This window comes from Narcine bancroftii, chromosome 11 (genome assembly GCF_036971445.1).
Source record: "Narcine bancroftii isolate sNarBan1 chromosome 11, sNarBan1.hap1, whole genome shotgun sequence".
NCBI lineage: Eukaryota > Metazoa > Chordata > Chondrichthyes > Torpediniformes > Narcinidae > Narcine > Narcine bancroftii.
In genome coordinates, this window is record NC_091479.1 from 85,294,867 (window position 1) to 85,439,045 (window position 144,179).

Consider the following 144,179-nt stretch of genomic DNA (forward strand, 5'->3'; position numbering starts at 1 on the left):
GAGGGGGGAGGGAGAAAAAGTCACTGTAAATGTGTGGAAAAGAAAAAGTGTATATCATGACTATTGTGATTTATGGTGTGAAAAATAAAAAATTAAAAAAAAAAAAAAAGATATGCATACAAAGAGAAAAATATAAACAAGAAGGCAGTGCAAACCAACGACGGAATACAGAAAATAAATATTCAATAATAAATAAAGTACAAAGTAAGAGTTGTTAAATGAGTTCCTGGTTCAGTTTGTTGATTAGAAGTCAGATAGTGGACGGGGAGGAAGAGTTGCTGAACCTGGTGGTGTAAGTCTTTTGGCATCTATACCTCTTTTCCCATGGTAGCAGCGAGAACAGAGCATGTCTTGGATAGTGTGGATTCTTGAATTTTGCTGGTGCTCTCTGATGGCAGCGTTCCATGTACATTTTCTTGATGGTTGGGAGAGTTTTTCCCATGATATACTGGGCTGTATCCATGACCTTTTGCAGGGCTTTCCGCTCTGAGGTCTTTTGCTGGGCTTTCCACTCCGAGGTACTGGTGCCCCCATACCAGGCTGCGATTCAGCCAGTCAGCACATTTTCCACTGCACATCTGCAGAAGTTTGCAAAGTTTTCGGTGTCATATCAAACCTTTGCAAACTCCTGAGTAAGTCGAGGTACTGACGTGCTTTCTTCACAATTGACATCCTGTGTTGGGACCAGGAAAGGTCCTCCAAAATAGAGACTCCAGGTATTTAAATTTGCTCACCCTCTCCACCCCGACTCCTGAATGATTACTGGATTGTACTCCACTGCTGAAGTCCACAATCAGCTCCTTAGTTTTGGTGACATTAAGTGTGAGGTTGCTGGTAGGACACCATTCAGCCAGGTTTTCTATCTCCCTCCTATGTTCTGACTCATCACCCCTTTTGTACAACCCACTACTGTAGCATTGTGACCAAATTTGTAGATGATGCTATTGTCATTCCGAGCCACACAGTCATAAGTGTAAAATGAATAAAGCAGGGGGCTACAAACTCAGCCCAGTGGTGCTCCAGAACTGATGGAGATGGTGGAGGAGGAGATGTTCTTACCAGTCCTCACTGATCATGATATGGAGGTAGAGAAATCCAGGATCCAATTATACAGGGTAACTGAGCCTAGGTTTTGGAGTTCGGTGATCAGTTGAGGGGATGATGGTGTTGAATGCCAAAATGTATTTGATAAAGAGCATCCTGATGTATGTGTCTTTGCTGTTGAGGTGCTCCAGGGCCTTTTGGATCTGCCATTGATCTGTTTCTGTGTTAGGAAAATTGGAAAAAATCCATGTTACTGCCCATTCAGGAGCTGATATGCTTCAACAATAGCCTTTCAAAATATCCCTGTGGAAGTGAGAACCACTGGTCGGTAGTCATTTAGGCTGGTTACCACACTCTACTAGGGTATAAGTATGATTGAGATCTGTTTGAAACAGGTGGGTACCATGCCCTGCTGGTGTGAGATATTGATGATATCAGTAAATACATTGCCAAGCTGGTTAACACAGATTTTTAGTCTCGGCCAGGTATTCCATCCTACCTTTCCTTGGTTTACTCTCATAAAGGCAGCCTATATATTGTCCTCAGATACTGACAGTAGACAATCATTGGGGACATGAGGGCGCGCAGCAGCTGCTTCTTGTTCTGGTCATCAAATCAGGCGTAGAAGGCATTGAGTTCATCTGAGAGTGAAACTTTGCTGTCTCCTACTGCGCCAGATTTGGTTTTGCAGCAGGTAATGCTAACCGTTGTTGTTTCCATTTTCATCTGCAATCTCCACTTTGCCAGGGAGATGGCTTTCTGTAGGTCCTACCTGCTCCTTGTGTAGTATTCCGGATTGCCAGAGTTAAATGCCAGTGATCTGGCTCGAAGCAAGTTCTGGATTTCATTGTTCATCCAGGCCTTCTGGTTAGGGAAAACCCTAAAAGATTTGTCCAAAGCTGTTTTGATAAAGCCTGTAATGGGCCTAGTGTAATCGTTCAGATCCTCATCGCAATCCACTCATTCGAGGCATTCCTACAACTGTCCTTCAGCCTCCTGTGACCCCCCCTCCCCCCTTTGCTGGCTGTCCTGATCTATGAAGCCTCTCTTTTTTAGGCTTTGTCAGTATGAAATCAAAAGGAGCACAATGAATCCTGGTGAAAGAATGGTAGACCTTCCTTATCTTGGTATAGCATTAATCTTCAACTCCATGAACAATTCAGATAAATTGGATCCAAAAGAGGATCATTAACTTTAACAATTGTAGCTTGCTTTAAAAGACTTTATATCATCATCTGGGGATCCCTTTGGTTTATGAGCAATTGTTATCAATCAATAAGATTTAATGTGCCATTTTTGTCCTGAATTGCAACATAGATTATCCTCATCGACGACCTTAAAACCAAAGATCCACTATTTTCAGCTGCCAGTGGTAAAAATAAAGCAAGTGAACACAATCACAGTGGTGGTCTTCTTATCTTGATTGATACACTGAACCAATAATTTCACCAGTAAACTCCATCTTGAGGCAAATGCACAAATGATGAATTATGGTAATGTAATAGTGCAGTTTGTCTCCAACTGTGCACCTTCCTGGAACCACCATAGAAGAGCGGAAAGACCAGATCTTGTAGCAACCTCTTCTTATTCAGTTCCTCTCCAAGACCTATCTAGTTTCTCAATAGAACATTAATGTTTAACTTTTCAGGTCTTTTTGTTTGCCTCGTTAAGATCCTGTACAAGTTCCTCATATGAGAGTTGTATCAAATGGACTTAGTTTCCTCATGATCGCCATTGCCCATCTCCTGTTCTTGAGTTTCAGCTATTTCAGAGGCAGGCAGAAGGTTTGTTCTTGTCCTTATGCTCTGACCATCCCAACTGTCACCAAGTTGGAAACCGCATTGATGTGAGCTATAAATGAAAATCTTCATATAAAAGATTGGAATGTGAAATGAAAATAATGCTGATCAATTCCATCTCCACTGTTTCATCCACCCCGTTAACAAACTATGCGTCCTCTATTTGGCCTAATAAGATGAAATGCACAAGGATATAAAAAAAAATGTGCCAAATGTTTCTATTTATTCCCAAATGGTTCAATTCTGTTTTGAACAGGCCATTGCTTGTCTTTGATTAACTGCCCAATATTTGGAGGTGCAGCTGATGGTAGAGAGTAATGATCTGACTGTATCAATAGAAGTTTTTGGCCAACTTACCCTCTTTAAATCATATTATTTTCTTCCAATAGTTTTCTAAGATTTATGGATAATTCTTTCTCTTCAACTTCTATAGTCAGAGAACATTACCGCACAGTACAGGCCTTTGTACAGTGAGAAGGAAACAGCTGAAGGTTGTTTATTCCTTGGCTAATTATAGATATTTTGTACTCTAGGAGATCATCGTCAAGTTGCTCTTGTTAGTTGAGGAATATACACTAGCAGCATTACTTTTCTTGTATATTGAGAAGGAGATAGTTGGAAGAATGAAGAAACTAGATCGGAAACTCTTTGTATGTTTCTTATATGTTTGACCCTCTGTCTCTTAGAACTTCAGACTTAAGTTATTTTTCTCCAAATGTTCTACAGTTTTTTTCCTCACCCAGTAATACCATCTGTCGGCTGAAGTCCAAAAGCCAAATTCCAGAGAAGTGTAGTGCTATTAAGGGCGCTGCTGCATTGAACTTCTTTGCCATTGTTTGCAAGATTCCTTTGACTGATTCATGCCTGCAGCAACACTCATTCATTCTTTTTCTTCTTCTTCTTTGGCTTGGCTTCGCGGACGAAGATTTATGGAGGGGGTAAAAAGTCCACGTCAGCTGCAGGCTCGTTTGTGGCTGACAAGTCCGATGCGGGACAGGCAGACACGGTTGCAGCGGTTGCAGGGGAAAATTGGTTGGTTGGGGTTGGGTGTTGGGTTTTTCCTCGTTTGCCTTTTGTCAGTGAGGTGGGCTCTGCGGTCTTCTTCGAAGGAGGTTGCTGCCCGCCAAACTGTGAGGCGCCAAGATGCACGATTTGAGGCGTTATCAGCCCACTGGCGGTGGTCAATGTGGCAGGCACCAAGAGATTTCTTTAGGCAGTCCTTGTACCTTTTCTTTGGTGCACCTCTGTCACGGTGGCCAGTGGAGAGCTCGCCATATAACATGATCTTGGGAAGGCGATGGTCCTCCATTCTGGAGACGTGACCCATCCAGCGCAGCTGGATCTTCAGCAGCGTGGACTCGATGCTGTCGACCTCTGCCATCTCGAGTACTTCGACGTTAGGGATGAAAGCGCTCCAATGATCAGACTGTTTCCCCTAATTACTATATTTAAAACATGCGCTTTCCCCTCACAATTTCAGTAATTTGCTCCAGCCTTTAACCACTCACCCACCTCTCCCCAATTTGCATATGTTATTGGAGACCATACCTTTGGCTAATAAACTCTATTTCCTTTCCGAAACTTCTGTGTCTCAAAATATTCCTTCTTCAGAATAGCACCAGATTACAAAACCTCTACACTTGTACATTTATTTGAACTTCTGAGAAGCATTTTGGAATAGTTCCACATTAAAGGCCACTAAAATAATTTGTTTTTGAAATATATGCCTTCTGTTCCATTCAAGCAAAATGAATAATGTGCTTTGTCTCATTATTCTGATTTTCCTGGCTGATTGTGTACTAAGTTGTCAGAACCTTCAGTGATACAAAAGAGAAAGTGACAGAATAATAACTTGCACTGATGTTCCATGTCTCCCTCAGTCTCTTTGTAATGCACATCATTGACTTTCTGGTGAAATTAGCTGAGGCTAATTTTCATAGACCCACAGAAAATACTGGGGATGGTGGAGTTTTATTTCCCCCCTTATCATTTTCACACTGCCGCTTCTTAAAGGTGGAAAGAGCATTGCCAGCATTTCGGTAGCACTTTGATTCACAGTTAATGGATTTAATTTTGACAGTCTGTTCTCACAATGAAACATACACCTGTTTTGAGTCTTTAGGTCAGTGACTTTCAAATTTTCTCTTTCCACTTACAGTAATCCTGATGCCATAGGTGTTCTGTGCTTAATAAGGGATTACTTAGGGTGGTATGCAAGTAAAAAGAAGTTTGAAAACCTCAGCATGAATGGTGAATCTGCACACTCAAATTAATATCTTTTCTAAAATATCATGTCAAGGAAAGCAGCTGATTGATTCCTCCGAGAAGTTTACAGGTGACGGAACTGGATTTTTGAATAAAGGCCAGTTTTATGATAATTATTTAAAAAGTTGGAATTGTTTATTGCTATCCATTTTTATTGTTGCCTCATACCAGCAACAACAGAAGACATAATTCAAAAGGGTTAAGTTTTAACTTTATATTCATTCATGACTATTAACAATATAATGTCTTACACAATTAACCCCACTATAAGTATCTACAGAATCATATCTTTATAAACAGGGTGTATGTGAAAAACCCAGACCATTATATTCTGTGCCCAATATTCAAAAAGGAAAAATCCACCAAAACCCCAGGTCAATCAGTCAAGTAAATCAGTCCAAAAAATACAGTCCACAGAATTCCATCTCAAAGTTCAAATGTCCAAATTCTGTTCTTTAACTGATATCAAAAGACGTCGTAGTGAACATTGAAGAGGAAAATGACTGATGTTGCACTGCAATAAACTTTCAAATCTTCACTTATGAGGCATGTGCAATTCACACAGCTCTCCAGCTGCCCTCTGCCGCTCCAACCTCTGCTCCAACTGCCATTTTGCCGCTTCAACTGATGCTCTCTGCTTCACAGCTGGATTCTCCCTTTGTTCTCAAAAGTTCCAAGCAACTGACAAGTCAGCGCTCAGGTGCACCATAAGTTTCACAGAGTTCACAGCAGAAATCCATCCTTTATATTCACAGTCCAAAAGGTCAGTCCATGGTCCATAAGTTGTTTTTGTAGGGAATGAACTGGCTGAATATGTGGTCAGAGCAGATTCACTCAAAACTTGCAAAAGGGACTTGGTTGAAAATTTATATAGAACATTTTGCAGGGTCATGCAGCAAGAGATAGAGTGAGAGATTAAATAAGTAATTTTAATATGAGTTTTAGATATAATGAGGCAAATGGTCTCCTGTTATGTTGTAAGAGTTCAGAATTAAATACTGTATATTTCTTCAGTGAGGGAATGTGAGCTGCAAGGGGTTTGATCAATACCAGACAAATAAAACCTAATTGTTTTCCACCATCACAATGCCTACAGAATTTCCAAGATTCAAGAAAATTCCATTATTTGTCATTTACACAAAATATTTCACTGGAAAAATATAACATCCCAATACAAAATACTACCGGTATATTTTCTCACAGCTGTATTTTATTGAGGACATTATGGATGGATAATGGTACAAAATTTGTGGCCACACGCTGCATAAGTACATTTCAATGAATATAACAAAGTCAAAAAAAACAATCATAATTTGGATGTGATTAATGAATATTCACTGAAAATATCCAGTTAAAAAGAAAATCATTTGGCACAAATCGAGTGCTACACTGTATCTCAAGGGCATTTACTTATAAATTGAAACATCATTCTAACCTTGAACAGATCATTGGTGTGATCACATGTTTAATGTTGTGTTTTGGGAATATCCTGCTCTGAGAACACATTAATAACAGCTTCAGAGAGGAGTGCTAAACTTTATTATGGGATTTAATGATGACTTCCCACTTAAAAAAAAATTCGTAGAATTCTTCACAGCTTCCCATTTAAATTCTAACCTCATGTTAGATGCAATAGTTTATAATTTTAATTCTTAAAAAATTTTGTAAATTCTGCAATCAAAACAATTTATATCAAGGAGATATGAATGGAAACAGGCAACTTATTATCTGTCTCAGTGGTTCTCAACCTTTTTCTTTCCACTCATATACCACTTTAAGTCAACCCTATACCTTCGGTGCTCTGTGATTAGTAAGGGATTGCTTAAGGTGGCATGTGAGTGGGAAGGGAAAGTTGAGCATCACTGCTCTAGACCCATTTGTTACTGAAATATGTTGCTTGAGAAAAATTGTCATTGGCCCATTTCCTTTGAAGTTATGAAACTGTGCACATAACGAGTCAATTAGGTACGATTAAAACAGTGGTTTTCAACGTTTTTCTTTCCACCCACATATCACCTTAAGCACAGAGCACTTATGGCATAGGGAACACTGAAAGTGGTATGTGAGTGGAAAGAAAAAGGTTGAGAACCACTGAGGTGTTAATCTTTAACAGTCAATGGCAGCCTGCTATGCAGGGTATGGAAACCAAATTCTACAAAGTACCTGATTGAACCAAGCTGCCCCACTCCATCCAATCACAATGCAGAATCGCAGGAGCTGTTCTTGAGTGTTTTTATGCAGTGATGAGATTAGCATGGGAATGGATGCAATTAATGCAATATAATCATAAAAGGAGAAAAAGAATTGTGATTTACCCAATCGAGGCAGAAGATGAAGGATGAAACTAAAATTGAACCCAAACACCCACACAGAGTGAATTAACCATTCTGCATTACACAATCTCATTATGTAAATTTATGGAAAGCTCATTAAGGTCCTCGATCTTTTTAAGAGCCTTCCTCATAACCAAATTTGAGCGTCTAAATGGATCTCTGGTTGCTCAATACTCATTTTCAGTAACTGAGTGAATGCAGGTTATGAATTTTATATTTTGAGCCCCTTCTTGTTCTTCAGTTTTCCACAACTACTTTCTAAGCAACATTGAGACAATACGGCATACAGAATATATTAAAAAAAATATCTGGGCAGTCGGTAGCCCCATCAATCACTATCGTCACCTGACATTCTAGCTTCATTCCACTGTGCTGTACCTGGCACACACTTATTCCTGGAATATTCCAAAAGTATGTCAGCAGAGCAAGATCATTTATTTTTTGGCACAAGGTGCCTCGCCTCAAATAGCAATGTGACTTTCTCATTCTGTGGGCTCAGACATGGCAACAAGTATTTTATAAACGAATAAAAGGTAATTCAGTAAATTGCTTTTTAGGGAGAATAATGGAATGAGGTTCATTTTTACAATTTCATGCTCGCTCTTTATGGAGTTATTTACGTCTCAGATTCAGATTTTAGATTTATTGTCAGAGTACATACATGATATCACGTACAACTCTGAGATTCCTTTTCCTGTGGGCGAGGCAGAATTACCACTTATTGGCAGTGCAAAAAAAATTGACTCCACATACATGTGTAAACAAATAAAGAAATATAAACACACTGATGGTGCAATGCAGAGAAAAGAGAAAAAAAATCAATAACGTGCAAAAGTAAGAGTCCTTAAATCAGGAGCTTTGGTGTTCCCATACCATGTTGCAACCTGTCTGCACACTTCCAATCACATATCTAAAGATTTCCAATCTCATACCACACCTCCACAAACGCCTGAGGAAGGAGAGATGCTGGCCTGCTTTTTTCACAATAATGACTTTCAGGAACTTAAATTTGCTCACCCTCTCCACCTCTGATCCCCCAATGATCACTGGATTGTACACCTTGGTTTCCCCTTCCTGAAGTCAACAATCAGGTTGTTGGTTTTGGAGACAATGAGTGTGAGATTGTTATTGAAGCACCATTCAGCCAAGTTTTGAATATCCTTCCTGTACGCTGACTCATCACCTTTTTATACAGCCCACTACTGTGATATCATCAGTTAATTTGTAGATGATGTCATACCAAGCCACATAGTCATAAGTGTAGAGTGAGAAGACCAGCAGGCTAAGAATGCAGACCTGTGGTGCTCCGGTACTGATGGAGATTGTGGAGGAGATGTTCTTACCAATCTTCACTGATTGGAGGTGAGGAAATCAATGATCCAGTTACACATTGGGGTGTTGAGTCCCAGGTCCTGGAGTTTGCTGATCAATTTTGAGGGGATGAAGTTGTTAAATGTCAAAAAATCTCAATCACCTGTTTAGAAATAATAATTGACAATTCCAGCCGCAGAGAAATTCTGGTAATATTTGCAATCACTAAGTGTATGTTTCTGAAAATAAACATTTTAAAATAAATAAATACAATTGTTTATTATTAAATATATCCCCAAAATGGTCTATTGATGTATATTGATTTGCTTCTCCTCCCCTGTCGATCCACAATTAAGCAGGGAGTGATTATTTTATTATTCAGTAAGGAAAGGGATTAGTGACACCAATTCTGCAACCAGCTACCCTATCGGTTTATCAGTACACATAACAGGACTAAGGTTAAAATCTAGTTTTGGAGGGATTTAAAACAATCAAAGCATCAGTCAGCCATTATGAATCATGCAGGATTTTTCTAACTGACTAAATTAATAGAGAGGAAAATCTGTACTATTTGTTTATCCACTACTGAACTTGAATTTTATCCCACTATCACCAAGAAACTTTTGACATTTATTAATTATTATTAACTGACATGAGAGATAATGAAGGAAATGAGAGAAAATTAGAGCAGGGAAAAGAAAATATTGTGAGTTAATTCTATAACCCAGCAATCAATATTACATTGTATTCAATGCTTAGTTTAGTGCCATTTAAGGGGTTAACATTAAATCAAATATTCTGGGTCAGATTACTTAGAGATAAAGGAATAATATTTGCAGGACTGAAATGAACCAAACCCACAATCTGGTATGAGGACACCAATACCCCTGAGCGTAAAGCCCTGCAAAATGTAATGGACACACCCCAGGACATCACAGGCATTACCCTCCCTGTCATCAAGAACATCTACAGGGAACGCTGTTGTTGGAGAGTAGCAGCAATCATTAAGGATCCACGTCAACCAGCACATGCTCTGTTCTCACTGATACCATCAGGAAAGAGGTATGGTGCCATAAGACTCGCACCACCAGGTTCAGGAACAGCTGCTACCCTTTCACCATCAGACTCCTCAACAATAAACTCAATCGGAGATTCATTTCTTTTGCATTTTATTGATTTTTTTTCTCTATCTATTGCACAGTCAGATGGTTTACATTTCTTTATTTGTTTGCATTTGTACGTTGTGCAGTTTTTTTTTTGCACTACCAATAAGTGGTAATTCTGCCTTGCCTTCAGGAAGAATAATCTCAGGGTTGTATGTGATATTATGTATGTCCTCTGACAACAAATTCGAAATCTGAAAAAAATGAAGCCTCCCAATATAAAGCCAAAATGACTACACAGCAATGAAATGATGTAGTTGGCTATAATGGTTTGGCAAAAGCAATGTTGTAGTAATTTATTCATCAAAAGCAGAGCTCATTTTGCATATAAAAGACAGATAATGTTATATATAGCACTTTAGCCACTGTAGTTATTGACTGTGAATGAATGAAAGACCAAGCTTGTAATTGTAGTAGATCTACTGATTCATGTTTGCTTATTATTTTGTCTCTGTAATTTTTCTATTTGAAAAATGATGCCATGCAAATGCCCACTCATAATTTGTTAACAGTAAACCACATGTAATACTGTATATCACAGTTGTATCCAACCAGGCTTATAGGATTTCTGACTATATTTTCCAATGATTCTTTTCTGGCAGTCTGCCAGATTGTCTGCTACCATCATATTCCTGCTGTCACAGGCTACAGCTTCTTCTACTTGCTAAAGGCTGAATGCAATCACATACAGGAACACTAATACAGAGGAGATTTTCAGGCATCCAGAGATTAATCTCTTAGCAAGCAATCAATCCTCCTTCTGCAAATCTTCAGGGGAAAAATCAGTAAAAGCTGGGAGGGAAGATAGTGAAATCAACCAACATCTCTGCTCAGCACAGGCAGAAACCTTTCTAGTTAAAGTAGCTTCCTATTTTGTCAGCATGAAGGTGTATGCAAACTGTCAATGCCAGTCGTGACATTGAAGAATGCTTCAGTGGCAAAAAAAATCTTTACTTCCCCTTTATTGAGAAGCTAATGTGTGCCCTGGGAAGTAAAGCAATTTCGGAAATTAATTTAACCACTGTTGAGTGATTGAACCCCCTTAATCGCTATGTTGCATTCTGCAAATGTGCTAGTTATACAACAAAAAAAGATGTTCAAGTTACTGCCACTGGTACTAAAATATATGGTTCATAGAAGACATTCCCCATTCTTATTTAACTCTTTTCCTACACCTAATATGTTTTGGTATCAAAGATGAATTTCTGAAAATGACCAATGCAAAAACAATTATTTCTCTTTCTTCCAGCATTCTGTAGTCTCTCAAGTGTCTCGAATAAAATTAATGATTGCAAAACACAAGACATGGTTTTCTTTTCCTGCTTATGAAGGCGGCAACATTTTAGAACTTTGTCAGCCATAAAGTCCAAAATGATGCCTAATTAAATGTAACATCATTATTTATTTTGGTTTAGAATGGTTTAATGGTACTCAATACATACATTCTGAAAAATTCTCATAATTCTCAACCTGTAACAGGGAAATATTTGTAACTGATGTACTAATTTCACGTTGCTTTTCCCCCAATGGTGAATAGAAATCCAGCCAAATAACTGAGTCTGTATGATGTATCCAGATAAACTGAATAGGTTATGTGTAATGGATACATACACATGTTATGCAAATAGAAACAAAAGACATCCATGTTGGATTAATTTCCAAAAATGCAAATGTCTTTTTCAGCATACCATCTTGTTGAGTATTATTATAATAGAATACAGAACAAAAAGACAGGTGATATTGAGAATCAGAATGTAATTAAATAATGGTACAAGGATAATGTGTGTGTCGATGAGATCACCTTGTGTTCACAAGAGTATTGGCCTGGTCTGTTTAATTTCTCTTCAAGGGACAAACCCGCCATCCCATGAATCAATTAGTGAATCTTCGTATACTCCCTTTACCACAGTTGTATTCTTCCTTGGATAGACAAACTGCACGTGTAAACAATTTACCAGGAGTGGTCCCAGCAATTGAGGTAAAATGTCCTTACTCTTCTACCCAAATTCTCATAAAATAAATTTCAATATACTATTTGTCTTCATAATTGCTTCTCTATCTGAATGTTAATTCTGAGTGATTCATGTACAATGATACTTGGGTACCATGAACCACAGCATCTTTCAAATTTTCTAATTCTTTCTAACCAATTGATGAATCTGAATGTTTTCACTTACCATTTCGCCTAATGTGCTGTGACCCATTCATTCAGCTGGTCTCGAGCCCCTTTAAATGTTCTACATCCACTCCACAATTTAAACTGCTAACTGTTAAACAATCAGCAAATTTTGATGTAGAATATTCTAAGGAAATGATCTCTTTCTTCATCATTTTCTCTTATATAGGTGTAGGGCTAATTAGTCTCGGTTCCTTCAGTTCGCTTTCCCTCCTTTGTTAAATAATAGATTTACATTTGCTTTCTTTCAAGTTGTGGGAGCCATACCAAAATCTGTGGAACTTTAGAAGATGACAACTCATCTTTTCCCAGACCCACTTCATTTGAAACCTTGTCATGAAGCTCATTAGATCTTGATGTCTTTGATACCATTCATTTAACCAATGATCCTCCCCTTTGCTTTGGCTGCAGAGAACAGAATCTATTCCTCTCTGATAATATTGTCCCCAATTATATTTGCATTTCTTATCACCCCTCCCATTTGAAAGGTCTTCATGCTGCATTGTAACTGGATTCCTGAATTCCTAACGGAAAGACGACAGTCTGTCCGGGTCAGTAGCAGAATGCTGAGCATTGCCATGTTGAGCAATGGCGCATCTCATGGCTGTGTGCTCAGCCCACTCTTGTTTATCCTACTGCATCGCCAGAATCAGCTCCAACAGTGTTATCAAGTTTACAGATGACACAACAGTAGTCGGCCTCATCAGCTAACAACGACGAGACGCACTATAGAGAAGAAGTGGAAAATCTTGTGATATGGTGCGATGAGGAAGGAGCAACAATGACTGCACTTTCTGAGAAGAATGAAGTGGGCAAGGCTACTGGCCACCATAATGTCAATCTTCTACAAGAGCTCTATCAAGAGCTCCCTGGCAGGCTGTATAACAGTGCGGTATGGTTGCTGCAGTGAAATTGAACGGAGGTTAATCACAGGACCTTAAGAGTGGCAGACAGGATCACTGGAGTCTCCCTCCCTCCTCCTATCAACATGATCTACTGGGATCATTGTCTGAAGAGGGCATTGAGGACCCCTTCCACCCTGCACACAGTATCTTTCTGCTGCTCCTACTGGGAACAAGATACAAGAGGATCAGAGCCAGCACCGCCAGGCTGAGGAACAGCTTCTTCCCACAGACAGTGAGAATGCTGAACGACCAAAGGAACAGCTCACACTATCAGACTATCATATTCATGAAACGATTTAAAAAAAATTAGATAAAAATTCCTTCCCTGTAGTTAAAATGTGTTCTGTCTTGTTGTATGTTTGCATATTTTATACTGAGTACCAGAGAATGTTGTTTTGTCAGGTTGTACTTGTGCAATCAGACGACAATAGACTTGATCGTGCTGTTTATCCATCCTACACTTCCCCCTCAGTACAAACAAATAAGATCTTATACTGGTGGGGTTAGGGCAAAGAATAATACTCCTCTAGCAATGCATTACATTCTGATCCAGATATATTGCTGACAATGGTTACTGCATAGGGTTGGATTTGTTAATAAAGTGTCTTCACAAAGCAACTTAACTATGTTACGGCTACAGGAGGTTCAGCGATAACAAGGCTAATTCAAATATTTAGTTTTGAAATGAATTAATATTTATTGATCTTTTGTATGTTATGACAGATGCTTCTCAGCTATAGCATGGTGAGGTACTAAATGATTTCCCACAGCTGGGCTCCTTTCTTTATATCTCATACTCCTACACTGCTTTCATGTTTGCCATAAGGAATAAACAATTTTTGATTCAGGGAAACCTGAAGAATGTATGGTGGGCTTAAAAATCCGCAGGTTCAGCTCCACCTGTCAGATAAACTTATTGGGAAACTTTGCCTGTTATTTCTTTATTGATAGGGTGTGGAATCAGCCAGATATCCTCATTGGGAACAGAACTGAGGCAGTTAAAAGCCAAGCACATTGGAATATCTGGAGTCACAGATTAGCCACACCATTAAGGATATCAGATTATACCAAGGCACCCATAACAACTCATTATCAAACTCTGTTCAGTAAACTATAAATGTACATTCGATGAAATGTCAAAATAATTGCAGATGTACAGCATCTGAGTAAAGTGATGTCATGAATGACATTTAGAGGAGGAAATCTTTAACCCATCTGATCTTTAAGTGACGCAAGGTCCATATCCTTTTGGTTGAGTTTTATCTGATGAGTGAAAAGCCAGCAACGTTCAATCAGCCTTTAATCTCAGTTTTGGATTTACTCCTGGCAATGTTTCAATCAGTCACAGCGATTCTGCAATGGACTCCCAAACAGATGGGACTAGTGTTTCAAGCTGGACAACTGTCTCACCAATTAGTCAAGCAGCAGGTTATAGTGTCTTCACAGAAGCAAAACATACAGCCAAGACATCAGTCTCCTTTGCCAATTTCTTGGGACTCTCATAACCTAGAATGTACACACAGAACTGAGGTAGCTTGAAAATCCTCTACATTGACTCTCAGCCCAATGAAGCCACCTGGCATCAGGTCAAACAAGAGGAAGAAATCTCTTGCTGAAACCCACTCACTGTCTGCATCTGCTAAATTAGAGCTTCTCAGTATTGAACAATTTGAAAAAATACAGTAGTGAAGATATTGAATGAACTCTGAGCGTGGACTCTACGGAGGCATTGAATGGATGAAAGGGTGGGGGGGGGGGGGGTTTCAGTGTAACATAGCCACTGACTGAGTTCTCCAAGACATAAAGAACACAGCAATCAAAACCATTGCACTGTCTCGTCAGTGAAGTACCCCTTTCGTACATCGAATGCATTCATTTTGTGTCGCACCTCACACATGCTAAAATGGCTAATTTAAAATCTGGGCATAATGAGGCACTGTGAGCCATCTGTAATAGCAGAATTTATTCCAGCATAATTGATCATTTGTTGGCCAGCTATATCCTCATTTTACCATTAAAGTCAGGTCAGACAACTAATTCTGGTTTAATGAAGATTCTAAATTAGGACATATTAAAAATGCCTGAAATCCCTCCTTACAACAAGAGCTGAGGAGCCTATCAACATCTCTGCTGTAGTGTCGAGAAACTGGCTGGGCTGTTCTGGAATAGTTTAAACACTGGCATCTACCCGAAAAAGTTGACATTTCCCAGATGAGCCCTGGTAACAAAAAGCAGGATAAATCCAAGCAGGCTAATTACATTCCACTTAGACCATCATCAATCATTAATTAGCAAAGTGATGGATGGAGTACTCTTCAGTGAGATCAAGCAACAATTCCTTATCAATAACCTGCCTGTCAAAGCTGATTTTGGATTTTGTCAGGACTACTGCAAGACTTCATTATAATTTTTGTCCAAATCTGGGCAGAAAGAGTGCAGCTCCTGTGACAATGTGAGTGACCACTCTTAATTCAGTGAACACCAGAAAATAAAGAGGAAGGTAAGCATGGAGAAAACTCTCCTCTGGCTGAAGTAAAATCTTTCACAAAGAAAGATGCTGACGTTTGTTGATTTCAGCCTGAGAAGTCAGTGCAGGAATTCTTCAGTCCCACCAGTCATTAGCTCCTTCATCACCTTTGTATTATCAGAATATGTGATATTCGATTCTGCTCCTCAGAAGATAAAGCAGACTGTGCCTGGAGGTAGCGAGAGTTGACAGCATCTGGCTTTGGGAAGGTAACATATGTGCCACTCAAATCCCAGGCAATGCCCATCTGCAACAAGGGAGGGTCCAAGCAACAATTTTATTACCACCCCTTGTCCCTTACCATCCAGTGCTATCTGTAAGGAGTTCAGACATTCTCCGGTGTCTGCTTGGGTTTCCTCCGGGTGCTCCGGTTTCCTCCCACCTTTCAAAACGAACAAAGGGTTGAAGGTTTATTGGGATATTTAAGCAGCATGAGCTTGTGGGCCGGAAGGACCTGCTATTATGCTCTATGTCTAAATTATATTAAATATCTGGGAATAATCATTGACCAGAAATCTAATTGGGCCCAGCTTAATAAAATCAACGGCAAGAAGAGCTAATCAGAGACTGATATCCTGCTGTGTAAATGATTCATTTTCTGATTTCCCAAAACATTTCTTTCATCCATAAAGCACAAGGACAGGAGCATGATGCCTGGCTGATTGCAGTTCCAACAACACTAAAGAAACAATGCCGTACAGAACTAAAGAGGCTGAATAATCAGAACTCTTTCCAACAATCCACGCATTCAATCCTTCATCATCAGTGGGTTTAATACTGTACAATAGAACCGTGGGAGTATGTTCATCAGAAGGATTGTTGTGATTCAAAAAAGATTACTCACCACCATCTTTTCAAGGGCATTTACGGACAAACTATAAATGTTGGCCTTGTCAATGCAGGTTGCATTTTTAAACTCAATTATATAATTACTTGTCCCAGGTGTAGACATTTCTTAGTTTTAGGCACTCCTTTCATAGAGCATAGAACATCACAACACAGTACAGGCATTTCATCCCACTATTCAACAATCTGATTTTTCCCATCCTCACACCCATAACCCTCTATTTTTCTTACACCCATGTGACTATCGAAGAGTAAAATTATTATATTGTTTATCTTAAATTAGTGCAAAGTATTAAAGCAGTTTTTTAACTTGACTTAACAAGTGGCATATCATTTTGAATATAAGACGGGGTCTGTAAATTTTTTTATAGATGGTTTTCAAATTAATATTTCAAATGGGTGAACTTATAAATAGAACTATAATGCTTCACATCAGGGGTAAGTTTTTTTCACAGAGTTGTGAGTTCCTGCAATGCCTTGTCAGGGGTGATGGTGGAGGCTGAAACACTGGGAGCATTTAAGGTCCTCTTAGACAGGCACATGGATGAAAGAAAAATAGAAGGAAAATGTGATGTAGGAAGAGCTTAATATTTTTTGGTAGAAATATATAGGGCAGCACCTCGTCGAGGGCTGAAGGGGCTGTACTTTGCTGTAATGTTCTATTGTATGAAGTGCAGTGTACAGTTCGTGTGTAATCCTCCTCCACATAAGAAGAAATAAAATGGAGGATAATTCAATATAGTTGGGATGGTAGTAGATGCAGATTCAGTTGTGACATTCAAAAGGGAGCCAAATAAGTATCTGGAAGAAACTAAAGGGCACAGTAATGGGGAAAGGACATAAAGCCAATACAAGCACAATAGACCAAGAAACTTTCTCTGTGCTGTAACCTTACAGTGAGGGCAGCATGGTTAGTGCAAAGGTTACAGCATCAGTGACCCAGGTTCGAATCTGTCTGAAGAGTTTGGAAGTTTTGCCCAGTTTCTTCCCACACTCCAAAACATATGGGGTTGGAAACATAAATGGGCCACTTGGGTTTCAATGGCCGGAATGGGCTTCTCTGTGCTGTATCAGTCATTTAATTTTTATATAGTGTTAGCAAATGTAAAGACACAAGGAAATTCATTGACATTCAAATAATGCAACAGAGTTCTTAAAGCTCACTGGAACATCTTGATGAGGTACCCAAGTAAAGTAACATTGAGGTTTTGGAATTGTGATAAAACAGGCAACATGCTATCACTTAATTTACCATTTATGGTTATATTTCATGCCAGACAGTCTGTCAATAATTTTTTTTTAACAAAGTACTAAGTGGACAACATTACTGATGTTGTCATGAGGCAATTTCTTGTTTAATCAGTAATTAGTAGCACTAAATAGAAAAATATTTCTGCAACATATTCTGCTGAGATATCAATTTTAAACCCTTAGCTTTTTTCAAAAATTTGCAATGCATGGCAGCAAATATAAATATCAATCCTTCCAATAATTCAAACTGATGTACTTATAAGAAAAAATTCTCTTTGCTGGTTGAAAAAAAATGGTCATATTTATGCTTTTCCAAATCAAATGCTTCATAACACAGTGTTCCTTGGAAACATCCTTTGAATTAGATTAAAGCTAATACTTACAGGAGCCGTCATTGATGAGAGTTACAGATAATGGAATGCAACATTCATATACAATGTTAATGCAAAAAATTATAATACAACGGACTAGTGCTTGTAAACAAAACCTGCAGATGGTGAAAATCTGAAATAAAAACAAAATTGCTGCAATGTTCAACCAGTCAGGCATCTTTAGATCAATAAGCTTTCATCAGATCGTCAACATGAAATGTTAACCCTGTTTCTCTCTCCACAGTTCTTGCCTGACTTGCTGAGTGACCTCAATATTTTCAGGTTTTATTTTATGTCGCTGTCTGGATCCTGCTGGGTGTTTTTTTTTTATTGCTCTTTGCACTTGCTGTTCTCTTTTTATACTTCAATAATCTTGAATATTACACAAGTCAGCCTCGTTAAATATATACCACAAACTCATTCTTTTCCACTGATTAAGAGTAATGACTTCAAAATATTGCTCTTCATCAGTTCCACAGGAACATTGTAGCATGGAAGTACAACGTGAATTTGTGACAGTTGATCAGTCCCCCCGTGTCGCCATTACACAAGTCACCACGATTAGTTTGGTTCAGGGTAATCTTCATTGTAACTAGAATTGTTGGGAATGGATTTTTCTGTCAACTTGCCTGTTTCCTTAATGGCATTTTTAAAGGCCATTTTTAAAATCTGGTTCATTCTCTCCTCCATTCCTGAAGTCTGGCATGTACGGTTTTGGTTTCATTTCCTATGAATTTACACGTTGTTCTCACAATCCTGGCAATGAATCCATGTCCAGCTATATCAGGATGCCCTAATGGCCTGATACGACCTTGGCCATGGTAATCAAGCCTTTCATGAAAATAAATAACATATTGCAAAAATGGACACAATGCATTTACAGTGATATATCTAACATCTACATTCCATTGATGATGAATTATTAGGTCTCCTAATGTGAAAGATTCCCTACTCAAAAACATAAAGCCCGGATTCATGGAGTCATGCCCATCAGGTCTGCACTGAATCTCATCTGCAAAATTACACTAATCCTATATTTAATCCCATTTTTTATTCTCATGAACTCTCCCCAGATTCTACCATTCACCTGGACAACCAGAAGCAGTTTACAGTGGCCAATTAATCTACCCCATTACATGAAAACTGGACCATCCGGAATAAGGGGGCAGAGGTTAAGGTAGTTGGTAGAAAGCTTGGAGGGGAAATGAGGAAGGTATTTTGATAAACATCAGGGTTTGGAATTCACCAGAAGGCTGGTAAAAACAGATATCCTCATCACCTAACGTTTAACTAAAATCTTTGGATGTATACTTGAAAGTCAAAACCTGCAGGCTATGGACCAAGGGCTAGAAAATGGGCTGAGGCTACTTTGCTCTTTTTACTGGAATACCAACAGTTTAGGTTCATTGGATAGAATATCGAGTTACAGCAATTCTCCTGAATTGCCACTTTCTCATCTGATCACAATTTTCACTAACCCCTTCAAAATGGTTCCTAGCTTTTCAAAGTAAGAAATGCTCAGCTTAGCCAACAGGTATCACATATTATCATTTTAAAAATAATCAGTTCACAAACCGATTACGGAGTTTAAATAAACATTAATGTTCAAGATTCTTTTATTGTCATGTAATAATACAGAATGTAATATTTACCTGACTCTTTAAACTCAGGGTTGATTTGTCTTAATTTACATATTACATTTGCCTCTAGTCTGACTAAATCGGTTTTGCTTTCAAGCTGAATTAACCATTTTACGATAGGTCATTATTAAGTAACTGGTCACATCTGAGACCCATCCCTCAGCACGAGCTCACTGTGCAGTTTCATCGCTCTTTGCTTCCCTTGTCACACCAGTACGCATGCTGCAGCATTCCTGCACCTGTTAATGGAAGCCATCTCACCATATTCACAAATCTCTACACAGTAATTCATTATCCATTCCTTACTACACTTTTTCTTTACTTAAACGTTGAAATCAGGATAACATCCTTTGGTAAACTTAATCCCAGAGATGACCAGGTATGTTATGACTTTGTTCTGTTTCCTTTTCTAAAATGAAAACCCACACTGAATAACAAAGAGTTTCTTATGAAATCAAATTAAAGCATCACTTTAAAGGCTTCACTGACTAAGCATCAGACACCATCATTTCAATTTCAAGGCCATTTTATGTTTCTAATTCCCTCTGGCGATCACAAATTCTATGGCAGGGGTCGGCAAATTTTTTAAACCATTGACCTCCTCATGGAATCCTTGATCTCTCATTGACCCCCAACTATGTAAAATCAATAAATAAATAAATATTATCAATAATAAATTTCTCTATAGCCTAGACATTTATCAACCCCTTGGATAGTCTCATCGATCTCCCAGGGGTCAATACAGACCACTTTGCCGACCACCGTTCTCTTGGTTAAAATATAAATATACCAACTTCTGAAAATAAAACTTTGATCCTAATATTTAGCTAAATTTTCTTTTTCATAGGCTTGATTTACAAACTGAGCAAATTAAATGCTAAGATTGAACTGCAGGAAGAATTCAGGCAGCATCCATGGGTGGAAGTCAAAGTTCACGCCATTAAGTGTAAGGCTGTCCAAGAGAACTAAGATGTGCTATTCCTCAAGTTTATATTTGGCCTCACCCTGATAATGGATGAGGCCAAGAACAGACAAGTCATTGGAGGAATGGTTGGTGGAGTTACAATGGTAAGCTACTAGAAGCTCGTTTAGAATGACAAACAGAGCCAAAGTGTTTGGTGGAGACGCAGTCAGCCAATCTGTGTTTGTTCTCACCGATGCAGAGGAGGCTTCAATGGGCATACCGAATACCACAGAGTAGGTTGGGTGATGTGCATGTAAAAGTCTGCTTCACCTGGAAGATTTGATTGTGACCCTGGATGGGAGGCGAGGGAGGAGGTGCAGGGACAAAATTGGCACTTTCTGCCTAAGTGGGCAGAAGGGTGGGTAGGGAGGATAGAGAGAACTCAGGAGCCTCAGTGAGATTTATTCCTGTGGAAAGCAGATGGGGGTGGTCCTCCAATGTGTGTGAAGCCACTGCCTGCCATATCTTCTCTCTCCAACCTGATCCGTTTGTGGTCCAATTCCTCAGTTAAAAAAAAACCATTATTTCAGGGTGATTATTTCAATTTTTAAAATATAAGTTGATATGGTATGTGTGAAGCATTTGTCATGTTGTAAATTTCTTATGCTAAATTCTAACATAGTCAGCTGTTAAAGATGAAAAGTGCATTCTCATGCTAATTTATCTTCACGTTGATTGATTGGACATTTTCAAAGTAAATTTTAAAGCAATCTTGTAATAGTGGGTGATAACACTGCAGTTACAAATACAGGATGATAAGAGTCTAATTTATCAGAACAACACTCAAGCCCGAACAGCTTGTGTTACAAAGTATTAAACTATAGGCAGTATCTGTGGCACATCAAAATATAAAAGCAGGGAGGTTATGCTGGAAGTTCATGCAGCACTAGGTAAAGCACATTATGAGTATTGCATGCAGTTCAAGGCAAAAGCAATATGATTGCCCTGGAGACGCCAGAGAGGAGATTTATGCGCATGTTGAGAGAACTGGGTTATGAGCAAAGATTGGATAAGCGCATGTTTTCTTTTCCACATAGGAAGCTGAGGGTAGACTTTGCTGAGATGTTTAAATTTATGAGGACCCTTGATAAATTGAAAGTACTTATTTTCCTTGGGAAAGACATCAAAATAAGGGGATAGAGGTTAAGGTAGTTGGTAGAAAACTTGGAGGGGAAATGAGGAAGGTATTTTGATAAACATCAGGGTTTGGAATTCACCGGAAGACTGGTAAAAACAGATATCCTCATCACCTAACGTTTAACTAAAATCTTTGGATGTATACTTGAAAGTTAAAACCTGCAGGCTATGGACCAAGGGCTAGAAAATGGGTTGAGGCTACTTTGCTCTTTTTACTGGAATACCAGTGATTTCAACAGTTTAGGTTCATTGATTTGAATATCGAGTTACAGCAATTCTCCTGAATTAGGGAATTTCTTTTGCCACTTTCTCATCTGATCACAATGTTCACTAACCCCTTCAAAATGGTTCCTAGCTTTTCAAAGTAAGAAATGCTCAGCTTACCCAACAGGTATCATATATTTTCATTTTAAAAATAATCAGTTCACAAACCATTTATGGAGTTTAGATAAACATTAATGTTCAAGATTCTTTTATTGTCATGTAATAATACAGAATGTAATATTACACAAAATTGCCTTCTGCCTGCCCTAAGGCAGATAAAGTATCACCCAGCACCCAGTACGAGAGAAAGAGAAGCAAATGAGAATCCCTTCAGAGTCAGTGAATGTCTGTGGATTCGCCTTCAGCGCTCCCACAGCCTCTGTAGCTGCACAAACTCCAGTTCAAACCATCGACTCCAGATCCAAACCGCTGACACGATCTGGAAGATCTGGAAGCCTTCAGCCCTTCTTGCCCTGAGCACCTTCTCGAATCTTGGTTCCAACCCCAGGTCGCCCAGAGCCCTTGGGGGTCCCTCAGCTGCAAAGTCCCTTGCTGGTTCGCTGGTGTGTCAAGTCGTCCCCTCAGCTTCTCCTTGTTCTATGGGGGGGGGGGGGTTCTCCCATTTCTGGTGCCCTGCACAGGTGCCACCATCTTGGTGTGATTGCAGGATTTTAGTTTGAAAATACCGTCGTCTCCTCTAATGGGCCGATGAACACCTGCACAAAGCCGCCAGCACTAGGACCAGGTGATTGAACCCATCAGAGCAGCTCTGTGTCTCTGCTCTCCACTCTCCCAGGTCCCACCAGCAGCAGCACTGTTGGTACTGCAGCTCTACCATTTCTTTTAATGAACAGGTGCATAGAGAATACGATTCTGGTTCATCTGAGTCCTCAGAGGATGTCAGACTGATCACTATTCATGAAGGAGTTTGAAGGCCATGAAGATATTGATGACAATATTTGTTTTATTTAAATAATTTAAATACAGTAAAATTCCTGTTACCTGCAATTGAAATAACCGGCAATCTCAAGCAACAGGCAAAATAAACATTGGGAAATAAATGGGTAAAAAATACGGAAGTTTAAAATGAGCGCACCTCGCTTTTAGTTTGTCATTCATGCAGGATGCTGTCTCAAGCAATGGAAAAATTCACTTATCCGGCATCTACAAATCCCTGTAGGTGCTGGATTTCAGGGCTTTTACTGTATTTCTTGAATACAACTAATGAGAAACAGTCCAATGCATTTCCCATAAACAAAAGGTGATCAGGTGATTAGAAAACTGATAACTACAGATCCAGTCATTCTGCATAATTAGATGGTGATAATAATCATTAGATTAAAAACAATAGTGTCGGAGTTGGATATCTGGACTCAGAACAGACCAATGTTGGGAATTCTTAGCAAATTAAGGTACCATCAATGCAGAGAGAAAGAGTGAACATTTCAGGCTGATAATCTTTCATCATAAACAAGGAATTTTAGAAGGAAAATGCTTTCAGTTGCAGAGAAATAGGGACAGGGTAGGGAAAAAAAAGGGTGAGGAGAGGCCTGTGTGGGGTGGGGGGCAATCAAGGTTGATTGAGACAAGTGGTGATAGATCTGGCTGAAAGAAATAGGTGAAGGCTGAAGAATATCGCAAGTTAGGACTTGGGAGAGGGAGTGGAAAGGGGTGTAGGTGTAAACAGGAGGAGACAGATTCAAGGTGAATTTACCAGAAAAAGAGAGCTGGAAACCTGTATGGGCCGGAAATGTGGGGCAGGGGTTTGGAAAGGCTGAAGATTCGAATCAGTGATGCATCTGGAAAGCTGTGCTCTGCCTCTTTGTAAAATGAGGCTCTGTTCCCTGAGCTTAACATTGGAAACTGTGGGAGGAAGAAATTTTATATAACAACCTGATAAACAGGAACATTGATGCGGGTGGAGAAGGTCATGTCTGAGAAGTCTCCTTTATTTCTTTGTTGCAAGCTGGTTCCTGTGACCAAAATTCTAAAGGAGATCTGTCAAGGCCCTTCATGAAATGCTCTCTGTTAAATATTACCAGTCTTGAGTCTCACAATGCTGCCGAGTTTGCTGTTAAGTTTCCAGAATAGACTGCAACTGATTGATGATGAATTGAAGAAATACTCATTGGATGTTGGAGGAGGAGGAAGTGGTCTGTGAGGTGCATCGCGAGAGAATCGTCATTTAACATTCCTGTCAAAGACCTGGACTTATGAAACATAATGTCATGTCATGGGATTTGTTCACATCTTCCAAACTAGAAGGCCATAGAATTAAAGGATGCTGTTTAAACAGGTAAGGTTTGTTGGATAAATGTGTGGTAGGTCAACCTTTACATGAAATAAAGCATACAGGATAGTAAACAGCATAGAATTCAGTAATTGTTGAAACCAGAAAGAGTAAAACGTTGCAGTCGACTAGATGTTCAGGATATCCAACCACAATGGAAAATCATATAGCCCAACTCGCCTGTTTGGACCAGATTGTTCAACCAAGCTAATCCAATTTTACTCTTTTTGACCCTTTTCCCACTCAACCTTTTCTTTCCAAGTACCTCTCTAAATATCTTTTAAACATCACAATTACACTTACTGCTACAACTTCCTCTGGCACTTGATCTATATATGCACCTACACAGTTTGGGTGGCACAGTTAGTATAGTGGTTAGAGCAATGCTGTTACAAGACCAGCAAGAGGGACCAGGGTTTGATTCCCACACTGTCTGTAAGGAATTTGCACATTCTCCCTGTGTCTGCTTAGGTTTCCTCTGGGTGCTCTGGTTTCCTCCCACCGTTCAAAAATTACTGAGGTCAATTGGATGTATTTGGGCGGCATGTGCTTGTGAGCCGAAAGGGCCTGTTTCCGTGCTGCATATCCAAATTTAAATTTAAATTCCCCTCCAGTCCCTTTCAAATTCTTGCACTTTAAACCTATGTCCTCTGGTTTTGACCTCCTCTACCCTGGGGAAAATACTGTGACAATTCACCTTATCTGTGCCCCTCAAGATTTTATTTGCCTCTGTAAGGTCACCCCTCAACCTCCTATGCTCAGGGGGAAAAAGTCCAATCTATCCAGTCTCTCCTTATCTGGAATACATTTGTTCTTGATTGATTCTATTCATTCGTGGAAATAGCTGGGGAGCCAGGAATCAAATTTCAAAAGAAGAGCGCTGCTATACATCAAGGACATTTTTTTCCCCTTTTCTCTCTCTCTTAACAAAGTAATTATGAAACTTCCTATTTTTATTTCAACCAAAGAAGTAATTAAAAAAATGCAATAAAGCACGAAGTTTGCAGATGCTCTGGTTGTAGAGATGCTAGTGGAACTCAGCAGGTCTTGGAGCATCCAGAGGAGGTAAAGAAGTACAACTGACGTTTTGAGCCTGAGAGTTATGAGTAAAAAACAGACAGGTGTTAGAATTAAAATGCTGCTCAGAGGTAAAGGAAAGCAGGGGAAGGAGTACAGAACAACATATTAATAGAATGTGGATAGGACAGGAGAGGAAAGGTGAGAAATTGTAGGGGTTGTTTCTGTTGGTGCAGAGCTGGGGGAAAGGAGACGGAGGGGAAATGGAAGGAGAGAGAGAGAGAGAGAGAGAGAGAGAGAGAGAGACAGAGTTAGAGGAGATGATATAGGGATAGATGGGAGGGGAGGAGTGAACAAAAACCGGAGGTTGATATTAATGCCATCTGGTTGAAGGGTGCCCGGGCGTTGTTCCTCCAATTTGTGCATGGTCTTAGTCTAGCATTGTATGAGACCAATTTCATGTCAGAAAGGGACTGGGGCTGGGAATTGAAATTAGTGGCTACAGTGACATCCATGCTATTGTGGATAAATGTCCAGAAGCTTAACGAATCAATCTCTCAGTCCAGGCTCTCCGATCTAGAGGAGACCACGCCAGGAAAACTGGATGCAGTTAATGACTCCTGCGGATTTACAAGTGAAGTGTTGCTTCACTTGAAGGGACTGTTTGGGCCCTGAATAGTGGCTAGGGAGGAAATGTGAGCACGAATGGGACACCTCCTGTGGTCACAGGGTTAGGTGCCAATTGGTTGGAAGGGAGCAGTGGATGAAGGAGCCAAGAAGGGAGAGGTCCTTGCAGAAGGGGAAGAGGGAAGTTATGTCTGGTGGCAGAAATGGCTGAGGATGACATATTGTTTGCAGAGGCTGGAGGGGTGGTAGGTGAGGACAAGGCAAATCAAGTCCTTGTTGCACGTGGGAACAGACCAGATATACAGGTAAGGGCTGAGTTGATGACAGTAGGGGGAGACCAAATTTTGATAATTGTGTGCAGTTTTGGTCACCCATCTACCGGAAAGGTATCAATAAGATTGAAAGAGTGCAGAAAAAATTTAAAAGGATATTGCCAGGACTTCAGGAGCTGAATTATAGGGAAGTGTTGGAATCTTAGGGGAGATTTTATGGAGGTAGACAACATTATGTGGGGTATTGATTAGGTAAATGCAAGCAAGCCTTCTTCACTAATGTCGCATGAGACAGGAATGAGAGGACACAGGTTAAGGGTGAAATGTTTGAGTGTGGCATTAGGGAGACGTTCTTCCCTCAGGAAGTGGTGAGAACATAGAACAAGCTGTCAGCAGAAGTGCAGATGTTGATTTCGACAGAGAAGTTTGATTAGGTACATGATGGGAGGGGTATGGAGGGCTATAGTCCGGTCGATTTGACTTGGCAGAAAATTAGTATAGGTCAGGCTAGATGGGCCTAAGACCTGTTTCTGTGCTAAAAGTAAAAACACCGAAATGCTGGAGGAACTCAGGTGGTCTTTTCAGCATCTATAGGAGACAAAGATATATTACCAATGTTTTGGGCCTGAGCCTTTCTTCAAGGAAAAATCAGAAAGTCTCAGAATTCAAACAATGGGGGAGGAATCCAGACCAACAAAAGATGTTAATTGGGTGTGATAAAGTAGAATTGATCATATCTGTGCACAAGGAGACAGGGAATGGAGAGATGCCGGGAGAAGTAAGGTGTGGGGGAGGAGGTTTAACAAAAGCCAGAGAAGTTGATATTAATGCCATCCAGTAGGAGGCTGCCTGATCAGAAGATGAGGTGTTGTACCTGTGCGATAGGGTTCTATGCTTCTAAATAATCTTTGGTTTCTGCTTAAAAAGAGCAGTGAAACCAGGTTTTCGTCTTCAATACCAAGGTCACTGTTTTCTCAAATATCCCACAGTTTGCCATAGTTTGTTCTTTGCTTTTCCCTGAATCTTAATGCTGGAATATATTGAGTTCAAGATCAATCTTGTCTGGAACATAGTGCCCTCTGCAGGTATTAACTGCTGCAATCACACAAGCCAATGGAGAAAAGATTGGCTTGTGTCCATATGGAATGCTAATATTTCATGAGAGATGTCATTTTTGCAATAATATTCATTAATTTATTTTTATCATGCCAGTGGGAAGCTGAAATTTATGCATTAGGTTGATTTGTGAGGAAAAGTCCTGTGAGAAGTTTTCAGAGAAAATCCCAGCTGGAAACTTGGTGTAGGTTTTGATTTCAGATTTATTACCAGAGTACATACATGACACCATCTACAACCCTGAGACTGTTTTTCCTGTGGGCGAGACAGAATTACTGCTTATTGGTAGTGTAAAAACAAATTCTACTCAATGTACACATGTAAACAAATAAAGAAATGTAAACAAACTGACTGTGCAATACAGAGATAGAGAAATGAAAGTGAATAAAGTACAAAAGTAAGAGACCTTAAATGAGTCCATGATTGAGTTTGTTGTTGAGGAGTCTGATGGTGGAGGGATAGAAGCTGGAGCAGGTCTTGTGGCACCCATATCTCTTTCCTGATGGTAGTAGCAAGAACAAAGCATGTGCTGGGGGAATGTGGATCCTTGATGATTGCTGCTGCTCTCTGACAGCAGCATTCCCTGTAGACATTCTCAATGGATGTTCTGAGCTGTGTCCACTATCATCGGCAAGGCTTTACACTCAAGAGTATTGGTGTCCCCATACCAGACTGTGATGCAGGTGGTCAGCACACTTTCTACCACACATCTGTATAAATTTGCCAGGGTTTCCAATGTCATACCAAACCTCTGCAAACTCCTGTGGAAGTAGAGGCATGGATGTGCTTTCTTCATGATGCCATTAGTGTTTGGTCCAGGAAAGATCCTCTGAGATAGTGACTCCCAAGAACTTAAATTGGCTCACTCTCTCCACTTCTAATTCCCCCAATGATCATGAGACCATACACCTCTGGTTTTCCCTTCCTGAAGTCAACAATCAGCTCCTTGGTTTTAGTGACACTGAGTGAGAGGTTCTTCCTGGCGCAACATTCAGCCAAGATTTCAATTCCATCCTGTATTCTAACTCATTGCTGATTGAAGAACACAGCCCTATGATGCTCCGGTACTGATGAAGATTGTGGAGGTGATCCAGTCTTCACTGACTGTGCTCTGTAGGTGAGGAAATCCAGGATCCAATTACACAATGGTGTGTTGAGGCCCAGGAGAGGAATCGGAGGAGCAAAATAAAAAAAAAGTAAATTATACAGAAGATGATTGAAAATATTGGAGTAACTGCTTGCTGCACCACAGCTCTGAGGGTAGAGAAGAACTCAGCAGATAGGCTATGGCAAGGCAAGCTGTAGCCATTCTATAGCCATAAGTACCACTGTCAATGTACCTCTGTCAAATGAGATGATAGGCAGTGGAGCAACATCACTGGCTCCGTGGCATAGCCAGGTTCTACAGTTAGGGGGAGCAAGCACATAAAAAAAGGTGCCATGTTGCATTCCAAATAATTTAAAATTCATTATAAAGCAACCTTTTACCATGCGTGGCCCAGATGGTGAGTCAGTGGTTGAATGGTGGGCTGCACTTTTTTTTTGGTGATATCGGACCCGGTGAGGGGGAAGGGAGTATGTAGCAGTGGCAAGGGTTGGGGTGAGGGGGGGGGGGTGGCTGCACTGTCGGACCAGAGGAGTGTTGGTGACAGTGGCATCAGACTGAGGAGGTGGGGAGAGGGAGACTGAGGAGGTGGGGGGAGGGGGTGATGGTGTTGTCAGACCAGGCAGGGGGGGTAGCCGTCAGACTGATGGTGGTGGCGGTGGTGTTGGACTGCAGAGGGAGGGGCAGTGACGGTGATGGATGGCATTCTATTATAGTTAATATACAAAAATGTTGGAGAAACTGAACCTGCTGAGTTTCTCTGACACTTTAGTATATTAGACTCATAGGGTTTACAAATTGAATTGTAACATGAGCTTAACCTGTCATTTTGGCAGGTTATCTACCCGCGTACAGGCCAATCGGTGGAGAGAATTTTTAAAAAATTACATGGGTTGGCGAACCACCTCGGAGGTGGATTGCTGACCCGTGTAGATGAACCATGTAGCTGCTATTGTTTACTATTTAGAATTGATAAATGGCTGCCTGGGTGGAAGATGACATCAGTGCGTGCACACGTGAATCATCAGTAACACGTTGGGGAGAGGGTTGAGTGTGGACAGTGAGCAGCTCAGGTTAGGTCGCTGTGATATTCAGCATGTGTCCATGAAGTGAATATAGATCAGTTTTACCGACTTTCGGTGGGGATACCAGTGACTTCTGGCGGGTGTGTGATGTGTCACCAAAAGGGCGGGATCACCTTTAAATTGGCCAGTCGCTGTTCGACCGGCCAATTTAGAGCCCAGTGTGTCAGGGGCTACAGGGACCCGTCATATGGGCAGGAAACATGGGCCCTGAATAGCCCTAGTTTGTAAATCCCTTCAGATTGCCATAGCTGTAAAAGGAGGGTGGCTTGAGTAGGCAGAGAAGGATGCTAGGGAGAGGGTGTGGTTTGTTAATGGAGGCATTCTGAAACACAACCGATGGCAACAGATGAGATGGAAAGGAAAGTAGATATGATGGGGTAGGGATCAAGGGCGCAGGGCTGCTGGAGATCACCAGAGTGCTGCTCTGGCACCTCAGGGGGCAGCATCAGCTCCTCAGGGGGCAGCTCCGGCACCTCCTTGTCTCCGTTTTTGGTGAGCTCCAGCACCTAAAATGTTAGCACTACACTACTGGCAGAGATGGATGGAACTACAAAAGGATGAATAGATAGTTGGATGAAAGAATGAGGAAGAGAGAAAAGAACCAGAGTGAACTAAAGAAGAATGCTCAGGAAACAGCAGAGGACATGTGAAAGAACACGAGGTGTTGGAATTAGGCGTATAGTTTGGGCAGAGATCAGTCTGTTCTTGTCCTGTCATAAGCAGAAAACCTTCCAGTCATTCCAGGGGCAGTGAAGGAAGACGACCATTGATGGTTACATGTTGAAGACAGTCCCTGAATCAATTGTTACAGTATCCAATTAACCAACTGTCAGCTCAGGGGCAAAATTTCAGCAAATTAATAATGTCACTAAACACAACCAACCAAGCACAAAGCACAACTCACAAATCCTGTAAACCTGCACACATCATTTATTGAGTAACACTGTCTCTGGTCATTCAATGACCCTCCATTTCTATCTGAATCCTCTCTCTCTCTTCTCTCTGTCTCTCCTCCCTCTTTTCCCTCTTCCCCCTTCCCCCCCTCCCCACCCCACTCATGTTACGTCTTTACATCCATACTTAAAGTATTGCAAGGAAGGTCTTCGGCATTTTACACAAGAGGTGTTGCTTCCACGGAAAAGGCGAACAACTTGTGAAGCTCCTAGGTTCACAGCTGCAGTAACGTTACCATCTGCATTATACCTCTGTGAAAATTCTCACAGATATATTAACTCATTAACAATTAGTCTGCCAGAACAGTGAATCATTGAGTGTTGATACAAGTGGAACAGGAACAACTCTGGAGCATCAAAATAGTTACTGTGTATCTCAGTTTTTACTGCTATGTCTGTAACAGGTTCTAATAAAATACAACAAACACACAGTTTCGAGATGAACAGCAAGGAGAGGATTTTGAGCCCTTTGTCCCAGAATGGTAGTTGTTTCTACTGAATAAAACTGTAGAAATGTACTGTAGATGCTGCCTGACCCATTGAATAAATTCAGCATATCCTGTTTTTTTTTCCCCCTATTGCATATATTTTTGCTTGCATGAAATCCTAGATATACCTAGTACTGCTCTTGGCAAGAGACTTCTGCAATCCTCATTCAATTAGGGTTAATCCCATCGACTAATTGTAATGGCAGATTTAGGAATATGCCAGGTCATGAGGTTAGAGATTGTAAGGTGTGCATTTTGGCTGCTGCACAAGGATGACGTTTTTAGCTGCCAGATCTGTGTGCCCTGCCACATGATAGAGGATGCCCATTAGTGTGAATACAGGATTTTGTGAAGAAGTCAACTCTAACATTACTGTTAAGGCCAGATTCATCTGTGATAGATAAAATGGTGAAGATGAGATCATCACTTGCCACAAAACCAATCCTTCAGGACTCGATTATTTCATCTCGGTGTGGTGCTTGGTGATGTCCAATGTACAGAATGCTTTAAATTTAGACATTCAGTACAGGTTCTTTTGGCCCATGAGTCCGTGCTGCCAAATTACATCCAATTAATCTACACCCTTGGTACATTTTGAATGATGGGAGGAAACTGGAGCACCTGGAGCAAACCCACGGGGAGAACATACAAGCTCCTTAAAGACAGCATGGGCATTCTCTGCCCTTGCCATTCTCAGTGCTTTTCCCAGATGATGTTCAACATGAGAAAGTACTTGGTCATCAGTTTGCAGAGATCAGTAGATAATAATAAGGAAAACATTCCCTTGTCCATGTTTGACCTTGGTCCATCAGATTTCATGGGGTCTGGAGTTAACATTGAAGATTCCCAAAATGACTTTCTCCAACTTGGAGACCAACAGAGTGCTATTACTGATGGATCTATATTTTTGATGGGACAGAACACATGCAGGGGTGGTGATGGAATTTCCTGACATTATTTCTAGATGGAGTTCTGTCTAGTTTTGTGTAGAAATTATGATATCATTCAATGGCTTGCTTGGCTGCTTCAGAGAGCATTAAGAAACAAGGACTTTATTGCAACCTGCAATGGACAGTGCTCCAGAGTGAACATGCTGACAGATTTTCTTTCCTGAAGGATATTTGTGAACCATTTGTGATCATGTACAAAGATTACTTGTTCTTTGTTAATAAAATTCCAGATTATTAGCTGAATTTGAACTCTACAGGTGCCACTGTGCGGAAGTCTAGATTATTCATCGAATGACTTAACCTCTGCACCACCACCATTATATTGATTTAGGACTTGGATACACCAATCACCTGAGCATTAAGGGCACTCTGGGAAAGAGAATTCCAAAGACACAAACTTCTCTGAGGCCTGCCATTAACCCTAAGAAAATGGCCTCTAATTCCACATTTTGCAGCCAGTTGAAACAGTCACTCAGCATTCAAAAAAAGTTATGATTAAATGAGATCATCTCTAAATTTTCTCAGTTCAAATCATTTTACTTTTCTTAATTCTTTATGCATAAGATGACCTCAGTCTGGGAACCATTAGTCGTTCACCTCTAAGGTAAATGTATAAATTCAACTTGTGGACCTCATCTCTTGCATAGTTTAACTGAAACCTTGGCAAAACTTACCAACACTTATTTTCTTCACAACCTATCCTCTGCTTTGCTATGAAATCTAATTTACAATGTAAGGCGACTCTTAAAAAAAGACAAGGAAATGGAGGAGGGATTTAGTGAGAGAATTGTACCTGGGCAAATGATGGGGCCAATGGGGAGATAATACACAAAAAGAAGGGTTAGAGGAATGGAAATTTCAAGGAGGAATGGCATGGTAGTGAAATGGAAGGAAGTTACAGAGGTGGAGAATAAATAAATGGTGAGAAGGATTCAGGGCCTCAATAACTTACTCCCAACTCATTTCTTACATGCCAATTTTACAAGATAAGTGCTGTGGATCTCAGCTCCAGCTTGGTTCTCCTGAAACCCCATCTTTTAATTTTTTTTTTTTACTTCTTATTTTCTCTTTTTTTAATTATTTTTAATTTTTTTTTCTTTTTTTTCTCCTCAGTAAACTACTAAAAAGTAGTAACTCCCTAAAAATCTGGGTGTGGTGAAACCCACTAGTGGCAGATGACTATCAGGTCTCAGTGTCATCCACCCCTCCCCCAATCAGACTTTCACAAAATAATTATACAGACAAATTCAACCCAACGATTCCAATCCCAATGATTGTTCCGGGTCTTCAATATCAAGAAGATTTTGCGTCAATTTGACCTCCTTTACATTCTTTCCATGTTTCCCAATCTTTCCATTCCCATTTCCATTTACCCTCCTTTTAGGCAACGATAATGGCAACCGACCATTTCCTCGCAAATCTGGTAACGAATTAGCAAAAATTAATGCATCATGATCATTTTCAAAAAATTGAGACTGAAAATTCCCATAAAAAACTTTAAGTTCAGCCGGGTAATGAAAGGCAAACTTGTAACCCTTTCGCCACAACACTTCTTTAGCTGAATTAAATTCTCCGCGCCTTCTAATAATTTCTTGACTCAAATCTGCATAGAAGAACACTCTGTTATTTTGAACCATCATTGGAGTCTGATTTTTCTGCGCCTTCTGCACCGCAACTCATAGTATCATTTCTCTATCTTAATATTTCAAGCAACGAGTCAAAACTGCCCTTGGTGGTTGACCTGGAAATGGTTTTTCCCTCAATGCTCTATGCGCTCGATCCAACTCCAGACCATCTGGAAAAAATTTCTTGCCCAGTACCTCAGGAATCCATTTCTTAAAAAACTTTACCAGATCTGAACCTTCCATATCTTCTGGGAGACCTACAATTTTTACATTATTTCTTCGACCTTGATTCTCTAATGAGTCAATCTTCTTCAGTAATTCCTTTTTCTGAATCCCTCAATCCATGAAAGAATCCTCCACTTTTTCCATTTTTTCTCTATTATGATCCACTTGGTTCTTACATTCAAAAAAAGCTTCTTCAATTTTAAAAAAATTGTCCACTGTTTTTATACATCTACTAACATCACTTTTAACTACAGTCATATCTTTTTTCATAGAGGTAATCTCTTCACACATATTGTTCATTTTAGTTTTCACTTCCATAAATACTTGATTTATCTGAGTTGACACCTGCATTGACATGTTTTCCATTTGATGAGCAATCCCTTCCAATATTGTAAACACAGAATCCAGTCCAGGTTCCATCACTTCTCCTTGAGGCCTACCTTCTCTGGTCCCAGTCCCCATATATTCTTCCTGTGTTGATTCCAATAGCGCTGAGCTATTCTCTTCTGACACAATGGTTCCTCTTCCAGTGCGGCTGCGGGTCTGGATACCCGTCGACAGTGTGCCAACCTCGTCAGCTTGCCGTCTTTCAGGTTCTTCCACAGCCCACACCTTCTCTAATAAATCCCAAACTCACGACACACCGCGCATACCCGGAAGAGTCACCGACCGCGCAGGTGCATCCTCTGATGCCCCTAGACCACCAGGCATTACTGTGGGCTCACGCATCTGTCCCTGCTTGGCCGATCTGCTGCGCACCCGGGCTCACGGGGGCGCGAGTCAGGGTCAACCGAGCTCATCATAGAACTGGCGCCATCTTGCAGATGCGCGATTGGTGTCTGTGTAATACTCAGCTGAGCAGGGTTCCTTTGAGGCTTGGGAACTCCAGTCGATGACTCCGTGGCTTCAACTTGGTAGGTAGGCCTCAATTCTTCAACACTTTTATAGGGTAATTTCTTCTGTAACTGAGTTTTTGATTTCTTCACGTTTGTAGCCATTTCAATCCTCCACTATTCCAAAGTTTGTAAATACTATTTTTAACAACTTTTATAAGTTTTAAAATCGGGTATTTATAAGTCTAACTGAGGAAAGGAGGAACTGTACGTCTTCCCTCTATGCCATCTTGGCACGCCTCCCAAACCCCATCTTGAAGGCAAGAATTGCTTGTCTACTAAAGGACCCAATTCCAGCCAAGCTCCGTGGACTTGGCATTAGATTTCCCAATTGCCTGGGAAATAGATGCCTTATGATAATTCAGCCTGACCTGTTCGCTGATTTCATTCTAAAAGTCCTTCTTGCTTCCTTCTTTTATTCCGAGTTCTTATGTGAAGTCATAATACCTCACCTGAATGACTGGGACGCTACTAGCTGTTTACATAGTCAGTTTTGTAAGTGGCTCTTGCACCGACACCTCATGCCTCCATGTTAACTTTTTTTTTAACAAAGCAAAACAAGGATAATAACTTGAAAGCTAAGCCAATTTACTAGAAGCTAAACAATTTTTTTTTGTCCCCAATAACTAATGTTTGTTATTTTGATTAATGGTTTAACAATTTTAAATTCCAAACAAACATAAATGATCACTGCACATTCATCAGACATGGAATAGAACAATTTAGTACCATTATCCTACATCAATGTCACACTTTGTTCACAGCTGCCATTTCTTTCATGATCTTTCAAATACTAATTGCAATTGTACATATGTAATTGGTTAAGAGTCAAGGAAAGCAACTTAAAAATAAATATTCGTCAGGACTTTATTTAATTAACCTGTTCTTTATTCTTTGCCACAGTAAACAATTTCAGTATATTAATCCATTTATTTTACAAATGAAATTTAGATTAATTAGGTCAAGACATTATTGAGTCACATATCTTTGCATCCTGCCATATTTTGGATCACTTTCATTGTACTAAACATTAGATAAAGTCACGCAGTGACTTTACTATTTTCATATTCTGACAGAATTTGCCATCATATGATTTTGATGACTTGGTCAAAAGATGAAGCAACTGTTATTTCATGGGCAACATTTTGGGAATAAGATTGTTGTGGACTGAAATTATCAAATGAAAATGAAGAAATCTGTTCAGTTGGCTATACTGGCTAAAGTTCATTTATTCTGAACTTTGAATTTATTTTTACATTATTGGCAACATGAACACTGCAGTTTAATATCAGCTACAGAACAACGAAACCAATTTGTTTTCAAGCCAGTTCCAAGACCAGTTTTGAGATACAGAGGCAGTGGCTTGTGTAAACTTGCCAAGTTCCACCCCTCCTTTACCATTTCCTATCATGGAAACTGCTTTGCCTCTGGTTTGTCTCTTGTTTCAGAATTAATGGCAGAAAGTCATTATCACCTTTATTTGACCAACAGTTGGCTAAAATAACAGCCTGACTATGAATGGAAGGAGAAGCCAGCATAATCCCAGGCTCTTGGTGTGCAGGAGTGGGAGAATTTGATGGCCTCAGCAGGGACTAGAGAATCTATCAATCCTCCCCTCATTCTTTTACGCTTCAAGGAATAAAATCCTAACTTGTTTAATCTTTCCCAGTAACTTGAAAACCCGGCAAAATCCTAGTAAATCTTCTCTGCACTCTTTCAATCTTACTGATAGCCTTCCTGTAGTTAGACGACCAGAACTCTACACAATGCCTGTACTCCAAATTTGGCCTCACTATTGTCTTATACAACCTCACCTTAACGTCCCAACTCCTGTACTCAATACTTTGATTTTTGAAGGCCAAGATACCAAAAGTTTTCTTTACAACCATCTCTTTAGCAACACATTTAGCTGTATTAACTTTCTATTTCTAGCCTCACTAGCATGAGGCATAGGTAGCACTCTTGAGATGACAACCCTGGAGGTCCTGTCTTTCACATTGAACCTAACCCTCTAAACTCTCTTTGCAGGACCTCCTCATCCTCATTACCCACTACATAGACCATGACATCTGGCTGCTCACACTCCTTCCTGAGAATACTGAGAACTTGATTCGAGAGATCGTGGACCCTGGCACCGGAGAGGTTACAGATCATCCAGGAATCTCAATCTCTCCCACAGAACCTCCTATCTATCCCCCAACTATCAAATCCCCTATCACTACTCCACTCCTCTTTTCCCTCCTTCCCTTCTGAGCCGAGGGTCCAGTCTTGGTGCCAGAGACATGACCACTACAACTTGTCCCTGGTAGGTCGTCCCCACTAACAGCATCCAAAATGGTATACTTATTGTTGATGGGAATGGCCACAGGGATACTCTGCTCTCCCTGTCTATTCCCCCTTCCATCTCCTGACAGTCACCCAGTTACCTACCTCCTGACCTTTTGGGGATGATTGTCTCTGCCTCCCGAATGTTCAGACATTCATCCAGCTCCAGCTCCAGTTCCCTAACTCAATTTGTTAGGAGCTTTAGCTGGATGTACCTTTTGCCGGTGTAGCCATCAGGGACAAATGACTGTCGCAGATTTCCCACATCCTAAGCATGTTATTATGAAGGTTTCCTATGGTACTGCTTTATCACTAAAAGTTAATGAAGGTGAAGATGGGATAATCATGGAATAAAGGAGGAGAAGAACATTGAACCCTATTTTCCATTCAGTGAGGTCATGGCTGGTCTGCGGTCTAGCTTGAAGCATAACATTCTAGAAGGACTTGATAAGGTAAATGTTGAAAAACTGTTACTTTAGACTAAGGAGCCTAGCATAAGGGAGCAGTGTTAGGGTGAAGGATCAGCTATTTCAGACTGAGGATTTCAGATCTCAGAAATTCTCTACCTGGAAGGCTGTGGATGTTCACTTGTTGAGAATAGTGACAAATTTTGGTGGCTCATGGGATATGGAAATCAGATCGGAAGGCACATCTAAGGTACAGGTTCAGTCATTATTTTACCATATGGCAAAGCAGCATCTGCATCCACATTCCTGCTCCTACTCCTAATGGCCAGGATTGTCCTCCCTGTTTAATGTTTAGTAAGTTCTGGCTGCATCGTGCACTCTTTGTTATTCAATGATGAGTCTGTTAAACTCCTAATAAGTCAATGGGCTCCATTCCATTCATCATTCATCATGAGCTGGAGGTCACATAAGTAAAAATGTCACTTTTCATTTCTATCCTATCTGTGCCCCTCACAATTTTATTCATCTCATTAAGGGTTCAATGTTCCAATGAGAATCAGAGCAGAAGGACAGCATCTTCCCCTCTGCCATCAGATTCCTGAATGACTGACGAACCAAAGACACGGCCTTACTTTAACTTTCTGGACACTATTTTTATTCATTGTTGTAAGGTGGATTTTATATGAATGTTTTGCTCCACGAAGTTGCTTCAAAACTAACCAATTTTGTGACTTGATCAGGACAGAAAATTCTGATTCTGATTTTGATTCTGAGATTGATCGAGGGATCAGGGGCATGTGTACTGATTGCCGAGGAGATAATTTAGAGAAAGAAAGTGGGAGAGGAACTTGAGGGTGACAATGGAAAAGAATGAGTGAGCAGATTACCTGCAATTCACTATTCATTCCAGGAGGTTGCAACATGCCAAGTTATATAGCAGTGGAGAAGGTCGCAGATAAACTGGTCAGATTAAAAGTGGGGATTGAGAATTAAAGTGCAAGTTAGTTATAAGAGGGTAGGGAAAGGATGGATAGGTCAAAGGAAATCGTTAGAAATCTCATCAGAGAGAGAAGCAGACTTGGCATTCCTGCAAGAAAATTGGAGGTGAATTAAACGATGCAGTTCAGCATTGAAGAGGGCAGTACACTGGAAGTAAGTGGAAGTTTTTTTTAACTGCTTGAATTGAGTGACTTCTGGTGACCACCTCTGCTAAGATTGATTCTGTCTGCATCTCTGATTATCTTACTGATGGTACATGGTGATGGGAAAGTCTGGGACATTGACTAAAATGTAATATTTTGTGAGTGTCACCTTGTCAGGTTGTCTGACTAATCAATGGGTCATGCTTCCTAACTTTGGGACATATGCATTGAAGTGCACTGAAGAGATTGTGTGTTATACTGGGTCATGTGTTATACTGGATTGTTTGTTATAATGGGTCATGAGCTATACTGGGCCATGGGCTATAGTGTGTTGTGTGTTATACTGGGTCATGTGTTATACTGGATTGTTTGTTAAAATGGGTCATGAGCTATACTGGGCCATGCGCTATAGTGCGTTGTGTGTTATACTGGGTCATGTGTTATACTGGATTGTTTGTTATAATGGGTCATGAGCTATACTGGGCCATGCGCTATAGTGTGTTGTGCTTTATACTGGGTCATGTGTTATACTGGATTGTTTGTTATAATGGGTCATGAGCTATACTGGGCCATGCACTATAGTGTGTTGTGCGTTATACTGGGTCATGTGTTATACTGGATTGTGTTTTCTTTTGGTGTGTCAATTGTTTTTGTTTTAGACATCAAGCAGTGAATCCAAACTTAACTGAATGGCTTCCTTGACTATTTCTGAGGCACTTTAATGGGTCAGCTTAAAAGTAGCACATTTTCTTACTCAATAATATGAACTCATGACAGTCAGGCTGTTTTACGATCACACTTAGTAAAATTAGTCTTTATCCTTCCAGATATAATTAATCAATTTTATGCTCACCGGTGACATGGTGGGATTTGATCTCTTGATAAATTGGGATCATTGCTCCCTCACATAATAGCTCTGTTGCTCTGTCCCTCAAAAATTGGCCACATGAATGCGCCTCTGGTTCTGAGAGTGGGAATGCTGGTAAGGATTACAAACTTAATTTCTTGTGGAAGCTGAGAAGAAATATTGAAGGAGGGACAGACGTGGGGCCAAGCTGCGGGGGAATCTGGATGCCCATCATCATTCATTCATCAGAATTACTGTAGGTCGAGTTTCAATCAACTTAAGTATTGTAAACCTTCCGTCTAGAGTGGATATCTCCCTGGTTTTGAATGAAGTATAATGTATGAAGGTTCGAAATATAAAAAAGGCAGTATATATGGGCACATCTTTCAAGCAAAGTACGATTTTCCAATTCCCCCTCATGTCCTGCATTAATTGCCAACTTTCACGAGGCCAATGTTATTCACACAGCTATAAATCAAAATGCAAATCAAAAAATAGAGGGCAGCTTCCCAATGCTTTAAATTCAACCTGACATTTAACTTGGATTCCAAAACTAGGGAAAAATATCAACAATATATATATGCATTCTGGAAGCTTGAAGAAAGGGTGGCAAGAAAGGAGGCAGGGAAACACATTTAATTATTTTTATGACAAATAAAAATATGATCCTTCAAAAGTAGTGAAGTTTAAATGTTGCCATCTATTAAGTTCTTGCAAACTCGCCAGACGGTGGATTGTGAAAGGTGCTGCTGCCAGAGCAGTTATAACGGCAGTGTTGCCACTGATGTGGACCAGTGAAAGCCTCTCCGGAGACACACCACTGCTCCGCAGGGTCCTGCTGTCCAATGCTGATGCCGATGACCCCTTACAAGCATTAAATGGCCTGTGGAAGGAGCCAAATGTTTTTTTTATATTCCTGAGGCTATGCAAGACTGTGCCCAAAATAGTGGCACCTCTGCTGGGTAGTGGATCACAAGGGGTTGCAGACTCCAAGAGAGCTGTGGACCAACACAGTGCACCATAAACAGGGAGAACACCAACCACCCCCTCCCCCACCCCTCATCACCATTCAGAAGAGAAGCACTGGAGAAAACCCTACAGGACTGTGACCATCGCAGCGGAGCAGCCAGGGATTCAGCGACTGAAGGACCCACACAGGCTGAGGGCTGTTGGTGACTTGCAGTTGAAGAACTCACACAGGCTGCAGATTGCAAGTGAATTGTGTTCAAAGAACCCAGACAAGCGCTGCTTGTTAAATGCCATTTCATCTCCTTGAGTGGCGTCAAAGGAGTGGATTATTTTTCAGAATGGTGTATTGTCATTAACTGAATTTTATTTCTCATTTTGCTATTGAGCTCATATTGCATAAACTCATTTGAGCATTCATTCATTTTTTGACCCTTTTATTGTGTGATAATGGCAAGTAAGGGATGCAGTATTGAAACATTCTGGCATTTATGCAAAATGGTACTTAACAAGTTTCACAGGACAGAAACTATTTGCTTGCACAATTTTCTGCTTGATTGCCCATGCAACATGAGGCCCTGTTCTGATCTCAACTAGGAATCGTTTTCTTGCTGCAATTGTATGACTGTGATCTTCAAAGATCCAAATTCAAAAACAAAGCAACCTCACAAATGGATAAAAATAAAGACAAGGACATACTGTATCAAATTATAAAGAGTTATTTCACAAATCACAGGAGGCTACATTTAATCAGAATATCAGGTAGCTGTTCTTAGCATCTGATATCTGACAACCTCTCAAAACCATTCAGAGTTAAAGAGTTAATTGCCCTAATTTTGATACTGTCAGCAAAGTGAACTGCTTCAAACACAATTAAGGTTATTTTTGCAATAGCAAAAATAAAATAACAGAGTTAATTTTAGCATAACCTACACTGCAGTATTTATTCTGATATACTGTATATTAAAATGTAATTATAACAAGTCTCAAGAGTAACTAAGTTCTCTATTGCTGAAGTACCTTCACTAATATGTATGTTTTTGGAAGTGTACAAAGGTGACTGTGCAAGTATTTTAGCTTTTCAGTTGGGAATTTCCAAAATATCGTTTGTCAGAGTAAACCAAAAGGCCATGATGACATTGCAATAATGTGAAAATCATTCATTACTTCAGTGCTTCAGTTATTTTATATAGCTTTGGATTTATCTGATCAATATTTCCTGCACTTAACTGATAATGAGGAAGAAATTTGTTTCCTGCAAAAAGATATCAATAACCAGGGTGGGGGAGCAGAAAAGTGTTCCATTGGATTTAACATGGAGAAGTTTCGAGGAACTGAGGTATCTACGAATACACATCCTTTGATAACTGCTGCTAACAGGGCGGGTGTATAAGAAGATCCTTCAGTTAGACCTCTTAATTGGGCTGAGGCCCAGAACACATGGGCACAGATGTTATGCTAAAGCAGTAGAAAACATTAATAAGGCAACCATCAGACTACAGTGTAAGATTTCCTTTTAGAAAGGCTTTGTTGGAGAATTTCAAAGATTGCATACTTAGATTTTGGGAAATCTGAAGTCAGCTGTGAAGCAAAAGGGGTGGTGTTGCTACAATTGCTTTCCACATTGTTTTCCTCCCTTCTGTGGTCTTCATGCTGATTTTGTTGGCAAATACCATAAGTTCTACCCAGTTGTTGTTAAATAAAAGATATATCTGAAGCTATACATGTTTTGAATCCATGTCTCATAGCAATAAGCTGTGGTAATGTTCTTGGAAGAGAGATCTTATAGAATATCCCTAGCATTTCAATCAAAATGGTCATCAGAATTTCTTGATGCTGTTTAATCAGGCGGATGTCTAATTTGTGTCTAATTTATCTTCTTGCTTGTGATGAATACAAGTAAATTTCTTACCTGAATTTGTCTCTCTCCTTCATACTGTTCTGAGGGGAACTTTTTTCTTTTTAGTTGCCAATTAACCTTTAGCCCCTGTACACGTTGAGGGTGGGAATAAATCAGATCACACGGAGGAAGCCCACGCAGACTCGGGAAGAACATACAAAGTCCTTACAAACAGAGGCGGATTTGAACTGGCCTTGTAACAGCTTTGCCATCTGTGCCACCTTTTTTTCAGTAAAGAAAATGAATTTAATAATTTGGTTGATCTAATGAAATTTAACATTTATTTCTTGTCTCAGTATTTTTTCCATAAACATTAAGGGATGAGGCACACATTGGAGATAAAACTCTTCTTAATGTTGCGATATTCAACACCACTCTTTAAATCTCTGCTCGGGCATTCATCCAGAACTGCAAAATCCATGACATCAAAGCATCACATGAGTATATTCTGCCTTGCAAGTTTCGAAGACCCACTGCATTTACAAAAATCAAATTGCACCATCTGCTGGCAAATGTTGTAATCTCTGGAAAGAAAACATTCTCAATTTAGGGAAGTTTTCAGAATAGCAGTTTTTAAAAAAAAAATAACTATTTGAAGGAAGATATTATAACCAAGCAAAAGATACTAGTAGAAGATGTGGTGGGTGAATTTTTTTTCTAAAAGAAGCAGAGCTAGAAATAATAATGATATCAATGTCCTTGCATTGGGACTTTACAAGGAAACATAGAAACATATAAGATAGGAGCAGGAGTAGGTCATTCGACCCTTCGAGCCTGCTCCGCCATTCAACGATATCATGGCTGATCTTAAAGTTCAGTACCCCGTCCCCGCCTTCTCTCCGTAACCTTTAATACCCTTACACTGAAGAAATAGATCTAATTCCCTCTTAAATAGATTTAATGAACCTGCCTCTACTGCCCTCTGTGGCAATGAATTCCACAGATTCACCACCCTCTGGGTAAATAAATTCCTCCTCATCTCGGTCCTAAATGGTTTGCCTATTATCCTCAAACCATGGCCCCGGGTTCTGGATTTTCCCATCCTTGGAAACATCCCATCTGCATCCATTCTGTCCAGTCCTGCCAGAATCTTATATGTCTCTATGAGATCCCCTCTCAATCTTCTAAACTCCATCGAGTACAATCCCAATTTGCGCAATCTTTCCTCATAAGTCATTCCTGCCATTCCAGGTATCAGCCTGGTGAATCGCCTCTGCACTCCCTCCATTGCAAGAACATCCTTCCTTAGATAAGGTGACCAAAACTGCACACAATACTCCAGGTGGGGTCTCACCAAGGCCCTGTACAGCTGCAGTAAGGTAAGTATATTTTGAAAGTAGGAATCCAATGAACCTCGAGAGGAATACATCACATGGAAAACAAATGTTTTGAAGCTTTTCTTTACAACTATTTAATTGAGTTTAAAAAAAAATTGTAACCTTTATGATCACATTTTAACATTGTACACCCCCTTGATAGGCCCATATTTATTTGTGAATCTTGAATTCTATTTATCTGTATGAGGGATACTTTAAATCACCAAATCCCAATACTGCTTCCAAAATTATGTTGGGTATGGAATTTTAGGATTTTGTCTCAGAATTTGATAGAAGAGCAAAGAAAGAGAAAGATTTCCAAACTTGAAGGGAACCCCCAACAGGATATCCTTTTTCAAAGTCGAAGTTCAAATTTCAAAGGTTCACATTATTGTCAGAGTACATACTTGACATCACATGCCAGATTATTTTTTTTCCTGTGGGTCAGGCAGAATTTTTACTTATTGGTAGTGTAAAAAAACTGTACTCAAGCAAGATATGTATACCAAAGAGAAAAATGTAAATAAAGAAAGAAATGTAAACAAACTAATAAATAATGTGAAAAGTAAAAGTTCTTCAATGAGTCTCTGATTGAGTCTAGGAATCTGGTGGAGGAGGGGTAGCAACTGTTCCTGAACCTGGTGGTACAAGTCTTGTGGCACATATGTCTTTCCTGATAGCAACAATGAGAACAGAGCATGTCCTGGCAGGTGTGGATCTTTTGTGATTGATGCTGCTCTCCGGCGGCAGTGACCTACAGCATGGTCACAGGCTCTTCTGGCCCACGAGCCCGTGTTGCCTACATACCCCAATTAATCAGTAACCCCAGTACATATTTTTTGAAAGTTGGGAGGAAACCAGAGCACCCAAAAGAAACCCATGCAGACACAGGAAGAACATAGAATCTCCTTGCAGACGGCGCTGGATTGGAACCCAGGTCACTGGTGCTGTAATAATGTGCTAACATTGACCATTTCCCTCATCAACTTTATCTGTTTCCTCATCAAGGATTATATCAACTTAGTAAACATGATTTTCCCTCAAGGTCTATGCTGATTTCTCTTGATTTCTTTTCGTCCAGATGACTGATAAAATGCTGATCTGAATCTGATCTGACCTCAAGTAAATAAAAGGAATAAAAAAGTGCAAATGCTGGAAATCTGAATATTTTTAAAAAGTATTGAAAAAAACTGGAAACCTATCAGGAAGAATCCATGCAATTAATATTTCAGGTCAAAAATCCTTATTCAGAACTAGGAAAGAGATGTCTGGTGGGTTTTAAGTTAGCATTGGGCAGTCAGTCAGGCAGGGTGGATAGGGTGGATAGGAACAAGGGATCATTTAATTGATGGGTTTCTGAGAAAAAGAGCATGGACATAAAAAGCCATGAGATGAGTGAGATGTGGGAGCAAGAACACAAATAAAGAAAATAAAGGTTAAGAAATCTGGGCCCGTTGGTTGTTCCCAGAAGTGTTAATAAAGGGAGAAAAATAGAGCCAAGCAATTGGCTTACTGCAGAATTCGACAGTTCTGATATCGACTGAGAGAGCAAATCATCCAAAATTGGAGTACTAGATATTGAGTCCAGAAAGCTGAAATGTGCTCAGTTAGAAGATGAAATTCTGTTCCTCAGCATTGCAGTGCAAGAAGCCACTGACAGAGAGGTCAGAATGGGACTGGGATGGAGGATTAAAGCAACAGGAAGTGCAGGGCTATGCCTGAAGATTGAGCGCAGGAACTTCTCAATATGGTCAACTGTTTGGCTTCTCCAGTGCAGAAGATGCACTTAACAACCGAGCCAGTTTTATGCAACATGCAGGCTGGGAGATTTTGCTTCCTGGGCAAGCATCTCCTGAATCTGAAGGAGAATCTTGATTCCATAGGCGGCCTTGTGCTGATGTAATTGGAAGCGATTGTGGGAAAGGGAAGGAAGTCTGGGAACGAGAAAAGAAAGCAAAACAAACCATTTGTGGAGGTTTGAAGGAGATTCCTTGTTCCTTTAGCTCTACCGAAAATAAAAAAAATCAAATAAGATCAATTTTCCCTTTGGGTTTCAGAGATTCTGTGTGTTGAATTGGTACGGTCAATTCATTTCTACAGGGCTTGTTTTAATTTCAGCCAACTAAAGTAGGTGTCAATAATGTCAAAACTAAGGATATATTTTAGATTGCAAATATTAAAATTAATTTCTTTTAAAAATATTTTTATTAAGTTTAACATATAAGCATAAATACAAAATTGACCATTACAAAATAATTTATTTGTATACAAGTGAGCACTCATGAAAAGAAGCAAAACTACATCAATAATTGCTTGTAATACCTCCAAAACATTTCATTGAATTGATCCATGTAACCATGTTAAACTCTCTTATTGAAATAACTTGTATAAAATAAAAAAAGAAAAAAAATCCTAAAACCTAAAAATTTAAATTAACTCTAATCTAACCTCTCCCTCTCATCAAGGTTACCTTTTGAATTAATTTAAAGAAAAATCAATAATGTGGGATAATTGGCAACCCTGGAGAACAGGCAATGAATGACCAGAACATGCAATAATTGTTAATTCTCCCAATTATAAAAAAAATCTAAGAATGGGTTTCACAATTTCATAAATTGATACTTTCTATCGTTGATATTATATCTAATTTTCTCTAAACTTAGATAGGACATTATATCATATAACCACTGTGTATGAGTAGGGTGTGAATCATCTTTCCATTTCCATAAAATTGCTTCTCTGGCTATCAATGTGGTAAAAGGTAAAACTTTTTCCTGAGATGCCGATATAAATTTATCTGAATCATGAGAAAAACCAAACAAAGCAATTAATTGGCAAGGTTCCAAATTAATCTTAACAATCATTGATAAAGTTTTCAAAATGTCTTTCCAGAATCTTTCTAAATTTGGACACTCCCAAAACACATGGGATCAGAGAAACTTCAAAAATGTAATATTATGGGCAAATTAATTGATTTCATTATGGGCAAATGTTTTCCTGAAATATTGTAGCTTGCTAAATATTGCTAAATGAATGGGATGGTTTTAAGCATGCACATTTTCACCTCTACCGTTATTTCTTTTTGTCTTTTTAAAACTTATTTTGTGCTTCTTTCCTCATCCCTGATCTACATTTTGACCACCAGATGGCAGTTGATGCTTGGCAAAGGGGCAATTTTTATAAACAATCCACTCTGTCACCTTGGTGATCAGCTCAGTGCTCAAAGAGCTCCAGAAACGTTGGAGTTAGTTCCCATTTGGAGTGAAATCCATTATCTTGTAAGTCATTGTTTAATTGACAGCTTTTTTTTTAAAAGCCAAAAGTTAAGATTCACTAACCATAATTGAAGTAACAGGGTTTTAAAAAAAATATTAAGATTCAACTTTATTGTCAGAATCAGAATCAGGATTTATTGTTATGAACAAGTCATGAAATTTGGTGCTTTGTGGCAGCGTCACAGTGCAAACATTCATATTATAACCATTTTACAACATTACTATAAAAATAAAATAATAACAGTATTTGTGCACGGAAAGTAAGTTCATTGATTATTCAGGAATCTGATGGCAACGGCAAAGAAGCTGTTCTTGTGCCGCCGAGCGCTCATCTTTAGGCTCCTGTACCTTTTTCCTGATGGTAGAAGAGTGAGGAGGGCATGGCCTGGGTGGAGGGGGGTCTTTGAGGATAGAGGCTGCTCTTTTAAGACTCCGCCTCAAGTGGATGTCCTCGATGGAGTGAATTCCGGTGCCTGTGATGTCGCAGGCAGAGTTAACAACCCTTTGGTGTTGTCTTGAGAGTTGGCATCTCCATTATCAGCCAGAATGCTCTCCGCAGTACACCTGTAGAGAGTCTTTGGTGACATTCCGAACGTTCTCAGACATCTTACAAAATATAGCTGCTTATAAGCTTTCTTTGTGATTGCATCAACATGGAGGCTCCAGGATAGATCCTCGGAGATGTTGATACCCAGGAATTTGAAGTTCTTGATCCTCTTCACTACTGAGCTCTTGGTAAGAACTGAGTCATGTTTCCCTGACTTCCTCCTGAAGTCCACAATCATCTCCTTGGTTTTGCTGACGTTGAACACAAGGTTGTTGTCATTACACCACTCAATGAGCTGATCTATCTCCCTCCTGTCCACTTCCTCATTGCCATTTGTGATTCTGCTGACAACTGTTGTGTCATCGGCAAACTTATGGAAGGCATTGGAATTGTGCCTGGCCACATAGTCATGGGTATATAATGATTCATCTTCATTGTGGCAAGTAAAATACAAAGCCAATAAAATACAATTAGCATCCAACCAGAAGTTAGAAAATAGTGCTATATAAAAATAACTACGTGCAAATAAAAACAAGCACACAATTATAAAAGTACTGACAGTTCAATGTGAGTGCAGTACCATGCCGCTCTGTGATTTAAAGTTCAGCAGGGTTACAGCCTCGTGAAAAAAAGCTCTTCTTGAGCCTGCTGGTTAAAGAGCGAAGGCTCCTCTCGCACCTACCAGATGGGTAAGAGTAAAAAGACCATAGTTGGGGTGAGATGCATCCTTGATGATGCTCTTTGCCTTGCCCAGTCAACATTCCTGAAAGGTGTTCTCAATGGTTGGCATTTGGATACCGATAATCCATTGGGCAATTTTCACCATCCACTGAAGTGCTTTACGGTCCGATATGAGACAATTACCATACCACACTGAGGTGCCATAGGCAAGTAATCTCTTAACGGTACAGCGATAAAAATCCATCAATATCCTGGGACAGAGCTGGACTTTCTTCATGACCTGCAGGAAGTAAAGATGCCGTTGTGTCTTTTTGAACAGGATGGAGGAGTTCAGGGACCAGGTGAGATCATCAGAAATGTAGACACCAAGGTATGGTTTTAATCTCATTTTATGGCACTGGAAGCAAGTTACCAATTAATGATTGCTTAATAAACTATATTGCAGATATATATTTTTGTGAAATATTTGACAATACAATTTTGTCCTCTAATGTAGAGAATATTTGGCAACTTTTGTTTAATTCTGGTTTACTTCCCTTTCATAACCAACCACATGGTGGGCATAGAGGTTAGCACAACACATTTACAGTGCCACCGATGGGGACCAGGGTTCGAATCCCTCACTGTCTGCAAGGAGTTAGTATATTCTCCCTGTGTCTGCATGGGTTTTCCTCGGGGGCTCTGGTTTCCTCCCACTGTTTGCAACGTACCGGGGGCTGTTGCTTAATTGGGTGTAAATTGGGCAGCACGGACTCTTAGGTTGAAATTGTCTGTTACCCTGCTCTAGCCTGAATTTAAATTTAATTCTATTAAATCGATTTGCAAACACCACCTGTTTATCAAAACAGAAAATTAAGATGCAAGTTATTCACAAAATTGACAGTAAACAGTAATAGACAATAGATTTCTTCAGAATTTAACCATTCTTTAGTTTTATTTTTACACAGTGACAATATAATTATATACTCTATGCATAAAAACTTTATTCAAGTTTGACAGGAATATTATGCTATGCATTCCAAAACAATGAATCAAAGTACATAACGAAGCAATGTTATATGAAGTATGGTGTTATTTTACTAACCCCTACAAAATGTCATTTCTATGTGCTGGTTTTCATCTGAGCCATTTGTGTGGGGCTTATGTATCAATAGAATGCTATGATGGTGTTGCTTGGATACATTGGGTAGTTCGGTGTACATTCCATGTGGAACCTTGACTCCAAATCAATTTCAATGGCTTTAGTGTGGACAAGAACATTTATGTATTGTTATTTCTAATTTCTATATTTTTGTGGCAACATGAAAGGCAGACCAGCTGAGGAGAATGATTTTGAACAGTTAGTGTCATATCTTTGTGCACCTCATTCTTTGCTTTTGGATTCAACAATTTAAATTGAATGATACTGAAATGTACTTTTTAAAATTTGATCCATCTGATTTTTTTACAGTGCTGTAGTCTTATTTTGAGCCTTTGATCCTATTAATTTCATTTCTTTATGTATGAGAAATATCATTTCTGACAGATAAACAAGAGTCGAAGTATTATGATTTCTGTGGAATATACAGTAGTCCAATAGCATTCTTACCGGGAGGTACCAAACAATGACCATTTCCAAGAGAAAATCTAACTAACTACATTTTATATTAAATAGCATTATCATTACCAGGTCCTCTACAATCAATATTCTGGGGGTGAAGTGAATGGGCTGTCACCATTCACTAGAAACTCAACAGGATCAACCATATAATGATAAGAGTGGGTCAGAGGTTAGGTATCCTGTGGCAAGTAACTCACCTCCTACTGACACCCCAAATCCTTTCAGTCATCTACAAGAAATAAATCAGAAGTGTGGCAAGAAGAAAGCTCATACACAACAGATCAACTCAATTGATTGGAGCACCATTTGTCACCCCGAACTTGTCTTCCCTCCAGCACCATCACAATGTGGTTGCAGGTTGCAGCATCTATTGAGTGGGAACATAAGAAATAGGAGCAGGAGTAGGCCATCCGGCCCATCAAGCCTGGACTGTCATTTAATGTGATTATGGCTGATCTGACCAACCTGCCTTTTCTTCATATCCCTTAAATTCCTTACTATGTAAAAATCTATCCAACTTTGTCTTAAATATATTTACTGAGGTCATCTCCATTGTTTCAAGAGGTAGCAAATTCCACCAATTCACCAGACGCTGAGAAAAGCAGTTCCTCCTCCTCATCTCCATCCTAAATCTACTACCCTGAATCTTAAGGTTATGTCTCCTAGGAATGAATTAGCGTGCTCTCACATCTCATATATCCATCCACTTAGAAGCAGACAAGCAGGAACACGACGGCCACCCACAGATCCAGCTCTGGGTCAAACACTAAACTGACTTGTGAATATACCATTGTTCCTCTTACTGCTGCAACTCCCTAGCTGGCAGTATTGTGAGAGTACTTTCAATGGAAAGTCCCTAGCCTGAAAAGATTATTTGTTCTAAAGAAAGCAGCATATCTACAGCATCTGGTTTAATATGGAGAGGAGAAGCATTATGGAGGGCAGCATGGTTGGAGTAGCAGTCAGCGCAATGCCTTTACAACCCCAGCAATCGGGACTGGGGTTCAACTCCTGCATTGCCTATTTGAGTTTGTACATTCTCCCTGTTTCTGTGTGGGTTTTGCCCAGAAGCTCTGGTTTCCTCCCACTGTTCGAAACATACTGGCTAGGTTAATTGGGTGGCACAGACTCGTAGAGCCAAATTGGCCTTATACCATGCATTATGTGTAAATTGAATTTTAATGTAATTGGCATTGTCCACGGAAACCCCACAGTCACTCACAGCCACATTTTCTTGTACTATTTTTCCCTAAACCTAATTATGTAAGTTGCATTAAAATCTATATCTAAATTTTGTTTTGTCAGAATTCATTGAATAGTTGAAGTGATTAAACTGATAAAAAATATTTTATAGGGTAGATAAAATAAAATGGCAGCACTACTGGAGCTGCTGCCATTGATATGGACCCAGAGAGAGGGGGGAGCGGAGACACAGAACTCCCCTGCAGGGTCCTTCAGCTCAGTCCTCTGATGACGGCTCCATACAGGCATTGAACAGCATGTTAAAGGAGCTGTGTTCAGCAGCAGCTCTGAGGGTTTGTAGGCTCTGGGAGAGCAGTGGATTGGTGCAGGGCACCAGTAACTGACCAGCAATGGGCTGAAAGACACACACAGATGGCGAGATATTGGCCACTTGAGGACAATGAATCCACAGATACTGTGGGCTGCTGGTGACTTGAGCACGAGGGACTCACCCCAGGCTGCGGGCTGTCGCTGCTGGAGGCTGGTTCTTGGGAGTCGGGACTGGGATTTGAGGGGATGATGAGGGAAAGAAGGGCCCCAGAAGGACCCTGGGTGCTGAAGACTTCCTCATCGTGTTGGAGGCTTGGATCTGGGTTTGGGTTGCCAATGGTTTGAACTGAACTAGAGTGCAGATGCTATGAGATCTCTGGAGGGATATCCATGGTCACCCACTGTCTCTGAGAGGACTCTCTTTTGCTTCACTTTCTCTGACTGTAAGGAGTGTCAGGCAATGCTAATGGAAAATATTTGTCTGCTTTATAGGTTGATGTAAGGCAATTTTGTGTAATATTGCATTTCTGCTTTTATACACGTCAATAAATAGCATCTAATCCAATATGGGGAATCCAAAAAATATATATTGCAATTAAATCATGAGAGCCAACCAAATTGGGAAAAATCAGGATTTTTTTTCCCACACATGGAAGAAGGATAACTGGGTCACTTGAAATTTTCAAAATTTAATTGAATTTTGTTTGCAGAGGGGATCTGAAATGGACATTTGCAAGATGTGAGAATCTACGTTGCAATTTTAATCTTCTCAGGCTTAGATCTGTATGCTTTCAAATAGTTGCAATAATATGCTATCACATCTACCCCTATCTCATCTGATTTACCCGATTCCTCTTGGAAACTGCTTGGCATTTCTGAAAATTAGAGATTATTGATTCATGCAGGGAGTTGCTTCTCTTATTTGAAGTAGTGAAAAATCGATAAATAGCTTGTAGTTTTGCTCTCTTTGATTGTTCATATGCATATAAAATTGATTAATTGGTAGCAATAAATTCACAAAATCAGTTATTTTCTGTATGCAATGTTTTGCTATTTTTTAAAACTGATTTCACCATTATCACAGTAACCTTTATTTTTCAGAATGCTGATGTGATTGTCAAGATTGCAGACTGTTATGATAAGCCGGTGGTGAGCAATTTTTGTTTAATTTCTACCTTCATGTTAAATTATCTCATTTTTATTCTGAGATAAATCCTCTATGTGAGAAATGTAAAATTGAGGCTTCTTTGATTCATATGCTTTGGACGCCCTAGTTTAGAAAAAGTTTGGAAAGATGTTTTTCAAACATTATCAGTGATTCTTAAGTTTAAATTGGAAACTTGCACTTTAATTGCTCTTTTTGGATCATTTCAAGATGACGACATTTCCTTGACTTCAATTCAAAACCAAATGTTATCTCTTTCTTCTTTGATAACCAGACGTGCAATTTTGGTTAAATGGAAAGATAACCCTCCACCTACACATACACAATGGCAAAATTATATCATGTCTTATTTAAGATTAGAAATATATTAGATATGCCATTAAAGATTCAAATACTAATTTCCCTAATGACATGGGGCCCTTTACCACAATCTAAAGTTTTAGGATTATTATAAGCTGTGTTGTCTGTTTCCAGGTTGTCACCACTTGATACCAACATGTTAGTTATTTTCCCCCCAATCTTGTATAGGGGTGGGGGTTTTAATTTTTTTTCCTTTTTCTTGTAATTTGTATTTCAATATATAATTGTATTGTTTATTTTCTTTAATTACTGCAAACTTCAATAAAAATATCTTTAAAAAAAGAAACAATACCATCAATTCTTAATTCTTGTTGAATATGCCTTATACATGTGTTATGGAAAGCAGCAAATTATGTAGAAGATTTGTAACCCAGATTATTATTTTATATGAAGCAAATACTATAAAGATGCATAAAAATAATTGGCTGCTAATTAATCATTCCTGACCTTTTAATTAATGTTTTAGTCTTTGTGTCATCGTGCTTTAGGAAGTGACTAACCACCAAATATGCATATTTATGGTAATTACATGAAAATAGGGTGATCAGAATAAAAAAGCTAACCAGTCTGAGTGGTGGGATCACCTCAGGGAAATCAATTCAACCGTGCTGTAAACGGTTATATGGTTATATGGTTAAAGCATCACTTCCTTAGCAGGTAGTCAGTCCTTTGAAGCTTCATGCCTCATTGCATTAATGTGACGCTAATCACATTTTGTGGCAATTAAAAACTTATTTTATAGCAACGCAGTTTGGGAAAACATCACAGCATCATCACTGAAGAAGCATAAACACAGGGGTTAAACTCACACCCTTGCACTTAAAGCAGTACAGAAGTAAACGGGAGCAGGTGTGAAAGGTTCATACCTTCTCTATCTGTGATGACACATTTGAAGGACTGTTTCTGGTTCTTGAGCACCTGTTAGAAGATGACCTCTCCCTGATAAGATCAGAGATGAGGCTCCAGTATTTGCACAGGGGACTATTAATTAACAGTTAGTGGATGGAAAGATCTTGTTCCAATCTCTCTATTGGAAAGGAGAATAAGTAGAAGAGTGAAGCTCACTTTGGTTTTGTGTAAATGATGTAAATATTTATGACATTTTTAGTATAGCATAATTTCATTTAAATGGTTTGTTTTTTGCCCAATGTTTTAATTTCTGGGCTGCCTGTCTTCTGTGAGGATTTAAAATTCAGTAGGTGAAGGGATTTAAGGCAATTGTCATGGTTCATAGAGGGAAGATGGGATGGGGTGCAATATTTCAGAAATTTGGGCATGATTGTGCAACGTTGTAGAGTAAATGTACTGCTAAATTTTTGTTATTATATAAATCTTATATCTAATATACAATATAGGGTTAGCGTAGCATTAGCGCTCTGCTAGGGCAGCCCCAGTGGGTTTGAATCCTGTGCTGCTTGTATGGAGTTTGCATGTTCACCCTGTTACTGTGGGTTTCCTATGGGTGCTCCGGTTTCCTCCCACTCTCTAAAATGTATGGGGTTTGTCAGTTAATTGGGTGACAAGAACTCATGGTCCGGAAGGGCCTGTTACAATGCAGTAACTCTAAATTATATATTTTTTGAATTAAAAAAAATCTGTCACTAACTTTGGTAGTCAGGAAGATTAGAAATTAAATAGAATGCATAGGTTGAATCACAACATAGTGGCAGAGCTTCCACTGACCTTTAACTCCACCATTTATGTCCAGGGTCATTACTGCTGGAGGGGTTTGCAATCATTTTTCTGCTTCTTTTGAATAGAATGGCACATATTGCCATGAGATATCTGGGTTCACTGGAAGATACAAAGCAAATCATTTGAGTATATTTTTTTCTACAGATAAAGGAGAAGGGGAGAGGAGAAATAACAATGCTGATTCATGAAGAAATTCCTTTGTTTTTCTTTTTAAAATATTTGTATTGATTTTAATAAAATAAAAACAATGGTACAATGGTGTGGACAGTAACACAAACTAAATAAGATATTCCGTTTAACACTAACATACATAAATTGAAAATCATATCCATAATTTATATTCTAAATACTATTTTCTAAATATTCTAATTTTTAAATATTTTTAAAAATTTTCTAAATATTCTAAATACTTTTTTTTAGAAAAAACCTCAAATAATGCAAAAAAAAAGTAATCTCAAACTCCTTACCTAACTGCATTGACAGATGCTATATAAAATTGGAATTAAAAGAAAAATGAAGGTTAAAATATTAATATAAAAAACTTGAGAAAAATACAAGTTAGAAATTCCTTTGTAAATGATTTACTATAAAGTTAAATATTAAATTTAAATTTAGCAAAAATTCATAAAGGATAGTGGCACAGCTAAATGCCTGTCAGTGCCAGTGTTCCAGGTTCAGGCTGCTTGGGTGGAGTTTGCATGTTCTCCCCTGTGTATGTGGGGTTCTTCTTTTGCTTGAATATCCCAAAGACATGGAAGATGTTTGGTTAATGAACCATTGTAAATTGAAAATTGCAGAGTCCAAGCGAAAGATAATCTGTAAAGAATAGTTCAAGGAGTTGCTTTGTGAGCTAATATGGGCTTAATGTTGTAAGGAAATAAGAAAAAATTATTGTCTCATAATTACTCAGAATGATGTATTCCCTTTGGGGATTGCAGATTCCAGATATGCAAATTTTCTGGTTGCCTGAGATACACTCTTATAATGCCCAACTAATACACCTGCATTAAGAATAAACTCTTTAAAAGACAAAAGACATTGCAAAATATAAAGTAATTTGAAAAAAAATAACAGTATTGTAGTTCTTAGTGATGTAAAGTACACTTTAATCAGGTAATTCCCATATCTTACAAAATTTTAATTTAAATTTTAATCCCGGTTGCTGGCGCTATTAACAGCATTGCTCTAACCTTGCCACCATCATAAATAAACCCCCCCTCCCCCAAGTTTACACATAAAGCCTTATTAATATAATTAAAATTAATAAAGATAAAGACTCTTACTACGCAGGATAGGGAGACCCCTTGGGCTGGCTGAATATTTGCTACCATCTTCACAAAGGACTTGTGTGTTGCTTCAGAAAACCATATAACCATTTACAGTACAAAAACAGGTCAGTTTGGCCCTACTAGTCCGTGTCGAACATCCTAACCCACCTAATCCCAATGACCCACATTTGGTCTATAACCCTCCACACCTCTCCCGTCCATATACCTACCCAACCTCTCCTTGAATATTAATGTCGATCTCGCTTCTACCACCACTGCTGGAAGTTTATTCCATATCCCTACCACCCTCTGCATGAAGAAATTCCCCCTTATGTTTCCCTTAAACTTTTCCTCTTTTACTCTCAATCCATGTCCTCTTGTTTGAATCTCCCACACTCTCAGAGGAAAAAGCCTACCACATTGACTCTACCTGTCCTCCTTATAATTTTGAATACCTCTATCAAATCACCCCTCAATCTTCTATGCTCCAGGGAATAAAGTCCCAGCCTGCTCAACCTTTCCCTCTAACTGAAACCCTGAAACCTTGGTAACACTCTCGCAAACCTCCTGACATAGACATGGACCAGACAAGTGTTATACTAATACAGGGCTTTTATTAACAGACTCTCAGCCACCACCATACTGGCCAGTGGGAAAGCATCTCCATCTGTTATACCAGTCGGGTGGAGCATCTCTCCAGCCAGAACCAATAGCAAGCAACTTCATACATGAGAAGCAGTCAGTATAATAGACCCCTCCATTACATCACCACATTCTCCCCCCACAAAAATCAACAAATTTTAATAAATATTAATCTGATCAAAGTGAAGGCTGGAAAAACAAGCAGGTTAAAAATTTCAGAGATGAAGGGTGACAGCAGGACAAAACAAAACCAGAATTAATTGGAACACAGACCAGAAAACAGGCTACAGAGATAACAGTAAGTAGCCTTGGTAATTGTGTCTACGACTAGAAATGGTCATAACAGTCTCTGGGGAGGTTTAGAAATACGAGCAGATCTGCGAAAAGGGACGTAGGCATGGAGCTTTATCTCCTAACTAAGGACTTTTCACACCAGCTGAAGATGGGAGTGGAGAGCAGGAGGAGACATTCTCATGTGAAGAGTATTGTTCCTTGGGCAATGGATCAAGTAACTGATTTTCTCATGGTGGGGAGGGCGTGAGGGTGTCAGAATGGTGGAAGGGCTAGCAGACTGCAGACCAGGTGAAACCAGGTCTCCAAAGGAAACAGTGTCCTCTCTCCCATCAGGAAAAGCAACATGAGCGTACTGTGGGTTAGCATGAAGCAGTTGAACACGCTCTACAAACTGGTCTGATTTGCTGAGTCTAACATGTTTTCTTAATAATACTTCTCTGGGCTCAGATAGCCAAGTCAGCAAGGTTGATCCAATCTTCGATTTTCTAGGGAAAGTAAAAACACGTTGGTGACGACTTTCATTGGTAGCTGTACAAAGCAGTGTATGAATAGAGTGTAATGCCCCTGGCAGCACGTCTTGCCAGTGGCTGGTGGGGAAACCTTTAACTTCAGTGCAAGAGTGATAGCTTTCCAGATTGTACTATTACCACGCTCCACCTGACCATTACCCTGTGGGTTAAAGCTTGTAGTATGACTAGTAGCGATTCCCCTATCAAGAAGGTATTGCTTAAGTTCTGTACTCATGAAAGCTGATCCTCTGTCACTATGAATGAAATTAGGATAACCGAAAATACTGAAAATCATGTCAAGACATTTAGTAACAGTACTAGCAGAAACATCAGCACATGGAAAAGAAAATGGAAAACGAGAAAATTCATCAATGATGTTAAGGAAGGAGACATTCTTATTGTTTGAGAGGAGAGGTCCTTTGAAATCCATACTGAAGTGTTCGAAGGGTCTAGATGCTTTAATCAGCATAGAAGTGGAAGGTTTGTAATAGCATGGTTTACACTCCGTGCAGACTGAACACTCACTAGTCAATTTTTTGATGTCTTTTATTGAGTACAGCAAATTGAGGGACTTAACATAATGATAAAATCGAGTGACCCCTGTGTATAGTGAGTTGAAAGAACCAAAGACGTTGATCCAAACCAAGGCTTTTATTAACTAAAAGACTGGAGCATATCACAAATAGGTCGACCAGTCCAGAATGACCTGGTCTGTCTAGGAGCAATCCTTTAAGACCTGCCAATAAGTGTGGCTACACTCTCAGCCAATCACAGTCATCCTACACTACCATCTGTACATATACACGTTGGTGATAGAATCCGTATTATCACACCCTGGGTGACATAATTCATCATGAAGGCCTTTCAAATGGTCCAGGTGCAGACTTGCACAGGTCATGCGAGAAAGAATGTCCGGGAGGGGGTCATTGAACTTTCCCGGGTGATAGAGTATATCGTGATCATAAGCAGAAAGGTCAATTCACCAACGCATGATCTTAACATTTTTAATCTTGTTCTTCAATTTTGTGCTGAACTTGTAGGCAACAGACTTTTGATTAGTCAGTAATGTGAATTTCTTTCCAGCTAAAAAGTGCCTTCAATCGCGAATGGATTCCACAATGGCTCGCGCTTCCTTTTCAATAGAGGATTGCCTGACCTTCGGCCCATGTAATGTCCGAGAGAAAAAGGCCACAGGTCTACCTGCTTGATATAGTGTTGCTGCTAAAGCCCAAATCGGACGCATCAGATTCCACTTGGAATGGTAAATCCTCATCACTGACGTTGTCGCCTTGGCTATACCCTGTTTGATGTGTTCAAAAGCATGGAGGGCTTTTTCAGACAGGGAAAACTAGTTGTTTTAAACAGTGGCTGTGCCTTCTCTGCGTAATTCGGCACCCAATGAGCATTATAGGAGAAAAAACCCAGGCAGCGCTTGAGGGACTTTTATGTTGCAGGTGGGGAAAGCTCCATGAGTGGTCTCATTCTCTCTGGGTCAGGGCTGATTTCACCTCTACTCACAATGTAGCCCAGTATATCCAGGTGTTTAGTGCGGTCTACACACTTGTCGTTGTTAAGGGTCAAGTTCAGATCCTTGGCCACCTGGAGGAACTTTTCTAACTTACATTTAAGTCCTTTAAGTCCTTGCTACATAATAATAACATTATCCAGATAAAGGTAAGTAACTTGCAAGTTGTGAGCATCTACTAGCTTATCCATTTCTCTTTGGAAAATCGAAACACCCTTGGTAACTCCAAAAGGGACCCATTTAAATTGAAATACTCTGCCGTCTCCCTCAAAAGCAATAAACTGCCTTTCATCCTTGTGAATAGGTGGGCTGATTTCAAATCAATTGCAAGTTGTGAGCATCTACTAGCTTATCCATTTCTCTTTGGAAAACCGAAACACCCTTGGTAACTCCAAAAGGGACCCATTTAAATTGAAATACTCTGCCGTCTCCCTCAAAAGCAATAAACTGCCTTTCATCCTTGTGAATTGGTGGGCTGATTTCAAATCAATTGTGGAGTATATTTTGTATTGTACAATCTGGTTTACCATGTCTGAGATACGTGGCAGGGGATAGTTTGGCTGTAGTCCACAACCATTCTACATTTCTCGCCATTTTTGATGACTACAACTTGTGCATGCCAAGGACTTGTACTGGGTTCAATGATTTTTTTCTCTCAATAAATAACTAACTTTATTCTTAATAAAGAATTTGTCCTCTTTGCTATAGCACCTACTCTTTACAGCTATAGGCTTACAATCAGGGGTTAGATTGGTAAAAAGAGGCGGAGGTTTAATCTTAAGGGTTGACAACCCACAAACAGCCTCTTGTGGCACCGTTATCAATGGTAGTGGGCTGTTAAATGCCAGAACAATACTTTTCATTTGGCACTGTAAATCTAGCCCTAATATCATTGGATCCCACAGACTGGGTAGTACGTGTAATTTGAAATCTTTGTATTAGTTTCCCTGTACTTTCAGAATTATTCTGCAGCTATTTGTAATGCCTCGTTTTAGTCCAGAACAAGCCATAGAAATTTTGCGCTTAGGTGGATACAGGTTAAGGTTGAGGGAGCTTGCGGTTGTAGGGTGGGTATAGCTGTCAATACTGCCCGAATCAAACAAACAATCAACAGGTTCGCAGTTTACCTTCACCTTCATTGTGGAATGTTTCAGCCCGAACAGGGTCTCCCCGTGGCGGTGATCTGTCAGAGCTCACCTCGTCACTGGCAGTTCCACTCACGATTTTGGAAGAAGAGGCGTTAGATGAATCGTTGGCTCCCTAAGTCAACACAGCAGACTCATGGCGGTGCCCCTGCTTATTAGCAGCACTTGTGCGCCTCTTCCTCCCTCTCTTCAACTAACAGCATGAGCTAAATGAGGACTCTTGTGCCCAGCAGGCTCTGGCCCAGTGCCCTTGTTTTCCGCAGTTGGCACAATTGGCTCATCGTATAGGGCAATGTGAGCGTATTTGCAGCGCCAATCTGCAGAAGTAACAACTTCTATAGTGGCCTCTGTGCTGCAGTTTAGTGGCACTCAGCAGTGGATCATCACTGTGGGTGGTCTTCGGCGGTGCCCCTTCAGCACCTCTTTCCTTCTCAAGGGATGGACCCCAACTTCAATCCGCTTATGAATGCATCCAACATTAAGGATTCTTGGTGGACTTCGGCTGTGACAGCAACGCAGGCACAGGCTCTGGATAGCCCTTTTAGTGTGAGTGTGAAAGCATCTTCACTCTCTCTGGCTTGTTGTCTTTGGGTGTGAAGTTGATGTCTTGGAAACAAAGTATTTTGTGGCATATCATAATAGGTTCTGAGAGACTCAGTGCATTCTGGTACATGGCTATGTCCCTAACCACGGAGCAAGGTACTTCTCCGAGGAGAGCCACAAGCTAGACCATCTTCACAGCGTCTTGCACAACATTGTTCACTCGCACGGATGCTTCAAACCACTGGAGCCAGTGGTGAAAAATTTCTCCAGCTTGGGTGGCATTTTGATCTATTTCAAGTCTTCCAAGTTTCAGGGAAGTATCCATGATTGAGAGTCTGTTAATAAAATTGATAAGCCATAGACATGGACCAGACAAAAGTTATACTAATACAGGGCTTTTATTGACAGACTCTTAGCCACTACTCTACTGGCCAATGGGAAAGCATCTCCATCTGTTATACCAGTCGGGTGGAGCATCTCCACAGCCAGAGCCAATAGCAAGCAACTCCATACATGAGAAGCAGTCAGTATAATACACCCCCCATTACATCATCACACCTCCTCTGCACACTCTCTATAGTGTTTCTTTTCAATCTATTTACTTATTTATTTATTTCCTCGATGTTTTTGCCAGTTGGTTGGGTTGCTGGTTGCTTGAACTCTGGATACAGGGAATTTTTACAGTATTTCTTACACCAGCCCTTACTATCACAAAAAGAATTCCATCAAAGTACTAAGATTTTTGTTCATACCACAGTAATATCTTCCTCTCACCACTCGCCAATCAGTAATAAATGTGTCAACAATCACCATTTTCCTGTACTTAAGAATTTTTTTTTTTACTGCAATTTCCAATGAAAGATAAAGACCTTGGCCTCCTGTTATCTCTGTAATTAAATTATGCTTTCTCGGATTGCATTTGAAAGATGATAAAATGCATTTTCTGATCAGGATGTTTGCAGCTTATAAATAAAATAAATAACTTCTTTCAATTTTTGAGGGCAATTAATCCATTCCTGTGATTTCTGTAAATATTTTCTGAGTTGTTCTACATTGTAGTTATTTTACCAGCCACCTATCTTCAAAGGTGCTTGTTCCCTTGCAATATATTGATTAGGAAAATTGTTGAACCTTTGATTAATTTTGATTCCAAAAAATTATCACTTTAACTCATCACATTGATTTTCATTAATTCTAACTTTGGCTATCAATATACCACCTTAAACTGCATGTAAGAGAGAAATAACAATGGAACGAGGTGGTATGGGGAAGATATAATAGATTCAACAAACTGAAAATTCAAACATCAAAATGAAGATTCTCAATCGAAATATTAATAGGTACAATTTGTATCACTGCAAATGAGATATTAAATCAATTGCTATTCATTTTGTTGGAATTTAACAGTTTCACAAACTTTTTAATAGAAGTGCAACTTGAGGGAAAGAAACTCCCTCAAATTTCTTAAAGTACAGGAAAATGGTGATTGTTGTCACATTTATTACTGTACTGAGGTACACTAGTACGAAACTGTAAGTCTCTGCGAAAGGGAAAACTACAGGGGTTACATCCCAAGGATCCCTGCACCATCAGTGGGCGGCAGGGTGGATTTGCTTTCCCTTTAGGTCATTTGCATTGACCTGTCAGAGGTGGTACAAGGTCAGAAATAAACTGAACTGGTTTTCTGATTTGCACCCAATCATACAGCATGGGCTATTCACAATCGATCACTCATGCAAAGATTGAAAGTGCAAGCACGCAAAGAAACCAACATATCTTCTTAAAGTGAAGTTGCTATTTTTTAAAAAAATCAAAATTTTCAGGGCAATGGTGCTGGATTGCCAACCAACATGACAAATGTTTCAGAAAGAAGTGCAGGCATTTTCCCATTGCCCAAATTAATCTGGTTACTTTAATTTACATCAATCGGCATTTGTTTTAAGTAGCTCCAAAGTGATCTTGGTTTTTATGCAGATATTGGTCCACTATGTGTGAAATGCAAAACTTTTGAAGCTTCATTGACTCACATATTTTGGGAATGCCCAAATTTAGAGGCTTTGGAAAGACATCACTATTTTCCATGTTCTTTAAAAATCAAAATAGAGCCTTGTCTTTTAATTGCTCTCTTTGGTTATTCTCACATGAAGCTCTGCCTGCGACTCAGGAAAAGGTCTCAGTTCTTACTGTGCTGATGGCCACACGAGTAATTTTACAGAAATGGAAGGATGATTCTTCACCTACCCATGCACCTAATGTCATGTCTTATTTAAGCTTGGAGAAAATTTGATACAATATTAAAGATAGAACATTTCAGTTTGTTAAGATGTGGAGCCCATTCTTGGAAGACTATTATGACTGGAAGAATGAAGAACTCGGAAGAGTCTGAGAGTTCGCCGTCTGACGCCTGGAGGTACCTACCTGATTCAAAACTTCCTTTTTGTACAACAGCGGTAACCTTGATTAGAGGGAGGGGGTTGATTAGTTTTAGTTTTATAGGTTTTCTTTTTTTAAAACTTTTCTTGCCCAAACAATTTGGTAAATGAGTTTAATGATTACATTAAGAATATATTAATTGTTTTGTTTTTCAAATAACGTGGTTATATTATTGTGATAGTACAGATCTATCACCAATGTACATAGTGTATATAGTTACAGTATCTAGACTGTGCTTACAGCGATTGGCTGAGAGCTAAGCCACGCCTATTGTCTGGGCCTTAAAGGGTTGTGTCCCTAGCCAGGTCGGATCATTCCGGACTGGTCGGCCACCTGTGAAGAGCTCCGGTCTTTTGCTAATAAAAGCCTTGGTTTGGATCAACAAGTCTTTGATTCTTTCGATGAGCTCTACAATTATTCTTTCTGATTTTCTTTACATTTTGTATATGAGATGACTGGTTATATATCTCATTGAATTTTGAAGGCAAGTTTATATATTAGACTCAATTTAAAAATATTTTTAAAAGAAAAAGTCGCTCAAATTTGTGACGTTTTATCAAAATGCTTGCTTTGATCCATTATAATTCAACAGTGTGATTGATGAGTGGAGAAGAGTACACAAGAGGTGATGGTCGTGCAGCTTCCAAACATCACAATATCCTCTGTGCAGTATTCCAGTCATTGCTGTTAAACCCCAGTTGTGCTGTAAATTTGCCTGTGCAAAATCAGGGAGCTGAACACTACAATTTTCTCCCATTATGCTGCTGCCACAGAGATCAGACCATTATTTATGCCAGTTTATGAGAGATGATGTATCTTGAACATTTCTATTCACTTTTTAAATTGCTCTGCTTCCTCAGACCCTACATTATTAGGCATAAAAAGATCAGCCTGTCATTTACTTTCATGATCTTGGTCTCACTCGCATTAATATTCTGTATTAAGCCTCTTGTAATAGTGACTCCGTTTTTACCTCTTATTATAGGGGAGGACCTTCTCTTAACTGGGATTATCTCCAGTGGCTGTGTTGGTGGACTGATAAATATCGGTCAGTGCCAAAGGATACTTTTCTTCCTTTTTTGCAGATGGTCCTAACTGGCCACTTGCCATTTTCATAAACTAACATGTCCTTTTAGAAGCTTAGTTGAAGCATGCCTGGTTTCATCAGGGCTTCATAATGAGAGGAAGAATAATGGAAGTGAAAATCCCACAGTTTCGGTGACAGGAAGTTGGATCCATCGTACAGATATAAGTTGAAAATCTAATCTTGTTATCTGTATGGTGTGGAAAGGGTTCACTTTTGGATACAGGAGGCAAATGAGTCTGGCCACAGTGCGGTGCAACATGTACAGTCCCAGAGCAAACACAGTTGATCGGCTCCAACGCCAACACACAGATTAGGCTAAACAAGTTCAAATACAAACAGCTTCACACCACCTCCCCCCCCCCCACCCCCCAACACATGTTGAGGTTACTGGTTTGTACTCTCCCTTGAAATCCCGACTGGGGAGAGGGGTAAGCGACAAAGGGTTGTGTATGAACCCTTATCCATCTTGGAAGTAACGACCTGTAGGCAGGGGGTTCTTACTCCTGATGAGATGCCCTAACTGGCTACCTGCAGGGAAGAAACACAGCTTCTAACCCCAAGTAAACGGAAGACTGTGCCTACAATACTGGTATCTACTGGGTTGCCGGTGATACCCTGGTCATCTTAAGGGTTGCTAGCCCCTTTCCTGCGTTCCCCTCCAGATGGCGTCCAACGTGGCGACAATGACCTGGAATGAGTGCAGGACTTGACCATATGGCAAAGAGAGTGAACAATGTTGTTTTTAGGTTTAAATATCCCGCTCTACTGGGCAGAGGATGTGATGTACAGGGCCACCCAATGACAGTGCATGTTCCAGCTGGTGGGCGAGAACAATTAGCAGGGTGGAGAAGCTGGCCGGTGCCTAAGGGTTGATGGACAGTTCTGTGTGGTTTCTGATATCAGAGGTATGGTTACCTTGCCAATGTAACATTATCTTAAAAGGAGATTTCAGATCGTCAACTATGTTTGCAAAACAGGGACTTGCTGCAATGAACTGCAGAATGTGGCTGAAATATCAATTTTGCATGTTTAAACAATGTGTTGTATTTGTATCAACCAGTGCCAATGTTGGATCATTTATAGAATCCATGACACTGAGTTGTAAGGTGGTGGGTTAAAGTTCCACCCCAGAGAATTGAACACAACTTGTAGACTGATGTTATTTGGATTAAATATCCTTTCATGTTATTTTAAATAGATTTTATGATCCCTTGTTCTTTGGCTTATCATTTCTCCTCAATCAATATTACTTTAAGGTATTAGATGAGTTTTTGTTAAATTTAGACATACACCACAGTAATAGGTCCTTTTGGCCCACAGGCCCTTGCCACCCAATTACAGCCAATTAACCTACACCCCTGGTACATTTTTGCATGGTGGGAGGACCCAAAGGCAGTCCACGCAGACATGGGGGGGAACGTACAAGCTCCTCACAGACAGTGCTGGATTCGAATCCCGGTCGCTGGTGCTGTAACATCATTGCGCTAACTGTTACACTAACTGTGTCATGTGGCACATTGTCATTTTTTTTGGATTTGGCTACATACCAATTGGATGCCTACATTACAACAATAGCTACAGTTTAAAAGGTAATTAATTTGCTATAATGTGAGTGGAATGTCCTGAAAACTTGTAAATTAAACTTCTTTTGATGTTACCTTAAATATAATTGCTTCATATTACAGAGATTCTGCAAAAAAAAAGGTCATTTTTAGAATCCCCAGAGCAACTTCAAAGGATGTGCTCAGAACAGGAACAAAAGAAGCAATCAATGCAGGCCTTCCATTCCTGTTACTGCATCACTCAAGATATCGTGAACTTAAGATATCAAATGTCATTGATGTACAGGATGATGCTATGATAAATGAGACAGCCATGAATACAAGTCTAACAAGAAACTATAAGAAATAAATCCTAGATCAGTGGTTCTCAATCTTTTTCTTTCCACTCACATAGCACTTTAAGTATTCCCTTTGTTGTCAGTACTCTGTGATTAGTAAGGGATTGCTTAAGGTGGTATGTGAGTCGAATAGGAGGTTGAGAATCACTGCTCTAGACCCAATTGTTCCTGAAATATTTTGCTTGAGAAAAATTGTCATTGGCCCATTTCCTTTGGAGTTATGAAACTGTGCACATAACGAGTCAGTTAGGTACGATAAAAACAGTGGTTTTCAAACTTTTTCTTTCCACCCACATATCACCTTAAGTAATCCCTTACAGAGCACCTATGGCATAGGGAACACTTGAAGTAGTATGTGAGTGGAAAGAAAAAGGTTGAGAACCACTGGCCTATACCAATGTACATTGAACTTTAAAAGTACAGGTACTCCCCGACTTGTGACCTATGTAAGTTATGTCCATCCGCATATACAAACAAATTTAAAAATTAAAAAAAAAAATTATGTGGTCTATGTTGTATTTGACAAACTATAACAGGGATACAGGGCAAGTAAGAGCCAAAATGTGTGCAGTTACGTTGTTAGTCGGCTGGGCAGGGCACCTTGATTCCTGTAGCCATCTTGATTCCTGTAGCCATCTTGATTCCTGTAGCTATCTTGATTCCTGTGCACATGTGTGAGTCTTCAGATGACGTATGTGTGTTGGGTTTGCATATTGGAGTTCAGAGTTAAGGGCCGTTTAAGTCTCGTGCATGCACCAACTGAACTCCAACATGTGCGCCAACTGGAGACTTATGCATGTGCACAGGAATCAAGAGGGCTACACCCAGCCCATGGATCCCGGGACACCAACTAAAAGGTAAGCATGGACCAGAATGTGGAAAGATTCACCAAGGTTGATCGACAAATTCAGAAAGCTTTAAGTTGTTATTGTCAAATCTACGATGAAAAAAGATTTGATTAAAAGTTTGCTTTAAGACTTCAGTACTCCACGTGCGCGGGCAAAATTCCAACTTACGCCCATTTTGAGATACAACCGACCCTTCGGTCACAATTATGGTCGTAAGTCTGGGACTACCTGTATGTAGCTGCAAAAAATATATCTGGCCTCTGAAAATCGGGGATCTGAAGGTGGGAGGGCAGTTAAAATTCTGTAATTGTCATTTGCAACTATAGTTTGGTATGTCTCCTCTTTACCTCAAGAAATTTGAAACCTACTTACTAGATGATTGCAGCATGCTCAAGCCAATCTGCTCAAGATTGGAAGAATCTAAAAGGTAATAACATAAGAAACAAACTCCTCTCCCCTCCATGGACTTAATCTAAATCTCCCACTACCCCAACATACATATCACACTCTTTTTCTTCCTCCTCCCATCAGGAAGAAGGCTTGAGAATGTGGAACCATGCACCTACAGACTTCATTTCTTTCCTTTAGCTGCCAAACTCCTGGATTTCAATGGATTAAGAAAACTGTCCAGGATAGCAGGGTTGAGCATGGTTTTGGCTAGATTTTGTTTTTAGTCAAAGCTCACTAATTACACCCAGGAGTCCATTTCCTGTTGACAACAATTTGCTGAATAATTTCCATGACACAGTTCTTTCTACACTTTGGATTCTTTCAATATGATGAGCTTAGGGAGCAAAGCATATTAGGTCCACGTGCTTCACAGTCTAGGAGAGAGAGAGAAAGATCATCTCCACCTAGAGCAGTAGTCATGTATTGTGATGGGATTCACACTTCCACAGGAGAAAACAGATCACAAGAGGTTTACACACAGAGACCCAGAAACCATTTCATAGAAGACCAGGGCCTTGGAAGGCAAGATTATCATGCCAGATAGTGGCAAAAATTTGCTCTGTGGTGTTTGCTTATTTTAATTGGATATGATAATTGCCGCTGACCCTCAATTATTTTTTTTCATTCATTCCAGGGCATTACTGGAGTCATAACTGTTGAGTCTGCAGTACGTGGCATGTAAACACATTTGGCAGATGCATTACTGGCCAGGGCTGGAAGTTATGTAATTTCCCAATGAATGAGGACTTGTGATCTCTTCTTTGGCTGAATTCCCACTAGCACAGGATCAAAATAATTGTGTGCCTGTAAGAATCTGTGATTCAGGTGATTACTAAACTGCAAGGGATATTTTTCCATCAATATGTAACTGATACACTATGTTTTAAAAAAAGTTCTGATCAGTATGTGCAATGTTACCTGGATTTTTGATTGCTCAGCTTTTCAGCTCTCTTCACTTAGGAAGACCAAATGTTCAAGCCAGGTCATTGGACACCAATATTCACTTAAGATTAAACCATGAAACTTATAGGAGCACCATGAATAATGCATCTGTTGATACATTTTTACCTCTAAAGAGAATCATTTGGCATATCAAGCAAAAAGACTTGAAACCAACATTAGGCATGACTTGGTCCTTATTAGCACTCAAGTTATTTTGGCCTGCAGGTATGCAATTAATTTCCAATTAAATTCATGTTTCAGTTACTGTTTTAACTCAATGGTTCTCAACCTTTTCCTTTCCACTCACATGCCACCTTAAGTAATCCTTTACTAACCACGGAGCACCTATGGTACCATAGGTGCTCCGTGGTTAGTAAGGGATAACTTAAAGTGGTATGTGAATAGAAAGAAAAAGGTTGAATAGACCTGAATAGACTAGTCACTCAACTAACTGGTATTGTTCTCTGCGGAGCAAAGAAGATTGAGAATTGACTTGCGAGATGTGTTCAGAATCATGAACAGTTCAGTATTGGTGGAAGGGTCATGGAGCAAACAACACAGATTCAAAGTAATCCGCAAAAGTGCCAAAGTGCCATTTGGATAATTTTTCAAGAAGCAAGTCGTCATAATCTTGAATTAAATTCTTGAAAAGAATTTTAAATTCTTGAAAAGAGAGTGTGGGGTGGAAGAGAATTAACTCAGCCATCATTTTCAAAAGGGAATTAGATAAATTTTATGAGGGAGGGTAAAGATATGGAAAGAAAAATGTTCAAGATGGAACTGATCAGATTTTTCTTGAAGAGAGATGATAGTTTGAGGTCTCAAACTGAAGTCTGCACCTTCCAAGAATTTCTGTGATTTTATGATTCTCATCCAAGAGAGAAAGAAACATATTTGAGTGTAGAGGTTCAGGTCTGTAAGGCCCTCACTGACAGTGATCACAGGAGAAACACAATAAATGGAAAACTGAACAGAGCTTATTGGAAATCGTGGCAGTGTGTTTGCTGAAATTTGAGAGAATTGACGTGATTGAGTAATTTGGGAACTTAGAACATGGAATATTACAGCACAGTACAGACCCTCTGCACCCTCTCCATAGCTTCCACATCCTTCCTGTGATGAGGTGACCAAAACTGAAGATGGAATAAAGTAGGCTGGGGTTCTGGGGTTGGGAGTTGGAACTGGAGGAGAATGATAAATCTGTAAGTATGCACACAATTTCTGCCCTTTTTCAGTAATGAAGCATTTTATTGCATGGAGGCATGAAATCCTGCTACTCATTTCCTCAGCGGTTTAACACCAGATTTATTGAAAACTTTCGCTTCCTTTCTTCTTTTTTCTAGTGTTGACGCCAACCAGAGCAATTCCGAAACGGTGTCCTTCAATCTGAATCACTCGTTGCTTTCTATTAATTCATCATTTGGAAAAAAAAACCTCTCGGGCTTTTTCAAATTCCATTTCTACTGGGTCCCTTCGATGGAGTCGGGACTGCATCACAGGGCTGCATGTCGCATCATGCAGATGTTGAGTCTAGGGGTCAAGGTATACACTGCAATGATAGATTTCAACCTGTAGACTGACCTTCTGTTTTTTCCTCCTCCAACACTCCATATTTATTACACCCTGTTTTGTTGATTGCTGCCTTCAGATTTTGATCGGGTGCTAGATATCAAAATACAAATAATTTTTAATAGAGCAATCCTAAACAAAGTCCAAATCACAATAAAATGCCATATCTTTCCTTTTCTGTAATTTCTAAGATGAAATATCAAATGTACTCATGAGAATGATCCTGAAATACTCCAGCTCTATTAAAATATCAGGTCCAGCTTTATTGGCTCAGCAATTTCTTTCACAATTATGTGCAGACAGATGATGACTGTATCATTAAACATAACTGGGAATTTAGTGCCAATTTTATCAATTTAAGTTAATAAACAGTAATCTTTGATCTTCCTCTTCAGTTTGGTTTCAATGACCTTCTGAACCATACAAAATTGATTTTAATTAAGTTACTGGCCGACAAGTGGGTTTGAGTTGGATTCACAGTTTGCTGATGTAGCTCTGCATGTCTAACATGTCACCATGCTCTAAAATTAGCTGTGCTCATGTTTACCCTCTCTGCATTACACAAATTTGTATCAGCTGTCCGCAGATCCATTTCTTGAAGCTCACAATCCGGAAGGGTCAGGCAAGTTTATGATACGAAATGTCCCAGTCGATAACCACTCCCGTCAATTATCATTCCTACTTGCTGGAAGTGACCAAAATATCCAAGTCAGCTCAATAAGTTTTCTGCATGCTTTTTTTTGCTGCCTTGACTCTACCTGTCCTATGTCTGGAAATTGCTGTAGAATTAACTGAACCTAGTTTCTTTTATTGGGAAGTACTTCATCGTTAGCTTTCAATTGGGTGAATCTTTCTGAACAGATTCCAGTTAGAGAGCCAAACCTGGCTTACAGGCCCTGGTATACCTCTTTCTGTGAAACTACATGATCATTGGATGTTTGATGTCTGCATGAGTTGTTGGCTGAAGAGCCTTTTTCAGTGCTGTATAACCCTCTGTGACATTTCAATGCTGAAAGGCCTAGTCTCCATACAAAATCCAGTTGGTTGTGTGATTTGTGTCTGCAAATACAGAAAAGTAAACCTCTATCCTCTTTTTTTTGTGTGCCTTGACTAAGGCTGTCATAAACCAAGGCCCTAGTTTTGGAACAAAAAAAATCAACTCATCTTACAGCCATTTCCTTCAATAGAAGCATTCCTTGCCATTTGGGGGACACTGTGCATGTTCCTTCAGGAGTTTTGGGCTGCCTTTAAGAGAGACTAAATTCTTGAGTAATACAGGAATATGGAGTTACTGCTTAGAAGTAATTATGACCTGATTGAATGCCATGCAAATAAGACAAAATGGCCTAGTCTTGTTTGTGTTCCTGTGCTGGTCCTTCCCTAATCCAAGCCCCAAATGAGCAGACTAGCGATGAATGGCTCAGAAACCTTTCTGATCGGTTAACAACACCACTCTAAGCAGGTTTAAGCACAGTCTGCTTTGAGAGCGAGAGCTGTTTCAGAGAATTGGCCACCTATCATCGCGGCGTGCATGAGCTCAATGACTGGCTACATTAGCAAGTGCATTGAGGATGGTCAGTGAGATAAAATGCTTCATAGCCAGGACGAACCAAACACCATGGTTGGATGCAGAGGTCCGGGCACTTCTCATGATGCTGCTTTCAGGACAGGAGTCAAGATGGCATTAAGGTCGCCCAGGGCTGAACTCACCCATGCAATCCAGAAGGCAAAATTTGGGTACACACAGAAGATCCAGAGGCACTGTGCAACACTGAAAATGTGAGGCGTGTGTGGCAACAGATCAAAATTATAACAGACCACAAGACAACCTGCGTGTCCAAGGCAATGCTACCTAACTTCTGGACACACTGAACATCTTCTAAGTACAGCTCAACGAGAAGAACAGGATGATGCTGAGGAAAGCTTCGATTCCTCCTGATGAACGGGCCTGCTGCATAACTGCAGCTGAGGAGAAGAGAACCCTATCCAAAATGAACTCTCACACGGCAGCGGGACCTGACAGCATACCCAGTCGGCAGACCAACTGACGTGGTCCTTAAGGACATTTCAACACGTCATTGCAGCAGCTCATTGTCCCCATGGGTATGAAGACAGCCACCATCATCCTGGCACCAAAGAGGGTGACAGTAACAAACAGTAGCACTAACCCCCACCATTATGATATATTTTGAGCATCTGGTGATGGAATGCATCAAAGCGTACCTCTCGGATTCGCTGGACCCATTTCAATTCACCTACAGACAGAACTGTTCCACTAATGATGCAGTAGCCTTGTTCCTCCACTCCATCCTGACCCACATCTGGAGAATGACGCCTAATATGCCAGGTAGGTGTTCATCAAGTTTAGCTCGGTATTTAATATCATCATACACCAGAGGGTGGTAGAGAAACTGTTCCTGTTGAGAGTTAAAACCCCTGTCTGCAACTAGATTCTGGACTTCCTAATGGAAAGACCACAGATTGTCTGGGTCAGCAGGCTAACTTCAAGCCCTGTCATGCTGAGTACTGGTGCACCTCAGGGCTGTGTGGTCAACCCACTCCTGTTCACTCTACTGACCCATGACTGGAACGCCAGATCCAGCTCCAACAGAGTCATCAAGTTTGCAGCCTCGTCAGCAACAACAATGAGTCTCACTACAGAGGAGAGGTACAAAATATCATGAACTGGTGTGAGAATAATAACCCGAGTCTCCACATGAACAAGACAAAGGAGATGATCATGGACATCAGGAAGACCAGGGTTGGCCACCCACCGCTACACATTAATAGCTTGGTAGTGGAGAGAGTAGAGCACTAAGTTCCTTCGAATCCACTTAAGTGACCTTTCATGGACACACAACATCTCATCACTTGTCAGGAAGATGCAACAGTGAATGCTCTTCATGAGAAGATAGAGGCAGCCAAGGTTACTGGCCACCATCCAGTCAACTTTCTACAAGAGCTCTATCAAAAGCATCCTGTCTGGCTCCATCACAGTGTGGTATAACTGCCATAGAGCTTTGGATCGGAGGTAAATCCACAAGACTATAAGAGCAGCAGAGAGGATCACTGGGGTCTCCCTCTCCCAACCCCTCCCCCCTCTTCAACATGATCTACCAGGATTATTGTTTGAAAAGGGTTTGCAAAATTATTGTGGACCTCTACCACCCCATATGCAGCATCTTCCAGCTACTCCCACTGGGGAAGAGATACAGGAGTATCAGAGCCAGAACCATCAGGCTGAGGAACAGCTTCTTCCCACAGGCAGTGAGACTGCTGAACAATTGATGAACTGCTCATACAAACCCTCCAAGACTCTATTTATCAATATTTATTTATTTTTACATTGTAGCAGTATTAATTAAACCTGGCAGAGCAGAAGTCGGGATTAATAGGCTTTAATCAGTATAAACTTACAGACATCTCTTACATGCTGTTGGCTCGATTCCAAGGCAGTGCTGAGGGAGGGGGTTGGGTGGTATTTCCTTTATTAGGAATCCTGAAGGGGAGGAGAAGTATCAGGTGTGGGCCAACTGGTACAATGTATGTATTACAGAGTTCAACCACATACATGCGATCTCCATACTGCATATGTGTCATTTGTCTATATGTGTGTTATGTCTGGATATATGTTTGCATGTTTTTGCACCGAGGTCCGGTGAACTCTGTTCTGTTGAGCTGTACTCCAGATGATTGGATGATAATAACTTGAGTTTGAACCTAACTTGGGTTTCTGCCCCCTAAATAGTTGACCATTATAAATGCTACCCAAGTATTACTTTTGTGGAAAGTCAATTGACCTTGTTTACAACATTTCAGTTCTTTGGCCCATATGTTAGTAGACTGAAGGTCTCGTGAGCCTTTGTTAAATGAACAATACTGAAAGATTCATTTTTAAAGTCTCTTAAATAACTTTGCAGTCATTAAGTGGAGCACTGAACGCAACTCAAAAATAGCTCAGTGTAAAAAAACGTACACAGTTGAAATATCTCTCCTATGAGACATGTTACTAGAAATGAGAGGAATCAATCACGTAAATCCATTTACTTCAGGACTAACATAAAATGGAGCTCTCTGTCTGCCTATCTATAATACTTTGAAAACACAGTGTATGGCTTTAGCCAGCAAATCAAACTGAAATCTTGTTTTCTTTTGCATGTCATTCTTTTGTTTCTGTTTGCTAGAATTAAGGTTTATTAACGTACCTTATAAAATGACAAATTAAATTTGGTGTCTAGATTTTTTTTTTGCCATTCGAGACAACTCTTTTGAAGATTCAGCCCAAGATATTGTAGCAACAAAATTAAACATGATAGTAAGAATTTTTAAATCATTATTGTGTTTGAAATATGGTCTAGAACCTGAAAACCTGCAGATCCTTGCTTATAAAGGTCATTTTGGCTCTTTATAAGCAATGAATTAAAATACTTAATTGTGTTGTTTTTAAGTTGCCAAATGCCTTACATACCATCTGCCAGAAGCTCTCTCATGGATTGAAGTATCCTGGGGATTTAGGTCGTGAGAGGGAACAGACTCTAGTACAAGTCACAAGTGAGAGGCAATTGGATGTGACAGCAGAAGTCTGATTTTCCAGCATCTGGCTTTCACAATGGGGTGTTTGGGGGTGGGGTGGGGTCATTGGTGGAAGTACTGGCAGATTTTCCTCACATCAAAAACAAATCAAAAATGTGTGTGGTGTAATGATGCAGAGATACTTCTCTTGGTTTCTGGTTTCATCAGTGTTTTGCATCTGGGATTCCAGCACACTCTCTTGTTCAACATGTCAGAAAAGAACAAGGTGAGAAACGATTCCTTTCTGCTGTAAAGTTTGGAGACGTAGCCATGACACTCAATCCTTACCATAATTTTGATTGGCAAGTGCAAAATAACTTTAAGATTTTATTTCATCATGGAAATCTGAAATATATAAGAAATGCGTTTGTGAAGAGGAGAATAGAGTGAACATTCAATTAGTATTGTTGACCTAAAAGCACAGTGCTGGAGAAACTCAGCCAGTCAAACAGTGTACTTTATAAAGCAATGTTTTGGGGTTGAGGCCTTCATCAAGGTATAAGTATTGTTGACCTGTCACATTAACTGTTTCCTTCAGCATGGAAGTTCCCTGATCTGCTGAGTACTTCCTGCACTTCTTGCTTTTTCTCTAAAACATTGTGCTAAGTGGGGAATTCCAGGACGAGAGCCCAAAATGGATCACTAGCTGTGGCTTATTTGGGAGTAACCGCATCTCTGGGACAGATGGATGAATATTGTATGACCCACTCACTCCAAAGACTTTAGGAGAAGAAAACACTGACGCTCATTTGCAGTACTAAAGAGCTGTCATTTTATTGAAACATTTAGCTTGAAACTGGATCCTGGCATGCTCCTTCAATTCAACATGAATCACTAAGGGACAAAGTGGTTGTTGTGAGTTTTTATGCTTTGTTTAACACTGCAGCAGAAATTTGACCGGGTATCTCTACTGCATTTCATTTTTATATTAGTCTGCTATACTTTAATAACAATTTTACATCTAGACCTAGCCAAGAATGATTTTATCTGATGGCCTGTCGTCTTTCCCAGAACAATTATCTATTAAAGCTGTAGTCGGTGGTCCACCAGAATAGGATAAGACACACTACAGACCTTTGCGTATTCAAACTTCATGCTTCAGGTTGTACCTCTACCTGAAAGGAACCAATCACACTGAATTTTTCCAAACCTCTTCTGACCATGCCCATTGCTTCCTGACACTGTGAATTTCTAATAACCACCTTGTAGAGCGCGTCGAAAGAACTAAAGACTTGTTGATCCAAACCAAGGCTTTTATTAACTAAAAGACTGGAACATATCACATGTAGGTCGACCAGTCCAGAATGACCTGGTCTGGCTAGGAGCAATCCTTTAAGACCTGCCAGTAGGCATGGCTATGCTCTCAGCCAATCACAGTCATCCTACACTACAATCTGTACATATACACATTGGTGATAGAATCTGTACTATCACACACCTCCATCACCACTGACTCTTAATCACCCTCCCTAGGTCCATTCCATATTCCTGATCCTCACCACATCTCTGTTCCCTAATCATTACTTTGTGTCTGGCTCATTCCCACAGTTGACTTCCGTCATCCCCAACTTCATTAGCTCTCCTGCTCTGATGCCTGATAAACTGTTGCATTTGTTGCATTGCTGATCACTTCCCTTGGCCCAACTCTTGAAATATTTTTTACTCATTGACCTTACTACCCCTATCTTTCCGATCCAAACCATGTCACCTGATCCTCCAACTTCCAACCCAACACTCCTTCCACCATGATCATTGCCCTGATTCCCAATCTCCTCATCAGCCCCTTCCCTCTGAGCAACAATCAACAATCTTAAACCCTGAATGACCCAATCACATCACCCTGTTCCCAGGCTCTGTCCAATTGTGCTCAGTTCTGGTCACCTCATTACTGGAAGGATGTAGAAGCTATGGAGAGAGTACAGACGAGATTTACCAGGATGATGCCTACAATGGAGAAGGAGTGTTAGGAGCCAAGATTAACAGAGCTAGGGCTTTTCTCTTTGGAGCAAAAGGGGAATGAGAGATCACAATAGAGGTCTACAAGATTATGAGTGGCATAGATAGGGTGAACAGCAAGTACCTTTTCCCTAGGGTGAGAGTAGCAAACACCAGAGTGAGGGGAATAAAACTTAGGAGAGACATCAGGAGTAAGTACTTTTACACAGAGAGTAGAAGGTTCCCAGAATGCATTGCCAGGCGTGATGGTAGAGGCTGGTACAGTAGGAACGTTGAAAAGACTTACACAGGCACATGGATACAAGAAAAATAAAGGGTTTTGGGTGTAAAGAAGGGAAGGTTTAGTTTGTTGAGTAGGTTTCTATCAGTCAGCTGAAGGGTCTGTACTGTGCTGCAATGTTCTTTGTTAAAATCCCACCCACCAAGATGCTGATTCATCTACTGAATTAACTTTGATTGATTATTTTGCTGCACTATTCATAATCACCATAAAATCTATCCACATGCAAGATTGTCCTGGCCTCTGCTCCATGCCCCCACTCCCCCATCCCTCCCACTCCCTGCACTTTCTTTGCCACATACCCCGATGGGCCTTGGAACACTGACACGACCAGCCTTCTCTACAACAGCATTATGCACTACTCATCATTGAGAATAGGATCACATGATGGATCACACTTGGAGCCACACGCAGAATGCTGGAGTAACTTGCATGGAGCATCCATGGAAGACAACAAATAATCAACGTTTTGGGCTGAAACCCTTCATCAGGAATGTGGGAGGGTTTCAGCTGCCTGACCTGCTGAGTTCTTCCAGCATTGCTCCAGTTGTCCACCATCTACAGTATCTCTTGTTCACCTCACATGATTTGTCTACATTGGAAATGACCATGAGCCCTTTGCAATTCAGTGAAACACCAATCTTTAAAGTTAATTAATGAACTAAAATACTTCACATTTAAATAATTGTGGACATTTACAAAAAAACTTTACATTTCATTTCCAAATCATAGACATGGCTTCTGAATAAAATAATGCTATTTTTAAAGAATTAAAAGGGATGTAACAATATTTAACACCACACGTCTATTTTTTGTGTTTCTGTCCTCTTCATGTAACCCTCTCAGTGAAATCTATTCCTCTCTTTATTTGTTAGTGCATCTTGTTTGGTGCTTTTTGTGGAAACTTTCTAACCATTTAACATCACTGAACTATTTATTTCATTTTCCTACAGGATTTAATATACATTTACATCTTAAAAGTAAACAGTAAAAATGATAAAGAATATCTGTATCAATTAGATGATATAGAGTTGCATCAAATAATTTATAAAAGAGTCAGATGTAGTACATGCAGCAATAGGCTGATAGAAATCAACAGAAAACTTGGGAGTACCCAACATCTATAAACACCCTTTAAGAAGCATGTGTGATTTAAGTATTTTGCTTGTCACCAGTGCCTGAATTATGCTTTACTTAAATGGAATATACTTGGCACTTGATATACAATCACAGATGGAAGCTGCATCATATCAGGCAAGTGAGAAGGTCACAGCAACTCCTGCTGATACTAAATGTCTTGTGACTTTGTATCATGTCTCTGAATGCTCAGCTTTACAAAGCAGAAATCCAAACAAAATAGATGTCAAATCTTGTGCCATCTTGACTCACGGAGCATGAACCAATCCTTTGAAGGGTATATTATTCCAAAATATGGGCATTTTGTTCAATGAGGGAAAAAAAAGCTTCACTGCCAAGAAGGAGTTTGAATCTGAGTAAAGCATTCCCCAGAAGATAAGAGAAAATTGCAGTTGTATTTGTTTCAAAAATAACTCCATGTTAATTTAACTATCAGAAGAATGGAAGGTTTCCATGGATGATGCACCCATCTAATCTACTTTCAATATATCAAATGGGTACTGACATCCTTGTTAATCTTTAGATATGGGCAACATTTTTAGTTAATTGAAACATTCTGTAAAGTTTGGAGGCAGAAAACTTATTGATCTTTTGAAGTTATAAATTCAATGAATTTACCACTCCCAGATATTTTGGATCCATATTTCCCACTGGAGGAAAACATCCATAAATTCCTAATGTTTGCACATCTGAGTAATAATGAGGTGCTCTGAGGCAATTCAGCACTTGGGCGTTCATTTATACATTTGAAATAGTAATTTTTAGGGTTTCTTCCCACATATAACAATAATGAGTTTATTGTCATGCACATTATACAATATACATTTGCACCAAAGTTCTTACTTGCTGCAGTCGAACAATACCTTGTTGAAAAAAGTTAAAAAGGGATGTTAAATTCAAATGATAAATCAAATAATTTTTTATGGTTGCCATATTGCAAGAAAAAGGTGGTGTTTACAATAGTTAAAACAGTCTTGTTGAGGTGTCGGAGCAGTTCACGATTAATATAACTGATACACTCTATCAATAACTCCAAAGTCAGTGAGTGAGAAATGATAGGCTTTAATACACTTTAGATTGTAGCTGGCCTAATTCCATGTGCTTGAATGAAGGACAGGGGGAGGGAGGTCGATCTTTATGGCTGTGTCACAGGGGGAGGAGTTACTAGGGAGCGAGTCATCAGTGGGCAGGCTAGCTACCCATACACAGTCATACATACATATCACCACAGTATCAAATGGAGGTTCAAGAGCCTGAGAACTGTTGGATAGAAACTGTTCTTGAACCTAGATGTGATGGACTTCAGGCTTCTGTACTTTCTGCCTGAAGGCAGCAGTGAAAAAAGGTTGATGGGGTTGGCTGTCTTTTTGAACCAGCGCTTCACATCAATATCTTCAATGGATGGGATGGACCTTGCTATGTTTTCTACCTTCTGCATTCCTGGACACTTAAATTACCATACTAGCCTGTCATTCAACAGTACACCTATAGAAGCTTTATAGAGTATTCAACAACATCCCAAATCTCCTCAAACCTCCAAGAAGTCTTCATAGTTGCCTTGATATGATGGTTCCAGGAAAAGACTTTTTGAAATATGGACTCTCAGGAACTTGAAGGTACTAATCTACTCCACCTCTGTCCCATCAATGTGGACAGGTGCTTGGTGCTCCAGCCTCTCCTTCATAAAATCAAACAACAAGCTCCGTGGTCTTGGTGACATATTTGTTCTGGCACTGCCCAACCAGATTCTCAATCTCCATCCTGTATTGAGATTCATTTTTTCCAAATATTTGATCATCAACAGTGATGTCATCAGTGAATCTATCGATTGAATTGGAGCCAAATTTGGCTCCTCAGTCATGAGTGTAGCAGGGATTAGGCATGCAGCTTTGGGATGCCCTTGGTGATGGGCAGTGAGGAACAGATGATGTTGCATTGATTGGGATCTGCTTACGAGAAGGTTGTGGATCCAGTTGGAGAGGAACAAAGAGATCAGTAAACTCAGCTCAAACCAAGTGGTAAAAACAGTTCCAAGTTGTCAGCTTAAGTATTCCCTATGCCATTTGTGCTCTGTGATTAGTAAGGGATTGCTTAAGGAGGTATGTGAGTTGGAACGGAAGGTTGAGAATCACTGCTCTAGACCCAATTGTTATTGAAATATTTTGCTTGAGAAAAATTGTCATTGGCCCATTTCCTTTGGAGTTATGAAACCGTGCACATAATGAATCGATTAGGTATGATTAAAACAGTAGTTTTCAAACTTTCTCTTTCCACCCACATACCACCTTAAGCAATCCCTTACTAATCACAGAGCACTTATGGCATAGGGAATACTTAAAGTGGTATGTGAGTGGAAAGAAAAGGTTGAGAACCACTGCATTAGACAAAAATTCAAAGCTACCTACTTTTGTCAATTAACTAGACATTCTCTTTCATGAGTGAGGACTTCTTAGATGTTGCCCAGCAGGCATTCTGGGACTAACTCGGGTCATGGGTACTGTAATTTTCTTAGTGTATTGTGTACCGTAATTTTTTTAGTGCTGCCTGCTCTCTCCTGCGGCCTACTGTCCTGCTCTGTCCCAGCGCTCCACTGCCTGTTCTCTGTTGATGTGGGCTGCTAAGCCTAACACTAACCTTAAGCCTAACTCCATCCCTAATGTTTTCGTGTTCAGTTCAAACTCACCACTCCACAATGCATATCCATTGGAATTTAGCAGAATGAGAGGAGATTCCATTGAGATATATAAAATTCCAACTAAACTCGACAGATTAGATGGAGGAAGACAGTTTCCAATGTTGGAGAAGTCCGCACAAGAACTAGGAGCAGGAGAAGGCCATTTACACCTTCGAGTCTGCTCCACCATTCAATTCAATCATGGTTGATGATACGTCTTGAGTACCCTGTTCCTGCTTTCTCTCCATTCCCCTTCATCCCTTTAAGCAATGAGTCACAATCAACTTCCTTTGAATATACTTAATGAGCTGGGCTCCACAACGATCTCTGATTGGGAGTTCCACAGGTTCACAACTTTCTGAGTGAAGCGGTTTCTCCTCATCTCAGTCCTGTACCTTGTGCGGATTTCTCCAACATTGGAAACTGTCTTCCTGCATCTAATCTGTCGAGTTCAGTTGGAATTTTATATATCTCAATGGAATCTCCTCTCATTCTGCTAAATTCTACTGGATATGCATTGTGGAGTGGTGAGTTTGAACTGAACACGAAAACATTAAGACAATTAATGGTCACAAAGTGCCACCACAGATAGTCATTGAGTGAAAGGAATCAATTTCTTTGCAAAAGCATGAGAGGAAAGCAAAGCAAGGACTCTTGTTCTATTGTGACAGGTTTCAGAAAAGGGTTAGGAAAATCTGAGAAACACATCTCTTTACCCGATGGTTTCAGTGGCAGGGAACCCCTTAACAGGAAAGAATGTGATTTTAAAAGTTTATCTTGGCTTCAAATAAAAAGATAAATCTATTCATTTTTCACAGAAGTTTTCATGAATCTGAATTTATATCAATTTTACCTCAGGGAAATTCACTGACAAATTAATTGATCTGTCAGCATTCTCTTCTGATTAGGGTCTGTTATCTGTGCTTGATATACATTTGCACATATCGACTCTTCATTTAAGAGCCATCTTTTAAATAGCCTTAATGCAAATCAACACTTCAGAATTCAGCTCTGGACTTATGCCACAGCACTTGTCCAAATATGGCATCATTCACTGCCTGATCTGAAATCAATTTTGTAATTAAATGGCTGCAATCTTTGTTTTCTTGTAGCAGTACTTAATTATCAGCTAGAAAAGTTACTTAGTCAACTGGGTTCATAGTAAGTCCAATTTGAATGCAAATTATTTTCTTGATAAACAACTCGACTTTGTCAAGGGGTTAAACTGTAGCACTGCCAAGTGGGGTGGATTTTCTTTAAGGAGCTGTACTTTGGAGAAATATGTCTCAGGACCTGCAGTGTTGGATGTATCCAAAGTTGGCTGAACTGAAGTGTTGACATAAACCTAGCTTTGTTTTAGTTGGCTCAACTTGTATTTTTGTCTGTGGTAAAATTAAATGCAGAGGTTAAATCAAGTAAAGCAGGCTCCTGCTTAGCTGGAGAGGGGAGGAGTTGTATTAATAGTTTGGATTTGGTCTGGATTAGATAGATAGCCATTGATTCATCTCTATGGTAACAGAAAGACTGCAGAGAAGGGTAACTGAGACAAACAACTTCATGTTATGTTACGAGTGCTTCATTAAGGGAAAAAGTCTATTCCATGGGGAATTTTGCTCTGTTTGCAAGGGTATTGTTATTTTAGAGCTCTACCATTTTGATAGCTTGACATTACATGTGGGATTGAATAAATTTGCTTTAAAAATGGCATATATTCAAGATAAGGCCTGTTATTCTTGGCTTAGCTCCACTGCATCTTGTATGTGTTATGAAAATACAACAAATTCTAACCCAACTTGTAATAAAACAAGATTAAACTAAAATGTAACATAACCCCTCATAATAGCCAGAACAGAATAGGTTAAACAAAAGTGATTCACGAGAAACTGCTGATGCAGGAATCTGGAGCTAAAAAAAACCCCACCTCGTCTGTGGGATGAGAAACAGAGCTAATGTGTCAGGATGGGCAACCTTTGTTGGAAGAGAAAAAGAGGTTAAAAAAAATGATGCGACTTGATGAAGGGTTCTGGCCCTTTTCTTCCACTGATACTTCTTGACCTTGTGAATTCCTCAGCAGATTGTTTTTGGAAACTAATATCTAACTGTTATACTGATGTTAAGCCATATTATTTCCCAGAAATGCAGGACATCATTTAGCTCGCATTCTTTGAAATAAAATGGTTAATTTACATGAAATATTTTGTTGCAGAGGGAATTAATTTAAAATTGTTTTCTGATAACCGACAATGTCAGAACCAACAGCCACATTTCTTATTTTTTTTCATAACTATATAGATTAGAGTTGAAATTAGTCACCAATGTTTAGTGGGAAATATTTACAGCATATCTGTCCATAACAGAACAATACTGGATAAGTGACCACATCTTTAGAACAACTTTATCACTGCAAATACATGCATCAGAACCTTCAGGAACTGGAACTGTGATAGACAATTAACCACAGATCTGTTTGATTCAGAGCTAGGCATACACAAATTTCTTAGTGGAATTGCATTACAGTGATTTCAGTGATCATATGGAGCTCACTTGCTGTTGGTGGCCTGAGCACTAAGCATAGGGCACAGGTCTGTCAGTACAGGGTACCAGATGAAACAAACTAGCAAGGAGGCCACACACAAATTGGAGGAACAGCACCCTATTTTCTATTTTGGCAGTTTTCAATCACATTGACCTCCAATTTCTGGTAATTTTCTCAACTAACCACACCCCTTGGTTTCCTTTATATTTTGTCCTTCTTCTTCCATTTCCTTTCCCTTCCTGCCCGCTACCTCCTCCTTCCTTCCTCCAGCTCCCCATATTCCCTCCCTTCTGCCTATCAGGGTACCTCTTCTTCAGCTCTCTGCCTATCACCTCCTAGATTCTTACTTTTATTGCATTTTCACCCTTCCACTTGCATTGTCTGATCAACTGCCAACTTGTGCTCTTCCACTCCTCCCCCCCCCCCACCCCACCTCCCCTCACACATACCTTTTTAATTTGGGTGACTATCTGTTTCTTGCTCTTCCCAATGAAAGGATTCCGCTCTAAACATTGACTGATCTGTGACCTTTCATGGATACTGGCTGACTCATTGAATTCCTCCAGCATTCTGTGTGTTGCTCCAGTTTTCCAGCATCTGCAGTCTCTCCTGTTTACCTCCTTTCGTGCAAGGAGTAAGGCCTATCTGCATCTCCGAAAGGAGATGAAAATCAAAAATAAAGTATAAATGCTGGAAATCTGAAAATACCAAAACCATTCAGAAGCATCCATGGGATGAGAACCTTTCAGGCTGGGCCACTCATAGCAGACATCTCAAGGCATCAGATAAACAAAGAAAAGAGAGGTTAAGAAAAGACCATTCTTGGATGCAGAGAAGGTGGATGGATTAAAGGCTCAGAAAAAGTATTTTTGTCCTCCACCATCTCAAACAATAGCATTCTTCCAACTTCTGAACCGCCATTGTCAATAACATAAGGACCTCTGATTTTCTGTCAAGCTACACATTTAGTGAGTGGGCATAATTATTATTGTTTTCCTTTGTTCACTCACTGCACCTATACTGAAGCACAGACTTCTAGTGGAAGAATGTCATTGTCTTTAAAAAGAAACGTCTGTCTTCTCTGAGTAGGATATGAATGGACCATATGCCTTGTGCAACTATGCTAGACCCTCCATGGAATTTGCTTGTGCCTTCCTTCCTTCCTCTTTTTATGACCTTTGTTTGCATATCCTTTCAAGTGTGTTCAATTATTTGTAGACTTGCACTGATTTTTCTGCTGTAATTTTATGTTAAATTTATTACTGCGCCTTCACAGAGGAGTGTTGTTGGAAACTATAGTCAGCTCCGTCGGGTTCTCCCTGTCTCCTTTTGACCTGACCCACAGGATTCGTGGAAGTGCACTTGGCGAGCTTGCAATCTGGAGAATGGACCCTCGTGGTTAAGAGGAGTGTTGTTGGAAACTATAGTCAGCTCCGTCGGGTTCTCCCTGTCTCCTTTTGACCTGACCCACAGGATTCGTGGAAGTGCACTTGGCGAGCTTGCAATCTGGAGAATGGACCCTCGTGGTTAAGAGGAGTGTTGTTGGAAACTATAGTCAGCTCCGTCGGGTTCTCCCTGTCTCCTTTTGACCTGACCCACAGGATTCGTGGAAGTGCACTTGGCGAGCTTGCAATCTGGAGAATGGACCCTCGTGGTTAAGAGGAGTGTTGTTGGAAACTATAGTCAGCTCCGTCGGGTTCTCCCTGTCTCCTTTTGACCTGACCCACAGGATTCGTGGAAGTGCACTTGGCGAGCTTGCAATCTGGAGAATGGACCCTCGTGGTTAAGAGGAGTGTTGTTGGAAACTATAGTCAGCTCCGTCGGGTTCTCCCTGTCTCCTTTTGACCTGACCCACAGGATTCGTGGAAGTGCACTTGGCGAGCTTGCAATCTGGAGAATGGACCCTCGTGGTTAAGAGGAGTGTTGTTGGAAACTATAGTCAGCTCCGTCGGGTTCTCCCTGTCTCCTTTTGACCTGACCCACAGGATTCGTGGAAGTGCACTTGGCGAGCTTGCAATCTGGAGAATGGACCCTCGTGGTTAAGAGGAGTGTTGTTGGAAACTATAGTCAGCTCCGTCGGGTTCTCCCTGTCTCCTTTTGACCTGACCCACAGGATTCGTGGAAGTGCACTTGGCGAGCTTGCAATCTGGAGAATGGACCCTCGTGGTTAAGAGGAGTGTTGTTGGAAACTATAGTCAGCTCCGTCGGGTTCTCCCTGTCTCCTTTTGACCTGACCCACAGGATTCGTGGAAGTGCACTTGGCGAGCTTGCAATCTGGAGAATGGACCCTCGTGGTTAAGAGGAGTGTTGTTGGAAACTATAGTCAGCTCCGTCGGGTTCTCCCTGTCTCCTTTTGACCTGACCCACAGGATTCGTGGAAGTGCACTTGGCGAGCTTGCAATCTGGAGAATGGACCCTCGTGGTTAAGAGGAGTGTTGTTGGAAACTATAGTCAGCTCCGTCGGGTTCTCCCTGTCTCCTTTTGACCTGACCCACAGGATTCATGGAAGTGCACTTGGCGAGCTTGCAATCTGGAGAATGGACCCTCGTGGTTTATTTTCTGTAGGATTTTTTTCATATTTTTGGTTGCAGCAATTGAGTTTTCAGACTCCACCAGGTTATGACACGGCTCTTATAGGTACTGCATTTGAGTTTCTCTTCACTCCCTTTTTATTAATAACTTGTAATGTATCCCAAAATTGACCTTGGATATTGGAAATTGTGGACTGCTTCCTACCTCTCAGTGAACAGACATTGATGATATAACTCCTCACAGTCTTCATTCATCTCTAATCTGTGAGGTAAAAGGTATCTGAATATTAAGACCTCAGATGTAGCACAAAATTTCTGGTTGACCTAACTGGGCAGACATCTCAATGCATTAGATAAACATCACCAACACTGTCTTTGCAAATGGCTTCAAATTAATTGAAAGGACAAGTGAACGGACACACAAGCCAGTTTCTCCAGCACTCTCGTTTAGCTATATTGGGTAAGCCATGTCATTTCCATGCCCGACAGCAGCTTTCTGAACTTCTATTCCAAGCTCAGTCACAGGAAGGGAGTACCATGCAGTAAAGAAGAGATTCTAAGACATGCTCAAAATCACCATGAAGAAATTTATCTTTCCTGCGGACTCCTAGGAATCTTTGGCCTTCTATTCCAAAAGTGCATTGGGATGGTAACCTTGAGGTCATGCATTGGAAATGCTCAGAGGCACTGGTTAATAAACAATGGACCACCCCAGACCACCCACCTACTCAACCTCTCAGCCACTACCTTTTCTGGATATGTCTGCAGATACCTCATTGGCCACATTAGTCACCACAGAGTCAACACCGCAGAAGTAACTCATCATAAGTTTCAAGGAATAGTCCAAAAAGGCGAGGAAACCCACAGGAGATACACTGTCTCCCTTGATCGTATTCCCATTATTCTGGAAATTAGACCATTTGTCTTCAATGTCTGTTTACTGATGAATACACGTTTATTTTCAGAGCAGTAAATTGTCAGGGATATACAGAATCTATGTTCTCCAGTGGTTTAGGCTCAGCTTGAAAAACTAGAGCTTTCAGTACTGATTTAATGAACAACCGTTTTTTATGAAATTGATGGGAAAGCAGAGTGGTAGCTAAATGACATTGTAGCAATTCCCTTTTTGGAGTCTTGCCTGTTCCAGTTTAAAAGAAAATAATTGTGTTTTGTTTTGTTTCCTTGAACCCAAATGTATGATGCAGCCACTTAAAGGTGCACAAATATTATTGCTTCATGTGGAATAAGACCTTGCCTCCATCGGACATCTGGGCATTGCTGTTGGTAGTTAATATGGTATCAGGGAAGTTCACCATGCAGACAATTGTTAACAACTGCCTCCATCACATCACTCTGCAGGATCATGAACTAATTCTTTTTATATACTGGTAGTTGACGATTATGTTTTCTTTATACTATTTTGTCTAAAGTCTCCAACCAAAACATTCTGATGTGGATGCAAAACCATTTATGGACAAGAGAATTGCCCTTCTCAACTGATATAGAGCTAAATGTCAAACATTCGGGTTTGACATACTTTCCTGGAATTTTATTTAAACCACGTGGGAAATATACAACAGTATATTGAAGTGGATTTGGCTATTGATGATACCACAAGAAAAATTAATGTGATCTTTTCTGAGCACTGCACATAAAACAGTTTTCAGACAGACTTCCAATGTTCATGCAAAGTAACAGATTACAAGGCATTGAGTATCAGATTTTTAAAATTGATTTGCATTTGTACACATATGCCGAATGATTGGAGAGAATTAATGCACACATTTACAGCAGCCCTCCATTGTCTCTTATTTATTCATTATATTCCTTTCACGTCTCCAGAATGGAGGACCATCGCCCTCCCAAAATCATGCTATGTGGCGAGCTCTCCACTGGCCACCGTGACAGAGGTGCACCAAAGAAGAGGTACAAGGACTGCCTAAAGAAATCTCTTGGTGCCTGCCACATTGATCACCGCCAGTGGGCTGATCTCGCCTCAAACCGTGCATCTTGGCGCCTCACAGTTGGGCGGGCAGCAACCTCCTTTGAAGAAGACCGCAGAGCCCACCTCACTGACAAAAAACAAAGGAGGAAAAACCCAACACCCAACCCCAACCCACCAATTTTCCCCTGCAACCGCTGCAACCGTGTCTGCCTGTCCCGCATCGGACTTGTCAGCCACAAACGAGCCTGCAGCTGACGTGGACATTTACCCCCTCCATAAATCTTCGTCCGCGAAGCCAAGCCAAAGAAGACTTATAGCCTGAAATCAGAATCAGAATTTATTGACCAAGTCACAAAATTTGTTTTGTGGCAGCACAGTGCAAACGTTCATATTATAACCTTCTTACAACATTAGTATAAAAATAATAGTGCACAAAAAGTAAGGCAATGTCTTTCATTCATAGATTATTTGGGAATCTGACTCAAAATACACATGTAACCAAATAAACTGATGTAAACAAACTGACTGTGCAATACAAAGAGAGAGAAAAATATCATTAAATATACAAAAGTACGAATCCTTAAATGAGTCCCTGATTGAGTTTGTTGATGAGAAGTCTGATGGTGGAGGGGCGGCAGCTGTTCCTGAAACTGGTAGCGCGAGTCTTACGGCACCTAGACCTCGTCAACATCAGAGGAAAAGGAGGTAAATTGGTTGAAACTTTACAGATCTCTGTTCAGTCTGTAACATCCTCCAAATCAGCTAGAAATTCAGGAATTTCTCAAAAGAGCCATAACATTACAAAATGGCTAGAACAGCTCAATGTGGAGAAAGAGTATTTGGGGTGTCACTGAGAACCTCGAGTCTCTTTGACATGCTGTGGAAGGATCTCCTCCCAAACTATCCACCCCTTACACACTCCTTGTCAGCTATGTTTCCCACTTAAGCTTCACTAGCCACCCCATGGAAATGGGGTAGAAATGGGTCCTTCTTGATCATGAGTGTCAGTTAATTAAAAAAAATCTTTAATCCACAAAGCTCTTTTGATTCTCTTTCTCTGACTGTAAGAGGGGCTTTGACAATTTTTGCCGATGGTGAATCAAAAACAAATTTTGTGTTATGTCTTCATTACATGACATTAATTTCAATCTATTGAATCTTGACATCACATCCCACAACACGTTGTACTCCTACTGAGCAATTGACATATATAGATGATTGTTACGCTCAGTCTAGCCAAATCTTGAAGGGAGAGTGGAGAGAGGCAGTTGAGACAGGAAGAGTTATGGCTCAAGCCAAGGAGAGTGGGATTCTAAAAATACGAGTCTTTGTGAATTTATGAAACCTAACAAATATGGTATTTGGAAATAGAATTTTGCAATTATGGCTGAAGGATGTGATATAAATACGTAGCAGACAGAATTAGTTCATGCATAAACCACTTAATTCAAACAAATTATTGCAGAGAAGATCGGGGAGTTATATGACAATGAATGTAGTTCCAAAGATATTCCAGTGGGGGCTGTGGAAGACAAGGCATAAGAGTCAACTAAATGAGTCAGCAATTGACATCTTCTTCAAGACAATATGTGGATATACGGCAATACACGTTCCTTTGAGAAGATGAAGAAAACTCAGAGAAGCTATTAATATGTTAAACCTGTAAATAATGTAGAAGGATGACTAACGGGAAAGCAATGTAGTGTGTGAAAATGTGCAGTAAATAAATATGTGTGGCGTGCGCACAGGCAAGTGCAGTTAGTGAATATTTTTACATTTTTAAAAATTAATGTTAGACCTGCAGCACGGTAACTGCCCCTTTCGGCCTGCCCAATTGCACCCAATTGACCTACAACCTCAGTACGCTTTGAAGGGTGCTCCTCTGGAGCACCCAGAGGAAATCCACGCAGACACAGGGAAAACATACAAACTCCTTACAAAAAGCATCGGATTCGAACCCCGGTCGCTGGTGCTGTAACAGCGTTGTGCTAACTGCTCCGCGAACTGTATTGCCCATAATAAAATAAACAATATACATGAATGTCAATAGTTTCTAGTTATTTGTATTCCTGGCACTACAAGCAGTCAAAGGAAGAACCCATAATATTTAGAACGTCTGTTTCAGAAGTGTTTGAATAGTTCTATTCTTATTAACTAAGCAAAAGAATTAAACTTTGTGTGAAAGAGACAAATGTATTTTACATTGTGAATGTAAATCAACAAGAAGTATTTGCAGAGAGAAGATATGAGGTATCATTCTGATTTAAAATTGTAAATGAATGGATGAATTGTTTAACCTAAGTGCAAGTGGAAATATGTTAATCTGCATGTCAGCAAGAGCATTGCCATTTATGTCTCACATTAATATATATGGGGAAACAGCCAGGACCCAGTTAAAATCCCAGGGGATCATTACTTGACAATCCTGCCAATCAGAGGATTAAATCTTTATTCCTACTCTTTGACTCCTATCTTCCAATCAATTGCTGGCACTATGTCACTTTATTATAGTGTCTGAAATCATTTTCCTTTTTTTCCCTACGTCAAGCTACATTTCTTTGGCAACCTATAGGATATCCTTGTCAATGCTGGATATGCAGTAAGTGATTATGTAGGAGGAAGATGTGGAGGGGTAAAGCTCCATAAACCATGTGGAATCAAAAGGACAGGAATTTTTAAAAAAATAGGCAGTGCCTTCCAACTGTTAACATTTCCCACTATATGATTCCACCACCAGACATGCTGCCTTCTCCCCTTTTTGCCTTCCACATGGACTGCTCCTTCTATAACACCCTTGTCCTCCCTCCCCACCAATCACCTCCTTGGCACCTATTCCTGTGACCGTAGGAGATGCTCCACTTTGTCCACAGCTCCTCCCTCCCCACCATTTGCGGCCCCAAACAGTCCTTCTGAGTGAAGCAACACTTCACTTCTGAATATGCAGGGGTCATCAACCTCATTTGGTGCTCCCGCTGTGGTCTCCTCTACTTCGGATAGATGACGCAGTCTGGGAGATCACTTTGTCGATGCTTTGGGCCCAAGTCCTCATCTCTGGCCACTGCAACAGCGTGGATCTCCTAGGAGCAACCCATTTCAAATCCCCACCCATTGCCTTGCTGGCATGTCATTCCATGGTCTCATGCATTGCCAGACTAAGACTACCCGCAAACTGTAAGAACAAAACCTCATATTCCATCTGGGGAACCTCCAATCAGCTGGCATTAACATTGACTTCTATGGTTTCCATTAGACTCCCACCCCCAACCCCCACATATTTACCCATGTCTCCTCTCCTCTAGCTCTGTCTCTCTCTCTTCCTTTTTCCCTCGTTCTCCTTTCACGGAGCCAAAATCAATTCTCACCTTTACTCTTACCGATGTCCTTATCATATCCAATTAACATTTTTTGTCTGTTGGTCTGCTCTCCTCCTTGTCTCATTCTCCCCTTCCCCCCCCCTCCCCCCCCCCCCAGCCTTTGAATACAGACACCTGTCTCTTTTACTCACACCTCAAGTAAGAGCTCAGGCCCAAAATGTCAGTAATATAATTTTACCTCCTATGGATGTTGCGAGACCGGCTGAATTCTTCCACCATCTCTGTGTTTTTACTTTCTAGTTGGGATCATGTGCAGTCTTTTCTGATTGGCAAAATTTCCCCAGGAATTGCAGCCCCTTCATTGCCAGGATGAAGATAAATGGCCAGCAAAATTTCTCTCCCCAAAAGATTGCCATTTACTCCATACCAGCCTTGGATCCGGGCCAGCAGCATGAAGAGACGTGCCCGATATTTCTGGATATTAAAGTCTTTATTCACTCCCTTTATGTCTGCTTGTGGTTATTGATCACACCACAAGTTGCTTCTTGTATAACTAAGATTTAAATTAATCATATTTTAATGACAGTAAGAAACTTTTCCTTGTTAAGTTACTAAGTCTTCCACTTTATCATTAAACTGAAGAAGACCTATACTTTGTTTGCTTCCAGCATATCCTGTCCCAAGAACCTACCCTGAATATATAAAAAATAACCTCTAACTATCTATTCTTCAAAATCCATTGAGGACTTTAAACCTCTCCATTAAAATATTGCTTTTGCTCATGGTTCTCTGAATAAATGCATTACTTCATTACTTCTAACTGGAGGCAGCTCCAGTTACATTTTAAAATCCTCTCATATTCCTCTATGTTACATATATAATTACAATTAATTGCTTTCTCTTTTCAATAATCCCTCACTAATATTTCATCTTTATTATTAAAACTTCTCTTCCAGTTTTCCTATTTTATTTAAGGGAGCTTATTACCTGAGATATTTAATTAACAGTTCTCACAATCTTGCAGGCATTTCTTTGCAATGACCAATTTCTTTTGAACCTGTAATCTATTTCCAACTCCTTGTGATCTTGTTATAGAACTTACTCACCCTTTACCTCAATTTTGTCCTTATCATAAAATCTGAAGAAGTAATCATTTGTTTCTTCTGCAATTACTTTAATTATTTTAGTAATATGTATTCATTTCAATGTTTGTTTTTATCCTTTATTTAAAATGCTAAAACAGTATTTTATTCACATTTCCAAATGATTTTTCTCATTCATTCATTAGTTGTTTGCCACCCTGGTTATCTTTTCCACCAGGTCCCAGCCCAGTTTGTTATGCCTTGTCCCAATGGGTTAATTTTATCTTGTCCATATGCAAATTCCATGAAAGTGAACCTCTCCTTTTTGCATTACTTATATAGCTATTGTTCATCAGCTTTATTCTTTGGCCAGCCAGCACTTGTTCTAGCTAATAATCCTAAAATGAATACCCCTGAAGTCCTATTTTAATTAAGATCCTAATTCCTGATGCCACCCTGGCAGGTCCACTTCACTTTTCCTCTTTGTATCAATGCTTCAGACGTGTATCATGAGAATAGGAAATCCCGCTCTATTTCTAGACCTGATTTCCCTGCTCTAAACTCAGGCCCATTTAAGGCAATCCTCACCCAAACACTACATTTTTCAGGATTCTCAATCTTGGCTGCAGAGGATATGATATATAACCCTAATACTGCCCAATTTTCATTCTGTTCTCATAGACATTGAACTCTCTCATCTCAATGCCTCCCATAATCTATTCACAGCTATCAAACATATTATACCCATTGTACACGTTACTTGCAAGATCTCTCGATTTCCTCTTTGTCACCATCTTTTGAGCTAATTAAAACAGCCAAGAAGATCAGTGAGGTCTCCCTTTCCTCTGTAGACAACATTTACTGGGAACGTTGTCTGAATAGGGCTCAAGGAATTATAGGACCCCTTCCATCCAGCGCACAGTACCTTCAACCCACCACCTTCAAGAAGGAGGTACAGGAGCATCAAAATTAGGACCGCCAGGCTGGGGAATAGCTTTTTCCCACAGACAGATGAAACATGAAAATCATCCCAAGTATTTATATACATTTATTTGGATTTTTTATGTGATCATTATTTGCAGTGTGTGTTTCCGTGTATGCATCATAGTCTGGAGAGACGCTGTCTTGTCATGTTGTATATAGGGAACTTGAACTTGACTTTCACTCCTGTACATTTGCTTCCCTTTATGGTCGAACGACAGTCCTGAGAAAATTAACCAGATTTTTACCCCTCCCATCAGTGTTGCTTCAAATGCAAAGACTTTCACAGTTCCAGAGCAGAGCATCAGGAGAACTTCATGGAATATCAGCCCCAGTTTTTTTTTTAAACAATTCCTTAAAAAAATAATCAAAATTAAAACAGTTAAGGGTGGAACACAAAATTTCTGCAGAAACTCAGTAGGTCACAAAGCACCCATAGGAAGTCAAAGACAGTCGATGCTTTGGGCCCAAGTCCTTCATCAGGAATTAGTATCGGGGCATTGCTGAATTACAAAATGATTGTGAAAAGGAGTTTTACTGTTACAAAAAATAGAATTCCTATTGGTCTTGTGCCAATCCCACTGGAAATTTAATCATTCTTACTAAGGGCAGAGTAGACAAGAACCAAAAATATCAGTGCTATTTAGGTTGATGACTGGCACGGTAAAAGGATTTAAGCCTTTTAACATTATTTGACATAAATGAACATTTTAATTATTGTCAGAGAAGTCTTTATAAGCTAGGAAAATTGAAATATTACTGTTTGTAAATTGTTCTGAAGCATAAAGAAAGATTAAAGCCTCGTGGTGGGTTACACAGTTTTGAAAGAATTGTTGTCCCAATATAAGGTTATTAAATACGAAAAGACTCCTGACGTTCTGTAAAATTTTCAGTAAATTAAAAAAAGATCAAGAAGTTACTGTCTGAGGCCAACAAGTCTTGACTGCTGAGAACCAATCTTTAGTGGAACATATTTCTAATTCTTTTCAATACCTAATATTCTTGGGAACCCAGATCTAATCTCAGTTATGTTAATTATTCTTCTTTATTCCGGCATATGCTAAAGGTTTGAGATAAAGGAGAATCTAACTGTGGTGGCAATGTTTTATGGATGAATCCAGGAAAATTTATCTTATTCAATAAAAGAGACGTATTTTTAAAGCAGTCTACTAACCTCGGGATGTGCAAAAGCAATTTACACCTAATTAAATACTTGATTAAATGTAGTCACTCCTGTAAAATGGGAACTTGGCAGAGAGTTTTCACACAGCAAGGTCCCACCCCCCCATCTTTTAATTCAGACCCCTGCCTGCTTTTTGCTCATACCTTGATGGATTGCTCAGACCCCTTACGTTGGTAATATATCTTTGCTACATAAAAACGCTGTGTGACCTGCTGAGTTTCCCCAGCACTTATGTACTTTTTAAAAAATAAATAAAGTGAGATCTCACCTGCTCCTCCTCAACATCCATTTCAGAGGGCAGATTGATCATTCCAAATAATGTTTCCTCCAAAAGTGCTGCATCCTTTCGGTCCTGAACCATAATTTGAGCTCATAAATACTTTTAGTGCAAACATTATACTCACCTCAAATAATCTGGTGGCCATTTTAATTTAATTTGTTTTGAAAGTTTAATGTTTTAGCAAAAGAAATATGATAAACTGCCATAGAAAGTCACAAAGTTGACTCTTCCTTCGAAGAGGTTCACCTTTTAAAAAAATTGCTGCACGTGCAGTCACATAATGAGACACTTTGGGATTAAATCTAAATCCCTGTATGTCTCATTTGAATATCCCATATTCATTTAAATAACCTACTTTATCTTTTATTTATATATTTTTTCTATGAAACTATCAACCAAGTTGTTTGGAATTCATGTAATGAAAATAAGGGTTGCATTTTGGCAGCTCCTAAAAGACAAAAACTTAAGTTAGCATAAATGAATCTCTGTTCGTCACTTAAAATTAAATATGGAATATGGTTCTCTGCTACCAATAAGTTTCATAAAGGCTTATATATATTTAAAATACTAAATCTTTTGTGTCTGGTTTGCAATTCTTATGTGCGTCACTTCCCAATGCAGGATGAGCTTTTGCATTATATTTTTGCTTTAACAATTTTTTGATTAAAGTTAAAAAAAAATCAGAAGTTCTGATGGAGAATTGTTAAGTGTATGAATCAAAAGGATCACTTGTTAAATTTTTACCAAGGTAGGCTGAGGAACTCAATTCAATAAATGAGGGCGAGGTTCAGCTGAGATCAGGAAAAAAAACCACATATTGCTGTAAACCTACAACTTGACACAAATTAGTCAATACACTATATGTTATTCTCATAGAATAAGCTCCATTCTTTGTACCCAAGTTTTAACCAGTTCTTCTACAGCCTAAAAATAAAGAAAAATTAAAAAAACCCGACATTGCAAATCAAAAGTAGCAGCAAAGCCAAAAGTCTTCTTCTTTGGCTTGGCTTCGCGGACGAAGATTTATGGAGGGGGTAAAAGTCCACGTCAGCTGCAGGCTCGTTTGTGGCTGACAAGTCCGATGCGGGACAGGCAGACGCGGTTGCAGCGGCTGCAGGGGAAAATTGGTGGGTTGGGGTTGGGTGTTGGGTTTTTCCTCCTTTGTCTTTTGTCAGTGAGGTGGGCTCTGCGGTCTTCTTCAAAGGAGTTTGCTGCCCGCCGAACTGTGAGGCGCCAAGATGCACGGTTTGAGGCGTTATCAGCCCACTGGCGGTGGTCAATGTGGCAGGCACCAAGAGATTTCTTTAGGCAGTCCCTGTACATTACATTGTATTTTTTCTTTGGCTTGGCTTCGCGGACGAAGATTTATGGAGGGGGTAAAAAGTCCACGTCAGCTGCAGGCTCGTTTGTGGCTGACAAGTCCGATGCCGGACAGGCAGACACGGTTGCAGGGGAAAATTGGTTGGTTGGGGTTGGGTGTTGGGTTTTTCCTCCTTTGCCTTTTGTACTACCACGAAAAAACTACTAAAGATTGTCAGTCTACTAATTCTCTTTTTTACTAATCTTAATGAACAGTTCAGGGTAAAATAAATCTGTTCACAATACTTCATAATTAATACTTGCACAATATTATATAAGGTGGGGAACAAAATAATACCAAAACTAATTTCACTAATAAAATCATTGAATGGGAGCATTAATTAATATTTTTTGGTTAGAAAAAGTAAAAAGTTCCATTGAGAGGAAAGCAAATGACAATGAAACATGACAGGTGGCACACTTTCAAACCCTGCCAAAAGGATAATGTTAGACATTAAAGCGAAGCATTTTGTCAGTCAGCAAGCTTAAAGTAAACTAAGATCACTGCTGAGGGGACAGGATCTGCCTTTAGCTACAGAGACACCAAAGAAGGCAAGATCTTTCACTTTCAAGTCACCATATAAATATTGGAATGGAGAATTCAAGATGCTCTCATGGATATTTGAGGGCAAAATTCAGAAAACTGCCCATGCAGCGTAATTTGAGCAAATGTGGAACTGTTAAAATTGTATTCCACAGCACAGTGTGTTACTTAAGAGGATTATGTTTCTGTGTGATGGATACGGATGGATTCAAGACTTTTCACCAAATTTTTTCCATGTGTGATTTTCAAGGCAAAACTCATGTTTAAACCACAAGGAAGTAGTAACCGATGTAAGATTTTAAAAACATTTTTAAAGGAATGTAATTTTCTCAGTGAACTGAGTAACACTATAATCAGCTGACATCCTGATAGAACTGAAGAGAGAAATCACAAAGTATCTCAATTAGTGTCTTTTGGAGCCATTTAATAATATTCTAGCCAACTGTGCTCACAACAATTATCTTGAATAATGCCTTGGCAATCACATTACACCATGCCACAGCTGTAAAGTGTATTGACACTACTCCCACACACGGTGCCTTCATAAGACAGATAAGAAAAACAATTGACCAACATTTCGTTATTAGTTAAAATTGCCTATGTTCTGTATTGTATTTCGAAACACCATTATTGTTGAACCGGAAGATTAGAGAATTGAAAGTATTGTTTTGAGATTTTTCATCAGTTGGCTGTATTCAGCATTTTATATGCATACATTTGCCAGTTGACTCTTGTCAGTATCTCAAAGTGACATTGATTCATTGAGCTAACCAGCAAAAAATAATGTAAAATTACATTTAATAATCCTAAAACTATCTTCTTCCTTGGAAAGTTGTTTTTCTTTATTATTAATGTATATTTTCTCAACTTTCATCATTTATATAAAGAATAACAAAGAGAAGAGCACATTAGTTTGAACTTTGAGGGAAATATTGGTAAAATATGATATTTATTGTCACAATTCTGGCAAAAAATGGCAGTGCCATGTAGACCCATGGGGAGCAGGGAGTAGAGACACCCTCCTTTGAAGGGTTCTACCACCCAGTCCAACTACTGATGGCTCTATGCAAATTTTAATCAGCCCGTTAAAGGACTGAAGGTATTTTATTTTAAAATCCTGTCACCGCAGGGTCTGGCCCAAGATGGCGGTGCCTGTTCAGCAGTGGCCTCGAGGGATTACAGACTCTGGGATAGCAGAGGCAGGGGCGTATCTAAGGTATGGCAGGCATGGCACTTTCCTGGGGCATTACCTGAAGCCGAGGGTGCCACTTGAAAGCCAGCCCCCTCCAAACCCCGCGCCACTGCAAACGCAGACATACAAGGAACACACACCTGCTCGGTACACTTGCCCTCCTGACAGGGGTTTCAAGGTCAACATGGGCAACCACACATCAGCCTCAGCCACCCACTCCTGTGGGGTTCAGCAAGGATCCTTCCTTGGCCCCATTCTTTTCTCGCTGTACATGCTGACCCTTGGCCATATCATGCAGAAACATGGCATCTACCTACACTATTACATGGATAGCACCCAACTCTACCTCCCCCCTAAAACCAGATGACCAGTCAAAAATCACCAACCTCACCAACTGTCTGGAAAACATAAAATGCTGGATGGTTTGCAACTTCCTCCAACTTAATGAGACAAAATCTGAGATCATCCTATTCAGCCCCCTAATTTTACCAGAAAGTTACATGACTCCTCAGATAATCTATCCACTCTTATTAAACCTCACTTTAAATCCCTTGGGGTGCTATTCGACCCTGCCTTCAAATTTGACAAACAGGTCAATGCTGTGAAGGTCTGCTTTTTCCAGCTCCACACCATTGTTAAAATAAAACCGTACCTTTCACTCAAGGACCTCAAAAGGATTATTCGCGCACTTATTTTGTCACGTCTGGACTATGCTAACTCTCTATACACTGGGATTAGCTAGTCCTCACTAACCCACCTCCAATTGATTCAGAATGCCGTGGCTAGGATCCTGACACGAAGAGGGACCATATCATCCCAATTCTGGCCTTCAGTGGCTGCTGGTGCGGCTCAGAATCGACTTCAAGTTGGTGCTATTTACATACAAGGCCCTCAACGACCCTCCACATCTTTGATCTGCTTATACCCTACTCTACTCTCAAGCAGCTCATGTCAGCTACCATGGGACACCTGGCTGTTCCACACACTAAGTGCACACAAAGGGGAGTCCAGGACTTCATGGTTGAGGCCCCCAAGCTGTGAAACAGCATTCCCCTGACCTTTAAACTAGCCCCCTCCCTCAACTGCTTTAAATCCAGGTAAAAAACATACCTTCTATCGTTAACATTTAACATCCGAAACCCTTTGTATATTCCTAACATCTGACAATGCTTCAGTTGTGGTCTATTTATAATGTCTTAATCTGTTGATCTGTAAATAGTTGTACTAGTTTTGATCAATTGCCTTGGTTTGTTCAACACTTTTGGTCAATGCAAGTTGAAAAAAATGTGCTATATAAATAAAGAACTTGAACTTCCTTGTCCTTGAGTTCGCTCTCAATTATACAATGCCAAATACAACAGGCAGCCGCCAAGGCCAGCTCTCACAAGACCTCCTTGTCGCCGTGTATATTGATGCATTGGCCAACCCAATCCAGGTGTTATTTTGTGTAGATATGCCCTTGAGCAGAAGACTGGCACAGGAGCACCAGAAAATGAGGACACCACCCCCCCAGTGAGATGGAGAAGCAGAGGAGACAATTCTATTGGATGGTGACCTTGGCAGTGGAAATGTGAGGGCTCTGTGGCTGAAGAACACAAAGGCAGCAAGTTATTAGCAACTCGAGGTGAGGAACTACAGCAGGCTGTGGGCTGCTGGAGAATGTTTTGAGACTGGCTGAAAGGGCGCCAGGTATCGGATTTGGGATACGAGAGGGTTCTGAAGGCTTCCTGATTGTGATGGAGGTTTGGCTCTGGAGTTCAGGTTGCAAATGGTTTGGACTGAAGTCTGTGTACCTGTAGAGGCTATGGGAACACTGGAGGTGAATCCACGGACTCAGTGTCTTTCTCTCAGTGGGCTCTCTTCTGCTTCTTTTTCCTCTCCTGTAAGGGCGAATCTTTGTCTGTCTTATTACATCTGGTTCATTATATGACAATAAAGGAATCATGGATCTTAAATCTTGAAATTAACCATGTTTATTTTGTAAGATTTTTATTTTCATTCTGTAACTCTGATCAGGCAGTTTGATCTCATATTACTATCATAGCAATTTTAAATCAATTTCTTCTTCTGTTACATTATTGTTAATTTTTATCAGTACATTCTAGATGATCTAGAGCTAAAAGTGTCTAGTTATCTCTGAATCCAGAGTATTTCTTAGAATAGAAAGGGAACAAAGAGACCACAGAGCTGCAGCTGGAGGGACAATGCCCACAAAGTTGGCCTTACACTACAAAGACCTTCTGCAGATGAATTTCAACTGACACCTAATGCTCTTTACCAAGGAGGCTGTGCAGATCACATCACCAGGTCTTGCAGGATGGGACTGATTATTATCAAGAACAAAATTGACCCTCAATTTCTGCAACTCCAGATCAAACCAGCAAAACTGATGACATCAGCAGTATAAGTCAATTGCCTGTTCTTTGTTGCACAGTTGCCACATTTGTGAAGTGCAATCAATTCATCAACTTTCCAATGGATGCAGTGAAATATTAACTGAAGACTCAACTTTCTACACATTTGCTTTATTTTGTTAGCAAATCTAGCAATATTTGACACCTACGTACATTACCATCTGCAAACTCTTTATACATTGATGTACATTAAAGAAAAAATATTGTGAAATCTTTTAAAGGCAGTGAAAACCAACAAATTGGTGATAGGTGAGAGAGAGGGTGACATTGTGTAAGGCTTAATACTGCAGAATAGCCACTAATGAGGGTCCAAAAAGTTCCAAAATTATATGCCAGACAAAGGAAAAAAATTTACTCGATATCAGATAAACTTTTCTTAGTGCAAACAGAGAAAGCAAAAAAAAAATTAAAAATCTGAAGGCAAAAAGTGTAAAACAAAATTTTGTCATTGAAATGCCAAAAAGGGAATTCTAGGACAATTATCTTAAGAAGATGAGACTACTGGTAATTGAATGATGGAAAATTGTCATTGTTTTAAAAGGCTAAATAAGTGGGGAATATATGTTGAGAAATGAGACTATATTTTCCCCAAACAATTTCACATAAAGAAGTTAATACACAAAAGTGCTGGAGAAATTCAACAGGTCTTGCAGCTTCCATAGGAGGGGAAATATAAAACCAGTACTTTTCTGTATTAACTACAGTTACATCATCTGCAGATTTTCTTGTTTCACTCACATAAAGAAGCAACATTTTTAGAATTAAATTGGGAATACAGCTTTCCATTAATAAATATTCAAAATAAAACAATTACAACTCCATTTCATTCTCCCCTTGCCCCTAGTATTTCCTTGTGGCCTGATTAATGACTGACCGGCATTATAATGACCAATTTCATATAATGAGGCTATTTGTCCCATCAACTGTACACCAGCTCATAGCATAGTAAGCCTATCAGCCCCATTCCTTCATCTGATGGTCCTTCAAATTATTCTTTCTCAAGCACCCAAAATTCCCTTTTAAAAGAGATTTAATTGAGATGCAGGAAGTTCCGACAGGCCTACACAAACTAGATGAAAAAGAGGATAATTCTGGCTGGAGTCTCTACATTGAAGGATCAGAGGGCAAGAAATTTAGTACTGAGATGGGGTGATAACCCTGCAGAATTTGTGACTGATGACACTGAAAAGGACAAATTACATCATTATTCAAGAAAGTGATTGATACATTTCTAGATGCAAAAGGCATGGGGGGAACAGCCATAAAACAGAGATGCGACATATTGTATTAGAATGTAGGAGCAGGTTCAAAGGTCCCAGTGGTCTATTGGTGATCCCATTTTTTGTTTCCACATTAAATCTCCTCTTAACTTTCCTTGTCAAGGGAGATCAATTCCAATTTCTCTATCCAAGTTCATGGTTGAAATCCTACACTCCTAGAACCTCTCCGGTAATTTTGTTTTTCTGTTCTCTCTGTGGATCCTTCATCTCCTTCTTAAATTGGGTCCTCTAGAATTCTTTGGGTTCTGAGGTGACTGATCTAGGCCAGGATATTTTTTAAGGGCTTGGTAGATGGATAGTTTGCGAGGTTCACTTCTTGCAGTGGGTTTCTGGGTGCTCCCATCAAATGGACTCTCTCCGCTTCGAGCAGTAAAGTGCCAGCGATTCCTACAGGTTGGCTGGGATGTTAGACAGTTTCAAAAGAGCTTTGAAAATGTACTTGAATCATGTCCTTGCCCATCACTATATATCACACTGGAGCACAGATAAGAGCGTCTGTTTCACAAGTTGCATGACAGGCATTAAAATGATGTTGCCTGACCATCGAGAACTCTGTTAGCTTCAGTGATGAGGGATGGTGGCCTTGGGGTGGGGAACACAAGATTTAGTTCAGCTAACCTGCAGGAGGATCGGGAGATATCATTGGTTGTTTCTCTCCCTTGTTTTGATGTGCCTGGTGTAGGTAGTCCAGTTCTCAGAAGGATACAGATCACAAGTGCATGTTAAACCATGAGTTTTACAGATTTTGAAGTGTCAAATTTTCAATACCCTTTTCCTCAGGCAATATTGAAGGATTATGCTGATGTACATAAACTGATGGTGACTTTCATTAATGATGTCTGCTTTCACTGAGAGATGGCTCCCAAATTATCAGAAAAATTTCGTATTTCTGGTTTCTTGTTGCACATTTATGGTCAGAAGGTGGAGCTCAGCGACAATGTCTCTGAAGGGACTCTCTTTTTCTTCCCTTTCTCTTATTATTGGGGGCACCAGGCAATGCTAATAGTAACTCTTTGCTTCAAGATTCAAAATTCCTTTACTGTCATGGCATAACAGATGTAATATTACACAAAATTCACTCAAGTCTGCTGTGTGGGAGAGAGATCTGACGTTAGCAGAAATTGCCAGATGCATTGTACAATCAGAGAAGGAGAAGCCAAAGAGTGTCCTTGGTTTTTACCTCCAGCCTCCCACAGCCTCCACTCCAAACCATCAGCTCCAGATCTGCATCTCCGACATGAACATGAAGCCTTCAGCACCCTCGCACATCCTGCTTCCCCTAAGCCAGTCTCCAGCAGTCCACCCTGTGCTTGCATTTATGGCAGTGAAAAGTTTACGTATATTGTGTATGTTACATTTTTTAAAAATTACATGGCAACATAAGGAACCTTGAACATTGTACAGTCAGGGGAGGATTGAAAGGGAATGAGTGATTTCAGACAAGAATGGAGCTGGCAGGTTGCAATCTCCAAGGAGAATCTTTTCACCAATGCCTTCAAGAGTTGATGGTGCATTGTTCGTTCCTTTCACCTGAATGGTTTGACTGATCGAATTCATTGTTCAGAGGTGAAGAGCAGGGCAAACTTTCAACCAATGGAATCATCCTTGTAAGTGATTACCAAAAATAAATAGGGGCAGGAGGAGAATGTCAATACAAATAAATAATTTAATATTTTAATAATTGATCTCACCTCAAAATTCAGAAGCTGGCCTTTATTATTTAGATAAGAGGTTTATTTCAAAACATGCTGGGCAGCAACAGTCAGTTTGGTTCTCAATGATGATAGATGCAAACCTCCAGTTGTGGTATAACCAATATGATCTTGAGATTCAATGCCATGTACTCCATTCCTCTGTTAATGAACCCCAATAACCCCAGTGTTTTATCATCATCCATTCTCTCAACATGTCCTTCCATTTTCAAAGATTTATGTAGATGCGCAATCTTGTTCTTTTGGAACTATGAAATTTAGAGTTTACTGTGAGATGTAGCGCATACAAATGTGGGTTTGTTGATTGCAAATTTAACAGCAATAAATCAGCTAACACAGAATCAGCTTTACTCAAGAGAAAGATTTTCCAGTTTTTTTTAAAATGACTCATTAAAAGTCGACCCCCTTATTTCTAGCCTCATCTGCCCACCCATCTGAACTCCTGACTGTGGATCCTTGCCCTGACACCCACTCATCCAAGCTCCCAATGCTCAGACCATGGATCCTTGCCCCAGCGCATGCCCATCCAAACTCCTGACTGCAGATCCTTGTCCTGGCCACCCATTCACCTGAGCTATTGATGCCCCGATCATGAACTTACCACCCAGTCCCAGCCATCTGAGATCCTGATGCCTTGAACGATGCAGGTACTCACAAGATCAAATGTTTGACCCATGTAAAAATCTACCCCTCTTTTTTGCCCCAAAAATTCAACGATAACATGATTATAAAACATAGAACACACATCTTTCCATCCTCCCATTCACTCTAAACTAATTTAAAGGCCAAAGTCAAATACAACATGGCAGCCACTAAGGCTGCTCTCATGAGAGATTGGCCAATACTGCCAGAGGTGCTATTTTCAATCAAACCCCTCCACTCCTGGCATTATCGACCCCTTACCAGTTTGTTATCAACTTCCTTTCAACCCATGGAATTTATCAACCCCCAGGGGTTGATATCAACTACTTTGGAGACCCCTTTGTTTAGTGCATTGAAGAAATTATGCAATTCTTAAATATCATATAAAAGGATGGCATGTGAAGGAGAGTTGGTGGGAAGAGAATGGGATTGAGGAACTAACAGCAGGTCCCAGAGTGCAGTGAAAGACTGCTTCTGCAACCTGCGAATGGATGTCCTATTCCCTGTGAATGAAATTCTGGAAGGGAGTGTATACGTTGATTGACCAGGTTCTCAGTTTTTGAGGACTGCACAGTGGAACTGTGGACTTCGCAAATGTTGTATCTATACAAACTTTTCTTCTCTCTTTTTCATAGAAACTAAACTGCAGTGTGCACAAAAAATAAGGTTCTACATGATCTAATCTATTAATATGTGGTTCCACATAGTCAATAAAATCTAATATTCTTATCTTCTGCTCATATCATCTCAAAAATAGGGGATGTTTTCGGTTTTGCTGAAAAACCTGTTACTTGTGATATCACAGGCAGCTGGAAACTACACGACTTGTATCATGAACAATGGAAACCCCATAAAATATTCCATATTGACTGAACAATACCAAATATAAATATCACAAACAAAATAAAAGTTTGTGTTTAAATTTGTGTTCACTTTAATGTTTGACTTTTTAGAAAACCAAAGCATATTGCTACCCATTGACTTTGAACGGGAAGAACATTTAATGACTACAAGTATCCATTTATATTGGACTAGCTAACAACAGAAACATATGACAGCAAAAGTAAAGGTTTGGTCTGAAATTATTGTTTACAGTGTTACTTTGAATTTTCCAGAGAAAACCGGTCAATTAATTAAACTAAGAAACATGTATATAGTTTCTATAAATTGTAAATGTCATTCAATATTCTTTTTTAAACCTAGTTAATGCACGTAAGATTCTGCCATTTTAAGACATTTCCATAGAATTGTTGTCAAATTCATTGGTTAACCTTTTGAGCCCTATGATAATATGTTGCATCAAAATGAAAGATAAGGCTAGAATTATTTTTGTCAATTTTACAAACACAATGCATTAAAATAGGTTTCAAAGATTTAATGCTATTTTGTAATAATGTTAGAAACGTTGAACATTTTGCGGAAGTGTGGAAAGAAAAATGTAGGTAATTGGAAAGCCAGTGGTTGTCTCAGTACTCAAATGGTGAGCAATCCTGCAAACCAATTTCAGTTCTTCATAAAATGCAACCTCTTCCTCTCCTTCAATCTCTCAATTAAAAAAAACAGTCATCAGTCTTTTCTAACAGAATCACTATTAGTTTCACCTTCACAATACAACCAATACAATGAAAAAAGATAAAGTGCAAAACACCCTATAAAATCGTAATGATAAATAGTAACAAGAAACACAACAAACAAAACAAAGTAGCAAACTTTCCATACTGTGTTTTTCAAAGTAATTTCATTCATAAATGGCTCGCTGCTCAATTGTGAATGAAGACCGTCAACACTACTGTCAAAAGCTTCTCTCACCTGTGCAAGTGCATTTATTTTTTCATTGCATTCTCTGGATTTTAACTGTTCTGAATTTAGGAGAATATCACTTATAACATCAGTATTTGTTTCCTTTCCATCTTTCTCTTTAACTGGTCCAGTCAACATGACTGGATCAAAACATTTGTGCTTGTTACTCAGCTCAGAATCCTGTGGCAATGTGGTCACTCCAATTTTCTTCCACTTAGTTTCATTGGAAGTGGATGTGTTTGAACCTAGTTTTGTATTATCTTTAGGTTCTGCTGCATTTTGATTTGTGCTCCTATTTGTTGGTGAATGTCGAGTGCCGTGAAGCATTTCTATTTTTTCAAAATAATGCACACCCATTGATTCAGAAAACATCTCACTTATTTCTTTCTCCACAATGGTTTCATGGTCTACCTCAACATTATTCTCAACCTTCTCACACTCTGCACTTTTTCCATGGCCGCCTTCTGCTGCTGTCAGTCCAAGAGTAAGCAGAGCTTCTGTTGCCATCTGAGATCTAACTGCTCCGCTGCATGTTGGAATAATTTTCATGGATTCATCCCTTTTGCCATACAAAGTATTTTTCATGCTAGAAGCTTCTTCTTGCTCAAGATCCACTTTTCCCACTTCCAAAGAGTCCTCAACATTCAATATATTGAAGTTCTGTGTCAACTTTACATCCTTCACCTTCTCATTGCCCTTCTCCTCGTCATAACCCTCCTCCCCTGGGACATCTGAAAACTCACCATCTTCTGCATGCACTTGTTTTATCTCACAATTTTTAAGTCCAAGAACATTTTCAGGGATTTTTTCACTCATCTCCGTGCTTTCATGAGAAAGTATTTTTTCTGCTTCTTCTTGAAGATCGGGAACCATCTCCTCTACATTAGAAACACTTTTGCCAAAGTTTGCTGGAGGTGTTCCTCCTCTCAAATTCTCCTCAACAGTTTGAAAAGCTGCAGTCAAATTTTGAACAAGTTCTAAAGATTGTTTGCCATCACGAAGTAGATCTGGATGGAAAGCATCTCCTAAAGGGAGTGGAGAAGTCCTTGTACACGGACTTACGCTTGCACTTGTTTCTTCCTCTGTGATTTTCTGGGCAGCATTCAATGCAACTTTTGCCATTTGCACTCGTGCTGTGCTCATTTCAGTTACAGGTTCACCAAACTGTGAAACATCTGTTGCATTTTGATCTTTGGTAAAATGGATATTTGAAGGCTCTCTATGCCTTGATGTTAAATTCAAAACTCTCTGCTCTGAAATTTGTGCATCATTTGCTATAGGTTTTGCTTTTTGAGATGCAAATGAGAACATTGTTCCTTCATCTCCACCGACTTCAAACAAAGCTGCTTCAATGGCTTCCTTTACCATTGTATCGGCGAGTGTACATGATGGAACACTAATACGCTGCTCCACAAGTTGTGTGGCTCCTCCTTTTTGTTCATCAGCACCACCTTTGTCTGTTGAATAGCTCCCTGGAATTTCTGTCAGAGGCAGAATTACTTTGGCAGTTCTGTTGGTCATCTGCTCTTTCTGACCCCTTGTTCTCGGAATGAGGTTTCTTGGAAAATCTTCTGGTCTTACAGTTTCCAAATTTTCAGCTTTAGTGTAACCTTGTGATGGCTCCTGTGAGTCTCTTAGAGTTGCATTGAATATTTGTATTTCCTCAGATGACATTGATCCACGAAATGAAGATCTGATTTTCTCCGGCTCAAATTTGAGGTCAGTGTTGGTGCAGATTGTAGAAACAGGGAAAGATACCGACGTACTAATTGATGGTACGTCAGCAATCAAGTAAGTTTCTTCATTTTTATCTTCAGAGTCTATAGAATTCGGTTCTAAGTCTGTAGGATTTAATACATTACCAGGGACCTCACCATATCTGTCAATTACATCCTGAATGAGTCCCAAATTATTTTGCATATCAGCAGCTGCGATGCGATATGGGTTGTTTTGCAAGACTGTATGAATTTCTTGTTCAGTTTTAGTTGATGTATCAATTACATTCAACGTAACAGTTTCATTCCTTTTCTGAGAGAAAGGACCACCTTCTTTGTGCTGTAAATGTATATTATTTAAAGGGAACCATTCAGAAGATTGGGTTACGGTGTTGTTAGAGGATGTTGCAACATTAACACTATCTATTGGTTTGGTCGTATTTCCATCTCTCTTGTGACATGGAGCTTTGAGATCAGAAGTATTTGTGCTACTTGCTGAGGGGATTTCAACCCATTCGTATTCTTCCCTATGCTTTACTTTGCTCTCGGTGTAGATATTTGTGCTTGCACTCTTGACATGTTCAACTTCTAGGTCTTTTTGCTGAATTACTGGTGATTCACTGACTATAGCTGCATTCTCTTTATTCCCTTCTTTGACTTCATAGTATAATCCTTCCAATTGTATTAAATTAGTTTCTTGACCTCTTAGGTTAGTCAGTGAAATGTGCAATGGAGGATGTATCTGCAAAAGTAAATCAAACAATGGCAAAATTACAAGCACAGATTTATGCCTTCATCATAAACAATTAGACATCTTTAATGATCAGCTCTCATTTAGTAACTATTCAACCACCAGCCTGAAAATGAAGTCTCGTTAAATAAATAAACCGACCAATCATATTCATCAGTGGTGGTATCAATGTCTGAAAATTATTAAAACCATTCCCAGTTCAAAAGGAAGAAACCCCATATTTTTGCTATGGTAGATGGGTGACACAGTGGCATTGCAGATGGCACAAGATACTTCACAGCTGCAGTGACCTGGGTTCAGTTCTGACCACTAGTGTCATTAATGTCAAGTCTGCACAATCTCCTTGTAACCATGCATCTTTCCTCCCACATCCCAAGGATAAGCTGCTATGTTGACTGGCTACTGTATATTATCCCCAGTGTTGGCAGGGACTGGGAGAATTAAGTGGACGTTTGAGAGGAAAAGCTACAAGCAAACAAGTGGAGGAGTGGGAATGAGTAGGATTGCTCTACAATCTGGGAGAAATGCCATGGGCTGCATTGCCTCCTTCCATGGAGTGTGAAATTTGGAAAACTGGTGACGTTCTCCATTCTTACACCATGAAATGGAAAACAAATTCTAAAGCCTGTCCACGCAGAGAAATCTGAAGATGTGCAAAACTGGAACCATCTCTGGAAAAAGCCTCAGAATGCATTTATCCGATGAGAATTTTTTTTGAGTTACACAGTCTTAGTACATTAAAAGCTCCTGAAAACATCACATTATATGTTGAGTGGTGTGAGGAGGTTCTTAATGGTGTAATAAACATTACCCGAGTAGTAGTAAATACAGGTAGTAGTAAATTTTATATGTATTTCAAGTATCTTTGCTTTTCCTTTTAATAAGCATTAATTATTTTATTTCAAATTCAAATGATTCTTTTTAAGCTTGTAACAGTTTCATATAGATTATGAATTTCATTCTGTTTTAAAACTATTACTTTAACTACTTTAAAGTAAGTTAACAACATACTTTTCACTCTCTGGTTTGCTAAGCGTGAGAAAGCGATGATTGAGTGATCAGCCCACTTAATGTTGCAGATGCACGCATTTCTCCAGACTGGACACCTGACAACAATTGTTCACTTTTAAAAGGGAGCCCACACCACCAATATTACTAATCTTGGTTTTACCGTTGTCTTCAAAAATTCGTGGTAAATACTAGTGCTTTGCTATCAATTGTAACATTTGAATCAATTGAGAAATTTAAATCTATAGTCACAAACAAGCCATGCTGAAAATATCACCAATTACATTAATTAAATGACCTGTGGTCCATGCCAAGATTGAGCCATTAGTCAAGCATTCAATCAAAGCATTCTTTGCTCTCCATTTGTTGGTAGGGTCTCTTTACTATATCTAACTTGCAAATGTGGCCCAGGAGAATATCAAGGTTGGACAATGGATTTAAAATAAACGTTTTGATAAAATTTGACAAGATTAAGACAAAGTAAACTCTCATCCTTCATAGGTTAATTTGACGGAAGATGAGAATAAGTGTTGCCAACACCGGTTAGATTTTTTAAAAAAAAAGTGAGTGTTACAGGGGGATGGGGGGGTTGGAGCAGGATACAAAGTTACAGTTCACATTTCCAGAGAGCCTAGCTCCAGACCAAACCATAAAGAGAGTTAATATTCTCAAATGAAACCTAGAACAATGGATTGTTTACTGAGAGAGAGACACCTCGTGAGGAGAGAAGACATAAACATGACTCGTGTTTGAGACAATTGAAGCATCGGCATTTCATCATCTGAAAAGACAAATGAAGTGACTGTGTGAAATAGTCATTTCTGCTGTTTCTCCTTTGTTGGGGGAAAATAGTGATCCACTGTGACCATTGTAATTGTCATTTTTGATTGACCAATATCTGGGTAAATAAGCAGGAGAATTGCTTCATTGGATTATGACCCTTCTGATGGTCATTTCATCTGACTTTTGCCTGGGTCTGTGAAAGCATCGTGGAAGTCACACATTTCCCCTATACAAGGAAGAGAGGAGTTGTGAAAATCATTCATGTAAAACAGTTCTCTGGAAGCAACTTGATAATGATTCATAAGTTTCGAACAGTTTGATCACTCAGTGACTCAAGAAATTCATAATTATTTCTGAGCATCAGTTTATAAAGTTTCTGGGTTTCAACATAGGATTTCCAAGTCTGAACTTTGAATTGACTTTCCAGAATTGTGCCTAAGCTGTAATGGCTTAGAAAATCCACACACATGTATATTTGTGCAAAGTTGGGGTTATGTTTAGATTTAAATAACATTATATCATTAGTAATTACTAATAAATATGGTTTTAAAAATAACATCGTCTTGGTGAATTTCTTTTGTTGCTGGTCTTGATGCAACACAAGTATGAACTTTGATTCTATTTTAATATTTGAATTGATCTCAAGTGGATTTCAGCTGGGGAAGGTGGGGTAAAGATTCCTCCTAGCCTTGGTTATTTTAACTCACTATTCTCATCCACATGCCAACATCAGAAATGGGCAGCTAGTACTATATGAATGGTGTTTGAAGTGGTAATCCAGCATACCAATTCAAAGGGATCCCTTGTCAGTGATCAGCCAAGCCCCAGGAGGAATGGACAAAGGAGAGTGAAGCTGAAGAATATGAAGATGTGTGTGATAGTAGGAGGTAGGCTTACTGACTCCAAGGAAAAGAAAGACTTAATTCTTCAACGAATATTATGGGACCTTTGACACCCTCCCAAGAAGGCAGAAGGGACCATCAGTCAAATGAATAATGGCATCTCTGACAATAAGGCACTCAAGGAGCATTACATTGCAATACTTGTAATTAAGTGCTCAAGTCTAGAAAAGGGTCTTGAATAAAATCCTCTTACTCAGGAGAGAGAATTCTGCCATTGCACAAGAGTAAAGATATTATTTCATGGTGAATGAATGATGAATAAATGTTACAAGACCTCAAATTTTGCATGACAGAAAGAATTTGCATTTTCAATGGTTTAAATTAACTGATTGTTTTGCAGCAAACATTAAAATTGTGCACAAAACAAAGAATGAAATTGTTGCATTATTTAGTAGTAGCTGAAAGTCACATTTAAAATAGACAGATATTTGCATATCTAATATATTATTTATAATTTCAATATGAAAAGAGGATTTAAAAGGCCATTTCACATAAGATGTGCCATTTATTTGACAGACTCATAAGAGTGAAAACCTTTAATCAACACACTTTATTCATTTTTATTTGGAATCAAATTTCCATGAACTCTTCATAGTAGGTACCCGAAATTACTCTGCGACAGAAATCTGACAGCATTCTATGTTTCATTGAATGGCAAACCTCTGATGAACAAAGCATGTAAATCAAGTACTGTACAAATAATAGTTGAGCTTTATATAAAAATTAACAATTGCAGTAGACTTTGGGTGATCCAAAAATAAAGTTGCAGTATTAGTTCACTGGAAACTTGGATGGTTCATGGTGATTGTTAAAATAGCACAGGTCAGTTTGAAAGTGTTGAATGTAAATTGACATTGGAACAAAATCCTTCTTAAAGCAGAGTAATTGAGGAAACAATGAAGGGCAAGCATCATCTTGAAGAATGAAATGGAAGGAATAGTTTTCATTGGGCTAAATAGCTACAACATGAAAGGGAATTCATAAAAAATCTTTTTGAATTTAGATCTGCGAGAAGTATACAAACTCATCGGCAAGGTGAAATATTGCATCGAGCATATTCAAAATATCCCAGTGGATATCCATTAAGGGGACAAACCAGACAGTCTCATCGAAAAGTTTTGCTCTCAACCAGACTAAGTAAAATGGGTTTAAATTTAACATAACTGTCTTTAGAAGGTTGGAAATGTGCAGGTTACACCTACACGGCCTGAACCTACACGGCCTGAACCTACACGGCCTGAACCTACACGGCCTGAACCTACACGGCCTGAACCTACACGGCCTGAACCTACACGGCCTGAACCTACACGGCCTGAACCTACACGGCCTGAACCTACACGGCCTGAACCTACACGGCCTGAACCTACACGGCCTGAACCTACACGGCCTGAACCTACACGGCCTGAACCTACACGGCCTGAACCTACACGGCCTGAACCTACACGGCCTGAACCTACACGGCCTGAACCTACACGGCCTGAACCTACACGGCCTGAACCTACACGGCCTGAACCTACACGGCCTGAACCTACACGGCCTGAACCTACACGGCCTGAACCTACACGGCCTGAACCTACACGGCCTGAACCTACACGGCCTGAACCTACACGGCCTGAACCTACACGGCCTGAACCTACACGGCCTGAACCTACACGGCCTGAACCTACACGGCCTGAACCTACACGGCCTGAACCTACACGGCCTGAACCTACACGGCCTGAACCTACACGGCCTGAACCTACACGGCCTGAACCTACACGGCCTGAACCTACACGGCCTGAACCTACACGGCCTGAACCTACACGGCCTGAACCTACACGGCCTGAACCTACACGGCCTGAACCTACACGGCCTGAACCTACACGGCCTGAACCTACACGGCCTGAACCTACACGGCCTGAACCTACACGGCCTGAACCTACACGGCCTGAACCTACACGGCCTGAACCTACACGGCCTGAACCTACACGGCCTGAACCTACACGGCCTGAACCTACACGGCCTGAACCTACACGGCCTGAACCTACACGGCCTGAACCTACACGGCCTGAACCTACACGGCCTGAACCTACACGGCCTGAACCTACACGGCCTGAACCTACACGGCCATTTATTAAGATTATGGCTGAGCTTCTGCCTCAACAGCATTTTCCACCTCTGAACCCGCAGATTCAATATTGTTCCGGATCAGTGAACCAACTCCCCAGCCTTCTTGGAGTAAAACACAGGATTCCGTTGATGCCGTGGTTAAGTGAAAAAACCATACAAATCCTGGAGAAACTCAGCAGGTCAAACAGTGCCTTTATGAAGCAAAGGTAAAGTTAGATGAAACCTTGATGAAGGGTTCAAGCTCAAAACGTTGGGTGATGTATCTTTACCTTTGCTACATAAAGGCACTGTTTGACCTGCTGAGTTTCTCCAGGATTTGTGTGTGTGTTTTTTTTTGCCTCAGCCTTCTTGTGTCGAGAACCCTAACAATTCAGAAACAGCATTGGTTAGTGTAATGCTATTAGAGTGCCAGAAACCCAGGTTCGAATCTGCCGCAGGTCAATCGGTCACAGGCTGGAAGGACCTGTTCATCTGCCAAATCTCTAAAATACAACTATAAATTTACATATTCCAGCATTTATTCCATACAGCTGACATAAAGCCAAGTTAAAAGTTCCCTGTTTTCTTCTTTAAACAGTGGGAATAAATTCAAGAATCTATGAAAATTTGATTTAATCCATCCATTACCTCTGTAGCCAATTCATTCAAAACTGAATTTTGTGAAAGAGAAGCTTGCATTTGTAGACCTAAACATTTGAAGCAGTATTAAATTAGTTCTTTTTAAAAAGGGAGCATTCCACAAGATTCATATTTATTGTCTAATACAATGAATATCAAAGGCAAAATGTTCAGCTTTATCATGCTTTGGGATGAATATCTATGCATTTAATTCCAGTTCAGTCATTTGCCTTCACCAGTTTTTGGTAGCTAAACTCCCATTTCATATTGTTCAGTCCCATCCTAGGGCTCCAGAAGTTTACATGTTTCAAGTTAATGAAATAATCAGATCAATAACATGGCAATCCTAAACACATTTTGGAGAATTAAAACAAACTAGATTCTCTTGGTTTAAAACACATCACATTACTTTGTTTTTAATGTGTTTTACATTTGGCTTAGAAATACTTTTTGGACTTTTTTTGGCCTTGGTTCCTTCTTTCATAATCTGATTAATTTCTTGCATTTTTTTCACATTCTGTTATTACTTATTGTGCCTCAAATGGGTCATTGCCTGTTATTGTAAGGTTTGTTTTAATTCAGGCAATGCTGCACTTAATTGGTTAGATAATCAAAAACAGAGGGTAGTTATCAATGGTAATTGTTCTAATTGGTAACAAGTGACCAGTGGAAACCCCCAGTGATCAGATCTTCAACCCCGATTAAGATTTTGCTGAGATTATTATAAACAAACCAACCAAATTCAGGGATAACTCAAATTTATTAAGCAAGCAGTATAACCGTGCGAGTGCAAAACAGTTCAAAGATATCTACAAACATATGGCAATTCAAGCAAATGATTGGTGTATGACATTCCTTACTGAGAAACAGGTTCTTAAAACAAAAACTGTAGTTAAATATTAAACCACTAAAAGCCAGCCGTGCAGGTTCACCAAACATGGAATATTTGGTCACATTATAGGGTGGTGACACCCAGGAATTTTGAGTCCGTTTCTTAAAACAGTGTTAAATTCAGAAACTATAAAAAATAGAACCCAACAAGTTTAAATATGCAGAAGTCTGTGCTGTTGAGGGTTTTAATTGCAATATTTATTGTTGTGAATCTTTAATAAAAATGTCTATGTCATGGCAATTTTACCAGCCATATCTATGAAAGAAACTCAGTTCCATTGATATGATAATTATTCTGTAGTCTTCAAAAATTTGTAAGTGCGCATTATCAATATAAGTGATGAAAGCAGCTAAGTACAAAAATGCAAATCTTTTATACAAAAAAAATGACACTATTACAATTATATATTTTGGTGGAATTGCTGTTCTGATAAAAGAGAATGAGGTTGTTGCTAAGGAATATAAAATTTTCAATTTGCTGCACACAATGTCAGCACCAAGCAGTCCCTTGACAGGGTTTATCTACGAGGCATAATTCCCTCTGCTCTGTCTCAGCATTAAATCCTAAACCAGCATGAAAAGCATATACCTACTGTGCCAACCTGACACTTCCATTTCCTACATTAACCAATTCATTTTGAATAAAAAAAAGGTCAATTTTCCAAATGTATGCTCCCAGTAGGAGTACACATTCAGAAAATTGGTCTTAGAGTGTCTCCTTAATGCCTGACTATTTTCCACAATGGACTCTTATGTGTTTGAAATTAGGCCACAACTGAGAGAAGTCATTTTACTTTGGAGCACCTCAGTTGACAGAGATTGATGGTTTGCTTCATCTCACTGGGCTGATCCAAAGAGTATCCACTCTTCACACCCAGTCACCATCTTATTTAAAATTGAACTGCAAGCATGAGCCGAGAACTCAAAACGGCTGTTGTTAAGATATTTGTTTCATAATTAAATGATAAAAGTAGAACTGCAGTTGGTGCTCATTAGTCTAACTACTTAAATAGATTTTAAAAAAATGAAATACATAGTTTAAGCTCCACAGCCAGAGAAACATATCAGATGTTCAAGCCTGGATAAAGAAAGAAATGAAGATTTTGTAACAGCTCAAAATTCCAGAGTTAAATTGAGTAAAGAATAAATGGGGAAATAAAAGAGGAAAACAGGGTCGACATTTGTAATTTAGACATAAAAGGCCCCTCCACACCAGGAGCTCGTGCCTCCCAAATACACCAATTCACCTACGACCAACCTCCGTGTGTTTTTTTGAAGAGTGGAGGGAAAGCTGAGCACCCAGAGGAAATCCATGCAGACATGGAGAGAATGTACAAACTCCTTACAGACAGCATCAGATTTGAATCCCGGTCGCCTGCACTGTAATAGCATTGCGCTAACTGCTTACCGGAATGTTTATAATGATCATCAGTACCTGCGTGTCCCGCTGTTGTTCACTTTTAAATTCCTTTTGTTCACTATTTTCATTTGGAGGACTTTCGGTATTCCACTGTGGTATTGTCTTGATTTCCAAAATCACCTCTCTGTCTTCCTGTTCCACTGCATATGAGTAAATATGAATTATCAGTAACTTCACACAAGAATGTTTTTCAGGAATATTATGTGAAAAACACTAGCTTAGGTGGAGCAACTTCTACCTTCAAAGCTCGGTGAAATCGTTAGGCCATCGTCCCAGCTGCTGTTCAGAATCTCTCTGCTTTAAACAAAATACAAGATTGTGAGAGCACACAAGATATTGTTTCTTGAATAGAGTTTAGAACGTAGGAACAGTACAGCAAATAAAAACACACAGAAGTGCTAGAGGGACTCAGTTAGTCTTGCAGCCTCTAGAGGTGAAGATATATTACTGACATTTTGGGTCTGCCCTTCCTCAAGGGAACAGCACAGGAACAGCTCATTTGGCCCATCATGTGCACCAAACACAACCCTAAATCTCTTCTATTTATAAATGATCCATATGCCTTCAGTCAGACAATTAACTGGACAATTCTTTGTCTAATTGATATTTCAGCCACAACACCCACAATGTTGTTCAGTTGTGTCGATTTCCCTTGCAAACCAAACTGATATCAGGATGAATATTTAGTTCCCCCACCCACCCAAGCACTCCACACACTTTCAAACCTTCTCAACCATCACCAGACTTAGTGTTCCACTTCCTTTTCTTCATCCCAGCAAGGATTATTGCTTGCTGCACATTCCTTATCCTCTACATGAAAAGGTTAGCAAAGAATACGCACATGGTTCATCAGGCATTTTTCGCCATCCTGCCCTGTTACAGACATTTCCTAGTATCACTTGGGCACTAAGTGACTGTAGGCAGGCCTTACCAGTAGTAAAGCCCATGTTATTGTCAATAGAGAACCATGGCCCTGACTTGCCAATCTCTTCAAATTAACCACCCGCCATGCATGTACTTACCAATATAAAACATTGTCTCTGTCAAACCCTGTAAAGTGGCTACATTGTGCATCTTTGGAGCTTTTCTGCCTTTTCAAGGCACCTTTCAATTTTGCAGCTCAATAACCCCTGCTCCCTCCTAATTCCCATGATACAAGTAGGTCGCTTCTTGGTTAAGATCTCCTGCCAAGAATTTGCTTCACATGGAAAATGATGGCATCCAAATAAAAAGGTTAGGGTTATGACAGGGTCAAAGGAATGATTGAAAATCTGGTAATCTCCTGTTTAAAAAAAAAATCACATTCACGGTGTTTTAAATTTAATGTAAGTATAAATACACACCCTACTTGGAAGTCTGAATGCAGTTTTAACTGCACGCTAAAGGGGTCTAATTGGCTTTGAGGTCAATGTTACAGACCATCTCTAGTACTTGAAATGATTTCCACCTCTCCTGAATACCAAGCAGGTCTTTGCAAGAGATGCAGATGATATTAAAATTAAATGTATCCAGCATGCGAATTTCTGTTAAATCCTTTCCAGTGCTCAAATCTCAATTGTCTCTTCAATTTTCTGGAACCAATTGCCAGGTGAGACAATTAACATTTGTTACATCACAGACCAGCAGCAAAAGAAATTCACTAAGAGATTTTTTTTTTAAACAATATATTTATTGTGTGTGTGTGTGTGTGTGTGTGTGTTGGGGGGGAGGGGGGGTGCATGAGGTACCCATACCATTACAGCGTAGGCACAATTCTGAAGAGTCATTCCACATTTTAGTCTTAGAACTCCATAGTTGAAATGAAGACATTTAAACTGAAGTAATCGGGAAGAAGGTGGGAGTGACTGCGAAAAGCCCATGAATCCTTAATAAGTTGCTTCTAGAGACATGCCCTTTCATAAAAATAGTTGTCACAACTTCCCTTTTCCTTGTGTAGGGGAGGCATGTGAGTCAAAATGACCATCACAATGGAATGCAGAAATTCTCCTGTTTCCTTTACCCAGATATGGGTCAATCAAAATGCCCATTACAATGGTCACAATCCAATGCAGAAATTCTCCCGTTTCCTTTACCCAGATATGGGTCAATCAAAATGCCCATTACAATGGTCACAATCCAATGCAGAAATTCTCCCGTTTCCTTTACCCAGATATGGGTCAATCAAAATGCCCATTACAATGGTCACAATCCAATGCAGAAATTCTCCCGTTTCCTTTACCCAGATATGGGTCAATCAAAATGCCCATTACAATGGTCACAATCCAATGCAGAAATTCTCCCGTTTCCTTTACCCAGATATGGGTCAATCAAAATGCCCATTACAATGGTCACAATCCAATGCAGAAATTCTCCTGTTTCCTTTACCCAGATATGGGTCAATCAAAATGACCATTACAATGGTCACAGTGGTACAATAATTTCCCTGGTGAGGAGAATCAGCCGAATTATCTATTCCACACAAAGTCACTCCACTTCTGTGTTCATCAGACGGAAGTGGTCACTTCATGAATCCTGTTTCTTTAAGTGTTCCAAACACGTGATTCTCTCACCTTTTGTTTTTCCTGAATAAACAATCATTGATCTAGCCTGGTCATTTTAAGCATGAGATGCAATTTTTCCCAGAAAGAACTGATAAAATTTATTAATGGTGTTAATTTGCAAATAATTACAGAACCTTTATCTAATAATGGTCATTAGTCTTGAAAGTATTCATGAAGCAATCATGACTTTATTCTGAGAAACAAAGTTTTGTTTTTATAAGTTTTCTTGCCTAAGTACCTCTTGATTATTGGCGTTTACTCCATTGGCTATCATACCAATAATTGCTGTCTGGCCTAACATATATAATAGTGCAATTGTCATTTGTAGAATGTCTGATTGGCTGGAGCTTGGTCATATATTAAAACAATTCAGGAAAGTTAACATTGGCCAAGATTTTACTTCCTGAACATTTTTGGGTGTATTCTATGGACTTTGGGCTGCTGATCACAATACCTTAAAAAAATATCTATCACATTGGTTTTTTTTTAAGATATAACCTATTTTTGTTAATTCCTGTCATATTTTAAGTATATTTCAATCATATACAACCATGAAGAGCATCATGTTATTGAAAGTTCATTTTCTTTTGCATTCACATTTGGGCATCTTCCCTGCCGATCTTGGGGTAGTCAGTGATGAACATGGTGAAAGGTTTCACCAGGACAATGTGATCATGGAAAGATGTTATCAAGGCAAATGGAATCCATCAATGCTGGTCTACTATCGTTGGAAAGTGGCATGAGTGGCATCAGATGCTGGGGACAAATGAAAATCAGGGGCAAAACATTTTTAGATCAGTTGAACTAACGCAACGTGTCAACCTCATTACGCCATTAAACATGCTAAATTCAATAAAAGTTAATTTAATGTTTCTCCATCTTCCTACAAAATTTAGCAAAGCTGAAATTATATTTGTATTCAGCTTGAAGTTGTCAATCATAATCCCTTTTTTTTAAGGAAGCAAACCCTTTGGGGGAAAAAAATTGTCCAGAGTTATCAGAACTATGTATAACTGAGATCTAACATTCCCTAGGGCAGTGCTACAAGTGTTTAAGACTGAACTGCCAATTCACTTTGATGCTTCATTTTCTTTACAACTAATTTCAATAAATTAGACTGAAGTGTTCTCAAATTTTAATGCACAAAATCACTTAAAAATCCTAAAATATCATTTAATAAAATAGAACCCATCCAGTTATTCCCTTGTAAGGTATTAAAATCAGAACTGTTACCAAGTAGAAAATCCTCCATCTCACCAAAGGCTATACCATCATACCTGGAATGATATTAAACAAATACATTGAGAGGGTAAACATAAAGAAGAAGGAAGCTAACATTAAATGATGCAGCGTATGTGCCACTGCACCACAAGGGAACTATCAACCCAATGTGCCGCAAAGAAATCCAACAGATACCTGGCCTCAATCCTTCGGCAGCGGAGAGGAGGGTCACCGCATACTGGTTGATCCCTGCTGCCACTGTGCTCCGTACTGCTTCCTGCACTTGATAGATGGAAGCAGGGCCTTGGTGTGATCTGGAGGAGGTGCAGAGGCCAACCCTTGCTCTTAGGAGATGGATCTCTTCCCTGCACAAGGTTCCTTGCAGAGTGCATACAGGGGGAATTGGGTATTCCATTAATCTGATCCTTAGCTTCTCTTTCCTTCAGTGCCAGATGCACTTTTTTGTTGCTCATATGGAATGCCCTATCCTCTGCCTTCTCTTCTACCCTCAAGCATGTGATCTCCTCTTCATGCACTCCAGCCCTATCCAGCAGACAGATGGCCTTCCTCACTGCCTTCTCAGCTCCTGGGCTTATTAAAAGAGATGGGCAGTGGTGATTAGGTGTTCTACCAGTGTGGAGGTAATCCTGTTGTCCTCAGGGGTGTAACTGCCATGGGAGCTATCATAGCATTGTCACTAGAGCCCACTCTCAAAGGGCTCTTGTCCCATCCCCTATTGTACTCCACGATGGCAGAGATTGTATATCCCACTCCAGCATGGGGTTTGTTGGGGGTGGGGAGGGGGGGAAAAAGAGAGATGGTGTGGCACCTCACTTGGACTGCCATCACTACTAGCTGATCCAAGAGGGATGTGTTTCCATCATCAGCTTCCAGTAGCATCCACAGGGTATTGCTGTTTGGAAAACCCTCCCAAGATAGGTTTTCCGAAGGGATAGCTCATGCCAGTACTACCTTAATCCCATATCCAGATCAGCCATGTGGCCAGGGTCTCACCTGGCTTCTGTCAGTAGTGATCTCCCTGGAAAAGTACTCCTGTGGCTCGGTGGTATCACAGAGGCCTTGGGCGTGATCTGTTATGACTCCCTGGCCTTCTCCCTCCAACCCCATTTGAGGAGGGACTGCATGGTCACTGGACTGGCCTGCAGGGGTACAGGCACAGGGTAGGACAGGCGTAGCACTGCTCTACCTCTTCACTGTCCTCATTATATAATGTCCCCATTCCCCTACCATATGCTGATACCATCCCACTTGCAGCAAAGGGCTCAGACCTTGATTGGGTCTGGCTAGCCTGATGAGCTGCTTCCGTTGCACCTTAACTAGTCTGCAGGCAAGTTCTGCACCTTTCTTCTCCAGCTCTCTGGCTAGGTTCTCTGTGACCCTGACCGCTTCCCCCATGGTGGAGCAATGCCACTGCACTGCCTCCACTTCACCTTTTAGCTGGATGATCTCCAGCTCCTTCCTTCTCAGATGCCTCAGGAAGGCTGGCAGGAGCCAAAATGTACCTCTCTGGCTCCTTTTACTTCCCAGGAACCCCAATTCTGTGAGGAGGGACACAAGATGGTGCCCAATCTCCTCCCCTTGCAAGCCTAAGCTGTCCAAGCAGTTCACTGGCTTCTGTGGTCTGCCAGCAGGCTGGACAAACTGCCAAACCTGGCACTATCGTCAGTCCACCCTGGGACTCTGCTGCACGTGGTTCCTTTCTTTTGTTGTCCTGTTCTAGAACATTGCTACAACCAACTTGCCCAGATTTTACTCCCTAAACCATGATCATGTGGTGAAGAACAAGCTTGAAGGGTTCAAAGAGTGACAACCCTGAACATATGGTAGTATTAAACTGAGAACTTTATTTACAACAGGGAACAAGCACGCAACAAAGGACACGCACACCCACATGCATACCGATTATAATGCAAGTTAACATTATATAATAACTACCCAGGGTTTAAAAAATCCATACCTGCTACCCCCTCTCCCCACAAGCAGCATGCCTCTCAACCTAAAGAAGGTCCATGATACATACATAAGAGTGCCCCTATCTAGTTAAACATCACAATGAGTTAGTTCCCCAGTACTACTCAAACCCCCCCCAACCCCAGTTTCGAGTGGCTCGGGTAGTTTCCACAGCAGGAGGACAAATGAGAAAGAGAATGACTGTCGCCGTCACCCAAGGGTTGACCACCATAAGGTGGCATCAGCTGTGGCTGGGTCTGACATTCAATGATATGGGGGAAGGGGGGCCATGAGGTGACCCTCTGTGTTACATTAGATAGTTTAAAAAATACTGCCGATCAGGCAGTGTGGAGAGGGGAGAGTTAATGATCCTTCATCAGAACTCATCCTTGTCCAGAAACATTGCATCTCTCTCTCATCCCTGTTGCTGTTTGACCTGCTATTTGTCAGTTTTGTTTCAGGTCTCAGCACCTGTAGATTTTTCGGGTTGGATAGACAGTGAAATTGCTTGATTGACTTAGGCACTGGTGTCCTTCACAAACTCCAACCAATTTTAAGTTTAATCTGCTTCGAGAAGAGGACAATGATCCAGAATTTAACCCAGTGGAATCTTTTTGTCCAGATCAAGGTATATGAACCTGACTCAACACTGGCCTGAACAAGGAACCCTTTGTGATTTCCCCGTCAGCTGAAGTCTGTGTGAGGAAGATTCTGGAGCAGAAGAGGCCATTTCTGATTGATTGGAGTGTTTATTGTTATGTGCACCAACATACAGTAAAAGGTTTAATTTTACATGCCATCTACAATTTAATTCGTATAGCAGGTAGTGTAATAATATCATAAACAAACAATAGAACAATATTGTTAAATAGTGTAGGGCATGGGGAAAAACAAAAAACAGTTCATGTATGTTAAATTTAATTTTTAGACGTTTTTAAAAATTAAATTTAGACGAACAGCACAGTAACAACCCATTTCAGCCCATGAATCAGTGCTGCCCAATTTACACCCCATTAACCTACACCCTGTTTTGAATGGTGGGAGGAAACTGGAGGCCCCGGAGAAAATCCATGCAGACACGGGGAGAATGACAGACAACGCAGGTCTCAAACCCTGGTGTGCACCCAATCACTGCGCTGTAAAGACATAGCACTAACCATCCTGCCAGATAGAGGTAAGAATGTTAGAAATAATACTCATCATCTTTTGCCAGCAAGGAAATCTGTTAACAGAAGGAAAGAAACTGTCCTCGAGTCTGGAGGTTCATGTCTTTAAGCACATGCATCTTCTGCTTAATGAAAGCGATGAGGGGAGAACAGGGCGTGACTGGATGGGATGCATCCTTCAATATGTTAACAGCTTTCAAGAGGTAGCAGGAAGTTCAAATCAAGTTGATGGAGGGGATGTTGAGTGATGGAATGAGCTGAATTTCTACTGCACTCCCTACAGCTTCCGCAGTCTTGCTCAGGGCAGTTGCCAAACCAAGCTGTGAGGCATCTGTAAAGGTTCATGAAGAGATTCGGGAACATGTCAAACTTTCTCAGCCTTCTGAGAAAGTAGAGTCTGAGGTGTGTTTTCTTGGAATGTAACATTAACATTTTTGGACCAGGACAGGTTATTTGCAATATTTACTCTTTAAGAACTTGAAACTTTCCACTGTCTCCACCTCCGCACCTTAATGCCCTCAGGGATATGCATTCCTCTGTTTGACCAGGTCCTTTGTGTTGCTGCCATTGAGAGGTCATTATCCCAACACGATGCCACCAGTCTCTATCTCATCATTGTTTGAGATCTGCCCGAAGATGTTGTCATCTGCAAACTTGTGCATGGAATTAGATCAGCCTTTGGCCCAACAGTCATGAATGTAGTGGGAATATAGAATAGAGCTCTAATCTTGTGAGCCACTGGTGTTAAGGCCTTTCATGAAGATGGTGCAATTGCCAAATCTCACTGCCTGCTAGTCAGGAAGTCGAGGATTTGTAGAACTATGGTGTTGAAGGTAGAATTATGGTCAATGAATAGGAGTCAGACAGATTTTTTCATTATCCCGGTATTAATTGGCAGCATGCCTGTCATGGGCCTATTGGTATGAACGGCAAACTGTTGAGGATTGTTGCAGTTAACATAGGCCATGACAAACCTTCCAAATCGTAATGGATGTCAGAGCCTGCAGACATTGAGGCACATTGTCTTTATTTTCTTTGGTATCAGGATAACAGTGGATGTTAAAATACTTAAGATTGTACACACTCCTTTTGGACCAGGTGAAGCAGACACAGGTATTGGCTCCTGCAAAGAAATTCAGGACCCTCCATCCCAAAATCTCCCCTTCCCTTCTCCATCTAATTTCTCAAACCTCCCTTTAGTAGTCTTCCTTGATGTGAATTAGTGGCCCACTAGTATCTAACCTGCTGTCTGCCCATTCAGACACTTCCTACTACTGCGTATCTTAACGGGAAGAATACTGATGAAGACTTGGAGGTACAATCATGGCCACAAAGACTGGGGGAGGAGAGGCTTGAAACACCATTTCCCCTACCCACCCAAATTTTACAACTTTAAAATAGAATGAGGAAATGTCATCTCATAATCCCAGCTGCTGTAATTGACCCTTTCCCAATTCTCAAACATCCGTGTAAACCAGTTACCATTCTGTGTGAAATTAATCCCATACTCTTACAGTTTGGCAGACATACCCTGGAACCGTATACCAGTGGCACATATTTAGAACAGTCACAGAACTCAAATTGCTGCTTGTATTGAATCTCAAAATAGAATTTTTTTCCATTACTGAAACCCAGACTTTTTACCATTATTGAAATACACTTATAGGTGAATTTTGAGATCTGTAGTACAGTAGCTAATATTTCAAAGATCATGCATGTGAAATCCATTGATGTATTTTCAACTTTACAAGTAGATCTGAACTTGGAACTTATTTGTTATGTCATCATTTGTAACTAAGCCTGCTAACAGCTTCGAGCAACATTTTTTTTCAGGATCCAATCTCTTCAGTGGCATGGTAGCTCAGTAGCTAAATGTGCATCAACAGTCCAAGCTTCTAAATGCTGAGGCACAAGTTTAATTTAAAAAAAACTAGAATAAAAGCTAGCATGGTGATAATAACTATGAAATTACTGTACATTTTTTGGTCTAATTTTAAGGGTTTTATGGTATATACAGCATACAAGTTGACCCCCATTTTCTGGATGTCTGAGTTGGCCCATTGACTGGTGTACAAGTCCCAAAACTTTTGATGCCTGAGATGGGCTGTTGACCAGCGTATAGGTTGTTTCACCCCCTCCCCCCATCCCCGATCAGACGGATTGATCAGATGAGCATCGGCTGGAGGTGATTGTTATCATGGAGGGTCCAACAAAACAATGCAGCAGGTGATGAAAATATGAAGCTGTAGCTAGCTTCTACAAGCTATAGGTCAGGAGAGGATAGAGCTGTGTGCAGGTTAGCTCAGAAGGAGCATGCTGTTCCCAGAAAGAACGACATGAACCCAGTTGAGTGTAGTTAATACTGAGGTTTATTAGGTTCACAGCCCTGCTTTTAATCTCAAGCTAAGGGGAGTGGTCAAAACCCCCCCATTGTGCTGATTGGTGCATTTGTAATCAGCTTTTCTTGATAGGCCAGTTAGGCTCCTTTAGTTGTGGCCGATTGCAGGCCTCATGCAGCCTGCTGGCTCGTTGAGTTTGTTCTTCATTTTGTGAGGTGCCTGAAGGTGCAAGGGGCTACCACAAAGCAAGCTTTTTTTAAAAATATTTTTTTATTTTTCACTCTGTGAACCATATCAACCAAAATATGTACAAATGTATCTCATTAAATTTACAGTAGTCTTTTCTCCCCTTTCTTACCCCCTTCCCTCCATCCCCTCTACCCACCCCCTCCAATATCCATAAATATTTAACATATACAATAAAACCATAAAACAATATTTTCACACAAAGGAAAATAAACAAGAAAAACTCGTCATCTATTTATTACACAATGAATCTAGTAGTTTTGTCTTCTTATCATTTTCATTTTAGGGGATGGAGGCCATAGGCAAGCTCTCTCTGATATGTTCCATTCATGGTTCCCAAATTTGTTCAAACATTGTGACTATTTTTAAATTGTGTTATTTTTTCCAGTGGAATATATTTATTCATTTCCATGTACCATTGCTGTACACTCATGCTCTCTTCCATTTTCCAAGTTGACATACATTTTTTTGCTATCGCTAAGGCTATCATAATGAATTTTTTTTGCACTTTATCCAATTTGAGGCCTAAGTCTCTACTTCTTATGTTACTTAAAAGAAATATCTGTTTTTTTTTGGTATGTAATTTTTTGTAATTTTATTTAGTATCTAATTTAAATCTTCCCAATCTTGTTCCCATTTCCTTCCAATAGCAAAAACATCTGATAATGTTGAACCCCATTTATTTAATTTTTGAGTAATATGTACCCTGTGTAACCAATTATACTGTATCATGCGTAACCTCGTGTTTATTGTATTCTTCATAGTTCCAGAAAACAACTTTTACCATACTTCATTTTTTAAATCTTTGTTTAGATCCTTTTCCCACTTCTCCTTAGGTTTATAGTTTATTTCATTTTCCTTACCTTGCAGCTTAATGTGCATGTTGGTTACAAATCTTTTGATTATCATTCTGTCTGTAACCAGATATTCAAAGTTGCTTCCTTCAGGTAATCTCAAGCTGTTTCCCAATTTATCCTTTAAATAAGCTTTCAATTGATGATATGCAAACATTGTACCATGAGTTATTCCATATTTGTACTTCAACTGTTCAAATGTTAATAAATTATTTCCCAAAAAACAGTTTTCTATTCTTTTGATTCCTTTTCTCTCCCATTCTCTAAAGGAAAGGTTGTCTATTATAAAAGGGATTTGCTGATTTTGCGTCGATAGTAATTTTGGTATTTGATCATTCATTTTTTTCCTTTATAAGAGGATCTTCTTCCATGTATTAAGTAAATGGTGCAGTACTGGTGAGTTTTTAATATTGTACCAGCTTTTCATCCCACTTATAAAGTATATGTTCTGGTCCCTTTTCCCCTATTTTATCTAGTTCCATCTTAGTCCAGTCTGGTTTTTCCCTCGTCTGGTAAAAGTCTGATAAATACCTCAATTGTGTGGCTCTATAATAATTTCTAAAATTTGGTAACTGCAAACCACCTTGATTATACCTCTCTGTTGATTTATCTAACACTACCCTTGGATTCCTCCCTTTCCACAAGAATTTCCTTATTATTCTCTTTAGTTCCTTAAAGAATTTTTCTGTTAAGGAAATTGGTAATATTTGAAATAAGTATTATATCCTTGGGAACACATTCATTTTAATGCAGTTTACCCTCCCTATCAACATTAGTGGTAATTCTTTCGATTGTTCCAAGTCTTCCTGCAATTTCCTTATTAGTGGCAGATAATTTAGTTTGTACAAATGGCTTAAGTTAGTATCTAACCTGATCCCTAGGTATCAGATTGCTTGTGCTTGCCATTTAAATGGTGATTCTTTTTTAAATTTTGTATAGTCTGCATTACTCATTGCCATCACTTCACTTTTATTTGCATTGATCTTGTACCCCAATATTTCTCCATATTCCTTCAATTTCTTACGTAATTCTTTTACTGATACCTCTGGTTCTGTTAGGAATACTATGATGTCATCTACAAATAAGCTGATTTTATACTCCTCCTTTATTTTTATCCCTTTTATTTTATATTCTTATCAGTTCTGCCAAAGGTTCTATTGCTAAGGTGAATAATGGACATCCCTGTCTGGTTGACCTACTTAATTTAGTGACTCGATACATATCCATTTACTGTTACCTTCGCCAATGGTCTATTATACAATGCTTTAATCCAATTTATATATTTTTTTGGTAGATTGAATTTCTGTAAAACTTTAAATAAGTAATTCCACTCTACTCTGTCAAAGGCTTTTTTCTGCATCTAGAGCAACAGCCACTTTTGGTTTCTTATTTCCTTGAACTGCGTGGATTAGATTAATAAGTTTGCAGATATTTTCCACTGTTCGTCTTTTTTTAATAAATCCAGTTTGATCTTGTTTTACTATTTTATGTACACAATTGGCCAATCTGTTTACTAATAATTTTGCTATTATCTTATAGTCTTAGTTAAGTAGAGATGTTGGTCTCTATGATGCTGGTGTTAGTGGGTCCTTCCCCGTCTTTGATATTACTGTAATTATTGCTGTCTTACATTAATCTGGCAAGTTTTGTGTTTCTTCTATCTGGTTCATTACTTCCAGGAGAGGAGGAATTAATAACTAACTATTTTATAAAATTCTATTGGAAATCCATCCTCTCCTGGTATTTTATTGTTCGGTAGCTTTTTTAATATATCCTGTACTTCCTCTATTTCAAATGGTTTTATTAGTTTGTTTTGTTCCTCTTCTTGCAATTTCAGCAGTTTAATTTTAGCTAAAAATTCCTCTATTTTATCATCTTTCCCCTCATTGTCAGTTTGATACAATTGTTCATAAAGTTCCTTAAAATTTTCATTAATCTGTTGGATTATATGTAATTTGTTTGTTCTTTTTCCTTGATGCCAGTATCATTCTATTAACTTGTTCTGTTTTAAGTTGCCAGGTGAATATTTTATGTGTTTTTTCCTCCCAGTTCATAATACTTTTGCTTTGTTTTCATTATGTTCTTCTCCACCTTGTATGTTTGTAATGTTTCGTATTTCCTGATTGTAGTCCTTTTTCACCTTAGTCACATAACTTATTATCTGCACTCTAATGAAGGCTTTCATTGCGTCCCATAATATAAATTTGTCTTTCACTGATCCTGTGTTTATTTCAAAATATGTTTTAATTTGGTGTTCAATAAACTCCCTAAATTCCTGTCTTTTAAGTAGCATGGAGTTTAACCTCCATCTACATGTTCTTGGAGGGATGTCCTCCAGTTTTATTGCTAATAATAAGGGTGAATGATCTGATAGTAGTCTAGCTTTATATTCAGTTTTCCTAACTCTCCCTTGAATATGGGCTGTCAACAAAAACATATTAATCCTTGAGTAAGTTTTGTGCCTACTCAAATAATATGACAATTCCTTCTCTCTTGGGTGTTGCCTCCTCCATATATTCATTTCATTTCCTGCATTGATTTAACCATAAATTTGGCTACTTTATTTTTTACTTGACTTTTTTCCAGTTTTATGTCACATTGGGTCCAAGGTTAAAATCCCCTATCAATACATTTCCTTGTGTCTGCAATCTTAAAAAAAATATATCCTGCATAAACTTTTGATCCTCCTCGTTAGGTGCATATATATTGAGCAAATTCCAAAATTCTGAGTATATCTGACACTTTATCATTGCATACCTCCCTGCTGGATCTATTATTTCTTCCTCTATTTTAATTGGTACATTTTTGTTATCTAGTATGGCTACACCTCTAGCTTTTGAATTATAGGATGCTGCCATTACGTGTCCTACCCAGTCTCTCTTTAGTTTGTTATGTTCCGCTTCAGTTAGATGTGTTTCCTGCACAAATGCTATATCTATTTTTTCCTTCTTCAATAAATTTAGTAGCCTCTTCCTTTTAATTTGGTTATGTATTCCATTAATGTTTATAGTCATATAGTTCAACATGGCCATCTTATATCTTGCATACATCCCTTTTCCACCTCCAACCCCTTTTCCCTATTTTCATCTTAGTTTTCTCTTATTACACTTAATAAATGACAACACATTTAAGACATAAAGTACCCCCGCAGTTCCCACATCCACTAATACCTTAACCCCAAAAGTTTCCACCCCTGAGTTGCCCCATACCCCTTGCCGGGCAACGACAACTCCCCTTTTCATCTGGGTTGCAATCTTGTTCACAGCATTAACTGATTTTGCAATGACAGTTATTCCCCTTCCACCCAGCCCTCTCCAGAAAACACTTAAAAAAAAAACAAAGCTCACTCTCTTTTTTCCCCTTATTGCCTTCCTTCCCTTCTCTTTTCCCTCTTTAGTTCTTTACATATACATTGTTTTTACATCTTTATATACATCTCATCACCATTCTTCATTCTTGTTACAGCTCTTCATCTCTTCTCCTTTCCTGCAAACGATCTGCGAATTCTTGTACTTTCTCTGGATCTGAGAACAGTCTGTTTTGCTCCCCGGGTATAAATATTTTAAGCACGGCTGGATGTCTTGATATGAATTTGTAACTTTTTTTCCTTAAAGTTGATTTTGCTGTATTAAATTCCTTCCTCCTCTTTAAGAGTTCAAAACTTATGTCTGGGTAAAAAAAATATTTTTTGACCCTTGTATTCCAATGGTTTATTATCTTCTCTAATTTAATTCCTTGCCCATTCCAGTACATTTTCTCTTGTATATCTCAAAAGTTTTATTAATATGGATCTTGATTTTTGATGTGCCTGTGGTTTTGGAGCCAATACTCTGTGTGCCCTTTCTATTTCCATTTCTTCCTGCATTTCTGTCGCTCCCAAGACCTTTGGGAGCTTTTATAAATTCCTTCATGTCAGTGTTTTCTTCACCCTCCTTCAGGCCACTATTTTTATGTTGTTTCGCCTACTATAATTTTCCAACATATCAATTTTCTGAGATAACAATTTTTCTCTGAAGTCATTCACTTCCATTTCTACAGCCGTTTTCCGCTCTTCCACACTCTCTCTTTTCCCTATTTCTGTCATTACCAGTTCTAACCTTTACATTTTATCTTCTGTTCTTTTCATTTTCCTTTTAATTGCATTAAACTCTAATGACGACCATTCTTTTAGTGATCTCATTTGTTCTTCAAAAAAAGACTATCTATATTCTGTCCATCAGTTTTACCTTCCATCTCGCTCCGTCCATCAGTTTTACCTTCCATCTCGCTCCGTCCATCAGTTTTACCTTCCATCTCGCTCCGTCCATCAGTTTTACCTTCCATCTCGCTCCGTCCATCAGTTTTACCTTCCATCTCGCTCCGTCCATCAGTTTTACCTTCCATCTCGCTCCGTCCATCAGTTTTACCTTCCATCTCGCTCCGTCCATCAGTTTTACCTTCCATCTCGCTCCGTCCATCAGTTTTACCTTCCATCTCGCTCCGTCCATCAGTTTTACCTTCCATCTCGCTCCGTCCATCAGTTTTACCTTCCATCTCGCTCCGTCCATCAGTTTTACCTTCCATCTCGCTCCGTCCATCAGTTTTACCTTCCATCTCGCTCCGTCCATCAGTTTTACCTTCCATCTCGCTCCGTCCATCAGTTTTACCTTCCATCTCGCTCCGTCCATCAGTTTTACCTTCCATCTCGCTCCGTCCATCAGTTTTACCTTCCATCTCGCTCCGTCCATCAGTTTTACCTTCCATCTCGCTCCGTCCATCAGTTTTACCTTCCATCTCGCTCCGTCCATCAGTTTTACCTTCCATCTCGCTCCGTCCATCAGTTTTACCTTCCATCTCGCTCCGTCCATCAGTTTTACCTTCCATCTCGCTCCGTCCATCAGTTTTACCTTCCATCTCGCTCCGTCCATCAGTTTTACCTTCCATCTCGCTCCGTCCATCAGTTTTACCTTCCATCTCGCTCCGTCCATCAGTTTTACCTTCCATCTCGCTCCGTCCATCAGTTTTACCTTCCATCTCGCTCCGTCCATCAGTTTTACCTTCCATCTCGCTCCGTCCATCAGTTTTACCTTCCATCTCGCTCCGTCCATCAGTTTTACCTTCCATCTCGCTCCGTCCATCAGTTTTACCTTCCATCTCGCTCCGTCCATCAGTTTTACCTTCCATCTCGCTCCGTCCATCAGTTTTACCTTCCATCTCGCTCCGTCCATCAGTTTTACCTTCCATCTCGCTCCGTCCATCAGTTTTACCTTCCATCTCGCTCCGTCCATCAGTTTTACCTTCCATCTCGCTCCGTCCATCAGTTTTACCTTCCATCTCGCTCCGTCCATCAGTTTTACCTTCCATCTCGCTCCGTCCATCAGTTTTACCTTCCATCTCGCTCCGTCCATCAGTTTTACCTTCCATCTCGCTCCGTCCATCAGTTTTACCTTCCATCTCGCTCCGTCCATCAGTTTTACCTTCCATCTCGCTCCGTCCATCAGTTTTACCTTCCATCTCGCTCCGTCCATCAGTTTTACCTTCCATCTCGCTCCGTCCATCAGTTTTACCTTCCATCTCGCTCCGTCCATCAGTTTTACCTTCCATCTCGCTCCGTCCATCAGTTTTACCTTCCATCTCGCTCCGTCCATCAGTTTTACCTTCCATCTCGCTCCGTCCATCAGTTTTACCTTCCATCTCGCTCCGTCCATCAGTTTTACCTTCTATTTCTCTGTGAAGATCTTGGTCTTCTTCCTTTTCTTTTGCGTCTGTATCTGTCTGTGTCTCTTCTGTTTTTCCTGATGAGCTGGTTGTATCTCTTTGTCGGGCCTATTGTTGCTGTTCCTCCCCTCTTGGGCTGCTCATATGTTGTGCTTCTTGATGTTGGTCTTCTTGTCGATCTTCCCTCTGTCTGTCTTCCATGTCTGTTTCATCGCACCCTCTTCTGCTGTCTTCCTCATCTTCCAGCTGAGAGCCCGCTCCTCTGCTGAGCCCCCTTCCTGCCGGTGTCCTTTTTCTCCTCTGATTGCGCACTTTTGTTTGGCTTCGAGAGCCATTTTTGTAGTGTACCGGCTGGTGGGTTGCGACTCTGTTGGTCAGGTACTGACCAAGGGTCGGGCACTCCTTGTCACCACAGCGCCCTGTTCCTTCCTGCAGGTAAGGCCTTCTTTCTTCTTCTCCGGTGACCTTTACTTTTTTCCAGCAGTTTTTACTTTCTCCTTCTTGGAAGCCATCTTCTTTCTCTTCTCTGTATCTTTATCCTCTATTTCTTGTACTCTATTTCCATTATGCTTTGCATTTTCTTTTTTTCCCCGACCAGCCACTACTCCATCACGTGACTCCTCCCCCACGAAGCAAGCTTTAAGTTGAAAGTGATAGAAATGGCCGAGAAAACCAACAACAAGAATATTTGATGTGCATGAGAAGTTGGTAAGGTATTGGAGGAAGAAAGAGACTAAGAAAAATACCAAAAGTCAACCTTCTTTGAGAAAAGGAATCACTCTTTGGCCAGAATTGGAATATCACGTTGAACAGAGGCAAGACTGTTATATAATCACTCGAAATATAATAAGAACATTTGCACTGCAGTCGACCAAGTTGCACCCAGACCATTGATGATTTTGAGGCTACAGTAGGCTGGTGCAATCATTTCATGAACAGGAAAAATCTGGTTTTATGCCAAAACAAAAAAAATTGCACAGAAACTACTAAAAGATCTTGATCATAAAGTTGTAAGTTTTCACCAGCTTATTAGACTGAACCGGCAGAAACACCAGTTTGTATTGGCAAATATCGGAAACGTGGATGAAACCCCCTTGAATTTTGACATGATAGGCAATAGAACAGTGGAATGGAAAGGTGTTAAAACTGTGCAAACTAGAAGTACAGGCCACAAAAGGACTAGGTTTACTGTGGTGTTATCGAGCATGGGCAATGAAACAAAGTTAAAGCCTATGGTAATCTTCAGACACAAAATTAACCTGAAAATGAAATTTCCTGCAGGTACATTTTCATCATAAACGATCGATGGATGAAAATAGTGTAGAACAGGTGGGAAAGGAGTTTACACAAATAAAGGAGTTTGCTGGTCTGGGATAGGTTTTGTAGCCACTTAACTGAGAACACCAAAAGTAGATTAGTACTTACATGGCAGTTATCCCAAGTAGTTTGATGTCTATATTGCAATCTCAGTGTTTACTTGAACAAGCCATTCAAAGGCTTTTGATAAGGTGTCACATGCTAGGCTGATAAATATTATGAAGACCCATGGAATTACAGGGACGCTATTAGATTGGATAGAAAATTGGCTGATAGGCAGAAAGCAAAAGGTTGAATTTAGGGGATCACATTCAAAATGGCTGCCTGTAAAAAGCAGGTGTTCTGCAGGGGTTGGTCTTGGGGCCACTGCTGTTAACAATTTATATTAATGGTTTGGATTGTGGACTAAATAGTTTTGTGGCCAAATTTGCAGATGACACAAAGAAAGATGGTGGAACAGAAACTGTTGAAGAAATGGTAAAATTGCAGAGGGAATATAGACAGATTGGGAGACTGGGCGAATACGTGGCAGATGAGGTACAATGTTGAGAAGTGTTCGCTTCTACACATTGGCCATGAAAATAAACAGTGCTATCTGGATGGGGAAAAATTTATTCCTCATTGGTGCAAAGAGAGTTATCTCAAAGTTAATGCCCAGGTTGGATTGGAGTGAAGGCGGGAAATGCTATGCTAGCATTCATTTTGAGAGGTGTAGTGTATAAGAGTAGAGAGGTGTTAATGAGGCTCTATGGGGGCACTGATGAGACCCCATTTGGAGCACTGTGTACAGCTTTGGGCCCCCCATCTTAGAAAAGATGTGATGTTGTTGGAAAGGGTGCAGAGGAGATTTACCAGGATGACTCCTGGAATCCAGGGGCTGGAGTATGGGAGCATTTGGCAGCTCTCGAGTTGTACTCCTTGGAGTATAGGAGAATGAGGGGGGGGGGGCGGAAATCTCAAAGACATTTTGAATACTTAAAGGTTTTGACAGAGTGAATGTGGATGTTTCCCTTGATGGGCGAGTTGAGGACAAGGGGTCATAGTCTTATAATTAGAAGTTATACAATCAAACCAGAGGAAGAACTTCTATAGTCATGGGTCTGTCACACAAAGCAGTGGGGACTAGATCACTGGGAGTATTTAAACAGGAAATGGATAGGTATCTCATTAGTAATGGTATCAAGGGAAAATGGAGGGAGAAAAGCTGGTAATTGGAATTAGGGGCAAGTTTAGATTAGTGCATAGTCACAGGAGAGACTCAATGGGCTTAGTGGCCTGCTTCTGTACCTTTATATTGTGATCTTGAAGAGACTGTGGCAAAATTGTTTAAAAAGTGCAGGATCTCTTGTGGAATTGATGGCACAGAAGATTATTTATTGTGGGACACTGATGTCTAAGCTGAAACCATATCAAATTCAGACTGGAACCCATATGATGGCTGCTTAAATAGTGAAAGTATGGACGTGCTTGCCATCAGCTTTGCTTCAGACGATGATGGCAAGAGTGATTTTGAAGGGTTATAAATGTGCTGTTTTCAATAAAAATCTCAATGAAAATCTGTTGCTGTCAGTCCTCCTCTCCCCCCCCCCCCCCCCCCACCCCCAACCAGGTCAACTTATACACCAAATCAGCGTGGATTGGATTTTGAGCTGAATTCAAGGTCTCAAAATTATAACCAGTGTAGAAATTGACCTTTTTTTTTTTTGAGTTTCACACCTCAACTTGTATCTGTTGTTGTAAAAAACATGCATGGTTCATTAATGATCTTCGCATTGCTGAATTCTGACCCGGGAAATGCCCAGTGTAACAATTTGTAGGAATCTACAAATAAATTTCCTTGGACCATCTGAGCCTGTGCTGATAATCAATCACCCACTTTCTCCAGTTAGACCACACTTGGGGCATTGTGTGCAGTTCTGGCCCCTCATTACAGTGAGCTTGATATTATTACAAAGTCAATAACCCAGGTTCAAATCCAGAAATGTCCATAAAAAGTTTGTACACTTCCTGTGGCTGATTGAGTCTTTCTTCCCCCCCCCCCCCGGGTGCTTGGAGTTCCACCCACCCCTCAAAATGTACAGGGTTGTAAGTTAGTTTGGGTGTAATTGGGTGGCACGGGCTTAAATGGTCAGAATTGGCTTCTATGCCACTGTAAAGGAAATAATGTTTTTTTTAAAAAAAGTTACAGGAAGAATGTAGAAGATTTAGAGGGTCCGGAGAAATTTACACAGAATGGAGTTTAAGGTGAGTGGAGAAAAGTTTAGGGGACATGTCCGAGAGTGCTAGGTGCCTGCAATCTGTTGCCAGAGGTGGTGGAGGAGGATGGTGCAATAGGAACTTCGAAAGATTCTTAGATCGACATTTGGGTACAAGAGAAAGAAAAAGAGGGCTATGGGTGTGTCGTTGGGAAGGGTTAGATTGTTGTGGAGTAGGTTTATATGGATCAGCAAAAAATCATGGGCTGAAGGACATTTTCTGTGCTGTAATGTCCCACTTCAATCTCTCCATATTCCAATCAACTCTTCCTCCAGATTAGACCATGCCCTACATAAGAGGGTAATTTACAGTAAACCTTCTGGTATGCATGGTTTCGGCTCATTCTCCCTCCTCCAGCCCCCGCACTGCTACCCCCTCCAGCCCCTGCTCTCCCCTCCTGGTCACTGGAACTCTCCTCCCGCTCCCCTCTCTGTCACTGGAACTCCCCTCTGATTATAACATTTATTTTCCCTTAACTGGGGTCATTGGACATGTGGAAGATTGTCTATTCTAATCTTGGCAAAAGATTACCTTCACATTACTTACTTTGGAGTCAGTGAATGACAAAAAGGAGATAATGGCCCTATGGCAAAGCTGTGATGTTTACAAATTTAGAAAATGACTCATCTTCACACATATAGAAGATTGTTTTTTGCTATATTCCTTGCCAAATGTTTTTGCAGCTTAAAAATACCAGATTGTTGTTTAAAACATTGCTAACTAAACTATTTACAATAAATGTTTGCAGAATTCAATCAAATGAATTCCTTGCTTCAATGCTGGAAACAAGGAACATCATCTTCACAAGTACCCCAAAAGCTGCAGCGCACGTGGAAGAACCACTGAAGGCAAACTGGTTCAGATGTAGCTCAGGTGCATTGGAAAGTAAGGATATGTTAAGATGTCAAGTGACATGCAACTCAAATTTATGGATACGCTGCCATTTGTGAATTTCATCTCTGGTTTCTTCACAGAGAAGATGGTGGGTGCATGGAATGAGCTGACAGAGGAAGTGGTAGAAGCGGAGACAATTGTGACCTTTTAGACAGTTATGAGATTCAGAAATATTTAGAGGAATATAGGCTGAACTCGCGCAAATGAGATCAGATCAACCAGTATGGCCAAGATGAGCCCATGATGGAGAACTCTAAGACCTTGAATAGTTGAACACATGCAATAGCCGTGAGGAATCCAATCAGTTCTATTTACAGGTGTTATCCACCTCTTAAAGGTTGGATTCTTCTGGACCATGCAACAATTCTAGAAGTACGAGCAACACAGTTAGCAAAGCGGTTTACGCACTGCTATTAGAGCACCAACAACCCAGGTTAAAGTCTGGCACTGTGAGGAATTTGTACAATCTCCCTGTGTATGCAGGGGTTTCCCCCTGGTGCTCCAGCTTCCTCCCACCTTTGTAGGTAAATTGGGGTATTTAAGAGGCACAGCTCATGGGATGGATGGGCCTTTTATGGTGCTGCATGTCAAATTTTTAAAAATTAAATTAAATCTTTGGTGCAGAAGTGGTTGTGCAAAGTTCTACATGGATTAGTGTAATACGAGTTGAGGGAGTCTATTGATAATGTTCCCTGACATGGAATTACTGTGTCAGTCCTGTGAATGTCAACACCTTGATCTAAGGAACCAGCAGGGTAGATACAAAGACAGAGGGATTGCAGAAAGAGGGAAAGAAAGAGGAAAAGGTCTCCAAATAGAAAGTTATATCAAGCTAGAATGATAGAGGTGAAACTGTCCAAACTGAACCTTAGCTAGGAAACAAATGCACAATAAGAATGGTCAACCATCAAGGTAAAACAGCAATGCCTGTCAATGTGTGTTGCTCCTTCCATTATGGAAGGAAAACTTACAGTTTGTTGAATAGAATATTCCCAAGTGGTGACAGGTACTGTTATTAACCTAAACTGTTCTTAAGTTGAAAGTGAACAGAACTGTGTGGGAATCGCAGAAGATTGTGATGAGAGAGTAAGGAGCCAGCAGGAGAAATCAACAAGTACTCTGCTCAATGGAATAGAGAGAGAAGGCACCACAGAGTGCCTTCCACTTGGCAAATTCATCTCCATGCACCCCAGCTGCCTCTAAAATGCTCATCTGCGGTGTTCATGAACTGGGTTGACCTGTAATTACAATGTCAGCGAGGCTCACTTTTGAAACAGTTGGGCACAATTTATTGCAGCCTATTGCTTAAGCTTGATACCACATAGCATTGGTGGGATTATAATTTTTCTTCAATATTTTAGTTTTGATTTTATACATAATAAGTCAATATCACAATATATTAAACATTTCATACAAAACAAAACAGAAAAAACCCTTCCCCCCCCCACCCCCTTCCACAAATATAAATCCACATACCGCCAGCTCACATCTACATGAACCATAAAAAATCTATATGGCGAAGTCAATTTGTTTATATTATAGCAACATCCTTATTTTAAAAAATATATGGTCCAAATATGGCTGCCATATCTTCACAAATACATAATTCAAAGAAGTATGATGCATTTTTCTCCATGGGTATACAACTATTCATCTCCACAGTCCATCGTGCTATAAGGGAGAATCAGACTTCCAAGTAATTGCAATTATATATTTTTTGCCACTCCCAAGGCTATTTTGACAAAAAGGAATTTGGCCAATTTATTACTTATTTCAATAAGATTACCCAAGAGATAAAGCTCCGGGTTTTCTGTGAAGCCCACTCCCATTAATCTTGTTAATATTTCAGCAAAAAGGGCTTCTCCTTCACCCACAACCACGCTGCATGTAAAAACATTCCTATCTCAATCCCACATCTCTGCCATTTCAGATTTTGAATTATTAGTTTCTGTGGTGCAAGATATAGTTGGTGTCGGAAGTTGAACTGAACTAGTCCATATCTTGCATTGATAATGGAGGTCATACTAATCTGTGGGATTACAAATTTGTCTCATTGTAAGATGCTGTTGATAGCATGCACATTACTTTAGAGATGCTCTATGACATATCTGTAACTCAACAGATCAAATGGGATTCCACTCCCTCCATATAAAGCTGGTGTGAATCATGGATAATAACACCTCATATCCTGGCAGTGACACAATGATTTCATTCTGAATTGATCTTCTTTGTTTTAGTTCAAAACCATGAACTAAAAATGGCCCATCAAGGGCTGCCAGCCCATGAGGTCTGAAGAATCTGATGCAAGTCCAAAATATACGAACAATGGTAACGTTACTACATTAAATCTGATGGAACAGACCAGTGAACCACCTGCTGCCTTTTCAATCCTGGGGGGATCTCTCGCATTACCGGGCACATCAGATATTGCAGTCACCGATGATTTGCAGCAGGCTAAACTGCTTTATAAGCAAGTGGGGCAAATACTTGCTTATAAGCTCCGTAGTTAGTAGCTGAAGATCAGTGAAACAAAGACAAGGAAGACAACCTAGATAAGGTCATCTGCAAAGAATTCAATTGTGTACAGTATCAGCAAATATAACCCCCAACACTCCACTCAACTGGTACTCAACTGAACCTCACTGTAACTGACCATCATTGGGCCACATTATAGAAATGAAAACTTGTGCAAAATAATAATTGCAATACACATTTACTTGTGAATTAATAGGATACTGTCAACCATGCTTGTCCTCGAACATCTCTGACCTGTTACCCTGGTATCTGCAGAAAAGTTGATAGTAGTTTGCTGACTTTCAGGACAGGAGATGCCACAAGGCCTTGGTGATCAAGCTCAATAGATTTGAGCCTGAAAGGGCAAGTTGCGGATTGTACTCTCAGTCGACGCAGTTCATGCTGACATGGTAACCAGCAAGGCCACTATTGGATTGGGCAGATACCTACTGCCTTGCAGATCCCTCTTATGACAATACCCTCCTAGGGCACTGCCACTGTAATCACAAGACCATGCGATATTGGAAAGAAGTAGCCCATTTGATCCAGAGTCCACTCTGGAATTGATCCATTCTCCCACAGCCCCACTCCCCTACCTTCTCCCCTTAACCTTTGATGCGGTGACTTTATATACTTTTCAATCCCTGTCTTAAATACATAATAACCTGGACCCAACAGCCGACTGCAAATTCAAGAGGTTCATCATTCTATGGCTAACAAAATTCTTCCACATCTATTTTAAATGTGAGCCCTTCAAGTTATGCCCTCTTCTCCTCGTCTCTTACCATGGGAAACAATTTTGCCACATCTACTCAGTCCAGGCCTTTCAAAATTTGAACAACTGCTATGAGGTTCTCCTCTCCACTACCCCCCCACCCCCTTCTGAACTCCAAGGAGCACAGTCCAAGATCCAGCAAACATTCCTCATACACTAATCCTTCATTGTGGTAAATCTTCTCTGAACCCTCTCCAAAGCCAGCACATCATGCCTCACCAATGCCTTTTCAAGTCTCAACATCACATCCCTGCTCTTGTATCCTATTTACTCCAAAAAGGAATGCCAACATTGTCTTTGCCTTCTTCACCATTGATCTCACCTTCAGGGTATCTTGCACTAAGGCTTCAAATTTCTTTGCACTTCTGAATTTTGAATTTTCTCCCCTTTCAAATAATAGTCTGTCCTTTTATTCCTTCTGCCAAATGCTTCCAACATTGTATTTTATTTGCCACTTTACCCATTCTCCTAATTTATGCTCCTCTCTGCTCACTACAGGACTTTCACTTTGTATCAACTGCATACTTAGCCACCAAGCTATTTATTCCGCAATCCAAATCTTTAACATATAATGCAAAAAGAGGCAACCCCAACACTGACCCCTGTGATACACTACTGGTAACCAGTAGCCAACCAAAATAGGATCCCTTTATATCTACTATGTTTCCCACCAATCAGACAATGCTTTACTCATGCTAGTATTTTTCCTGTAATTCATATGCGGCACCTTAACAAAGGCCTTTTCAAAGGGAAAATACGCAGCATCCACTGTATGTCCTTTGTCCAGTCGGTCTCTGGTTTTCTCAAAAAAATTGCAGAAGGTTTGTCAGACAAGAATTTCCCTGAAGGAAACTACGCTGACTTCAGCCCATTTTGTTATGCACCTCCAGGTACTCTGTAACCTCATCCTTGACTATCAACTCCAACAACTTCCCAACCACTGATGATAGGCTAAGAGGTCTATAATTTCCTTTCTTCTGGCTGTATCCCTTTTAAAATAGTGATCTTTGCAATTTTGCAGCCCTCCAGAATGATGCCAGAATCTATGGATTCTTTGAGATCATTACTAATGCCTTCACAATCTCTGTAACTACTTTTTTCCCCCATCTGGTCCAAACACTTACCTACCCTTAGACTTTTCAGTTTCCTAAGCATCTTCTCTCTGATAGTCTTAACTGCATTTATCTAATCTCCTTGAAAGTCTGGTATATTGCTAACGTCTTGCACAGTGAAGACTAATGCAAAATACTTATTCATTTCCTCTGCCATCTCATTGTCTCCCATTATAATTTCTCCAGCATCATCTTCTCAGTCCTGTATCTACTCTTGCCTCTTAATATGCTAAAAAAAACCTTTTCGATATTCACTAGCGTCCTTTCAAAGTTCACCTTTTCCTTCCTAATTACTTTCTTAGTTGCCTTCTGTTTGCTTTTAAAAGGTCCCCAGTCCTTTATCTTCCAACTAATTTTGTATGCCCTTTCTTTTTTGCTTTTATTTTGGCTTCGACTTCTCGCAAGCCACAGTTTTCATTTTTTCCACTCAAATATTTCTTTTTTGGAAGATATCTTTCCTGTACTTTCCTTACTTTTCGTAGAAACTCCAGCCATCGCTTCACTGCCATCCTCCCTGCTAGTGTGCCTTTCCAATGAGCTTTTGCCAATTCCTCTCTCATTCCCTTTGTTCCACTGGTATACCGACCACCTCCGATTTTACTTTCTCCCTCTTAAACTGCAGGGTGAATTCTATTATATTTTGATCACTGCCTCCCAAGGGTCTCTTACCTTCAATTCCCTTATTAACTCTGGTTCATTACACAATACCTAAGCCAGAATTGCAATTTCCCTGGTCGGATTAGCCACAAGATGAACCAAGAAGCAATCTTATGGGTATTCTACAAATTCTCTCTTGAGATCCAGCCCCAACCTGGTTTTCCCCAATCGACTTGCGTGTTAAAATCCCCATGACTACCATAACATTTCCCGTTTCTATTTACTGTTTTAATTTGTTGTCCACATCCTGGTTTCAATGACTTATGACCCTTGTAATTTCTTAACTCAACCCACAATAATTCCATATCTTCTGATCATATGTCACTTCCATCTAATGATTTAATGTTATTCTTTACCAACAGAGCCACACTACCCCTTATGCTTACCTGTCTACCCTTATGAGACACCATCCTTGGATATTCAGCTTCCAATGACAGCCATTCTTTAGCCATCATACCTGCCAATCTCAGCAATTTGACAAGCCATCTACTTTATTTCTCATGCTGCATGGATTTAAAATACAAAACCTTTAGCCCTGTATTTGTCACTTTATTTGACTGTGTCATTGATGTTTTGCAACTGCAATTTTGTTCCATTTGCCTGTCATTGCCACACAAACTCCCTACCAGGTGCTTCCACTTGTTCACCATCTGCCTCTTCACGTTAGTTCCCACCCTGCTGCCGGTAGAGTGCGTCGAAAGAATTGTTGATCCAAACTAGAAGACTGGAGCGTATCACATGTAGGTCGACCAGTCCAGAATGATCTGGTCCAGCGAGGAGCAATCCGTTAAGACCTGCCAGTAGGTGTGGCTACACTCTCAGCCAATCACAGTCATCCTACACCTCAATCTACATATTCACATTGGTGACAGAATCTGTACTATCCCACTGCCAAACTAGTTGAAACCCCCACCTCCATAGCAAACCTTGCCAGGATAATGGTTCCCTTCCAGTTCAGCTATAACCTGTCCCACTTGTACAGGTCATCCTTCCCCAGAAAAATTTCCCAAAGGTCCAAGAACGCGAAACCCTGCCCCATCTCATCTGCACTATCTTCCTTTTCTGACCCTCTCTAGCTCGTGGCACAGGAGATTTGCTTTACAGCCCCTTTCCCAACTCCCTAAACCTACTTTGCATGACCTCTACCCGAAGCCTACACATGTCATTGGCATCAATATGTACCACAACCAGTAGCTGCTCACCCACTCCTTAAGAATATTCTGCAACCACTCTGACATCCTGGACCCAAGCAGCAGCACATCATCTTAGAGTCTCTTCGCAAATGCTGAATCTACCATCTATTCCACTATGGAGTTCTCTCTGACTATCGCTCGGCCTGACTTTACCCTTCCCTTCTGAGGTTCAGAACCAACTACAGTGGAAAGATTTCAAGATCTTGCATACTTTATTTGGATCACTTGCAGGCCATCTAATCTTGCATGGTAACAAACTGAACTTGCGTGGAAGCAAGTGACAGCAACACTGAGACACCAGAGAGACTCAGCGGGTCAGTCAGCATCCGTGGAGAGAGAGGGTCAGTCAACGTTTCGGATATAGGAAGCTTTAATGGGACAGAGAGGAAAGAAACATGGCAATAGTTGCAAGTCATTGTGAGAAGTTAGTAATTAAGTCAAAAGCAACTGAAAGTGCAATGGGTGGATGAGCAGTGCGAGGGAATTTCACAGAACTCCCATAGAAAGGGAGTAAGAAAACTTCTTCAAAGTAGGCACACCTTGAGGATTCATTCTTAAAAAACAAAAAAAAATCCCGACCCAAACCACTGACTGACCACTTCTCTTAATGGACACTCCCTGTCCTGCTGCGTCCTTCCAGCTTCTCATTGTTTCCTCCGGATTCCAGCCATCTGCACTTTTTGTGTTTCCACAAGAACACTAATATTCGATGGCTACAGTTTATGTTGAAATCAAGTTGAGACATGAGTGGTTGGCTTCATTAACGCAACCTCTCACTGCCACACTGGAAAGAACGAGTTCAGTAGTTCACAAGCACCTTGTTTAGTCTCTAACCAGGGAAAAAGAAACTAATTGTATTTCAGAACATTGTCAAGTCAAAAGGCATCTATTGCCTGAAACGTGGATGTTTTAGAAAGCCAGAGATAAAATGTTCTATTTTAAAATTGGATTTTCATCATCACCAGTATTTTGTGGTATTACCAAGTCCTATGAAACCAGGCTGTTTGTTTTTTTTTGTATAAATATTAAGCCTGGAAAGATTAATGGAAAAAAAACTTGTAAACATATTGTATGAATTTGCCTGTTGGTTTGACCTCAAGTGGAAAAATGAATATGATCCAAACAGCTGGAATAATGTACTTTCAGAAAACTTCATTTGTGTATCAAGAAATCGACCAAAAGAAGTTTGAATAAAATAATGCAGTAAAATCCCTGGTATTCAGCACCTATAGTGATTGGTAGATGCCAGATGAGCAAGTTTTCTGGTGACTTGAGATTGCATGAATGGAGAACTAAAGAAGAGGCACACCAACTTTAAACTTGTATATTTTCCATGAATTTTTTTGCTGGTTGCTTGAATTCTGGATTACAGAGATTTTATGGTATGTAGCATGAATTTATAAAATTAAGTGGAAAGAATAAGTAGGGATATGATAGAATCAAATTAGAGGCAAAAGTGACTCAAAGGAGACAGGATTTCAGAAAAGATTGGAGGATAATGCCAGCCAATGTAATCTAGACGTACAAACTAATGAAAGACTGAGATAGAGTGAATAGGAATGACCTATTTCCCTTAGTTGATACAATGATGATCTGAGAGCGCAGATTATGCAGAAGGAAGAGGGAAGTTGAGAAAACACAATTTCAACTCAAGAGTAAAGATATCAAACTCGCTGCTTGCAAAAATATCGCTCCTACAACAGGACCCCACCACTAGACATCTCCCTCTCCACCTTCCATATTGACTGCTCCATCCATGACTCCTTCGTCCACTCATCCTTCCCTGCCAATTGTAGATACATTTTAATAGCAAAATAGTTCATCAGTGTGTATATGATTGATTTAGCAAAAGCACATCCAGGTCACAAACTTCTGTACAAGAACGTTGATTAGGGATTTATTACAATTAGTTGAAATAATTTGCATTGCTTATTGAGGCATTTTACAGAAAAGTAGGAGTGTCTTCATGGGTCTCTGTGGGGTATGCGGTGAAATTTCAGATGCCACATACAAAGTGGTGAGAGGAAAAAAAATGTAATTTATTTTGCATCGAATCACATCATCCCCAATATTAGAAAGAGAGAGAAAGAAAAGCTACCAACAATTTGAAAGCCTCTTGAAGGTCCTTTGACTCAAAGAATTACATAGATTTTACAAATAGAAACAAGGCGTTTCCAACCAATTAATCCTATTTATCCCTGCACGCACACTTGATTTAATCGCCTTTTTATTTCCTTTACTCATCTTTCCAAAAGTAATTTCCACAAGGCCACATCAGTGC

The 144,179-nt window shown here is 39.9% G+C and overlaps 1 protein-coding gene and 1 long non-coding RNA gene across 5 annotated transcripts in view; one reads left to right on the top strand and one right to left on the bottom strand.

Annotated features, from left to right (window-relative positions):
* The first annotated feature begins 24,035 nt into the window (after positions 1-24,035).
* On the top strand, positions 24,036-67,795 carry LOC138745589 (uncharacterized). The gene is made up of 3 exons (XR_011346352.1): positions 24,036-24,292; positions 52,262-52,309; positions 67,659-67,795. It is a non-coding gene; the product is annotated as an uncharacterized lncRNA (long non-coding RNA).
* Positions 67,796-100,038: 32,243 nt separating this feature from the next.
* ppp1r3ab (protein phosphatase 1, regulatory subunit 3Ab) overlaps positions 100,039-144,179 on the bottom strand; it is a 46,321-nt gene continuing 2,180 nt past the window's right edge. The window contains exons 2-5 of one of the 4 annotated variants that reach the window (XM_069903846.1): positions 115,385-115,443; positions 115,135-115,286; positions 104,959-107,406; positions 100,039-102,755 (exon numbers count right to left, since the gene is read on the bottom strand). In XM_069903846.1, coding sequence (XP_069759947.1) covers positions 102,570-102,755; positions 104,959-107,406; positions 115,135-115,286; positions 115,385-115,443 — 2,845 coding nt within the window. In that variant the 3' untranslated portion in view covers positions 100,039-102,569. Of the gene's footprint in view, positions 102,756-102,780; positions 107,407-115,134; positions 115,287-115,384; positions 115,444-144,179 lie in introns of those variants that run through there. The other 3 variants (XM_069903844.1, XM_069903845.1, XM_069903843.1) reach the window with 3 other exon arrangements.